This window comes from Homarus americanus, unplaced genomic scaffold, assembly GCF_018991925.1.
Source record: "Homarus americanus isolate GMGI-L3 unplaced genomic scaffold, GMGI_Hamer_2.0 scaffold2558, whole genome shotgun sequence".
Classification (NCBI taxonomy): domain Eukaryota; kingdom Metazoa; phylum Arthropoda; class Malacostraca; order Decapoda; family Nephropidae; genus Homarus; species Homarus americanus.
The window spans coordinates 96088-218439 of record NW_024745671.1 but is presented as its reverse complement, the minus strand read 5'-3'; the positions used below and the strand labels follow the sequence as shown (position 1 = coordinate 218439).

The window sequence follows — 122352 nt, the reverse complement described above, 5'->3', positions numbered from 1 at the left end:
TGTTATAATAACCACCAATCTGACTCCTCGCCTATCTTGTATGGAGTCCCCCAAGGATCAATTCTCGGTCCAGTACTGTTTTTGCTGTACATAAACGACATAGTCCACGCCAGTCCACTCATAAAATACAACTTATTTGCAGACGATAGTAATCTATATGCCAGCAACTCAGACCTCCATTCCTTGATGAGAACTATGAACACTGAATTAACTAAAGTTGGGACCTGGGTAATACGTAATAAACTGACTCTAAATCTTGAGAAAACCCACTACACGATCTTTCACAGAAGACAAAGCTTACCTCCAGACTTGAACCCCCTGTACCTTGGTAATATAGTCCTCAAACGCGAACAAAATACTAAATTCCTCGGAGTTATTGTTGATGAGAAACTTAACTGGCGAAACCACATACAAGCCATACACAGTACATAAGAACATAAGAAAATAAGGAGTCTGCAATAGGCCGGTTGGCCTGTGCATGGCAGTTCCTGTCGAGAGTTACTACCACTCTCTATCATCCATGAATCTATCTAGCCTCCTTTTTAAATTTTCCAGAGTTCCCCCACTTACTACAAAGTTGCTAAGCTTGTTCCACTCGTCCACCACCCTATTTGTGAACCAGTTTCTTCCTATCTCCCTCCTAAACCTAAACTTATCCAACTTGAATCCGTTGCTCCGAGTCCTATCTTGCTCGGATATTATAAGAATTTTATCTATATCCCCTTTATTGATTCCTTTCACCCACTTAAATACTTCTATCATATCTCCCCGCACTCTTCGTCTTTCTAGGGAATGCAAGTTAAGTTTCTTTAACCTATCCTGATATGGAAGGTTTCTAAGTCCCGGAATCATTTTTGTCATTCTTCGCTGCACCGACTCTAGTGAATTTATATTCATTCTATAATACGGGCACCAGAACTGAATCGCATAATCGAGGTGCGACCTCACTAGCGCAAGATATAGTTGCAATAAGACCTCTGCACTCTTGTTACTTACACTTCTAGATATAAAACCCAATACTCTGTTTGCCTTATTTCGAACATTAACGCACTGTTTTCTAGGCCGTAGGTCCGGGCTTACAAGTACCCCTAGGTCTCTTTCACAAGTCGACTTCTCTAGGTTGATGCTGTTAATGCTATATACATTATCAGTATTTGTTCTTCCAATATTAAGTACGCTGCACTTGCTGGTGTTGAATTTCATTTGCCATTTTTCAGACCACCCCTGCAGTTTATTTAGATCTTCCTGTAATGCATTTGCATCCTGCCCTGAATTAATCTGCCGCCCTATTTTGGTGTCATCCGCAAACTTGCTTATGTCACTGCTGATCCCAGTATCTAGATCGTTTATGTAGATTATGAACAAGAGTGGGCCTAGTACTGACCCCTGGGGAACCCCACTGGTTACACGGCCCCACTCAGATTTAACACCATCTACGCTGACCCTCTGTGTTCTATCGGTGAGCCATGATTTTATCCAATTTAAAACTTTCCCCTCGATACCGTGAGCCTTAATTTTTCTCAGAAGCCTCTGATGCGGTACTCTGTCAAATGCTTTGCTAAAGCCTAAGTAAATAACATCGTAATTTTCGTCATTATCTACTACCTCGAAGACTTTCCTAAAAAACGTCAGCAGATTTGTTAGACAAGATTTTCCCTTTGTAAAGCCATGTAAAGGCCCTACAGTCCCGTCCATGATTCTCATCGTGATTCTCACACGACTATCATTCAGAGAGGTTGGTCATTGAGAGGACATTCTGGTCACTAGCACAGAGTCACGCTCGTCCCCTCTCCCCCAGGTCGGGGAGAAGACTTCACGACGTCACCAGCTAAGGAGAGCATCGCATACGGCAGCCAAGCCAAGCACCCACTGGGCCTACGTCAGGGTACACGTGAGTCTTGTCAGAACTATCCCTAGGGTGTATTACCTACTGTGGGAAGTGTATTCATTCATGTTGTATCCGAGAGTCAGTGTCGAGTAACGTTAGACCTAACGTGTTAATACCCCGATATAATACTGATATTGATGTATCCATGTCATTAAGTGAATTAATAAAAAGTTGTGTCGAAGAGGTGTTTAGCAAGTTGTCCCTTTAAGAAGTAATATATGTGTATTGACATACGAGATAAGAAGATAAGCGTATTGACGCGGAGTAAATAACAGACGGCCACGCTACCAAGTTTCCTATCTTTACGTTGCTACTCTCTATACTTCCTATTTATATGTACTTCCTATTTATATGTAGTCTTCTTTTTATGTGTTCTGTCTCATTATAAGGTATACATATATACATATACACACACACACACGTTTGTCTAACTTGTAGCCTTGAGAACTCTTTCGTTGGAAGATGGTGAACTGTCTTGTACGGATGGCGAATTGCACAGGAACACAGTGGAAGATCAACAGTAACTGCAGTGCGCGGTGTTGAGCGCTTTACACTTTCTACTGCCATTATCATTCCTCACCAGTCCACATCAACGCAACATTGATCGCTCGGTGACAAGTACCGTCTCTCACATCTTAAGACTTTTACGCTGTTTTCATCTACATCGATTGCTTAATTTGAAAAGAACATGTTTGTGTGTAATTATCCTCGAAATTATTTATATTTGTCATAAAACATTTCCTATTAAGCATCTTTCTTCCCATCTATCGACTCGATATAGGAAGGACAACGTCTCAGATCTGTCAAAAGTAAGCTATGACTATTCCGCCTAAACAACTCAACAGCCTTGAGGTAGTGCAAAATGAAGCCATGCGCATCATTCTAGGTTGCCCAAAATCAACCAGAATTGTAAACATGAAGAAAGAGCTCGGGTTGCCCTCCCTATCTGAGAGGATAGCTCTACTACCATGTTTTGTGTCAAAGTTTTGAAGAACAATGGTCCCCCAACTACAGTTCAAACTGAGTTTATTTTCTATCTAAGTAATCCCGACTATCTCGTTAACCTTCCACAAAAGACTCTTTGGGGCGTGGCTTCATAAAAGTGTTCCCGATCTCTTGAAACTGAATGTCCCAATCACCCCAGACGAACCCATTAATGCCATTCCTCCTTGGCTGGATATATCAGTTCCTATTAATTACACTCCTGTTGGTAGTAAGCAAATGTTAAACGCCGATGTGATGAGATGTGTCACACTAGAAACTATTAACAGACACACAGAGAGAGTATTAAATCAAGTGAATGTCATGTTTTTCCTGATGGTTCTGTGCAAACAAACACAGGTAGAACAGGCTGTGCAATTGTAATATATAAAGAAAAAGAGATGATAGTGTCAAACAAGCAAAGGCTGAACAACTGGGCCAGCACAACACAAACTGAATTAACTGGAATCTACTTAGCCACAGACTACCTTAAAGAAAATGGAGGTGGGGTGATATTCTGGGACTCTCAAAGTGCTTTGAAATCAATGAACAGCCCGTCAGGTTATATGTCTAAACTTGTATGTGATATTAAAAGAAATGTGATAACTGCCAATGAGAACAACTCTCGTGTCGAATTTGTGTGGATTCCGTCCCTTGTTGGAATTAGGTATCATGACTGTGCTGATAGACTGGCCAATGAGGCATGTAAGAAAGAAATTGTTGACCGTGACCTTGGCCTGTCCAATGCTATACTTAAAAACATTCAAGTCAGAATCAAGAACTATGATCTAGAATAACTGAGAAATGCAGAGAGACCTGGTGTAGTCGTGGCCAAAATTAGGCTAGGATACAGACACATCTGGCAAGTTAGTAACGCTGTACCCATACCGGAACACTCAGCATGTAAACTTTGTGATAAACCTTTAAAGCATACACTTGAACACTATATTATTGAATGGAACATTGTCAAAGACTTCAGGCCACCTGGCTTATTGTATCATGAACTTTGTAATTACTACATTGAATCGGGGGTGTTTGAGGACATTCTTGCTGTTTATCCCACACTGATTAATCTTCAATTAGAATATGACTTCTAATGTATATGAACCACTATCTTGCATGGCAGTGAACAGTGACATCACCCACATAAATCTAACCTATATATACTGTTAATAAATATGATGTATTTCTTTGTGTATGAACCTCTGTCCTGCGTGGCAGTGAGAAGTGATACCACCCTCAGTGTCAAGACCTGACTGAATTACTCAGAATAGGCAAACTGTACTCACTCCAAGCTTTGTCAATAAATTTGTTAAACTAAAACAGAAATGGTTTGGCATGGTTATAGAAAGCGTATGTATACAATTCAGCAAGTGTATACAACACAGGTGTATACTGTACGTACTGCACAAAACATACACTGTTCATAAGAACATAAGAACATAAGAAAGTGGGATACTGCAGGAGGCCGACTGGCCCATACAGAGCAGATCCCTTTCACACCCATCCCAGCACTTCCATGTGCCTATCCAACTTCGTCTTGAAGCTCCCTAGCGTCCCCGATCCTACTATAGCACTCGGTAGTCTATTCCACATATCCACAACTCTATTACCAAACCAGTGCTTGCCTATATCCTTTCTGAATCGGAATTTATCTAATTTAAAGCCATTTGTTCTAGCTATTTCGTTATTACTGAGCTTCAGAACATCTTCCATTTTACCCTCGTTAATCCCACTTACCCACTTGTACACCTCTATCATATCTCCCCTAACTCTACGCCTCTCTAATGAATGTAAGCCTAAGCGGTGTAGGTATACAATTATAGTAATCATTACGGAAATTTGACTTAGGATACCCGACAAAACTATCAAATGGATAGAGTCCTTAGCTTAGGTTTGGTTACGAATCAGTAATGATATATATCTAGACCTATAGGAATAAAATTAAAAGTTTGTCAATAAATATATTAAGAGTTACATTCCGCCTGGACTAGTACACCCGTCAAGTTTCGTGTGTGCTTGTTTTCGAACCTGTACGGTGTTATTGTTAGTAGCTTAAAAACACGACAGGCAAGCCACAAGTTTAAAAAAAACTGTCAGGGCAAACTTTTTGGGAGTGAGGGTTGTGACGGCTCCGAGTATGAGCTCATTCAAGACCAAACTTAAAGAACACTGGCGCAGGTACAGATACATTCTGGAACCAATACATGTTAAGAGTGCGTATAGCAGTGACGTGACCGAGCGCCCAAGCAGCTAGGAAAATAAAGCAAACTTCCCATTATGTTTGAGATGCCTGCACCTATTTCTAGTTGGTTTAATGAAAATTTCTGGACGAGTAGACCAGTTTTATCAGCAGGTACTGTGTCAGGATGTCCTAAACCTAGCTTCACGTGGGTTTAAACACTGGATATATAAACCGATAGACCATCATGCTGAGAGATGTATATTTGTTATTATTCATCATTACAGTTTATAAATACAATATTATATTATTCTCTTGGGACAACAGGTAAATAAAACAACCAGAATCAAGAATAATGCTATACCACCACTACACTCATTAACATTAGTACTATTAATTCCCTGAATAAATTTATATTTACAAAAGTAAGCATAACTTAACGTGTAAAATAAACAATGAGAATTATGCATTAATTAAAGCATGCACAGCACACCCTCGGCTAATTTAAACAGGAATGGAAGCTGACCTACCCTAACAAATTCTAACTTAACCCTGCACATGATAGCGTTAAGCTGTAATAAGCAGAATTATCTAATCTCCAGGTGACTTTCAAGAACTAGGGCAACCTCTATAATCTATAAGTAAAAATCACTGAATAAGTAGTCGTATCTATGATAAGTCCGAGTTGATAAGCAGAATCATGACCGCTGTAAGTACAATATCATGATGACCTCAAAGTAGATGTTGTAGGTGATGATGTTGAAGAGTAGTGAAGAGATATAGTAGTTTTGTAGTAAGTTTGGAGTTCTATACGTGTAATTGTATTTGGTTAGGCTACAAGGATACTCGATGAAAATATGATATAGATGATAATAAGGAGCACGTCGGGGTGTAATGTACAGTATACTGTACCTTGAGGCAATGCGAGGTTAGTGAAGGCGACACGTACAGTATACGTGTCTTATCACCAGTGTAATGAGACGAATCTCACAAGAAGAGAATTACATATATAGGTAGGAAGTATAGAGAGTAGGAATGTAAAGCTAGGAAACTTGGTAGCGTGGCCTGGATATTGTTTGCACAGCGTCACTACGCTTATCTTATCTCGTATGTCAATACACGTATATTACTTCTTAAAGGGACAACTTGTTAAACACCTCTTCGATACAACTATTTATTAATTCACTCAATGACATGGACACATTAATATCACTATTATATCGGGGTACTAACACATTATGCTTTACGTTACTTGACACTGACTCTCGGACACACCTGAATGAATACACTTCCCACAGTAGGTAACTCACCCTAGGACGTTCTGACAAGACTCACGTGTACCCTGACGTAGGCCCAGTGAGTGCTGGCTGGGCTGCCTCCTATGGGAGAGTCTGCTTAGCTGGCGATGCCGTGGTCTGGTCGGGAGGTCTCCCTCCCGACCTGGGGAGGGGACGTGCGTGACTCTGCTTAGTGAACCGAGTGACGACCCGAACGGGAGAGAGATGACAGCAACCAGAATGAGAATCAGTATGACCAGGATCAGAATGATAATCGTAATCGAATCGAATGCCCGTGGACGGGACTGTAGGGCCTTTATATGGGGTCGGCCCAGCCGGCTTCTGACCTCTAACAATTAACACTAAACTGGTTTGATCTGAATAGTTGTGTGCAGGTGTGGTCCTGGCCAGGTGTCTTGGCTAGGTGCGGTTGTAGGTCACCGGCTCACGTCATTAGCGGGCGAGGTCAAGTCCCTTGGGTCGACCTGAGGTGTGTCAACCCGGAATGTGGTGGTACCACGAGGTCTGTGGTGTACTTGTTGTTATATGTGACATAATTCTGGGCTGTAAGCTTTGGTCTGACAATCAATCATTACACCAGGAAGCAGTCAAAGGTCGTTACGATACATTCTTAAGACTTCACATAATAAAGTAGTCAACAGAGGTCAACAGATGCAAAGGTGATAAACATATCAGCGTTGTTAAAAAAAATAAATTCTGTTTGAACGTTTTTAAATTTAGGTTCACAAAATTTTCTTAGGGCCTCTTGCCGCCCTCATATGAGTTTGCCGCCCCCGTAATTAATAAAACGCCCACTGGGGGCGCTACCATCCAGGCTGGGAATCACTGTGCTAGTGTGTCTAAAGTTGCATGTGATCTTAAAAGAAATGTGATAACTGCTAAGGAGTACAACCATTGTATTACAATTAGGTAGATTCTGGCCTTGTTGGAATAATGTAAGCTCTTTACGGCCTTGGGTCACCACCACCTACACGAGGGAACAGCCTTAAGAAGTTACCGCCTTCAGGTTTCAGGATAAGCTGCTCATAGATCCTGAGTTTCTCCCGGGAAACGACGCTCTCCACAAGGAAGGTTCGCAGGATCTTGCTCAACACCACCTTCAGTTCCATCATGGCGAACTTTTGGCCTGGTGGATCGAGTGGACGGGTAATGGAGGCAAACATGACATACACACAGTATAATTAAGATGCCCCCGTTAAATATTACATTGATATATATGATATGAACATAAAGCAATAGAATCAATTATTATGAGTTGTAAAGACAACATTCATGACACTCACCAATGCAGTTCCTGGGCCCGGCACTGAACGGCACATAAGCGAAGGGGTGACGCTTTCTGGCGTTCTCGGGCAGGAAGCGGTCAGGGTCAAATTTCTCTGGGTCTGGGAACTGCTCAGGGTCACGGTGCAGGCTGTAAGACATGACGGAGACGGTGGTGCCAGCGGGAATGAGGAAGTTGTCTGTGAGAGGAGAGTTATATGATGTTTACATTTGTGTACTGTGGCATTTGTTCTACTCTGTTCTTCCTGCTGGGGTAGATAAATACACTAAAAATTTTAGATATAAAAAAGGGCATTTCAAGTGATAAAGGGCATATTTACTGTAATTTACCCTTGATATTTAAAGTACCCAGATTTTGAACATGGTACTGATGGTCGGGTATATTGTCCATAATGCCCTTCTTCATACATGGTTGGGTATATTGTTGTCCACAATATAATTTATGTTGCAAATGGTATAGCCTACAGTACATTATCGCCAGGGGGTAACTTTTTTTCCTTGTCTCTAAATACCTTCAATTCATTCTTTACTAAATGCTTGGAATAAAACAGTGTTCCGAAACGTCAATAACCATCAACTTTTCTTTAAATAACTTATATAAAGTCATAAATAGTATTCTACTAGAAATTTTTTATTGGGATATTTGGAATAACTGCTCCTTAAAGTTGTCAGATATTTGTAAATTGATTACTTGCATGTGCTATACTTGGCGAAGAGAAGATGGAAGTATGATGTTGGTAATTTAATGACTAAACATGTAACATCTAATCATGTATAACCTAAGTCACTTTACTGTATGCCTGTACACGGAGAAAATTAAGTAAGAAGGGAGAGAAAGATATATGGGATAAGGGAAGAGATTTAAACCGCTTCATGTTCGAATATGCAGAGCTGGCTTATGAACGCCGTATTACACTCCTACTTCTTTTTCACAGCCAATCAGCACATGCTAAGCAGTCCTGGGCCCGCTATGGGAAGGCAGGATCCACTTCATTGTTTTTGGAGCTATTTTTGAGTCAGAATAAGAGCATTTTAGGTGTCAAGGAGTTCGTTAAAGAGTGGAAACGCTACTGTGAGGAAGATCACTGCCGAGTTATTTTCATAGGATTTCTCTTCACCTTGATATATCCTTTCATGCGGGTTTAGAGAAGGACACTAGACAGTACCCTTATTCTGTAAGAGTTTATTGATAATCATATATCCTTAAAAACGTTTGTCATTGTAGATAAAAAAAAAATAATAATAATTTTTTTAGTGTAGTATTTTCTGGTAATATATTCGTCGAAAGAGAAATTGTCTTTGTAGAAGTGTAGGGCTTATATTTACAAAGGATAATACTTCGACTGCTTTAGTGAAAAAATATAAAGGTCTGTAGATCATATGAAGATTAACTCTTCCAACTTATTCCATCTGAGGATTTAAACGCCCTAAAGGCAACCTAACCGAACCTATGACATAACACACTCCACCCCCCCTGTAGTGTTAGGGTGTTTAATCATCAGGTGAAAAAAGTTGGATTGCCTAATCTTGTGATCCGGTTCTGCTTACCTATGACAAGATCTTCGGTAAGAACTCTAGAGAAGCTGGACACAGGAGGATACATCCTGAGGGTCTCTTTGATGCAGTTCTCCAAGTACTTCATCTCCCGGAGGTCTGCCATAGTCACAGGCCGGTCACTGTCCCCGAAGATTCCGTCCAGCTCCTCCTGTACCCGAGCCTGGTGAAGATCCACTCTTGTTATTTACTCTATCAAGAGGTTGTACTCTATCAAGAGGTTGTACTCTATCAAGAGGTTGTACTCTATCAAGAGGTTGTACTCTATCAAGAGGTTGTACTCTATCAAGAGGTTGTACTCTATCAAGTGGTTGTTATCCACCAATAAAGTTAATTAAAGAAAAATATCATAATTTTACAAGATAGGGAGAACTGGTCGTTGGTTACGTTAGGCCATTTATGTTAAAAACATCCCTCGCGAGCGAGAACCACTATCAGTTAAATCAAGAAAAGAGCACAACGGATGAATTAAAAATTAAATTAGGCTGAAAACACAGTAAGCAGCTACCAAACAGGAAGGTACTACAGCTTGGGAAGATATTGGAAGCATAATGTGTTGTCTAATGGTAGACCCTGCTGCCATATGGCATCACGAAAATTGTGACCAAGCCCCAGGTTGCTGATCTGACTTTCTGCCTCATTTACACACAATTGCAGGGTCTCAATTGTTTCTCTTACTATTGAGTTGTGAATTTTTGTTACTATTGTTTTCTAAGGGTGTCATTACGTTTGTTGATATGTGAATTCCTTAGAACAAGTTCAATGATGCCGCGGTGACATGAAGCTAATGCTTCACCAGTACATATTATGAAAAAATAATCTTAGAAGAACATCGTTCAACCCTCTCCAAGAATACGCTTTTGGGGGGGTTATAATCAATAATTGACATACAGTACGTTCTCCGACTTTACATTTCGGTTCTTAGCTGCTCTGTACGTCACATGGCCACTGATTCACTCACTCACTCATTAAGAGGAAATAGTTTTGATTTATTCGATTTACCCGACTTGCTCTTCTGTTGCGACATGACCCACCTGGATCTCTGGGTGATGCCCCAAGAGATAGAGAGCCCAGTTGATGGCGGAGGCGGTGGTGTCGTGTCCGGCGAACAGGAACGTGTCCACCTCCTGCCTGATGTCCTCGTCTGTGATACCGGGCGTCTTATCCGCATATTCCAGTAACAAGTCTAGGAACACCAGCCGGTTTTTCTTGCCTGCTGGTCGATACAATCATGTATTGTTAGATTATAAGGTAGGTTACCTTAGACTAAGTTAAGTTAAGGTAGCTAAGCTTAAATTGGGTTAGATCAAAAGTGTGTATCCCTACACAGTACTACCCTTTGTGGTGCATATTCAGCTGGGTGGATTGGGAGTTCCCCAAGGTAGCTTCTACGACCCTCGGAACAGGTAAACGCTGAATCCACTCGTCAAATAAGTGTATAATAGTGTTGATTAGGATTTATTTAAGATAAGATTATGAAACCTTCAGAACTATGAGAATAACACCTGGGGCAATGAGACACCAACGAGGATAAACAAATGTGTGTCATGACGACGACACACACACACACACACCCCATTAGTAACAGATTACAAGAATTTCGGCACCTCAAGCATGTCAAAAAATTATTCATCATATAAACTTTTTAATCCAACATTACTGAAGGATTTCAATAAATAACCCTTGACAGCGGAGCGGCTAGGTGTCAATTGTTGAGGGAATCTTGCAAATGGTGATTCAAGTATGAAAATTGGCATGAAGATTCAATGTGGGTTAATTATTATCAGATATATCTGAATGAACATTTAAAATTCAAAATGGCGGTCATTTTCCAAGATGGCCTCCAGATGTGGATGTCAGATTTTTTTCTTTTTGGCATAAACAATATTAAGTTCATCAATTTAGGTGATTTCAGTGTTAATTTCCATGTTTTTGAGTAGGTAGACTCTGAATTTTGTGTTGAAAACTCTGAAATGGATAGCATTCAAAGGAAACATGCTTATAAAGAGTGAATGTCAATGTACTACCAGGGCACACTGGTGACAACACTGTTGTGAATCTCAGCAAAGTACGAAACTCATAGTAAAGATTAATATATAAGTAATAGTCAGAAATTTCAGTGTGATAATTTTAAACACCTTGCCATTGGCGATACTGAGTTCAAGGTCGTCTGAGGGAAGACAGCGCTCCCGCACGTAGTGAGAGTTTCTGGAACTAGGCCTATACGATATTAAATGTAATTTACCGAATTAATATGGATGCGATTCATTAAGTTAAGGGACTATTATTGAATTTGGTATTATTATAGATCGTTTCCCAGTCTGAAAATGTTGCGTACGTCCTAATTAAGCTGTTAATCGTCTGGTAAATAAGTCACTCCTGAAAAGCGTGAACCAGTGAGCAAGCGTGGCTTGGGAGTTGTGAGAGAGGTCAAGCTAGAGGACCATCTCTGTTCTGTACCCAGGAGAGACGGACAGCGTGAACTGGTTCCTTCGTTTATTTAACATCAGTATTAACAAGTAAGTTTTATTCAATCTCAGACAAAGCTAGATAGGACGGTAGGAACAAACGGTGATGTGAGACAATAGCTAACAGCTCGGGTTTTTTTCAGGGTTCTGTAGAGCCCACGCTGTGTGAAATGTCTACGGTATGATAACGTCCACTGGCGGTATGAAACGAGTGGTGAAGTGAGCTGTATGACCGACCTGGGTTTTAGCCACCTGTTGAGTATGGTGAGAGTTGGAGTGAAACCAACTGTCTGGGTGCCCAACTAACGACGTGACGATTGTTTGGGGTCATCAGCTCTCCTCTACCTCGACTCACAATACCACATATCTTCAAGCAGCTTAGTGAAAACATTTTACTAACGGGAAGCTAAAGCTTCTCTCAACTGTACAAGGTCTGATTGGCTCACTCCTTTCCGTTTCATGGATGTACTGGGGATAAAGTGAAGCCAGCTGAGTGATACAGGGCCACACACTGGGGCCAGGAGTCTAGTGGAACTTAGAGGTACATTTTCCAAGGTTGAGAAAGGCTGGTTTGGGCCTTAAACTACGGGTGCCTGTTGGTTGTGCCTTAAAAAACTACGGAGTGCAGGTGGAATCTACGTGTTAGGTTAGGAAGCATGGTTCACGGGTATTGGTGGACTCAGTAACTTCTTAATAATAGTGATAATATTTTTGTGTGTAGTTAATACTATATTTTCAGTTACTGAGGTTGTCTTGCTGTGTGTAGTTAATATTTCTAAAATAATTTTGATAGTATTGTTTTTTAATGTTTGTGTCACTTATTGAAACCAGAGAATGAGGGAACTGTTTTTCAGATGAGTTTTCTCCCTTCTGTTGTAAGTGATACTGTGATTTAGTGACCTGTCAAAAGTCTCAGCTAGTTGAAATTCTAGAAGCTGGTGTGACTTAACTAGACACAGAACCAGCTGTTGACATCATAATAATAGATGGTTCAGCTATGATTAATTTCAGTGAAGTTGTTCTTCCAAAACTGGGATCTTGCTGTACCAAATATAATTGGGTGGATGTTGTGTTTGAGGTCTATAAAAAGGGCAAAACGAGGTCAAAGTATCAGACGAAGGGAGACAAACTAATAAAGCTCCAGCAAATTGGAGAAGCTTTATAAGAGATGACAATAAGACTGAACTTTTTCACTCCCTTGCGGACAAGATGTGAGAAATTGTTACACCGTGCACAGTCATTGTAAAAAAAAAAGGAGATGCCATTAGGAACCATGATACACCTCTAGAAAAGTTAACTCTATGCTCCCATGAAGAGCCAGATACTCGCCTCTTTGTAGCGTTCATGCAAGACGAACCTGTGTTGGAAGGCAGTAAAAGTTCTCATAAAAGCCAATGACACATATCATTGCCATAGCTACATCTGTGTTTACATCAGTGGGAGAAATTGGTCTTTATGAAATGTGGATTTCTTATGGTCAAAGGGGCTTATATAAGATGGTTTTCTGTTCATGAGTTAGTTGTAGCCATAAGGTTTGAAAAAGCCACTGGAATCACATTTTTCCATACATTCAGTGGTTGTGATGTTGTGTCAGCCTTCCGTGGTAAAGGGAAAATGACTGCGTGGCAAACATAGAATGTGTTTACGAGGTCTCCAGAACCTTCACCAAACTCAGTCAGTGTCCAACATCAGTGAGTGAAGAAGACCTCCGCGTCTGAGAAAGGTTTGTGGCTGTGATGTATGACAGGTCTAGTCCAGCTTTAATTATCAATGGTGCAGTGCTTGAATTATCTGCTCGCAAACAAAGATCATATAAGGCAACTCCACCAACACGGGCTGCCCTAAAGGAACATGTAAAGCGTGCAGCCTATCAAGGTGGAATGATTTGGGGTCAGGCAACAAAAGTTCAACCAGACATTCCAAGTCCTGCTAACTGGGTCTGGAAAAACAAAGGAGATATGTGGCAAATACACTGGACAGACCTTCCACCAATAGCAGCGAGCTGCCTAGAACTGACCAAGTGTTCTTTCAAGAACGACTGTGGACAGTGATGTAAATGTATCCGCTCCGGTCTCACTTGCACAGCTCTATGTGGATGCATTTACACAGGAAATAATTATTATAACAGTATCTCCCAAGGATATAAGCAGGATATAAACAGGTTTCTCATTGTTTAACTAAGAATGGCTTACACTTATGTTTTATAAATAGGGGTAAAAGTATGTGCAGAGCCGTTACTTTATGCATAAAAGACTATCTGAGGGTTCCAAACAATCACAATCCGTTCTAGCATTCTTTAAAACAAAGGAATAGACACCTTATGTGCACAGATTACCCAATAATAAACTCATATGTAAAAAATGTTTTCGGGTAGGCAAATTTGGCAACCATCTGGGAATTTTTAATGTCCAATCGGGTAGATTTGAAATGTAACCCATATTAAACGTTCATACCAAATCTCATACTTGTATGAACATATGTATGATTATACCGGTTATCCACTCCGCTATGAACAAATATGTGTTATAGTCAGTAACTCACAACTACTTGCCTAACACTTCCTGGTCGTGGTGCGCCGTGTTGGTGTTGAGGCGGGCCTTCCTGCGCTCCTTGATGGTGCTGTAGGACATGTCGTGGAGGACCTTTAAGTGAGCGTCCATCTGCTTGGCGTGCCCCAGTAACCAGAACATAAAGTTCCAGTGCAACCAAGGACGAAACTTCCGGTACTTAATTATTCTTCCCATCCTGTAGCAAGATAAGAGCCGAGTGAGCGTCCGTAATGAACGTTGATCCATTAAGCGTATCAACTCGTTTTATTCGTCTGAATGAGTCTGAATGTATATCCAAAATAAATCCATACTTAGAATGAAGGGTTATATTCTTAAATGATCAGCACATGATTACATGATATTTAGGCACATGGAAAATGTCCTAACAAACACAGTCCAGATATGTCCTTAGATAATGTTTACAAAAAAATGACCTACGTTTGTCTTCTGGTAAAAAAGGACAGAGTTAAGTTAACAATGTTACCCGAAGACAGCTTTAATGAAGTCCGACTCATCGGAATCCTGAGCGTTGACAGACCGTCCCATCGCGGACTCTGAAGATAAACAAGTATACTGTACTGTACTGCACTGTACTGTACACAACTCAGCCAGGAATATGGGTCAGTGTCCTCAACTCACCCTTAATCACAACTACATTCTTGTTATCCTTAAAGCATTTTTTTTTACCAGCATTAGGCCACACGGGCACAGGTCATTTTATAATGACCCCCCCACACACACACATGTATACATGCACGATACATACATGTACAGCCCACTAAAAAAATATTCGGCACCCTTACGGCGTGATACAATATGACACGGGTGCCGAATAATCTTTAGTGGGTGTACACCTGTATCGTCTATGTACAGTTGTTCGTTTTGTCATATTGTATGACCCTTAGAGCGTTCGTGAACTATCTTTGCCGACTGTACGTTGTTTGTATACCTGCACTGTATATATACATTGTTTGTAAACATGCACTATATATATGTACATTGTTTATATACCTGCACTGTCTATGAACATTGTATATCTGCATCTTCTATGTACAGTGCTTGCATACCCGAACTTTCGAGGTGTAGTGTTTGTATACCTACTTACCTATGTACAGTCACCTCCCCCCCCCCAGAAGTAACGAGGTCTATGAGATTCGAGGCTTTCAGAGCATTGTTACTTGACCTGTTTCTAAACGGTTGGTAGTTCTACGTTCGCGACCTTTGAGCATGAATATGTTTTCGAATGATGCGAATCCTTCGAGGCTTCAGATCATAAAAAATCTATTGCACGAATTGGAGTGGATGTCGTAAATGTACACCAACACCATGCGAGTCATCAACGGGATCTTATATCGAATGGAGCGAGTAATTTTCAGCGAGACATAGCAAGATGTGAGAGGTGCTATCATTACCGATATATTGTATATTGCTGTATCCGTTCACTAAGATTAAATACTATTTGCTGAGTCAATTCATACATCAGACATATCGTGAATAATATTAGTAGGTACTGTATATTGTGAAACTCAGTATGAATGAAACTCCTTTACGACAACGACGTAATGGTGAAATGTCCGTTTTGAGGTCTGTCTCAGCCTCAGCTATGATGTTCCGAAACGCTTCCCTTTAATGTATATTTCAGTGTGATTGCAATCATCCGTCAGTGGCTTATTTACATATGCTTTGCTTCTACCCAGCACAACACGATACACACATTAATATAGCTTAACGGATTTCTTGTTATATTGAAATATCTTAGCACTGTACGCCATGAAGGGATGATGCCCTCCCCCAGTCTCAAGTTGTTGATGTTATGGCCAGCAGGCGTAACAACTTATGATGATGCACTGGAGAACACATCAAAGCATTTCGTCTAGAGTTGCAAACTGTAGTGACGGAAAACCTAACGATACTTCTTTACGGCCTGTACATTGTATACCTGCGATATATGCATTGTACTGTATATCTGCAATTCCTATGCACAATCAGCAAAAAAAAATCTCCACCCCTTGGTCTAATGGCTTCTGCAACGATCACTGAGGCCATGTTAATTTGGTAAGGTTGGTATTTCTAGTTGTGTGATGCACTGTATAACCAGTATGATGTATTTTGTATATCACATAGCTAATAAAGAGAAATTAACAGGAATCACCCGCGTAAATGGGTGTTGTTCAGAATTCTTGGTCCGGTGTCGCATATTGTGACTGTACCGTACATGCTAAGCTAATGTGAACTGGTATGGCGAATTTAATGTATGTATGTATGTATGCATGTCTTAAGTTTAGCCAGCTGAAAAGTGACTAAGAGGATAAGTAAATAAGGAATTAGGTAATTAACTCAGACCACACACTCACCACACAGGATATCGAGCACACAAAGAGTAATATCAGAGAAGATGTCGAAGGGTTGGCCGTCAGCCTTCTTGTGTAGCTTCTGGACCAACTTGTTTCCCTGGCTGTTGAACACACCCATAAACTCTTCCAGGATCTTGAAGTGGAAGGCCGGAGTCAACAGCTTACGATGGGTCTGCCAGCGACTGCCTGTACCAACATTAAATTGGTAAGCACAGATACGTTAAGCCTTAGTTGTCAGTCTGCGGCCAGTGTCTGCGCCACATGTAAGTTCACAAGTATATTTTCTCGCCACGTTCTCAGAAACACCTTGATTAATCGAAACATTCTACTTAATATGGCCCAAGTGTGGAGCACTACTCGTTAACTTACTATCATTATCACTAATTCGATATCAGAAAAGTGTTCGTCATATGAAAACAACAACTTGATCTTACCTGCAGAAGTCAAGAGACCCTCGCCGAGCCAAGGTCGGAGAAAATTGTACATCAAGCCCTTGTCAAGGTTTTTCTGGCTGGTCAAGAGACTCTGTAAATTGTAAAGTGTCTGAGTAAGAGAACGTCATCATCGCAATCCAATTTATGGTTGACACCCTTGAGCGCCTAAACTGGATATGTTCACTTAGCACCAGCCAGGGGAAAAGTGACATACAAAATTTTTCCAAAGATTCTGCAGGTTAACTTTTAATATGTGATCCTATGAATTATAAATCGATTGAACAAAAAATTTTACAAATTGGTATTACTTACCTCGACAGCTTTGGCGCCACTCAACAAGCAGCGAGGCGTGTTATAAGCCCAAAATTTCACTACTGGACCAATCTTACAGATTTTTACTACTCTTGCAAATGATTCTGCGAATTGGATAAAAAAATTCACATTATTCTCAGGTTCAGTTGTGACAAAAATCAAACTTATTTGATAGTTCTAGGACAATCAATTAACGTAGAACCTAAATGTATTAAAAATAATATTTTGAAAACTGATCATCAACCGAGACTGTCTACACTTTGATCAGGAGCGGGATTTTTCCTGATCCAGTGTCGACTTTACACAAATTGACGTGGGTTTAATCTGGCTTCGCTGTCTTGCCTAATGTTGGGTTTCTGAAGCATCTAGCTCCTGTGTGCGTTGTTCGTATATTTTCTTTTCATAATAAAAGCTAAAACGAAGTACAGTGCAGAACACTAATCATACCTTGAATCCTTTTCTGGTGAGGTTGATCTCATTTCTCCCTTTCTAGCTTCAACTTTTCCTTTGGGTGATCGGGTGTCGCTACTAACTCGCACTTAAGACTGACTATGTCCATATAATAACTTTGGATTTTTGTACTGAAGAGCATGATTACAATGAATAGTTTACAAATATGGAACACAAGAGGACAGGACTCACCACAGAGGTCGACCGTGTTAAGGTAGAGAACACTGCCCAGTAGTGGGAGTCCTCTTGGACCAGGGATCTTATCCAACATCCACACCTGCCGGCCAACACCACCACTTATTATGGCCATTTGTACAATAACACAAATAAAAGATTATGTAAAAATTAAGTTTGTCAAATGAATGTCGGTATATGACAACACAAGACAAAGTATTGTTGGAAGAGTTCATACAAGTCTTCACTCTATGTACTGCCTGGTGATAAGAACAAGGTCTCCTTCAGGGAACTCTACAAACTCAAGTCAATCCAACGACAACTACTGTACGTGCAATTTGTTTTGCTAAAAGCGTATTCTTACTCTCTGTGTGGGCAATGTAATGTCAGTAGCCCTGGGTAGTGAGTAGTGTCTGTGGTCTATTATCAGTTTGAACTTCTCACCTGTAGTTGTATACTGTATGTAGTAACTGTAATGTTGTTCCTAAAGTAATAAGATAAAATTAACTTTAAATATAATACTTTAAACTCTATAAATTTCTAAGAAGATAAGTTGTGTTAGATACTGGAGCCTTATAATGTTATTACTGAGCTTCAACATCTAAGTTCTTTAAGTGCGTAACAAGGTTAGTAACAGTACTAGTCAATCACGATTTAAAAATTACAAGAAAGAGAACTTAGTATAGCGATATATATACCCCTGTACTGTATATGTATATATGAAACTGAAGGTAAATCATTCTAGAACAGTAATGAGTGGAGCAGAGAAGAAAGACGTTGAACTGCATAGTCACCGAGTACTTCAGGTGATTTAGTTCATGATTATTACTTTAAGATTTACATATTAATGCCATGCAGATTAACCATATCTCTAATTGTTTACATTACTATTGACAAACTTGACATAGAATTTATGAAATACGGAGTGAGGCCCAGAGGTCTTCTTTCCTTATGATTCGTGTAATGCATATAAACAATAGAAATCAGATGAAATTTACTTTTAGTTCAAAAGTAATGTTCTCACAAAGGTTCAAGTGTAAGTGTTTCATGAACCAGTGAACCCCAAGACTACACATTTCAGGTATTAGATTGTCGAGTGGTCAAGAGCAACGCCGTCATGAGATAGCCAAAGTCGTGTTACCGCCTCAGGTCGACTGTACTGTATATACCATGGGTAGCCATTTCGTTCCAAAGTCATACAGTAAACCCCTTAATCACCAGGTACTCACCTTCTGCTGCCTTTTGAAGAACAACGTCAGTGAAAGCACGATGAAGGCGGTGAAGGAAATATAAGTCACCAAGTTTGGTAAATAAAGCATCATTTGTTCCCTTAGCCACGCCATATTGGAGTCTCCAGTCACCAGCTCTGAAACGGTTATCAGCTTAGTTACTGGGTGAGTCAGATTAGTAACCTGGTGATTCAGCTTATTTACCTGATAAATCAGCTTAGTCACATTGTGAATCTGCTTTGTTACCTGATGAATCAGTTTAGTGTCCTGGAGAGTATCGAACCTCTGGAAGAATACTTGGATCACGTGAAGAATAGGCACTCCAGTTTGTCAGAGTGAGGTGGTGTTAACAGTTTGCCCGAGTGATGTTGCCTCACGCACTGCCAATCTTCACTGAGATCTTGGCTAGCAGGTTGCCTGGTTATATCATAGTATACCCTCCACGCCTCCCCCCACAGGTCTCCCTCTCATTTCTGCTTTGTAATGATGATTAGACAGCTGATCTTATCCGATAACCAAACAGGGAGGTACTACCGTCTGGGAAGATATCGGAAGCATACTGTGTTGTCAAATGGTAGACCCTGCTGCCATATGGCAACATGAAATTGTGACCAAGTCTCAGGTTGCTGACCTGACTTTCTGCCTCATTTACACAAAATTGCATGGTCTAAATTGTTTCTCTTACTATTGACAACACAACATACGTTCATACATATATTTCTCGCCTTTGATCTTTTTTTTTTTGTATTTCTTTATATTATTATTATTATTATTATTATTATTATTATTATTATTATTATTATTATTATTATTATTTCATTTTCGCCCCCCAGGCCCTGATGTGGATCAATGACCTTTGCTGACTTTAGTGACTATATTAAAAAAAGTAATAAAATCTAATCGGCCGCGTCACTCACAAAATAATCTGAAATGTTTTTTTTTCTTAGTATCTTGGGTCCATGCAATACTGTATGTCTGGAGTGAACTCTTCAACGAAACAAGCTGCCATGTAAACCTTTCTAATAAAGCGATGATTTGATTATCATTTTGGTTTTAAGAATCGTACACGAGGTGTTTTCAAACAAATAAATAAATCTTACTTTCTCATAAACCGAAGCATCAGCGGGAAGAAGCCACACACAGACGGCTCATGGGTATAGTAGATAAAAGCATCAATCCAACAACTGGCTCTATGGAAATAGTTCAAGCAATAGATGCTGCCCATCATCTTCCCAATATACTGTACATTCAGTGGTACCGCCGAGATCCATAATTCAGTAACCTTACAGTGCAGTCTTTTGTGTTGTGGTGGTTAAGCTTTAGGTGGGTTAAGCAAGGGACCAATCTTAAGATGATTACTTAGGTCCACCGTCCCCTGTAGATTAGCATCCTCTTGGTAGCGTTGGGGTGGTTAAACTTCAGGGGTATTAAACTGGGGAGCTGATCTTCAGGTGACCGCGATTTATTTATAAGCCGGTTCATAAGACGAGTTTATAGGGATAATTTATTTAGTTAAATATTTGAGTCTCGGCTCATACCAGTATACATATTTTTGAAAGGTTGAAATCTATGGATGATGGAGGGTCGGTGGTATCTTAAAACATGGAAATATTTACCTACTCGAATGGTCGTATGTGTATGTCAACTACCAAATGATTTATATAGTTTTTGATTTCATGATATAATTATGGGACCCTATATATTACATCAGGCTCATTGGTCATGTTCAGGTACTCCAGATCAAGACCTGAAAAACTGGTCTCTAGTTCCTACATCTCTGACCTGGTCATCGTCAGTACCTTGTTGGCCTAGTAGTATCCGGTGGTTTGTTCTCAAGGACTCCAGTGGTGGTAACTAACCATGACTAAGCAGTTGTGAAGAGTCTCTTGAACTTTATTCTCAGGAGATTTTACAAATCACAATTCCCAAAAAATTATAAGCTATGTTAAAAGTTGAGTTGATGACTGAGTTACTACCCAACGGCCATGGGAAGAGTAGGAGAACAGTCGAGACCCCGGTGAACAAATATTATGGAACGAAAGGACGGGATTGAGCAGCGGATCCCCAGTGAGTAAACTTATATCCCAGACGGGTAAAGTAAAGTAAAGTATATGACAAAGTTTTCAGTAATAATAAAACAACATTCATCACTAACTCGGTGGTGTTATCTAGTAACCCATGACGTCAACACTTACCAAACTGGATAAATCTGATGTGGCTTGACGATGGCGGGCGGAGGTGACAAGAATGTCCGGGGAGAAAACCAAACAACCAAATGAAGGTCTGACCGCCCAGCAAATATGGAGGGCAGACTCTACCCTTCAGCTTTAAGAGGCTGCGGCGCCCTCAAGACCACTTCTTTTTTTAAAGTTTGTGGTGGAACGTGTTTTGAAATAACTTACTGTACATCCAGCTAGAAGTGTCAGAACCTAGACTTTTTTTCGTATATACTGGTACAAATGGCCATTAAAAGTTAAATTAAAGATCAGAAGGATGCAATAACCCTCAAGGTGTTAAACCCTTCAAAAATATTTTAAAATCCCACTGGAATATTTATATACTCATTAAAATAAAATGGCTAAATTCATAGAACAATAATGAATACCTATTGCATAAAAATTCATATTAAAAATTCTTCAAATTAAAAATACTGGACATAACCACCAACATCAAAGCTTATAAACACGTCCAGTAATACAGTATACAATACTAGGAGCCACTTACGGAAATGTTATATTGAAAACTTCTCGGTAATTGTTGATGACTTACCCGCGCCTTAATGTCACTGTTATATAGTGGACATTCGTAGTTTGTGCAAATATGTTAAAAGTGGTTATTTCTAAATTAAACCTAACCTAAACTTAGTTGATTTGAAAAACAAGCAGCATAAGCTTTGTTAGAAGACCTCATCAACCTGCCTAACCTCACCCCTCCGGACCCCACGGTATATTACACCGTGAGAGCAGCCCTCCGTACAGAACGGTTCTTAAGCATACACTGAGCATCGGCGATGATCAAGCACTGGCGGTGGAGTGTTTTGAAATACGTCAATATGAGTGGCTGTTTACATCCTGGGATGAGACGTCATTGCAGCATTACTACCGAGAAGAGAAAGTATTGTGCGCCTAGGTGCCTAATTATCTACCAAACAAAGCATTTGCACACGATATTATTATCATGTCAGAGCTCACTGATGAAAATAAAGTAAGAAAATAAACAGTAAAACAAATAACTCGTCCGCGGGTCAGTCGTCAATATTAACAACTTTTCTTACCTGACGAATAGAAAGAAATGGGTGGATGAATTGCAACTTGTCTATGTTTTGTTTCCCTTGGTTTCGTTAAAGAGGAAATACGGTGTCTGCTGCTTGGACTCCCATGTTCGCCTTCCTTATACAACCTACACAACGTTACCTAAAATAACCAAATAAAACCTTTAAATCCCAGGAAGTTAGGTCCAGTTAAGTCGGTCAAGTTGGTTTATCTTCTCTTATAATAAATTATTTACGTCGCTGTGGGTAAACAGTTTACTCCAGTGAAGGGCAACCTAGGTCAATGAGAGGGGTGACATGAGTGGCCCTCCATCTCAGTAGGTCACAAGATTATAATTTGCCATGTGCACTACCCACGACCCCACAAATAACCATGAAAACATCAACACAGACTGAATGAGATAGAAATGGTCATCAATTACGAATAAGAGCAGAACAAACAAGTAAAGATACGTTCAATACACCCTGCAGAAGTTGGAAAAGTGGAGGCGGTGTACAGAATCTATTTACGATTACCTCGCAATACATCTAAGGTAAACACGACGCCCCACAACCACAGGCAGTAGAACACAGTTGATCATGAAGTGTTGCCATATCAGTCTACTTTATGTGTGAATTTAAGTACTATATCAAGGAATTAAGTTAGACCAATTAAAATATCAGTGAATGATTGAAATATAAAATGATACTATAAATCCCACCAAAACACAAAAATAATAATTGCCCAGATTTCGATAAATGGTCAGATCAACGCTACTTGTACGATTCTTTCATGTGTGGACGCTGGTCTAACATTAGGTCTCATGGACTTCACCTCAAAAGCCTGATGGGCCACAGATTGTCCACCACTGGTCTGTGCTGTTAAGATATGAAAAGCTACAAGGTAAAACCACAGAGCTTAAATAGGAAAAATTAGGCAAATCCTTATTATTTTTAGAACATTAATATTTTCTTATGATTCTTTGTTGCCTGTCATTGTGTATATTTAACTGGAGCGGCAGATCCCCACGTCGCGTGTTGACAGTTCTATTCTGAGCCCATTAAATGTTCGAGAAATTATTCACAAATGACCTAGACATATTAAAACCCGTCAATATTAAAAAAGTTTTACCAGACCACAAAGAGACCAGTAAGGATCCATTAATTCAAAAGTTCTGCTTCTCATCAGAATCGCAGGTAATGTTTTATATTAATGACGCCACCTACACATGACTTTTTTCACAAGACTTAAAATTTGCAGATTCGTAAAAGCTCGGTTTACCCTTCCGTACGCCGCCACCACCGGAGTACATTCAACGCTTCAGCGAATTGACAGTCACTGCTGAATTGTCGTTTTAGGAAAGTCGGGAGACGATATAACCAACTTGAATTTTTGTATACGTAATTCTAAAATTACAGTGGTGGTCTTCTGTACCCAACAAGAAATACAGTGCCGACCCTCTGTCACCTATACTTAACCTTATCAAGGTCAATTTAGGATAGTAGCCAGGTTTCGAATTACGTTATTTTATTGTTTGTAACCACATTACATAATAAAAATAAGACGAATTTCTTTTATGACACTTTCTGTACTGACGAGGTTAGGTTACGTTAGGTTACGTTAGGTTAGCACCAAAAACGAAGGTCGGCTTAGTTCGAATCACACCAAGACCCATTGGAAAAACGTAATTACGGAAAAATCGAAACCTGGCTACAATTATAAATGAACAAATTCTAAAATTACATTGTTGATCTTCTTGACCTATACCTAATAAGAAGTAAAGTGCTGACCCTCTCTATCACCTATAATTAGCCTTATCAATACTGCCATTCCTTTGAAAGAATAAGCTGAAGTAGATCGACAGTGAAGACTTCTCAAGCTTATTATACTGTATTTTCCTCGCTTCTTTACCTCTATGTGGTAAAATCTCCAAGTCTTCATACCATAAATGGACAAATAATGATCTATTAAATTTTTATAAATAAATAAACATGCTATAATAAAAGAAATTTTATTATTAACATTAAAATTAACAATATAAATACAATTTTAAATATAAATAATTAAGTCATGGAGGTTCTATCATCAAACAGCTTCACTGGCAACTCTTGAACTCTTCGGCCATCTTGGTGGTACAGGTTCATCCCTTCCAAGAAATATATTTAATTCTTCGTTGTTTCTGAGGTGTATCTTGTATAAATAAGATTTTCAGTCTCACAAAAAAAAAACTTTCAGTACCCAGGCAACGGAGAAGTGACCAGGAGAGTTACTCTACACTACCTTCACCCTCCCTCCATCTCCCTCACAAACTCAAAGTCTGAAACTACTCAGCTCGAAGCCTTGTTTGACCAGAACTCATGTCAGGGCCGAAAACAAAAAACATAGTCACTAGTTTTAATTTACTGTAAATGGAGATGAACCTTGGTAGGAAGTATGCTGCTGATCCAATGACAATAATAATGGCTTCGAGATATGTAACAAAAGCTCGGTGCTTCGGCTTGTCAAGTAACACGGCGCACGGTGGGAGATAATTATTGTTTATGACATTATAATCTTTTCATACCCAGGTAAGTCCATATGGAGTCGACGGCTTAATTATAACTGTACAGGTAAAAAAAAGTCACGTTCTCTAATTTGTGTTAATATTCTTAATTTATTTTATTCTCTTTTCTTCCATTTTCTTTATGTTCTCTCCTTCACCTATTATTACTATTATTTAGAAATATGGAAGAAATAAATACAAGATCATCGGACTAAAATACAGAAACCAGGAGTTCAATCTTACAGTCAGTCCGCTGTACCACAAAGCTTACCGTAATTGAAGAAGACCTTAAGACTATGGACTCCCTGAAGTTATCTTTACTCTGTTTAGTCATGTGGATAAGATTCACTTGAAAATAATATATCCTGATCTTATACCCCAAGGTAACTGATCTAATATAGTTTGTTAGAGCCTCTTAGGGGTCATTTCTGGTATCCATCGTGACTGTGTGAGTGTAATTATAGGTCAGTACACGCCAACAGATCCTCAGTGAAACATTTGATGACGAGACAGAACATCATTCGTGTTGCTAGTCCATCTGCTAGTTCCATCTGTCATCCAAAACAACACTGTCAGTTAATCTATGACGTTACACACAGTCCCCCTCTATACAAAGTGAATCCCTTTGTCTCCATGGCGATTAACAACTATTCACCCCGCCCCTATTCATTTTATACACTAAATCGACTCGTTAGGTTCGCTCATTTTTTTTTGCAATCACATAGAAATCCTGCCATTATGTCCTCATCAATTTTATATTCGCACTACGGTTTCCTTTTTTATTTATTTTTATTCTCTGACAGCTGGAGGATCACGATTTACACACACACACACACACACACACACACACACACACACACACACACACACACACCATTGTTCTTTCTCCTTTCCATTATCTTAATACCAGATGCTATACCTCATCCTAACTCAATTATGGTTGGCAAGAATGTGTGTGTGTGTGTGTGTGTGTGTGTGTGTGTGTGTGTGTGTGTGTGTGCGATAACAATAGCCATCTTGGAAGTCATAGTCAGTGGGGTTTTTTCAACTTACTTCAAGACTTAGGTGATAGATTATTTTTTGAGAAGCACAGGACAAAAGATGAAAAGTCTAAAGACGAGCTACTGGATGGACAGCGGCTGACGGATGATGGACTGCTCTAAGGGAGGAAACGATCTTCCTGCTGGTTACCGCTGCTAACTCGCTCGTTTGCTGGTGCGGACGACACTTGGGCGGTTGGACAGAGGTGAGAACGGCAGCTTCTATCTGGGTCACTGGCAGATTCAACTCAGCCGCCATACAGTCACTATCTAGCTACCCAGGTGTTCGTCAAATTCTGGCTGTGATCTCATCATAGGTCCTGGACTCGTGGGCTGTGTCCCCAGACCTTCACCTATCGACTGTCAATTCTCTGGTCATCTACCACTACCATACCACGACCGTCAGTTCATCTCATTCCGTCTGTGCCCCGGTCTGCCATTTCAAGACGTCGCTCGAGTGTGGAGTTGAATAGACGCTTCCCTACCCTGAGTGTGGATCTCCGTGTTCCAGAACCTTCCCCCAGGGCCACTACCGTAGGAAATATCTGTTCATTGTTTGATTCTTTCAGTTGTTGACTCCCATTAATTGTTTGATTCTATTAATTGCTGACTCCCATTAATTGTTTGCCCCCTTTAATTGTTTGCTTCCATTAATTGTTTGACTCCATTAACTGTTGACTGCCTTAATTGTTTGACTCCCGTAATTGTTATTTGATGTTTGTTGAGTGGTGTCAGAGTTTTGTGTTATATTTTTATAGTAAAGAGCCTGGTAAGGGATTTCTATCCCCAAAGTCCCAGGCCTTTACAACGGCTAACGGATGGCTGACAGACGGCTGACAGCATAGCCAAAATGGACTAACAAGATAGAAATTGAGGTATAATATGATATTTTAGTCAATCAACAAGAACACTATAACACTATAGCTCCAAAGACTTACTTGAATCACCACACAATAACAATATACAGCGACTCATTTTCCTCTCTAGTCAGTTTGTCACATCAAAGACATTTTTGAAAGCCTTCTACTTTTGACTAATTAACGTCCTTGTTAGCATTGCTTTCTGACATAGATGCCTCGACCCATAGAAAGCAACCGGGTAAGTATAAACATGTAAATGCTTCAGTTGTCGTGTTGCCTTGGTTACTAAACACGGTGATGAATTCTATGTATATTCCCCCCACCCTCCCCCCAAAAAAATATATTCATATATACGTAACATGTTGACTTGCTAAAACAAAAACAAAACAAAAATAAAAAAGATATATACAAATTCCATGTTGGTTCATAGTGGATACAGGTTCGTGCGTCCATTTCCCATTCTGTGGTCTGAATCATCCACACGTCGGGTAACAAATAATGGAGGTTATGTTTTGATCAGAAGAAATGTAATATTTTTAAACCTTTTATCTTGATCACCATCTCATTCTTGGTTCTTAGTATGACGTCATCAGATATTTGGGAGGACAGATGAATTTTTCAGGATTGTATATTTTTCAATCAAATAAAAAAAATCATACACTATTATGTTTCATGAATTTTTAGAAACAAATTACACTAAAGGAGAATTTTGTTTACCGATCCTTATGTGTGTTGACCCCTGGCCTTCCCCTCTGCTACCCTGGGTTGGATTATTTACGCTTGATTATTCAGTTAGTTGACTCCTGCCCGGAACCTCTCTGCTCGGGTGTCCCCTCCCTGCCATACTTCACATTACAAGTTAAATAATATTCTCTCTTTCTCTCTCTAAGATTTTTTATCCTCACTCGAATACAAATGAAATGCGCGGTTTTTTTTTGTCCATCAGCTTAAACCACCCAGCATAAAATTATCCCCTTTGATGAAAAAAAATATTCAGCTTTTTTCTCGTTTTCATTATTAATAATCTATAACGAATTCGTTGAAAAAAAAAACCTAACTAACTGGAAGAATTCAATTAAAAAGTGATAATAGATATTCATAATAAAACAACACATCACAGACGACACAGAAAAGTGTCAACATAACATAACCCTTTGACAAGCGTTTCACGTTTAGTTATCTCTTATCTGGAGTAGATTTCTGGCTGATTGTAACTTGCACTTAACCCCTCGAGTACGATGACGTAACACTGAGTACGATGACAACCCCTTGAGTACAATGAGTTAACCCCCCCTTGAGTACAATGAGTTAACCCCCCCTTGAGTACAATGAGTTAACCCCCCCTTGAGTACAATGAGTTAACCCCCCCTTGAGTACGATGAGTCAAGGGGTCGTCTTACTGAAGGGCTTATGTCATCGTACTCAAGGGGTTGGGATTATCGTACTCAAGGGGTTGGGGGTTATCGTACTCATGGGGCTAAAAGGCCTCAGTCTAAGGTAATCTAACCCCTTTTAAGTCGGCCCCAGTTCTGATAGACCCCAGTACTAACAGACACTAGAGGTTATCTTACTTGTGGCTATTAGTAATAAATCCTAGTAAAATAGCTTCCATCTTAAACTATTTATTCAGATAGGAGGCATACTACTAATAAGCCCCAATTATCATAAGTTACAGAATAAATAGTCTTCAATCTTAATGACCTCTGACCCTAATATATCTCGAATCTTAATAGACCAACTAATCCTAATAACCTTTATAAATAATAGACCCTCCTCCTCCAAGTCCTAAATGGCCTAGTCGTTAGATTCGTCCACGTACTTTTAATTACTTGAGTACGGGATCCCTTCTGAACGAATTAAAATCGTCTGGTATTAGACAAATAAAATATTAAAACTCCTGGCGTCCCCGTAGTGAAGGTGTTAGTGGATGTAGTTTACAATAATCGTCTTGTGTTCTACCTACATAACCTGCAATACAATGAGTGGGACAGTTTTGAAGTGTGTGTGTCAAGAGAGAGAGAGAGAGAGAGAGAGAGAGAGAGAGAGAGAGAGAGAGAGAGAGGAGCGCGCAGGTCCAGGGTGAGCACGTGGACTCCTCAGCCTCCTGTTGAGTCAGTATTACAGCGGCAGTAGTCACCTCCACTCCGCCCAGCAACTCCCAGGTACTTTCTCTCTCCCACGTCCTTACGCACCATTCCCACTCACCAATAACTTCTTTTCTACTCTCCCATTTTCATTCATACGCTACTTCTCATTCTCCCACATTCACATTTATTTTTTCCCACACTCCCAATCACTTTCCCACGTTCCCATTCCCGTTTCTAGGCTCCCATTCTCACGTTCCCATTCCCAGGCTCCCATTCCCATGCTCCCATTCCAACGCTCCCACTCATATTCCCAGGCTCTCATTACAGTTCCAACTCTTCCACTCATTCCCACGCTATCAATTATCTACCCCACGTGCCAGTAATTATTCCCACGCCTTTCACTCAAGCTTGTAAAACTCTCACTCACTATCCCACCCACCACAAATACCCACACTGACAAGTCACCAGTCACTCCCACACTAACAATTCACCAGTCACTCCCCTACACTGAGAGTCACCAGTCACTCCCACACTGACAAGTCACCAGTCACTCCCCCACACTGACGGTCACCAGTCACTCCCCCATACACTCCCAGTGACAGTCACCAGTCACACCCCCACATTGACCAGTCACCAGTCAGTCACCCCCACATTGACAGTCACCAGTCACTCCCCCACACTGACAGTCACCAGTCACCCCCCACACTGACAGTCACCAGTCACTCCCCACACTGACAAGTCACCAGTCACTCCCCACACTGACTGTCACCAGTCTCCCCACTGACAGTCACACCCCCACACTGACAAGTTACCAGTCACACTCCCACACTGACAAGTCACTAGTCACTCCCCCACACTGACAGTCACCAGTCACTCCCCACACTGACAGTCACTAGTCACTCCCACACTGACAAGTCACCAGTCACTCCCCACACTGACAAGTCACCAGTCACTCCCCACACTGACAAGTCACCAGTCACTCCCACACTGACAAGTCACCAGTCACTCCCACACTGAGAGTCACCAGTACACCCACACTGACAAGTCACCAGTCACTCCCACACCAGACAAGTCACCAGTCACTCCAGACACTGGCAGTCACTCAGTCACTCCCCACACTGGCAGTCACCAGTCACTCCCACACTGGCAGTCACCAGTCACTCCCACACTGGCAGTCACCAGTCACTCCCCCACACTGGCAGTCACCAGTCACTCCCACACACTATTATTAGAGATTCAAATTGCATTCTATTATCATCATCATCATCATTATTAAAGATACATAATCGTTCATATTATTGTTGTTGTCCTTAACATTATAAACACCATCATCACATTATCACCACCACTATCACCACCACCACTATCACCACCACTATCACCACCACCACCACCACCACCACCACTATCACCACCACCCTCCATACTGGGTTTATTCTTATTACATAGTGTGTGTGTCTGTGTGTGTGTGTGTGTGCGTGTGTGTGTGTGTGTGTGATATGATGTGTACACTGTGGATGAAAAAGCTTTAGTGAAAATTAAACAAATCTACATTCTCGAGTGATGTACTTCTGATAAAAATAGTGATTAAGAAAAAAAAAAGACAAAATATATATCAAGAAAATCAAAAGGAAATCGAAATAAGTGGAAGGAAAATTGTTGATAAAGAAAAAGAAAGAATAGAGTGGTTGGAAAGGATATGATGCGAGATATAGTTTAAAGTGATTTTACTATTGTAGTTTATTTTATTTTATTATATTTTAACATTATAAGAAGACTATATAGGTCACTGCCGGCATTATGTTCGAGTCTGCCCATTGCTTATCCGGTCTTCTCAACACATCAAGTTAAGTACGGTTAAGAAATGGTCTCCAGTGCTTTGTTTTGACATATTGGATTACTTTAATCACGTCTACACACACACACACACACACACACACACACACACACACACACACACACACACACACACGTAAACAGACTTGAAGGGTTGAGAAATAATGAGTTCTGTAGATTTTGACACCGTTGGTTAGGCAAGATTAATCAAGTGATAGTTTTTGTCTGTGCGTCTGTCTGTTGGTCTCTCTCCTATATGTAAAAAATGACCTCCTCCTACACCCCTCGGCTTCTTCCTCTTCATCTTCATCATTTATTCATTCTCGAAGTTTGTAAGTTTTATTTTATATGTTGGGCCAAGTTGGTGAATATTTTACATGGTGAATAATTTGTCAGGTGGAGGGAAGGAGGGGGAAGGGAGGAGGAAGGGGGAAGGGGAGGAGGGAAGGGGAGGAGGGAAAAAGGGAGAGGTGGAAGGGGGAAGGGGGAGGAGGGAAGGGGGAGGAGGGAAGGGGGAAGTGGTAGTAGTAGTAGTCGTGGTAGTAGTCTAATAGTAGTAGAGATGTTAATAATAATAATAGTAATAATAATAATAATACGCAAGACAATACAGGTTAATTAGCATCACAGGTACAGGTGTCAAATAACAGAGAGTTATATATACCTTTACTGGTACAGGATGAAGAAGACCTTTGTAATATATCTGGTAATGCGATAAGTAACCTCATTACATATATACATAAATTTGTAACTGTATTACCGGAGAAAAAGATAGTCGCCTCTAACCTAACCTAACCTAACCTAACCAAACCAAACCAAACTTAACCTAACCTAACCTAACCTAACCAAACCTAACCTAACCAAACCAAACCAAACTTAACCTAACCTAACCTAACCAAACCTAACCTAACCTAACCAAACCAAACCATTGTGATGGAAATTTAGAAATAAAGACTCGTAAATATTGTGGCCTATTAGAAGTGGGGCCTGTTAAAAGTGGGGCCTATTAGAAGTGGGGGGCCTGTTAGAAGTGGGGGTCTAGAAGTGGGGGCCTGTTAGGAAGGGGGGCCTATTAGGAAGTGGGGGCCTATTAGAAGTGGGGGCCCTATGAAGTGGGGGCATTAGAAGTCCCTATTAGAAGTGGGGCCTATTAGAAGGGCCCCATTAGAAGTGGGACCTATTAGAAGTGGGGGTCTATTAAGTGGGGCCTATTAGAAGTGGGGGCTGTTAGATTTGGGGTCTGTTAGAAGCGGAGCCTATTATGACAAAGGCGTGTCAAGAATTGAGCCTTTTAGGGTTGGGTACCATTTGGTTTTTAAATATCACTCAAGATCATTAAGTTCGAGACCAAAATCGAGATCGAGACCTGCCTTTTGACACCAAAATCGACATATGAAAATATTTACCAACTAATATAAGTGTTAATATAAATAATTCAATAGATACTTAATTTTCTTTTATTTGGGCCATATCTATTATTTACCACCTCGTTAATTCAATCTAGGTATTTTATTTATTTAAGGACGAGGTAAGTTCATTATACTCATGATATATCAACATAGCTACACAGTACATTTGTTTATGTTAGGCATTAATGGAGCCTCATTATTAACGCACGCTCTCCTCCCCCTCCCCCTCCCCCCAACTGCTCCTCCCCTCCCACGGCTAAATACGCGCTCAGTTACAATGGTCGGTGCCAGATTGACTATATAGTGATGGAAAGTTAGCCTTGTTCTGCTGCCACAACTGGAGGCATATCTGTTACAAATAAGTGAATTAATTTGTGGTCTCGAAAGGTCTCAAGCAAAATTCTGAGACCACGGGTGTCCGAGAGCGAGACCTAAACACTCGAGATAGAGACGTGGAAAAAAAAAAAGTCCCGAGACCTACTTCATTGTTTATACAAGCCTCTGTGTACAAGATTTATTTATTTTTGTTCTACCAAGGTTGTTCTTCACATGTTATAGCTAATTTTCTTGTAATCAGTTTTGGGTCGTGAAGCCCCAGGTGTTGATGAAGGGTTCCTGTGCCCCCAGCCACTTCTGGATAGTCCTTGACAAACAACAATCACCTTGGCTGCTTGTATAAGGGTTAGAGAAGTTAAGTTTACAAAAGTTCATAAGTTCTGAGCTCCACGTAAACAAAACCATAAGAACACATTTAACAGAGTTGCCTTAAGCTAGCATATAGAACTGATATCCAAAATGACATCAGATGTGTAATGAGACCTTGACGTAATGAGACAGGTTCTCTTAACTCCATTTAGGTGAATTTACTTATGGGGTTTTGTGAATCCAAATGCAGGGTTAGTGACACTCTCGGCTAGATACCTTGACATAACATAGATGACACGTGTTCCACAGTGTTAGTGGCGCCTCTGAAACACACAAACAACATAACTCAACCATGAGAAAACCTTTCTTCAATAAGTGACCAACTAACTGACAGATCCCCTGACAGAACATTTCTCCTACACTCCCCAGCCAACTTGCACCACGAGTCTTTAACATCCACCCGCCCTACCTCGTCCACCCCCTGATCCCGAAGTGTTAAAGCAGCTTATGTTGGAGCAATCTGGCTGTGTTAAGCTTTGTTTTTTTTAATTATTCGCCAGATTAAACTCACTAATCACCTGAAGCACAGAGGCGAGTCATTCGTAGACACACAGGTCACTAGCCAACACACCGTAACGGGCGTTTATACAGTACCCTGACCCCTAGCTGGATCGGCTTAATGAACACCAGCAGTTACTATTGTGTGAGGAAGCGAGTACGATTTCCACTCACCACTGAACACACTATAAATATTTCTGAACATGTGTGTCCAATTTCATAGCAAATTATATATATGTATGTAGTTAAGAGAGTTTCAATTCACAGACACATTCATTTTGACACTAACATCATTTAAACAATTAACGTCAGTATGTGTTAATGTCATTTTCTTTCCCAACTCAATACTTTCTACATTTAAACAAGATATAACACAATCATCATAATTTAATAATTTTGTAAATAATACATGAATATACTGTAGTGCAATTGTAAATGTAAATATCACCTCAGAAAAATAAATTATTTATGACCCATATGGTGGATGGCCAGTGTAAGTCGTCAGTTCACAATTTTTACCAGAGAAAACCTCGACCAACACAATACTTCAGCACACCAAGAATGAAGTTGCATTTACTTTATCACAAGCTTAATCTGGGTATATAAACCTCTTTAATGCTCTCCCTAGTGTCATACTATACTGCATATATAATGTTTCCATTATATTGTATTATTATTTAACAGGTAGGCAGGTGGGGTTTATCGTAATAATGCCAGGTGAGGGGAGGGGTGACAGGTAAGGGGTGACAGGTAAGGGGAGGGGGTGACAGGTAAGAGGAGGGGGTGACAGGTAAGAGGAGGGGGTGACAGTTTAGGGGAGGGGGTGACAGGTAAGGGGTGACAGGTAAGGGGAGGGGGTGACATAAGGGGAGAGGAGGCTAGTTAGGGGAGCTCTACCACGCTTTTCGAGCTTAAAGACAAGGTTAGGGCTTTGAAGCGTAAGAAGTTCCTCCTCCTTCTCCAGGCTGCAGTCTACGGTCAATACTAATTCATCTCACAAAAGAAATTCTCTATATTTGGACGCTGAACCGATCCGTGAATCTTCTTATTAAGACTGTGTGTGAAGTTGGCTTAGGTTAAGTTAGGTTACTGTGAGTTAGAGTTGGTTAAGGTTAGGTTAGCCATCGTCCTTAACACACACACACACACACACACACACACACTTTCTCTCAAGAACCAGGTAAGTGCCAAACTCCTTACCGACTAATTATTTTTCGGATTAACTTTTAGTGAATTTATTTTATTGCACCTGACACCGGTCTCCCAAAGATATCTCCTCGACGAAATTGCACTGACAATATTGATGGAACTGTAAGAAAAAAATAATAACTTTCATATTACTCTTTTAATTTAGTTAATTCTCTATTCTTCATTTCGCTCTCCTTGTAAACTTGATTATCCGTATTTTTTGACAATTATCCGTCTATTGAATAACCGCAAATGTCAAATATTCCTTAATTAAATAACAACTCAATTACCTGTAGTTTCTCGTTAGCTCATCACTATCTGCATTAAGTCAACTATTTACTCTATAAAATAAACGAAGAGCGCAACCAATCGCACAAGATGTTTACAAACCAGGAATGACGTCGTTGCCAATCAGCAACGAGTTGAGGTACAACAGCTTACATCATTCTATCTATCTATCTTTGTCAATGTTATTCCTCCATATTGAACTCGCAATCCCATTTTCAAGTGATTGATTTATTCTTTATAAAATCTCTCTTTCTTGTTTTTATCCTTCATAGTTATTCATTCGTATTAACCTATTCTTCATATTATTCATTTTCTTGGGTTATTCAATCTTTATTAGAGTTCATTCATTTCATTGTTTTGGTTTTTTTTTTGGTTATTTTGTTATTTATTTTCTGGATTAAAGAATTTTACATTTAACGAGACAAAATGTTTACCTCCTGTACACCACAATGTTAACCTCCTGTACACCACAATGTTAACCTCCTGTACACCACAATGTTAACCTCCCGGACATCACAATGTTAACCTCCTGTACACCACAATGTTAACCTCCTGTACACCACAATGTTAACCTCCCGGACACCACAATGTTAACCTCCTGTACACGTGTTTCCTAACTCACTTAATGCCCTCGTTGCTGAGATCAAACCCAGAAGAAGGAAAAAAGTCAAAAGATTTTCACAATACACCTCATCATTTTTGGCTGTCTCTCCTGCCTGACTAATCTGTCATGCTTTTCCGGGTGAGCGATTGCTTTCAGACATAACTCGTTCTTTACTCTATTACACGCTGCCCTACACTAGTTTAGTTCTGGATTGTTGTTAATTGCTCTTGTGTATTCAGATCATATTTCTAACATGGTTGAGTTACCCCAGAACAGAAAATAGTGTAGGATCATCTATCTATTGCTACCCATACTTCAGAAACCTAATTTAAGCTGTGTGTTCAATATAGTTTATTAAGGTTAGGTTAGGTTATTTATTGCCGTTACATTATGTAGTAAGGTAGTTGCCGGGAAGGGTTAGCGGGCCAAGGTATGGTACTTGTGGTTGGGATGGAAAACAAAAAGTCAAAATAAAATACGACAAAGTTATTCATTCTCATTCTTTAAGTTTTGAAAGCCTTTATCTTCTCAACAGGAAAATATTCTTAAAGTTATTGGTTACGGCTCCCAGCAGTCGTAAAGTATTACACCCTAACCTACCCTAACCTAACCTACCCTAACCTAACCTACCCTAACCTCCTCAGGTAACGTTAGGGTGATTAATCTTTTAAGTGAGGTGTGCTGTGGGTGTCTAATTTTCAGGTGATTTTTGTTTAGGAAGCGAAAATATAATTGGACATATGTCATTGCCAATTAGCATAGGGGGGAAAAATAAAACGTTATTTTACGGTTCTTTATAACAACACACGAGCAAAACAGTTGAAAAGGGAAACAAAGAAATAAATTCTCTCATTCTCTGTCACTTTCGTCGTGTTGAGGAAATAATATAAAACTGAAGTGACAGTTATAAGACACTACCCCCTTCACACTCCACCCCACCCCCTCCCCCACCCCTCCACCCACCCCCCCCACCCCTCACACCTCCTCCCTCCACCCACCTACCCACTCCACCCTCCACCCTCCTCCACCCAACCCTCACACCCCCCCTCCCTCCACCCTCCCTCCCTCCACCTACACCCACCCCACCCTCCCCCACCCCTTCACACACCTCCCTCCTCCACCCACCCAACCTAACGTAACCTAAGGGATCAACCTCCTCTTCCCTGTCTTGTACATCGTGCTGATAGAGGCTCCGTATTGATGTCTGTCCCACTGTGCTCTGATAACGTGTGGATGACAGATCTACCTATTCTCATTCTGTGTCTGTATCTATCTATCTATCCATCCATCTGTATCTGTCTGTATATATCTACCTATCTGTCTGTATCTATATCTATCTATCTATCCATCTATCTGTATCTATTTATCTGTATCTATCTATCTATCTATCTTTTTTCCTCCTTCCCTTGTGACTTCTGTGCTCGCTCTCTCTCTCGCTCTCTCTCTCTCTCTAGTCCTTTCCCTTTTTACACACATTCTCTTTCACCCCCTCTCTCTCTCTCATTTCCCTCTCCCCGCCTAAGTCCTGTCTCCCCTCTCACTACATTCCTCTCTCCCCCTTTTACCTTGTCAGTACCTCCCCTCTTCTTTTAACCATTTTTCTCTTTCTCCGTGTTTATTATCCTGTGTCTATGTCCCACAGTTAACGAGTGTGCCGTCTTCCTCAGCATATATGCATTTTCCTCGTGGGTGTCTGAAAAAAGTCCACCAAGATTGAACTCTTTTCGGGACCATTTAATGAGTTTTGTTGTTCTTAGGTTTTCTAAAATTGGTAAAAAGCAAAAAAAAAATTAATTAAATCCTCATAAAACAAAGGTAAAGGTTGAGGTTTTGATGATTTAATAAGGATGATTTGGGAGATATCTAATTTGGGTCGGGTCGGGTCGGGTTGGGTTGGGTCGGGTCGGGTTGGGTTGGGTTGGGTTCTTGCTCTCATCATAATTTCCTTCAATTCCAACAATATATATAAAACAATTCTAGTCACAACATTTTAAGCCTCACAATGTATTTAGTGCATCTCCTAGCTACATCTGCAGGTTAGAAAAGAATATATATTTTTCATTTTCAGAATATTAACTCCAATTACATATGAATTTAATTAATTCATAAAGCAACAGGAACTAATTAGCAAAAGGGGTGAGAAAATTAGGAAGTTGGTACCGGTACGTTAATTAACAAAAGGTGAGATAATTAAAGAATCGTTACCTGGAATTACGTATTAAAATATGACTTTTATTGAGACGTATTTAATACAAACACATATACCCTCTAGAAAGTTAAGTTAGGTTACGTATAACCTGTGAAATTAGTTCTGTTAGGCTAGATTAAATAAATCCCTTAGCTTATATATGAATAGAAATAAACACACATAAAACATAACTAAGCCTCCATCCCTCAGCACACTGATTACTTTATATTCACCGAGTGTCAATTTCTTAACATTCGTATCGCATTTATCCACGTCATGCTAACTCAATATTCCCTCCTCTGCCTGGCCCTGTAGTGGGTCGCAGTGCCTCTTGTCTCTCTCAGGTAAAAGTATTAGTATTAGTATTAGTATTAGTATTAGTATTAGTATTATTATTATTATTATTAAAGAAAATATTTACACCGTGTCCTGCTGGCTGTGTCCCTATTATTCTGAGACTTATCCGTCCCATTGTCTGGTAACATAAGAACCATACATCTGTCCTTGCGAGGTGTCACTAAGGCCAGGTGTTGTCTCTCATAAAAAAATACACACCTCGGAATTTCCTCAGGTAACATCACCCCCCCCCTCTCTCTCCTTCACCCCTCTCTCTATTCCCCCCTCTCTCTCTCCAGCACTCTCTTTCTATTCCCCCTCTCTCCATCCTCCACCTCTCCTTAGTTCCTATGTGAAGTATAATTTAGCCGCCACCATCCACTACCATCACCACCCCCATATTAACCACCACATTAACCCCAATATTAATAAACATAATAACCTTCAGATTAACCTCTACTTTAACCATCACATTAACCGTCACATAAATCACCTTGAGAGCTGGAGGAGCAGTGGGCTTTGATCTAGAGTTCGAGACTGTTAACTAATCAATATGTGGCTTGTGGTCACATTTTCTAGCTGGATAAAAGTCGACCAAGTTCACCATGAGAGGACCTTTTCTCGGCCCTAAATGTCATATTACATTAATACGACATTTTTTTTTTTCCCCTCACGATTTCTACTTTATGAGGTTTATAGTCGACCTGTGTCCCAAGACTCAAGACCTCCCACACGATCGAAGGATTTCCGAGAAGCAACAATACCGACCTCCTTCCCCTCCCTCAGGAACATCACACAAACACGCTCCTCCAGGCTAATCCCCCCCTTTCCAATATTTTCTACCATTACCAGTCCAAGGTTGATATACCAGCGCTGAGAACGGAGGACTGAAAGTAGATGGAATAAGCTGTGTGTGTGTGGGGGGGTCAGTCCTTCAGGTTGTTACGGTGAGCGGCTTATGGTGGTGGGTGTAAAGGAAACTCCGTAGGTGGTGGGGAGTAGCTAGTGTGCAATAGAGATAAGGGTTGTATAAAACGTCCGCCCCCTTCTGGTTCAGTGAGGGTCTTGGCTGAGTAGAGGTTAAGTGTTCTCGCTAAATAAAAACATAAACATCATCATCATCTCGGAATCTCCTCAGGTACACAGCCTCCTCCCCCTTCTCTCCACCCCTCCCCCCTTCTTTCTCCATCCTCTTCTGTCAACCCCCTCTCACCACCCCTCTCACCACCCCTGTCCTCTCTCACCCCCTCTCTCCACCTCTTTAGGCATCATCACTCTTGCTTACACCTCATTTGCATAAAACTGTGTACGCAAAAACAAGATGTAAATTTTAACAAACACTTTCCAACGGATCATGTCGTTGTCTAGGTAACGTGACAGCGATCCACCAAGGCTTCCATTTAACAGTCTCAGGCCTGGACCCGTGAAAATATTTACATACAATGTTACCCAAAGAGTTTAATAACTTCATGTAAAACGTGCGAAGAACTGAAACTCCTCACGTTATGCACATGTCGCTATTATTCCCAGCTAAATCCTCGCTTTACCATCATCAAATTACCTGTGATGTTTGTCAGTAATTATAACTCTCAGCACACGGTGAAGCCATAACAGCAAGTATTGAGCACCAAGCAACACAAAACTAATTATTATATATAATGGAATTTAGAATTATGAGCACTAATATCAATGAAGCTCGTTGGTTGGACGACTCTCGGGTCATCGTGTCATGAACAAACACACACACACACACACACACACACACACACACACACACACTACTACTTCTACTTTGCTGTCACTTAATTGAGTATGACGATCATCCAGCTATGGTACAATGATACGAGCTATTAAGGATGTCACCTTCGTTGGTGAGCTCCGAGGTGACTAGAGAGGCCGATACGGGAACGGAAGGTCGTCCACAGATGTTGCACGTGTGGAGGGCTACATGTAGCGCGGGAAGGGCCTCGAAATGCAGTCGGGTGGTGCTCCTCCAAGCGTTACGATGTGGAGTAATCGTCTCCCAGGTGAGGGGGTCGATTTGGCATTTTTTCAGGTTTGTCTTAAGACTATCCTTATACATTTTCAGTTGCCCGCCAGCATTACGTTTACTATTCGTTAGGTGACTGTAAAGTTGCTGCTTTGGCAGTCTGCTGTCGTCCATGCGGGTAATATTGCCAGTCCAACGTAATTGTTCACGGATAATGGTAGCCTCTATGCTCCTACAGTTGGTGTTTAGCGGGAATATTGACCTTTATTCTCTTGTCTTCCTAGCGAACTCTGAGGATGGAACATAGACTACGTTGTTTAAAATTTTAAAGTGCCTTGGGTTGCCTTTTGTATGTGACCCCATGTCTCGCTGCCATATAGCAGGGTGGAGAGGACCACTGCTCGATATATGTGCAACTTTGTAAATAATTTCAGCTCCCTACAGCTGAAGACAAGGCACAGAGTCTGACAAAGGCTTGAGATGCCCGGTTCGCCACGAGAGCGAGCCAGACGCGGTAGTTGAAGGCGAAAGGAAGCAAGCAGTGCTTGCACCTTAACACGAACATCATGCTGCCACACTAGACGCATTACACCACCCTGTGCACGCACACACCCATAGACTGAACTTTGGTCACGTGTTGGTTCCGTTACTCCCTTAATGATACTTTTTTAGAGAACTCCGTAAAAACTCCGCTATCATTATAAGTTTGGTAAAGGAAGTCTAGGAGTCTCGGCCAACTCTTATCATAGTAGGACACAGCAGCCAGGCGGTGTGTGTGTGTGCGTGTGTGTGTGTTCCTCTGACACCTAACATGACACTCGCTTTGACGAACATGAGACAAGGTTGAGTACACAGTGTTGCTGGTCTGCCTCACCCCGATTCGACTTAGCATGTTAAGTGAATTAACAGGAGTCGTTATGAATTAGTCTGGAGGTTAAGAATTCACTTTGGATGTTTCATATCCAGGCTAGAGATAGGTGAACACCTGTCTGTCTGTCTGTCTGTCTGTTATATTGTTTTCATGCTCGACTCCACCATTTCTTTTAAACAACTAGTCACGTAAGCATAGTTAATACAGGAAAATGATTTACGTTCCCTTTAACCTAACGTAACCAAACGAAAACTTCAAGGGTATATTACTGTACGATAAATTAGATACCACAATGCTACAATACATAAGATAACATGATACATACCACAATACATAAGATAACATGATACAGTACTACAATACAGTTTACCTCCCATCATTTCTCTTCAACAATTTCTCGAGTGCGTTTCCTCCATCATTCTGCCACCATCAATCATTCCATATCATACAGGCAAAAATTTCATCGTTATTTTTTCCATTATACCTCCAACACTCGTAAGACACACCTCTAACAACACACGCCTCAAACACACCTCCAACCCTCCTTCAACACACCTCCAATACACCTACCCTAAAACACAACTCCAACACAACTACAACACTCCAACAATATACACCTCTTAACACATACATCTTCAACACTCCCAAAATACAACTTCAATACAACCTCCAACACACCCCGACCTCCAATACTCGAACAATCCTCCTAAGACACAACTCCAACACTCCAAACTCCAACAACACTGCCTCCAATATCACCAGAACTTAAACGCCGCTTCCACTACCGGTAAACCACAACTTCTCAGGTGATTAAAGAAAGTTTGATACACTAATACGAATGTTAAGCTCATTACCTAACGTAGAGCATGCCAGTCTATTATAATTACTCGCGAGTACACAATGAGCACTTGCTAGTACAGGGCAGGCACTTGCTAGTTCTTGATAAACACGCTAGTACATGGTAAACACACGCTAGTACACAGTAAACACACGCTAGTACACAGTAAACACGCAGGCACTTGCTAGTTCTTGATAAACACGCTAGTACATGGTAAACACACGCTAGTACACAGTAAACACACGCTAGTACACAGTAAACACACGCTAGTACACAGTAAACACACGCTAGTACACAGTAAACACACGCTAGTACACACGTAAACACACGCTAGTTACACAGTAAACACGCACACGCTAGTACACACGCACACGCTAGTACACAGTAACACACGCTATTACACAGTAAACACACGCTAGTACACAGTAAACACACGCTGGTACACAGAGTAAACACGCTATACACATTAAACACACGCTAGTACACAGTAAACACACGCTAGGCACACATTAAACACACGCTAGTACACGAAGTAAACACGCTAGTACACACACACGCTACTGACACACGCTACACAGTAAACACACGCTAGTACACAGTAGACACGCTAGTACACAGTAAACACACGCTAGTACACGGTAGCACACGCTAGTACACAGTGCGCACGCTACATTAAACACACGCCACACATTAAACACACGCTAGTACACAGTAAACACACGCTAGGTACACAGTAGACACACGCTAGTACACAGTAGACACACGCTAGGTACACATTAAACACACGCTAATTACACATAAACACGCAAGTACACAGTAAACACACGCTAGTACACAGTAAACTTTACACAGTAAACACACGCTAGTACACAGTAGACACACACATTAAACACACGCTAGTACACAGAACACACGCTAGTACACAGTAACACACGCTAGTACACATTAAACACACGCTAGTACACAGTAAACACCGCTAGTACACACACTAGCTCACACGCTAGCACACAGTTAACATTAAACACACGCTACACAGTAAACACACGCTATACACAGTAGACACACGCTAGTACACATTAAACACACGCTAGTACACAGTAAACACACGCTAGTACACAGTAGACACACGCTAGTACATTAAACACGCTAGTACACAGTAAACACACGTACTAGAGTACACAGTAGGGCTAGTAGTACACATTAGTAACACACGGCTGGCTACACAGTAGACACACGAACACGGGCTAGTACACATTAAACACACGCTGGCACAGTGGCTAGTACACAGTAAACACACGCTAGTACACAGTAAACACGGTAAACACACCTTCTGCCCCGTTACGTTTTCTTTCGTTAACCAAACATTACGTGTGGAAAAGGTAAACCAACAATTTTACCCCGTGAGAATGGCGGGCGTCGGTAGGGGTGGCTGGTTGGCATAAAGGCGTGGGTGGTATTGGGTGGTAGGCAGGGCTGGTTGGCTTAAAAGCGTGTGGTATTGGGTGGTGGCAGGGGTGGCTGGTGGGCTTAAAGGGCGTGGGTGGTAGGCAAGGGGTGGCTGGTTGCTAAGAAGGCGTGGGGTGGTAGGCAAGGGGTGGCTGGTTGGCTTAAAGAAGGCGTGGGTGGTAGGAAGGGGTGGCTGGTTGGCTTAAAGAAGGCTTGAGTGGCATTAGGCGGACGGAGAATGTTGCTGCATAACTTATTGAGGGCGTGGGCGGTTTAAGACGGTTGAGCGGGTTGGCTGGGTAGTTTAACGTGGGCGTGGGCGGTACCGAGGTTTCCACGACGTTCATATTTTGATCAGTGAATTAGAAAAAAACAAAACGAGAGGCGTGTCTGCCTCACCTCCCGGACAGATACAGAAAAAAAAACAGAAGCCCACAACCCAGACAAACCCACAACCCAGACAAACCCACAACCCAGACAAACCCACAACGAACAACCCACAGCAGACAAACCCACAACCCAGACAAACCCACAACCCAGACAAACCACAACGAACAAACCCACAACAGGCAAACCCACAGCGAACCAAACCCACAACCCGAACAAACCCACAACCCAGGCAAACCCACAACCAGACAAACCCACAACGAACAAACCCACAACCCAGACAAACCACAACCCAGACAAACCCCACAACCCGGAACAAACCACAACCCGAACAAACCCACAGCAGACAAACCCACAGCAGACAAACCCACAACCCAGAACAAACCCACAGCAGACAAACCCACAACCCAGACAAACCCACAACCCAGGCAAACCCACAACCCAGACAAACCCACAACCCAGACAAACCCACAACCCAGACAAACCCACAACCCAGACAAACCCACAACCCAGACAAACCCACAACCCAGACAAACCCACAACCCAGACAAACCCACGAACAGAACTGATTAATATGCTGTATACGATTTACTATTTACTCGGGAGAAGAAAGTGTTGCTACAGTGTTTATACCAAGGCTGCCACAGTATACGCATTGACACAGCTCCCAGCAGCAACATCTCAGGCAGCTCATTAACTACAACAGAAATAAATTTATTCGCTGAGTATCTTTATTAGCTGCGTCAGTTAGCCCAATACCTGTCATGTCCTTCCAGACTTTACTGATTTTTTTTTTTTCGTGTGAGAGATTTGTCTTTTTTCAAGTGTGGTTTAACGCAGCCAAAGAACAATTGGTGGTTACCCTTGTTTTAGAAGTCAATTATGTCACTCCAGTACCAGAGACTCAGAAACGACTTGTACAGTACGTATTATAGAGGTGGATGTAAGTTGTAGTGGTGATTGTGGTTGTAAGGGTAGTAGTGGTAGAGGTGGTGGTAGTGGTGGTAGTAGTGGTAGAGGTGGTGGTAGTGGTGGTAGGAGTGATAGTGGTGGGTCCTCCTCTCTGTGTTTTGTCTATTAAACTTCAATATATCAAAATTTACAGCGAAATACTTAATTTTAGGTGATTTTTTACACTAAAACTTTCAATGGTGAAGAATTAATTTTAGGATGTGACACTGAAATCAACTTTTAAGACGCGATGGAACCAAATTCGAAGGTTCAAAAACAAAAAGAAAAAAGACAACGATATTTTTGTTGGATATAAGGTATACCTAAACTCATGGCTGTTTCAACACAACACACTTCAAGTATACGGAAGAGGTACTGGATATTTTAGTTTGGGTCCTGCTGGTCACCTTCCGCCTCGCTGATTGAGGAACGCTCTTTATCGAGACGCTTAGAACCATCACCTTCACACAGATCCCAACATACGAATGATAGGAAGCGACTGTTGTAAGCGTTTTTATTACCTTGTATAAATTAATATTAAATAAATAGAAACTTGTACTCGCACATCTTTATCAGCGCTCTCTCTCTCTCTCTCTCTCTCCAACAGCCGTTACTAGACCCTCCTCTGCTCCCTCACAGCCTCGTACGTTCTCCTGCCTTACAACATTTTACACTCCTCTCCCCTCACCTCCGAGTAGTCCTTAATTCCAAGAGGCCACAAATTAACCTAACCTAACATACAAACAGAATTAGAGTCAAGTGTTAAGATCCCTAATTATTATGGACCCCGAAATTCATTTAACTCGAATGATTACGAAGGGAATTTCCTCATGGGAGTTGGGCCAAGTTGACCAGCAATGTCTGACGCCTTCCCTCTAACCCTTAGTCTCTAAAGTCCTCTTAGATTGCACTCGGGAATTGTATATCACACGTATTCTCAGAGACGTGAGCTCAACTCCAACACACTGAGGGGGAAATTCTCTAATTCTCACTCCTGGTTCTCTCTATCGATTAGCCTCCACTTCTCCTCTATTTTGGTGAATTGGATCAAGATGTACTGAAACACACGAGCAAGGGGAGGAGTTAGTGGTAGAAGGGAATTACAGAGAGAGAAACAAGAAGAGCTTCAAGTGATAAGCTTAAAATTACTACCAACAGAACTAATTTTTTCAAGTCACAGTGCATCTCTTCCGTGTATTTTCGGAAGGTGGGTGATGGAGATATTCGCTACGTAACCTGCTGTTAATAGCGACATACAGTGAATAAGAGAACTAGAGAGAGAGAGAGAGAGAGAGAGAGTTGATCCTGCTATAGGTCGTTCAAGAGGTTAGGTTAGGTTAGGTTAGAGGCAGCTTATAGGTCCATTTTATGTACACTGTTACCCCAACCAGGAGAGTTGACCCAAATAACGTTGTTCCATATTCCATGTTCCCTTCTTTTTCCACCGCTGACCTCATTCTTTCTCTTACCAATTTTATTTATTCTTTCCTGTATTGTCTTTGTCACGGGCCTATTTTACCTCCATTCTCAAATCCAGTAATTTCTATATATATATATATTTTTTTTATGTTGTTATTGTCGGTTCACCTATTTTTTCCTCTTCCTCTTTATTACCGACCTCCCCCTCCTCCCGTTCTCGGTTCCAGTTATTCTTCTATTCTTATTTTCCGATGTATTTTGTACCATGTTCTATACCTTGCTTCATATTTTTCACTGTCTTCCTCTCTCCCTTTCTCAATTCTTACTTTTTATTCTTGTTTGTGCAATGTCCTATAAAGGTTTATGATCCTCCAGGCTACGAGACACTCACGAGAAGATCAGATCCTTTTCTTATCGTATTTAATCCCTTTGTTTACCTTATAGTGTTCGATCCTAGACAGACGCGCCTGTATCACCCATCTCCCCTTCCTCCCACAAAACACTGATGTAATGGTAGATTCAAAGGATGCCATGAAGATTAGCCACCCCTTTCTCTCATCCCCAGGATCTGTAAACAAACGAATCCTAAATAACAAAATGAAAATGAATATACAGTAACTAACACAAAACACAGCTTCCTAGGATGGTTAGGTTAGGTTAGGTTAATGTCGACCTGTCTTTCATCTTGAGAAACGGAGTAAGAATTCTTTATTTAATTTGAAAAGCTGTGTGTGTGTGTGTGTGTGTGTGTGTGTGTGTGTGTGTGTGTGTGTGTCCAATAAAGGTGTCACATTCCCACTTTCAGCACTCGTAGTAAAATAATAATATTCGTAACCCAGATTCACTCGCCTACAGAGAGCTCGACACTGACCCCATAAATACGCCTCACAAAAAATTTGATTTCTTTCTTTTCCAATTATTAATCTATTTCACTGCGGTTTTCGATGTTATATAGCTCGTATTTATAGAATAATTATCGTATATGAAAAACAAATCACTATGTTTTGATGTTTTAACACTAAATAAAATCATTCTGAGTATTCCATTATTTTTTCATAACTTTAATATAACAACGAAGAAAATTGTGATGTAACTTTTATCCTCTGGGAAAGAATAAGAGGTAAAATTAACACAACAAAATCTTTCAGAAAACAATGATAAATGACAACCAATCTGACACATTACAGTAACACCACTACCAGTCCCACCTCCACTGACCCCCTGATCCCTACGAAATTGTCGAGGTGTATATGATGGTTTGGCTGTGATTCTTTTGTCGTATAAATCTACTGTATATCTGCACTTTCTATGTACATTGTTTGTATACCTACACTGTCTATGTGGAGACAAAATAGTAAATCTGTACAGTACTTTGAAGCTTGTTTAAAATGGTTTCCAACTAATAAAAAAAAAAAGATATTTAACTCGATTTATATAACTGAAAAATACTTAGATTTTTGTTTTGCTCACCAACATGATTGACTAAAACAAATATGGATATTTCTAATCCAATTGTTAACACGTATGGGGCTGTCAAAAGGAAGGCTGTCATCATGTGGGCTGTATATTTAATTCTCAACAAAAAATATTAATCTTACAAAACATTCACAAGTTTTTACTGTACTCATATTTCATTCGTTTATTACAATGTGGTCGTAGAGTAACGGGTGTATATTGTTTTAATACTACTGCCGGTCTGTAGCCTATTCTAATAAATAAATAAATAAATAAATAAATAAAATGTATCAATCCCACGTCAATTTATTTTATAAAGTGAGGTAAAATTTGTGTACTGTAAAGTGTAAAACAAATCAGACTTAACGCTTTAGTGTTCCTACTCGTGGGCGGTGTATTGGTGTAGGGGTGTTGAGGGGTATTGGTGTGGGGATGGTTGTGTTGAGGGGTGTTGGTGGAGGGTGTTGGTGTAGGAGGTGATGTGTTGGTGTGGGAGCAAATGTTGATGAGTAATTGTTGGTGGGGCTTATATATTGGTAAGGAGCATATATTGGAAAGGTGCATATATTGATAAAGCGATAAATTGGTTGAAAGAGGAAGGTGTTGATGGGTAGAACACACTCAACGTAATGAGTAAGCAAGAAATAACGACGGAAAACAACATAGCGAGAATAACACCGGGAAATACGACCATAGAATGAGACTACGGGAAAAACAAGAACACATAAGAAAATAATTATGTTGAGAGACACGAAGAAGGAGAGAGAGAGAGAGAGAGAGAGAGAGAGAGAGAGAGACCCAGATATATTAATGTGTAGAACGAGTCACTGGAAAGAGTAGGTGGTGTATGCTGGTGTAGTAAATATGTCTTATGAGAGATACTTAGGAAATAAATTTACACGTGAAATGGTGTAAATTAACTTATACAGTATATAGTATATACATTATTTCCCCTCTTCTAACCTGACTTGACCCTGATCCAATCTGAGTCTGATCTAACTTACCTAAATTCCTCTTAATCTAACCAAGCCTTCCCTAACCTTACTTACTCCTAACCTAATCAAACATCCCTAACCTAAACTAGGACTGGATGAACAAACCTGGACCAGAGTTACTGTCCATCACACGCACAAGTCGGTGGTCAGAAGAGGCCCGACATACAGCTATGTCCTTTGTCGTCGTCCCAGACTTTCAATACTTGGAGTGTTGAATGGTGCATGTGTGTGTGTGTGTGTGTGTGTGTACCCAGCAGGAGGAGAATACACCTGTGATAAGGTGCAGGAGAGAGTGGGAGGATGATAACAGTGGTAGCATTCCTCCCTTCAACCAACTACCATCTTCCATTCATTACCCTGGCTGGAGGAATATTTTGGGAGAGCCTCATCAAGCTCTGGCTGTATACTCGCTGAATATGAAGCTTGGAGTGTCCCATTCAAAAGTAAAGCTTAGTTCTGGTAATGGAAGTCACTATACTTAGGCTTTTACGTCTTTTTTGGGGGACGGAGTGGGAGAGGGTTAATGTTTCTGGCTAAAGTGGTTTATCCTGAGGTCCATGGTTTAGAAGAGCCCAGAGATTAGGTTCTCAAGTGTTCCCAATGATGAATACCTATGATAGTCTATCATAACGTCTTCAACTTACGACATACTCAGACTAAGGTAAACATACCCAGCCTACCTTAACTACCTTTTACTCATTTCGTCATTTTAACTAACCCAGAGAGAGAGAGAGAGAATTATTACTTCCTAAGCTAAAATACCACAAGACCTACAAATCTATTGATCATTTCACCAGAGTTCACATGTAGCTTTACTAATGAAGTCATTAAATGTCAAATTGACTCTCTGAGATATTTTAAAAGCGGCTTTTAACGATAGTGGAGGTAAACTTTATTGATCAATTTATTATATTAATTAGCAAATAATACCAGGTAGGGGGGATGAAATGGGGGGTTGAGAGAGGGAGGAGGCTGAGGAGGGAGGGAGAGAGGTTGGACGGGAGGAAGAAGGGGAGGAAGGGTGGGGTGAGGGATGGAGGGAGGAAGGGAAGGAAGGAGGGAGATGGTAGGGGATGCATACATAAAACTGCACACACACACACACACCTGTTCAACATGCATACATAATGTACACAAGTCTGGCTATTTGCTTTTTCCTCGTGTGTGTGTGTGTGTGTGTGTGTGTGTGTGTGTGTGTGTGTGTGTGTGTGTTTCATCAATCATCTCTTTCCGTCTAAACTTCTCTTATGTCTCTCTTCTCTAACTCCATCCCTTATTGAGGTGTCTCCTGCCCTTCATCTGCCCAATAGATGTGAGAATGGGAAAACTGTGCAACGTAGATGAATAGAGAAATGATGATCAATAAATTCTATAGCAACAAATATAAGTTGGGATCTATATCTGTACCTTAAGAGTGACTAATGCGAGCGTTTCTATTCTTCCAGGCGCGACGCGACGCAACCCGGAGTTAAGGTGGCTCAGGTGTTATAAGTGAATCAACCTCCCCTCTTATCTCCATCCCGGCCACTTTCGTCTCTTGTTGAAGTCCTTTTTAGCGGCCGAGTTGTTCTGTCCTACTGCAGGAACAGTCTATTAATGACGTGCTGCAGGCTGCCTCTGTTAGCGACCTGCAGCAGTTTGTATGAACACTTATCCTCGGTACACAACTTTTGACGTCATGTTGTCTGACCCCATTGTTGGTGGTCGGTAACGAGACATATTCCTGGGAAACATTTCTGCCCGTCGTTTGGAAGATTGTGATTTTAACTTTCAGGGAAACATCACACGCGTAGTGAACCAAGTGAGTGTACAGTTGAGTGGGTAGTACTGTGAGCCAAGTTGTGATCCAAACTGTGAGACAAATTGTGAGACCCATGGGGAGTGTTGGTGAAGATAACGTAAGCCCTACAAGCGAGAGTAACGCTACCAGAAGGTGGCTGAGGAAACATCTCGCTCACATTATGGAAGCAAGTTCTGGCTTCACCCCAAGTATTGAGGGGAAGACCCACACGCTGAACCCACTGAGGATTTTGGCCACCAAGACCAGCAGGATGGTGGGAGGTGGGCTGGAGGATGCGACCCCCGGCAGCCTTGTGAAGGACTGGCTGGAGGGACACAGTAACCAATCTACTGACCTCCTGACGTTGCTGTCTATGGAGGGGGACGCGCCTGACCCTCACACTCTTCGAAGAGTTCTCAACAACTTACTTCAAGTCGAGACAACTCCATATCACAACGATGGTGAGTATTACAATAATTCTGTTTGATTTTAGAAATGAAATTCTTTTAATTCACAGTCTGTACTATAGTCCATGTGTCTCTTGGGCAAAGTCAGTGTCGTCTAGTACGATAATATACGAAAACGAACAACATAGTTTGGGAACGTTAAGTCAATACGAAAACCAGAGTGAATAGCTAAAGCAGTGCTCGAGGACCCGTGTTCTCCCTCATATGAAAGCGTGAGAGTTGGTAAGTGTTTGTCCTGGTGGTAAGTTGGAGTACTATACATCCCTCCCGCCGCTGCCACACTCCCCCTCAAAGACTTTGTGTCCATTGTTTCATCTCTATGTAAAACATTAGTCTATACTAAGGCGAGCGAGCCACTTGCCTTATTTCATATACGTATTCAAAACTCAGTCGCCTTAAACGAAACTATTTCTAGTTTTATTAACACATTTCTATAAACAAAAACATGGAGATCAAATATATTGTAATTTCATCTACATAATATCACAAGAACTACAAACGTGTACTGTTATGGTGATACAGTGAGCTGCTGCCCTCACCATCACCTGCAGTAGTGATAAATGCTAATAGAATAATTACTTTTAGTCCCAAAGATAATGAGTAAACAAAAATATCGGTGTAGTTACAAGACATCAAATTAATTACAACATAATTAGATTTTTTTATGTAATACGGAAAGAAATAATTTAGGTTTTATATATTTATTTAAATTTTAGTTTATTACAGTACGTCAACATAGTAAATGCATCAATGTGTAATAAAGTAACTCTTGATGGTATATATTTAGTGTTTGTCTTATCTAATGTATGTGACTGTTCTATAAAGTGTTACAATTAAACCTAACCTAACCTAACCTAACCTAACCAATCGGCCACCCATCGTTAGTGTCCGACTTAGGGTGAAGGACATTTCCCCCACCCATCGTTAGTGTCCGACTTAGGGTGAAGGACATGACCCCCACCCATCGTTAGTGTCCGACTTAGGGTGAAGGACATTTCCCCCACCCATCGTTAGTGTCCGACTTAGGGTGAAGGACATGACCCCTACCCATCGTTAGTGTCCGACTTAGGGTGAAGGACATGACCCCCACCCATCGTTAGTGTCCGACTTAGGGTGAAGGACATGACCCCCACCCCAGCAACTGATGCAGCCAATTACCGATTATCGATCACTCTCGCTAATTCAAGTACAGGCAGGTGGAGGCGCAAGGCGGAAGCAGGTGTGTGTGTGTGTGCGTATGCGTGTGTGTGTGTGTGTGTGCGCGCGTATGTGTGTGTGTGTGTGTGCGCACCAGAGGAGGCAAAGGGAAGCTGAGAGAGAGAGAGAGAGAGTGTGCTGGAGGAATGTTGGTAACTGTAATGACACAGGCATTAAGAAACTGAGCGAGAGAGAAGTAAGAGAGTGAGAGAGAGTGAGAAGTAAGAGGGTGAGAGAGTGAGTGAGAGAGAGAGAGAGTGAGAAGTAAGAGGGCGAGGGAGTGAGTGAGAGAGTGAGAAGTAAGAGGGTGAGAGAGTGAGTGAGAGTTAAGAAGGCGAGAGGTGAAAGGTGAGAGATGAGAGATAAGAGGGTGAGACGTAAGAGGGTGAGAGAGTGAGTGAGAGTTAAGAGGGTGAGAGGTGAAAGGTGAGAGATGAGAGATAAGAGGGTGAGACGTAAGAGGGTGAGAGAGTGAGTGAGAGTTAAGAGGGTGAGAGGTAAGAAGGCGAGAGATGAGAGATAAGAGGGTGAGAAGTAAAAGAGTGGTCGCTGGTCGCTGTAGTATTGTGCCTACTGTAGTGTTGTGCCTACTGTAGTATTGTGCCTACTGTAGTGTTGTGCCTACAGTAGTGTTGTGCCTACTGTAGTGTTGTGCCTACAGTAGTGTTGTGTCTTCTGTAGTGTTGTGCCTACTGTAGTGTTGTGCCTACTGTAGTGTTGTGTCTACTGTAGTGTTGTGTCTACTGTAGTGTTGTGTCTACTAGAGTGTTGTGCCTACTGTGGTGTTGTGCCTACTGTAGTGTTGTGCCTACTGTAGTGTTGTGCCTACTATGCAGTGTTGTGCCTGCACAACAGTGTTGTGCCTACTGTAGTGTTGTGCCCTACTGTAGTGTTGTGCCTACTGTAGTGTTGTGCCTACTGTAGTATTGTGCCTACTGTAGTATTGTGCCTACTGTAGTGTTGTGCCTACTGTAGTGTTATGTCTACTGTAGTATTGTGCCTACTGTAGTGTTGTGTCTACTGTAGTATTGTGCCTACTGTAGTGTTGTGTCTACTGTAGTATTGTGCCTACTGTAGTGTTATGTCTACTGTAGTATTGTGCCTACTGTAGTGTTGTGCCTACTGTAGTGTTGTGTCTACTGTAGTGTTGTGCCTACTGTAGTATTGTACCTACTGTAATATTGTGCCTACTGTAGTATTGTGCCTACTGTAGTATTGTGCCTACTGTAATATTGTGCCTACTGTAATATTGTGCCTACTGTAGTGTTGTGCCTACTGTGTGATCCCCCCAAAGTACTGAAATGGACTGACCAGCTGTGCAATTTGCATAAAGATTGGATGGTGACTGACAATGTTAATGTAATCAACCTCACCCCCTACACACACACATCCACACACCACACCCCCACACACACATTTCCCCCCACCCACCCACCCACACACACACATCCCCACACATCCACACATCCCCCCACACACACACCGGACTCTACCGTACTCTGTTTGCATTTAAATGATTTTCTCTTGAGACCAAAATCCAGTTCCTAAAACAGGTTTCCATCATATGTTTTCCAATTTCCTTACGTCATAGATCATTAGGTATTGTTTTCTAATTATTTCCGACTTTTAATGTTTATTTGTTTTCGTCATGAAGCATCAGAGAACTACCAACCTACCATTAGAGACCCATCAACCTACCATTAGAGACCCATCAACCTACCATTAGAGACCCACCAACCTACCATTAGAGACCCATCAACCTACCATTAGAGACCCATCAACCTACCATTAGAGACCCATCAACCTACCATTAGAGACCCATCAACCTACCATTAGAGACCCATCAACCTACCATTAGAGACCCATCAGCCTGCCATTGAGGACCCACCAGCCTACCATTAGGACCCACCCAGCCTGCCATTAGGACCCTGGCCTGCAAATTTGGGGACCCACCCAGCCTGCCATTGGGACCACCAGCCTGCCATTAGAGGACCCGCAGCCTGCCATTGGGGACCCATCAACCCCTGCCATTGGGACCCATCATCCTGCAAATTTGAGAGACCCACCAGCCTGCCATTAGGACCCACCAGCCTGCCATTAGAGGACCCACCAGCCTGCCATTAGGGGACCACCAGCCTGCATTGGGGACCCATCATCCTGCCATTAGGGGCCATCAGCCACCATTAGAGACCTTACATCAGCCTGCCATTAGGACCCATCAGCACACCATTGGGGGACCCATCAGCCTGCAAATTTGGGGCCATTGACTACTGCATTAGAGACCCATCAACCTACCATTAGAGACCCATCATCCTACCATTAGAGACCCATCAACCTACCATTAGAGACCCATCAACCTACCATTAGAGACCCATCAACCTACCATTAGAGACCCATCAACCTACCATTAGAGACCCATCAACCTACCATTAGAGACTCCATCAGCCTGCCATTGAGAGACCCATCCAGCCTGCCATTGGGGCCATCAACCTGCCATTGAGAGACCCATCAACCTGCCATTAGAGACCCTGCCAACCTGCCATTAGAGACCCATCACCTACCATTAGAGACCCATCAACCTACCATTAGAGACCCATCCCACCTACCTACCATTAGAGACCCATCAACCTACCATTAGAGACCCATCAACCTACCATTAGAGACCCATCAACCTACCATTAGAGACCCATCAACCTACCATTAGAGACCCATCAACCTACCATTAGAGACCAGCTGTTGACCAGGTGATAAGCTGTCGAACAGATACAAAATTTTAACTTCATTACTTTTCACATTTTCCCCGGTACTAATTTATTCAAATATTCGTATTATATCATCGAGGATTTAAGTGGAGTATTTTAACTTATACACTACGTAATTAGAGGCGTTATGGGCGTACTTTGAACTAATACACTACGTAATTAGAGACGCATGGGCGTATTTTGAAGCAATATACGTGTAATTAGAAGCATAATGGGCGTATTTTGAAGCAATATACACGTTATTAGAAGCATAATGAGCTTATTTTGAAGCAATTTACACGTTATTAAAAGCATTTGGGAGTATTTTGAAGCAATATACGCGTAATTAGAAGCATTACGGGCGGATTTTGAAGCAGTATTCACGTGATTAGAAACGTTATGGGCGTATTTTGAACCACTGTACAACGTATTTTGATGTACCATAAACGTATTTTGAGACCTCAATGACATTCCGAGGACCTAGATACCATAGACGTATTTTAATGTGTTTTTGACGTATTTCACGGGCGTTATTGGCGTGTTTTGTGCGTTATTGGCATATTTTGGGGGGTTATTGATATATTTTGGGCTTTAATCTACGTATTTTGGGCTTTTATAGACGTATTTTGGAAACGTTGACGTATTCTCAGGAGCCCGTCTGTTGCGTGCGTGTGTTCATAAACTCACTAACAAATACACCAGTGCTCCTCCCCCCCCCCTTTGTCTTCATTACGGTACCTTAATCAAGTTCCGCTCCCACCCCCAGGCTCTCCCACGCCCCCCAGGCTCTCCCACGCCCTCCACGCCTCTTTCACGCCCCCACATTTCTTTTTCTTTTCTTTTCATGAAGCCATCCAGTTAATCAAAACCCACGCGTCTCTCACAACCCAGTGCCTCTCACGGACACCCACACACACACACACACCCACACACACACACCCCCACACACCCACACACAATGCTCTCACTACTACAGTATAAACACCTCGCTTCACAGTTAAAACACCCGTACTCTACCTGGGGGAGTTAAGTTAGGTTAGGTTAGGTTAATCTCGTGGTGAAATAAGTTAGGTTAGGTTAGGTTAGGTTAGGTTAGGTTAATCTCGTGCTGAAATAAGCTAGGTTAGGTTACGTTGGTTAATATAGTGCTGAAATAAGCTAGATTAGGTTAGGTTAGGTTAATCTCCTGGTGAAATATGCTAGGAGGTTTACCATTAGACGATCCAAATATTCAATTTATTTATGTGTAATTTCCTTTCTGTTTTAGGTGTTAATTTTTCCTTGTCAACCACACAACAGTAAAGTAAATTAAATGTGTATTTTTTTAACCTTTGACGGCATCCTCATTAAAAACCTATGACATTTTTTATTCTCACACACACACATGCACACACGTACATAGACACACACACACACACACACACACACACACACACACACACACACACACACACACACACACACACACACACACACACACACAGACAGACACACACACACACAATGCTGTCACTCAGAACCGGGTATGAGGATTATCCATCCATGAGAAGATGAGAAGATGACAACAATTTTTAATGGCGTCTCCTTCCTTAATGAGCTCTAAGGTAGCGGCGGATAGGAGGACCGGCAGGACAGTCCGCAGAGGTTGTGTGTGGTAGAGTGGTATGTCTATGGTAGTGTGGTGGTATGGTGGTGTGGTAGGTCTATGGTAGTGTGGTGGTATGGTGGTGTGGTAGGTCTATGGTAGTGTGGTGGCATGGTGGTGGTAGGTCTATGGTGTGTGGTGGTGTGGTGGTGGTAGGTCTATGGTAGTGTGGTGGTATGGTGGTTGTGGTAGGTCTATGGTGTGTGTGTATGGTGGTGTGTGGTAGGCTCTATGGGTAGGGTGTGGGTGGCGGGTGGGGTGTGTGTGTAGGTTTATGGTAGTGTGGTGGGTATGGTGGTGTGGGTAGGTCTATGGTAGTGTGGGTGGGGTATGGTGTGGGGGTAGGTCTGTAGTGTGGTGGTGGGTATGGTGGTGTGGTAGGCTCATGTGGTAGTGTGGGTGGTGTGGTAGGCTCTATGGTAGTGTGGTGGTGTGGCTGTGTGGTAGGTCTATGGTAGTGTGGTGGTATGGTGGTGTGGTAGGTCTATGGTAGTGTGGTGGTATGGTGGGTGTAGGGTCATGGTAGTGTGGTGTATGGTGGTGGTAGGTCTATGGTAGTGTGGGTGGGTATGGTGGTGTGGTAGGCTCATGGTAGTGTGGGTGGTGTGGGTAGGCCTGCGGTAGTGTGGTGGTGTGGTAGGTCTATGGTAGTGTGGTGGTGTGGTAGTGTGGTAGGTCTATGGTAGTGTGGTGGAAGCGGTGGTGTGGTAGGTCTATGGTAGTGTGGTGGTATGGTGGTGTGGTGGTATATGGTAGTGTGGTAGGTATATGGTACTGTGGTATGTCTATGGTAGTGTGGTAGTGTGGTATGTCTATGGTAGTGTGGTGGTGTGGTAATGTGGTATCGTAGTGGCGCGGTAGTGTGGTAGCGTAGCAGTGTAGTGGTGTAGTAGTGTGGTATCGTAGTGGTGTGGTATTATAATGGTATGGTAAGTGTTATATTGTAGTGGCGCTATAGTGTAGTACTGCAGTAGTGTAGTGGCAATGTATAGTGTAGTAATGTAACAGTATAGTGGCACTGAAGTGATCCTCTGCCTCAAGTTGAATTAGTTTGGGAATGAGGAAAATGACTGAACTCAGAGCATTCATTCCTTCACGCCTCGAGATTAATTACTTCTCTCCAGCACCCCCCCCCCAAGCGCCTGCCCATTAAACCCTATCTCATCAACCTCTGTCTCTCGTAATGAAGAAGATTGATCTCATTATTAAGCTACTCATTAATGAAGGAATTGATGGGTGAGAGATTCTTCTTTATATGTTGGGGGAAGTTACGATACTACCGAGAGTTTATTACCGTTTATGTTACTTGTTATTGATACTTAACCCTGTCATTGTCACCTCCATACATTAACGAGCTGCTGAGACTATACAGAAAGTTAATACTCAGGAATATTAGAGGTTAAGGATGGGTTAAATATTAGTACCAGAACTTATTTTACTTAAGATTAAACACCTTAGATTTAACATGACTTAACTTAATCTAGTCAAACCAAACTTAACCTAGATTTAACACGACCTAACTTAATATAACTAGCCAAACCTAACCTAACCTAACTCCCCCCTCCCTCCCCCCCCCCTCACGTAGCATCAGGGTGTTTTATCATCAGGTGAAATGGTCGAATCACATGAACATTAAGCACCCCTAGTTTATTTCACCTGATAATTGACTATATCTGTCATTACCTGGAGGGTTAGGTTTGATTGTTATTCTTCAGGTGAACTAAGCAAGGGGGTGGGGGCTTAATTTAATTTTGTCAGTCAGTCAGTCAGTCAGTCATTCCATCACAAGAGACACCCATCGTGTATTCCTCACTCACTCTCGCAGTCTAATATTACCTCCTTTCAATCTCTGGAAAGCCTCAGCGCCAGGGAGAAGAAGGGTACACGCGTGGGTAGGAGACGGCAACCCTTCCCTATCCCCCACCCACGCAGAGGAGCTGGCAGAGATTGATAAAATGAGGGATAAGCGGCAGGTAAGGAAGGAGGAAGAGAAATAGGAGGGAATAAGTAAACAAGAGCCAAAACACAAGTTAGATCCGATGATATATTTTTTTTTTCACCCAACACCCGCACTCTGTCGTTTGCTCTCGGCTGACACTCAAGCTGTGTGTTCCAAGGGGAGGGGATTTAAATCTGTCCCCCTAAAATTATCACTTCTTTCACAGCTGGTCGTGGGACAGACAGTCTTGATGGAGTGTAGTGTTACTCATTATCGATAAGAGGACTTCGGGTACGAGTCCTCTCTTGTAACCCACGAGTCCCCCTGCAACCCACGAGTCCCCTGCAACCCACGAGTCCCCCTGCAACCCACGAGTGCAACCCACGAGTCCCCCCAACCCACGAGTCCCCTGTTACAAGAACCCCCTGCATAAGGTAGGGATCCCATTAGACCTGGGGACCCATTATCACCAGTACCCATTAGGACTGGCGGGAACCTTCGTGGTTTACAGTCCTTACTTAATAGATGATATCCGTCTCGTCCACAGACTTGGAGAACGAGGCGTCTAGTGATCTGCCCTTCCAGATGCCCGTATACCAACAGGTGCTCTGGGTCCTCGCCTTCGGGGTGATGATTCTCGGAGCTTGTATCGGCAACACTATCGTCATCAGGATCGTGTTGGGTAAGTCACTTTATCGTGTTGGGTAAGTCACTTTATCGTGTTGGGTAAGTCACTTTATCGTGTTGGGTAAGTCACTTTATCGTGTTGGGTAAGTCACTTTATCGTGTTGGGTAAGTCACTTTATCGTGTTGGGTAAGTCACTTTATCGTGTTGGGTAAGTCAGGGGACCTTGGTACACCCACCCCCCCCCTCCACCCTGGAGGAGACGAGCACTATGTAAACAATGACAGCTGTGACCACACCCTGGCAAAATACAATGTATTTAGCTAATGCTGCAGCTGCTGTGAATAGGGGGCCGGAGTCACTACCAAGAGCAGACGTTACCGAGAACAAATTCCGACTTGAAAATCATGTACTGTACACTAATACGTTTCTTGAAAAGAGAAACGAGTTTGAAACACTACTGAAGGTACATCAACCCACAGCACTTCGGCACCTCAGATACACCGAGTGATTAGAGCGCCTGCGATTGCCTAGCTTATACTACAGACGGGCAAGGGGGACCTAGTTGAGGTGTATAAACATCTCAAAGGGCACTACTCAGTCGAGTGTCCTTACCTAGAGATGGCAGACGCTCGCCCCACAAAGGGTCACAGCTCAAGCTTGAAGAAGCCGTAAGTCCAGAAAACTGTGAGGGCAAACTTTTTCAGAGCGAGAGTTGTGAATTCGTGGAACAATCTGCCAGAGAGTGCTGTGACGGCACCGAGTGTAAGCTCTTTCAAGATCCGACTTCACTAGCCCTGGAGCAGGTTCAGATACATTCAGGAGCCAGTGCATGCCCAGTACTTGCCAACAGTGCGTAACAGAGACGTGACAGATTGCCCAAGCGGCTAACGAGCCAATCAGTGGTGAAAAGGATAAAAGTAAACAAAAAAAAGTGTTGTGTAAGTCACTAACTTCTTGGGTAGGTCACTTCAACGAGCTGTATATATTACTTCTATATACATCATCTTTAAACGTACAGAACATCATTATTCATATCTGCAGGTTTATATTGTTTATATGAGGGAGGGAGAGTGTGTAAACAAACTCGGTCGTAAAGTGATGGATCTTTTTTTTAACACTTGTCATTTTTAAATTTTTACCGCTAAAGTTCTAGTGTGTGGTTCATAACTTACTGGAAGACGGAATACTTTTGTTGATATAGGATTCGTAGAAGTGAGCGTGTGTGTGTGTGTGTGTGTGTGTGTGTGTCTGTGTGTGTGTGTAGGACATAATCACGAAAACAGAATAAAAACTGCTTACAGATAAAAAAATAAAACTTTCTCGTATTGCGCAAAATCCGAGCTTTAAGAAATATCTAGACACATGAAGGTAATATCTCAGTGACCGTCGTGTATACATCACCACCTGTCCGCAAGGTAGGCGGTTAGTAAGTTAGTGTGGGTTTGTGGAGGTGAAAAAAAAACATGATAGAAATTGAATAGTTCATAAAACACACACAAACACACATACCTAAACAAACTCTAAAACCCAGAAATATTACTAATGATCTCCCATAATCACCTACATTACTATAAGGACACACCATCATCACAATTAATCACAATAATATCTCACACATTAATATTTTCCATATTTAATCGCAAACATTCAAATCACCTCAATAAATTAATTTCATTTTATATATTTGTTTGGCCATTTGAATAGGGAACACTGAATAAATTACACCACCGTTAAAAGCATTTCCCAGAATAACTCTTTGATAAGCAAGATGATAAAGGTGTTTTAGATAAAGAGTTCAACTATAGTTATTCTACATGTATCATGGATGGGAGTCATAGCTTTATTAAAATCAGAGTATAATCCGGAATTATATATACGTAAATAATCCCTACTCGCTAATGTGTGTTCTTTAATAATTCCACAGGGGTTTATTCCCGGATTATTCTACCAGTCTTCGTATTCCAGAAATATTACACCAAGAAAGTCTTCAGTAGTTAATCCCACCACACGCAATTAATCCCATCACACTCAATTAATCCCACCACACGCAATTAATCCCACCACACGCGATTAATCCCACCACACGCGATTAATCCTACCACACGCAATTAATCCCACCACACGCAATTAATCCCACCACACGCAATTAATCCCATCACACTCAATTAATGCTACCAGACAAGTAATCCTACCAGACAATGCAGCATCTTTTTTAACATCTATGTAGCTTATCCCAGTAGGTCCAAATAGGTCCCAGAAGGTCCCAGTAGGTTTAGTAGGTCCCAGTAGGCTCTAGTAGGTTCCAGCAGGTCCCAGTAGGTTCCAGAAGGTTCCAATAGGGTCCAAATAGGTTCTAGTAGATCCCAACAGGTGCCAACAGATCCCAGTAGGTCACAACAGATCCCAACAGACTACAACAGATACCTAAAGGTCCCAACGGATCCCAAGAGACTACAACAGATCCCTAGAGGTCACAACAGATCCCAAGAGACTACAACAGATCCCGAGAGGTCCCAACAGATCCCAACAGGCTCCAGCAGATCCCAAGAGGTCCTCCATAATACAGACGCCATCAGCAACACCTAAAAACACAATTTCATTCGAGAGAAGAATCAACACCTCCCTGTGATGCATAATGCTGCTGGATCTGTTTTGTAATTGCATGTGAAAAAGAAAACACGCGTTATCATGTTATTCTTCGTCATGGTATAGTGTTCGTGTGTTTGTCTATCCTGCTTTTCTTTTTTTGTTTTTCAGTTGATTTTGTTTTTGTTTTTTCGGTTCGGGTTATTGTGTTTTTTTTTTATTGCAGTTGTTGTTGTGATCGTTGTTATAGTTGTATACCCCGACATTCACCAAGTCTCCTGACCATAGAGAAGCTTCACCAGGTCGTGTTATTTTTGTTGTTGTTATAATCGTTGTGGAGGTTGTTATTGTTGTGGTTGTGATTGATTTTGTATGCTTCGACATTCACCACCAAGTCATCCACTCTGACGGAAGCTTCACCATGCAGATTATCCTCTCAAGCCTTACGAGAAATCCTCTTTCACCCGGACGCTTGGGGGGACAACACACGCTTTCACGTTCCTTCCAGCAAATCTCTCTCTCTCTCTCTCTCTCTCTCTCAACTGCTATAGTTTAGTTATATATCCAGGCGCTCGCTATAATGTATAACAAGTTGTATAACACTACAAAAAGAACATCTGTCTTTGTTCTTCGGTTAAAGTTGTTGTTTAGTGTAGAAAGAGAACGTAATACAAATAGGTTAATGCGACAGTAAGAAAAATCTCTTAACTTTTTTGTTATAGCTGTTTCCCATACAGAAGGACTTGGTGAACGTTACTTAAAGACATTAGTTGGTATTTGAAGAACGAAGTCGATTGGGAAAACTTGAGATGATCCTTTTTATATCTATACAAATCTTAGGAACTTCACTTCACTTCACTTCAACTCGTTCAAGTAAGAAAACACAAAGAGGAGTATGAAGAAGCTGTGGAGGTGCGAGGCTGGAGTATGGGGATCATATATATATGGTATATATTTACACGGGATTATGGCATCTACACCGAGGATTGAGGAGGGGCGGTTGGGGTAGGGGCGGTTGTGGGAGGGCGGTTGGGGAGGGCGGTTGGGGGAAGGAGAGAGGGAGGGAGGTGGCAGCGGGAGTGGAGAGGCGACTTTTTTTTTTTTTTTAGATAGAGAGAAAGGAGGGGTGAAAGAAGATTAGAAGTAAGGGAAGGAATTTATAGTTCGGAAATTGAATAAATTTAGGTCGAGGTAGGAGGGGGAGGGCTGACCGCCCTGCTGTAGATTAAGTTAGCTAAGCTAAAGGTGTGAAAGGGTTGTGTCATGGATTAGTTATTGTTTGTCGACACGGGCACTAGACAGCCTACCTTATCTTATACATGGGTGTTATGAGGGCCTTATTTCATATTCCGCCGACCCTACTGGCGGATGCTGGTCTAGGGAGGTTGTCTATTGCCTGGCCGTATAGATCGGGTAGGTAATGGACCTTTTGAGATTTGGTAATTTTTTGGGAATCATGTATGGTTGTTGTCTGGTGGGAGTCTTTGAAGATTTTTAGGAGAAGTAAATCTACTCTCCAAACATGTTATTCATCGACCAGGAGCCACAGATACGACCAAGACCTACACCCTTATTTGTATATTTGATTTGATCTTTTATTATTGACAACCATAGTGCATTGACTAACCTTTAACACCTTAATATAACATCAACACATCTCACGTCAGTCACTGCATCTATACGTTATCAGCGTCGCCCGACCATCAAATCCACTTGTCGTCAATGATCGATCGTTACTTCATATAAGTTATGGTCGAGCTCTAAAATATTCGATAAAGAAACGAAACCTCCTGAATCATTTCGGCCAAAATGTTTACCGGGTAATTTATTTCTCAAAGGCCGATTGAAATTCTTTAATAAAAATAAAATCCAACGAAGGATTAAATTCTTAAACTCCCCCTCGAATAAAAATATGGGAAAGTACTAAATTACCTTACCTGGGACGTTAAGACATTTAATATCTGAACATAACTCAGGTGTGTCCTAAATGTGTTGGGAAACAGTGTGGGTACAGGTTGGTTCCCTGAGATACTGGAAGCGTTTCATGTGGGCTTCAGTCCAGAGTTGTGTATCTGTCCACCTGTTGGTGTTGTGATGGTGGACACGTGGGTAGTGGGTCACGTTACAGGACCTGTGAACACATGGTTACTGACCTGTATGTTGTCTGCTGCTGTCACCACTCACTTGAGGAGGACCATCCTCACCGCTCACTAGAGGAGGACCATCCCTCACCACTCACTTGAGGAGGACCATCCTCACCGCTCACTAGAGGAGGACCATCCCTCACCACTCACTAGAGGAGGACCATCCTCACCACTCACTAGAAGATGACCATCCTCACCGCTCACTAGAAGAGGACCATCCCTCACCACTCACTAGAGGAGGACCACTCACTAGAGGAGGACCATCCTCACCGCTCACTAGAGGAGGACCATCCCTCACCACTCACTGGAGGAGGACCATCCTCACCGCTCACTGGAGGAGGACCATCCCTCACCTCTCACTAGAGGAGGACCATCCCTCATCACTCACTAGAGGAGGGCAACTCGTCCTCACACAGGTATATCAAGGTACTGACCTCCTCCACTAACAGGCTGGACCTCGTCGACTCTGAGTTAACAACACAACGACCACACGACAAGTTTCTACTCACTGATGACCGTCATGGTGGTTGAGTCGTCTCTTTCAATGGAAATAGATTATCCTATAATTAAAGTATTTTATTTTATTTATTCTCCATTATGATTTAAGTTTACAGTTATATCAGTATAAGTTATTTCAGTTGACTTGTTTCATCCTGTTTAGTTTTTGTCTAACATGCTCCAGTTTTTCTATATTAGTTCATGTTATTTGTTATATTTGTTACCAATTTTCCACTGGGAACTTCGTATACATCTCTTCTATAGTCGGGATATTTTTAAACCAGTTGGGGGCTTACCACAAGCTGGACTGGCGGCAATATAGAGAATACTACCCCCACACATTGCCTATTCAATGAGGATTTGAGCCCGCGTCATACCTTGTTTATTCAAAGTAAATTCGAACCCAGGGATAATGGACGAGTTGTCGGTTTTGGGTAAACACAAGAAACACACACTGCCATGTTCGTAGAGTGATACGGTATATATGATTTGTAATAAAAGTTTTAAGTCCTGGTATAATAGCAGAGATATGTTTATTTCTCTAGAAAGAGGGCCGCCATTTGCAATGACGGCATCACCTTCCCCGCAGACTACGCTCCAACAAACCCATCGCTGCAGTCGTAGGTAATACAAAGGTGGCCTCTTTAAACCCCAAATTCCACGTCCAGGCAAAATTTTAGGGTGTTTTTATATGGTCTAAGTCATGGACATTTCGTGAATGAAGAACTGTGCCGTGAAGAGCTGCTTCAAACATAGGTTGGATGGATATGTGAGCAATAGGGGTTGAGTGTAAATGGAACTGCCCAGTATGGGCCAATAGGCCCGCTGCAGTTATGACATTGTTTGGACTGTTTTGAGAATGCCTGATGCTAGGTAAAAATGACAACATAGTTCTGTTATTATTTTGGTGATTCACTAATGAACCACTGGGATATATCATCATATATATTAATTAATGGGTAAAATTTTACTTTAACTACCATAAGTATTTGGATGCTTAGATTCGAGATAGGCTATATTGGGTAAATGTTAAGTTTTGGTCATCCCTGTACTTAGACATGCAGGCTATGTTTTTTTTTTTGATGGTTTGTGATGTGTTATGAACGATTTAGACCTTCATTTCCATCGGAAATCACTAGTTTTGAGTTATTACCTCCCCCCCCCCTTCCCGATGTATGTTAAGCTAACCTTATACCTCATCATCCCCTAACCTAACCTAACCTAACATATGACCTGTATTTTCTTACGCCATCGAAAAATTTTTTGCGACAGAAATCCCGTAGAGATAATTTGTCTTATTGTTTAAAGTACATAATCCCATAGTTAGAATCTTAAAGGTTCCCCAGATGACCTAAACCAAAATAATACCAATGTTGTTGGAATGTTTATACTATGAAATTTATAGTAGGGGCAGCTAATATCCATTGAATTAGTGTGCTGGGTAGTATTTATATATTCAATATAGCATTGCTGTGTTGCACAGTAAAGCCCAATAAATAATTAATATTTATTTACGGAGCCGATCAGCCGAGAAGGTTGGACAACTACTTCCAGGGTTCATCAAGGCAGATTAAAGAAATTTACCCAAAGTAGATGTGTTTATGATAGTAGAGTATTACCAAGAACTCCGCCATCCATCTATGAAGCACGTTAAATTACATCTGTAATCTGATAATCTCAAGCCCATCCCCTGGCCATGGTCGTCCTTAGTCCTTCCACAACATTAGATATAAACATCAGTGACGAAAACGTACATTTTCCAGACATGAAATAGAGAACAGTGATGAAAACTTCCATGTTGGAGTTATTGGTCTTTTGCATCATTTTGGCAGCCAGCAAGTTAATACACACGGTGATACTTGAGTAGTAATTTATTTTAACCTAAAAGTAAGGTGTGCCTGTGTATATCAACATTGTATATGGCCACAAGTCCTGTATTTCTGCTGGTAACAACACATACACCACAGCTGGCTGCCTCCAGGCTCATGCTCGGCAGCTCGAGTCAGTCTGTGACGTCACAACCAATCACAGAGCTTTTCGCAGTCACGTGACTTTTAGTAACTTTAACCCTTATTTTTTACACTTTTTGCCATTTTTTTTAAGAATATCATTATCATAGTGATTTTAAGCGTTTTCTTTACCCATTGACCTGCCATCTTACGAAAAAAATTCTGACCGACTTATCGTCCATTGATTACCAGCCCAGGGCAACCACCTCTGTATCCATGACGAAACTCGCGTCTACTGAATGACCCAATTTACGGAAACAACTCTTTAAGATACGTAGGGAATTGATAGTTGATTGCGTCAATCTCAGGTGTTCGTCGTAAAGCTTCTCTCCCACACATTCACTCACTCAACAGGTGATATTGTTGAGAATTATAGAGCTAGAGGCAAGATAATTATTACCTTGATGCTATAAGTTAAACACTAGTGTGAAGTCTACACGATCATGGGGAGGAGAGGTGAGGGAAGTGTGTCGTGTGTTGCTGTGTAAATTACCTGTAAATGAAAAAGAAGTACCTTAACCTAACCCAACCTAACCCAACCTGATATGACCTAACACAGACTAACGTAAATTAACCTAACCTAACCTGACCTATATTCCTCTCGTTAAGTAAGGAAAGGTTTTGGTTGGCACGTGTATCATAGCCTTCACCCCCTTCATTCACAATCCTCCTATTCCACCTCCTCCTCCTCCTCCTCCTATCCCCACTCATCTTATCCCCACTCATCCTATCCCCACTCATCCTCCCTCTCCTTTCACGGGATTCCAAGAACGCGCAGAATCCATTATCGGTCCAAAATAGAAATGCAGAGTTGGATACCCGATTTAACCTGTCAGATTTAACCTTCCGGGTTTAACTTGTTTCAAACTATCTTTTTGAATATTTGTTTACCTGTATATCAGTTACACAAGTTTCATCGTCTGATCTTTATCCATTTTAATCCTTATTCTCTTCTTTATTGTTATTCCTTCTTATTCTCCTAATTATTTATCTTTTTTTTTCATTATCATATCTCTCTAAGTCTTATCTGTCTCTGTTATCTCACCTTGTGTCTCTCTACTTATTAACATCTTTCATCCCATATCACGTAGTTTCAACTTGAGTGCAAAAATTACAATACAAATTATAATGATAAAAATAGTTATTATTACTATAACAATAACAATAATAAAACAATAATAATAACAATAAAAACAATAATAATAATAATAACAAGTTGAGTGACGAGAGAACTTTGCTCTATACGTGAAAAATTAATGAACATGGTGTACACACTACTATAATCTTAATTAAGTGAAATACCTCCTTATAAGTGATTAAAAGGACTACTTTTTTCTTTTTTCTTTTTTTTTTACAATTTCACACTTACAGCACTTAACACTGATGAAAAAATATTATTATTTTTTTTAGGTAAAAAACGCAAAAATATATTTCAAATTAGAGTTCAGGTTATTATTTTTTTTTTTCGCTGTCGGGTACACATATTAATATCCTGGGAAAAACAACGACTCTATTCACGAGCGAGCGACGGAATGATGTAGTAATAATAAAAAAATAATTAACGGTTTATTGAAAAAGTCGGCAGCCCGAAGGTTGAAAATATACACTGGACAAAAATGACTTATATTACATACAAAGACTTGGGGTGGGTGGGTAGAGTTGCAATAGGTTAGGTATGGTTAGGTTAGGTATTATTGTGTTAGGTTAGATCAGGTATGGTTGTGTTAGGTTAGATCAGGTATGGTTGTGTTAGGTTAGATCAGGTATGGTTGTGTTAGGTTTGATCAGGTATGGTTGTGTTAGGTTAGATCAGGTATGGTTGCGTTAGGTTAGATCAGGTATGGTTGTGTTAGGTTAGATCAGGTATGGTTGCGTTAGGTTAAGTTAGGTTAGATCAGGTATCGTTGCATTAGGTTAGGATAAGCTAGGAGTTAAGAAAAAGATACGAGGATACGTGTGTTCTGACTAGTCCAGGTAGGAGATTGATAGACAGGTAGTACTTGGTATTTTGTATGATACCCTTTGATTTCATGCATATTGGAAATTAGTGTGTGTGTGTGTGTGTGTTCAGTTACCTCTGCTTTGACACGGAGAAAGGAAAGTTAATTACTCTTCAGATGTTCGATGTCTCGCTCCCCCAATTGGCTCGTATGGTTGTAATCTAGGACCAAAAGGCGTATCCCACAACAGAGGCCAATCCTAATCTTTACCTTGGTGTGCCATAAGGATCGACACCGACTCCTTTTGTGCCGTTTTTAATCACCATCATGGAGGTGAAGCGGCTGGTCTTTCCGAAACAGTGATGGACATGCCTTGACCTGCCCCGAACTCCCCTGACCTCTTCCGACCTCTCCAGAATTCCTTCGACTTCCCCGACCTACCTCAACCTCTCCCGACCTCCACTCGAACACCCTTGACCTTTCTTGTATGCCCCTGACACGCCCTGACCTCCCCTGAACACTCCTGACCTCTCCCAACTTCCCTGACCTCCCTCGACCACTCTAAACTCCCCTGACCTCTTCCGACCTCCCCAGAAGACCACTGACCTCTTCCGACCTCTCCTGAACACCCTTGACCTCCCTGACCTCCCCTGACCTCCATCGACTAGTTTTATTTCTTATATTTTAACCAATTTAATGATAAAATATTACCGATATAAATTATAACAACAATTACCTGACGTGATAATACTGATAACTATGAAGACATAACACTAACAAACACGACCATGATAACACTAACAAACACAACCATGATAACACTAACAAACACAACCATGATAACACTAACAAACACAAACCAGAACAAAAAAACAAACAAAAACAAGATAACACTAACAAACACGACCATGATAACACTAACAAACACGACTATGATAACACTAACAAACACGACCATGATAACACTAACAAACACAACCATGATAACACTAACAAACACAAACCAGAACAAAAAAACAAACACAAACAAGATAACACTAACAAACACGACCATGATAACACTAACAAACACGACCATGATAACACTAACAAACACGACCATGATAACACTAACAAACACGACCATGATAACACTAACAAACACCCACACATGATAACAGGTATTGTGACCCATAAATAGGTATCAACAGACGAGATTCGTGTCACACCGAAAGATCTCATTCATAATAAGTAGATACATACTAGGAACACAATCCACACACACACACACACACACACACACACACACTAGTAAACAGGGTCAATTAATTAGTACAGGTAATAATAGGTAATAATGCGAGGTTTCTGTTTATTATTATTGATGACGAAGTGAATTGAAAGCGTTTGTTGAGGGGAACCATTGTCTCCTTGCAAGACTAATAAGCAATTTGTACTTAAATAGAATAGGTACGTTATAGTATTAAATTCCGGATTATAATTGAATACTGAAACGCTACTTATGATTGTTTGGTTTGGTTAGGTTAGGTTAGGTTAGGTTAGGTTAGGTTAGAGTGGTTAATCTTAAAAGTGAATAAGGAGGAGTGCGTAATCTTCATGTGACCTGATTCAGCTTAGTCCAACAGTCACCAGGTAAGACAGGTACAGGTACAGGTCCAGGTACAGTCACCAGGTACAGGTCCAGGTATGGCATTATAAAATTGTTAATGTATTTCGTCAAGTGTTAAAAATCTTAACTATATAAACTCATTAACAGAGGAATATACAGTAAACCCACAAATGAGATGTATTTAATTTCCAACCTTAATAATGTATGTTGGCTAGAAATATCTCCCCACTAGCGGTATAAAACTGAGGTGATGCTCCTGTAGGTATATGCTGAGGTGGTCATCACTCCCTCCACCCAGCACAAATATTCTCCAGGAAATATTGTGTGTGTGTGAAGAGACGTGAAACCAGTGCAGTAGTAGTATTGTCGTAAAAGGGAATGCATCAATCTTGGAGTATTTCCACTTACAGAGAGAAATGCCTCCACTTGACGTATTGATATTGAAACAGTTTATTTAGCCAGAAAAATAACAAAGTGGACAATAACAATAAAGGATATTAATCTATTCCCGAGCTTCAACTACTAAAGGTCTTTAAGCACGTAGTAAGGTTAGTTATTGCACTAATTATGGGAGATAGAACCGTTTATTTTACTTTTAGATGACCCGTACGTAAAAATATTATATACACAGATCACGTAAAGAAATATTACCCTCAGGAAGAAGCCTCGGGATGAAGGATAAATGTCTCACTTGTAAACAAACTGATTGTAAGGAGACACATCACTTTGTTTACTATTTCATAACCCCAGAAACGTAGCAAATTTCTTACATTTTCCCCTCAAATTCCAGAAAAATTTTCGTAAAACTATTAGCAGATTATTTAGGATTCCCAAAATGGGTTACTAAACTAACTACAAAATGTACGAATTTAACGAATTATTGTACTAGTTTTCCGAATTAAAGGGAACCAGTTTTCGAATTTTATATGCCAATTTCCTGGGTTCAACCAGTAGCGGCAGCAACGTATCCGACAAGCCCTGAAAGAATCTTAATTACTGGTGTTGTTATGAACACTTGTAAGACTATCGCGTTTAATTGCTACTTGCCTGTCGAGGAATGAGGAAGATTGTCCATAATTAAGTTTTTTTGTTTTACAGAATGAGAAGTCATGTCTCTAGATTAAAGAGGAATATCTGTCACTGTGTGTGTGTGTGTTTCAAATAGAGGAATATCTCTCCTTCCATGTATCAAACTGAGGAATATTTCAGACATTAGACCTCAAAACTCAACAGGAATACATCTATATCTTGTGTCTTAAACCAAACTGCACCAAGGCAATATTTCAAGGGGTCCTCAACGGGTTATGAAAACTTGGAAAAAAATTTCAAGAAAATCTAGGAAATCTAAAATGAATAAGGTTTTATTATTCAATCCAACTTGTCAGGATAGAATTTGCCTCCTTCCTATTGAATTTTACTTGGCATTTGACTTGGAAATAATTCACTGGATCACTGTGATAATGTTTATGGTCAGATTGTACAGTTATAGTTATATGTTGTTAATTACTATGCTTTGGGGGGCCTTGCTTGAAGAAAATTTGATAAATATAAGCCCGCTTCATCTCCTAAGCAGAACTGTTTATATTTTCATCAATATTTTTAATGGTTTCTGAGGAAAAATTGTACTTGTCTTACTCTTGTCACAGGTAACCAGAGGATGAGGACAACAACCAACTACTTCTTGGTGAACCTGTCGGTGGCTGACCTCTTCATGACCCTCTTCAACTGCATCTTCAACTTCGTCTTCATGTTGAAAAGGTTCGTGCTCGACTTTGGGTTTAGATTAAGATTCGGGTTCAGATTCGCGTTCAGATTCGAATTCGGGTTCAGATTCGGTTTGGGGTTCAGATTTGGGTTCGGATTAAACATAAGGCACGTATACAATCATTAGACCAAACCTTAAGACTTCCTATATAAATGCTAAATTAAGCTCATAAAACACTTTAAACACGGACCCGATAAGTGTGGAGCGTTGTATTAAACTGGGTTACCTTATAAAGTGTCTGCGTGTTAACGTACAGACCCAAAACTACCGCTGTAATATGACTTCTTAAACTCATCTGGAAGCAAATAAAGCAATCGTCTCCGTTCGTCCGTCTGTTCGTTCGTCCGTCTGTTTGTTCCGTCCGTCTGTTCGTCCGTCCGTCTGTTCTCCAAGCAATCGTCTCCGTTCGTCCGTCTGTTCGTTCGTCCGTCTGTTTGTTCCGTCCGTCTGTTCGTCCGTCCGTCTGTTCGTTTCCTTGCGTTCGTTTCCGTAAAATACTGAACGATTCACGAGATCCACCTGTATGTTGACACTTGACCTTAACGGGTTGAAAAGGTCAAATTCACATAGGACTGTTTCCTTTAATATAATTACCTCCATGAGGATACAGTAAACTTAAATTCCCCTTTTCTTCCCTCGAGTTGTTAATGCCATTTATAATTATATTTATTTTTAATTTCATCAGTAATCTCAATAACAAGTTTACCATTATGGAACAACAAACACGAAATGTACTTTGGTTAAGCGTTTGTCTAGATGGTAGGACATGAAAGTTTCTGGACGTACAATAAACATGTGTGTGTGTGTGTGACTAATTAGGAGCGTTTCAACAATGTGTCATGTTACAAAATGATTTAGTCTTACCTGCAGGAACGAGTGATGTAGTTGTGTGTGTGTGTATGTGTGTGTGTGTGTGTGTGTGTGTGTGTGTGTGTGTGCCGTCCCTTTCATATGTGCTATGACGTCATCACTATAGCCTGTTAAATTTAAAACTTTCTACAAGTAAGTGACACAAAGTTTAGCGCCTTCTCCTCACTTAATTGTAATGAAATTGGCGCGCGAGGAAAACTTTTACGACGGGACTGAGCTCAAACACCTTTGGACTACTACACGGTGATATTGGCCTCGACGGCTTTGTAACTAAATTTCAATACATTAATTTTAGACTGTTAGTACCTTGTTTGTTAATGATGTTTGGTTCTCACTTTAAAGATATTTAGTGTATTCGTACAGTACATTATGTAAACACACACACACACACACACACACACACACCAGTTAAAATGAACCCCAGTACTAACAGACTACAACCTAATCTAACCTAAAATCTAATCGAGTTCCATTAACACATGGATCCACCCATTAGGACTATCCGTCACTCGTAATCTCGTAATGATTAGGTTTGATTACGTCGGAACTAATTAAGACGAGAGACCTACGAAGCTTCTTGCCTCACACACACACACACACACACACACACTCTCCGAATCAATAGCAATGTCTTCCAGAGTGCCTGACGAAGTGCCTGACGAAGTGTGTGTGTGTGTGTGTGTGTGTGTGTGTGTGTGTGTGTGTGTGTGTGTGGTCTTGGGTCTGTCAGGATCACTTCCCTTACACAGTACGTCTGGTGATGATGGAGCTTCGTGTTATATTTGAGTTCAGTTCTTTTCTGGATGATGTTCGTTGTACGTTTTACTGCATTAATAAACAAACTTATTTTCTTCTTCTTAATTTTCTTCCCTTTTTTCATCATCATCAATAATAATAACAATAACAAACAATAACAATAAATAACATCAACAATAGGCCTAGTAGAGGAGACTGGCTTGACACCTCAATTTGTGACCACCAAAACACATCGTTATATCGAAGGTTCACCTATTGATCCCGTCGGTGGTGGCGGAGCTGTGCAGATGACATGGCTGACGACTTCCCACTAGAGCTACAAGATATATGTACACACACACACACACACACACACACACACACACGATCTTTTTGTCTGTTATCCTTCCTCTGCCATCGTCAACCTTTCTAAGTTTCTATCTATCTATCTATGTATCTATCAATCTATCTATGTCTACGTCTTTTTTTTCTCCTCCTTTCCAATTCCATATTCTAATTTCTCCTAATGAGTCTCTTCTTCTTCTTCCCGTCTCCTCTATCATCAGTTTTTTTATACACGTCATCCTCTTCACTTCAATTTATTACTAACTTCCACTAACTCTCTCGTCTTTTATATTACATTCTTCATTCTATTTTTTTTCTTTACCTCTTTCTCGCTCTTAATTACTCGCTTCCGTGACCTGGATAACTTCTCGTGTTATATCTCTCACACATACGTCTCATATTATTGTAACCTGTATTTATTTAAGTTCATTTTCTTTTTTGTATCCACCTTTCCTTCTCTTTCTCGTGCTATCCTCATCTCTTACACCCAACCACAACTCCAGCCTACCCCACCCCACCCCACCAACTCCCGCCAACCCCACCCCACCAACTCCCACCTACCCCATCACACGTCTCCAAATGTCACGTCTCTCTTAATCTGTAAAGCCAGCGACCTCATCCCTCCAAAGACCGACCCTCAATATAACTTGGAAAAAGGCAGAGAATCTAAGGCTTGTGTGTATGTTATGATTTACAAATACATTTTTCTTTGTCAATTTCCTTTCAAAATATTCTTAGTATTTTTTTTTTATTTCTGTTTTTAATTTTTTTTTATTAGTTTATTTATCAAAAACTTATCGTGTGTGTGTGTGTGTGTGTGTGTGTGTGTGTGTGTGTGTGTGTGTGTGGCAGAAACGTCTTTTTGTTCGTGTAAATGGGATATTTATGCGATTGTTTATGTGTGTAATTAGGTTAAATCACTATGAGAAATATGTGAAATATGCATGATATAAATGTAGTGTTTGCTCGCTAACTTTCCTTTCCTTAATGTGTGTCTCATGACGGACTCCTACCACTGTGTCTCATGACGGACTCCTACCACTGTGTCTCATGACGGACTCCTACCACTGTGTGTCTCATGACGGACTCCTACCACTGTGTGTCTCATGACGGACTCCTACCACTGTGTCTCATGGCTGACTCCCTGTAGGTTATCAAGCTTCGGTCAGGTGGATCAATACGAGCATATAAAAGCCCCCAATGAAGAGTGCAGGAACAAGACAATTAAAATAGTTTCTAAAGCATCTAGAAAATTTTTAATATAAATGAAAGAACAATAACACTCTTTTTTACGCTATTTTCAAAAGTGTGGGGAATAATTCTCATTCTCAAGCAAGGCGTTGGGCGAAATGTTTGAAGAATCACCTGTGGAGGTTCGCTAAAATTAGATGATAAACATCCCAGAACTTGTACACTAAATGTAGATGGGTGTTATTTATCACCTGAGATTAGGGGTCAATTGTCGTCAGGTTAAACATCGCAACCTGTTACTTTTGCAGACCATCTAGTGTTCTTCAAGAAGCTATTTATAATACCTGCAAAAATTATCTGTGTACTAAGAGAGGGATAAAAAAAAATAGTTTCTTGAAAAATATTACTAGTTGGTGTGAGGTATTAACGCACATGTTGACATTAATGTTGGCAAGAGGATACGATAAAAACCACCACCACAACAACACAAGTCAAAGGTCAAACTCCCCATCAAATAATAACTGTATGAAGTTTCTGGGTACATCAATTACAATATTTTAGGAAAGTTTATGTTACAAGTGAAGTGACTTAAGTTAGGACATATATGGGATTCACGCGTTCTTGAGTCTGGCACCGCAGCAGAAGGGTACCGTACTAAACAACGTCCGAATGTCAGGCTCAGGACCTCGCTCTTCTGTCCCAATGAAATCAGCTGGAACATGTCAAGGGCATCTTGATACCTAGTGTCCCAACCCATTGCTCTTTTCATTACTCGACGTTTAATCCTTTCTATCTGCTTCGCCTGCTGTAGTGTGAGCAACGGCGTGGATGAGTGGGTAGCAATACTCCAGGATGGGTCGGATGTACAGTGCGTGACGTATGCTTTGATCAGTTGTTGTGGCGGAGCATTAAATTGTTTGAGGGTGTGAAGAAGCTTGGCTGCTCTTCTGGTGATACTATTGATGTGGTCTGGCCCTGAGAGGTAGTTGGTGATGGTGACCCCCAGCAGTTTACAGCTGCTCATTACCGGATTAAAAATATGGAGACAAAATCAGATATCCTCGTCCGTGAAATAGGAAGCCATTGTACACTCGGTAAACAGCTGTTGTGTTTATGATTTAAAACAAAAATTAGCACAAAGTCGAAAACGGTATAGATTCTTAAACGTCCTTCCCCCATGGTAAATATTCGAGCATGTGTTTACCATTAGTGACACCAGGCAGTACCGGAGTTTTCAAACCAGCACCACTTTGATCCTTTTATCATGTTTATCGCCACTACAAGATACATAAAAACATCCAGAAAACTCATTCACTGTCATGTTCCTTACAATTTAACCTTACCCTTAGCCAGAAAGAGATGTACAGGGTATCTCTCTCTTGTGTTGAAATGGTTCATGAATATATATTTACTAAAGTAGAATACGCGCTTTGAGACCATAATTGTTGAAGCTCAGTAAAACAATAGAACACCAACACCACAACAACACCAACACAACACAACTACAACAACACCAACACAACACCAACACCACCACAACAACACAAACAAAAGTTGAATAAGTTGTTGCTTAACCCTGACGACCATGGCGTCATGTAACACTAAACAACAGATAAATGACTTTACAGTTTCAGCTAATAAATAAAAGAGGAAACAAAATAAAATCATAATCCTAGAAAAATCAAATACGTGAAGATATGCCGCCATTATGTACCTTAAGAGCTCTTTAGCCTTCAATATGTCTTTATATAAATGCCTTGAATGTTTGCCAATTATTTAAGACACAATGGCTGGAATCCTAGACAATTGGGCTATCTTAAGACACAATGGCTACAATGTAACAAAGTCGTAGCCCAAGACCATCATGATTAATAAGATGTTCACATGAAAAGCTATAGTGTGTCATCAAATATAGTGTGTTTGCTCACGTAAATAGAAAAAATGAATTTCTCCTTTTTCTTCACGACTTCATTTCTACCACAAATTGTTTCTCGTCATATTTTGCACTTGATTTTTTTTTTTCTCTCTCGACATAATTTATTTTTCTATCGTGGCAGTCATTGGGCGTTCGGGAGCATTTACTGCACCATATCACAGTTCGTGGCTCATGCTTCCCTCGCCGCCTCTGTCTTCACCCTTGCCGTCATCTCCTTCGACAGGTGAGTCTTCCTTTTATCTCCTTCGACAGGTATGTGTGTATACAATTGGTATTTCCGGGATGTCATATCTTGTGGCCAATTTCAAACCGTGTCCTAATATAGGATTACCTTCTGCCACACGTAACAAATATACTCTTAGATTCTCCTTCCAATTTCGTCTCTGAGATACAGTTCATATGATTTATTACCATGGAAAGTTTATTCCAGCGTAAAGGTGACAGGTAAAACCTTCACCTGTAATTGATTTTCTCTTGTAGTTGGGAAATTTCGTGGATCTCTCTCTCTCTCTCTCTCTCTCTCTCTCTCTCTCTCTCTCTCTCTCTCTCTCTCATCTCCGTACTTACAGGTTCCTGAACGTAATGCGACCTCTGAAGCCTCGGATGTCAGCCTGTGTGTGTCGACTGCTGCTGTGTATCATCTGGGTGGTGGCGGCTTCCATAGCTGCCCCCATCCTGCCCTACGCCACCACCATCCAGTACGAGTATGTATTATATCATCTGGCTTATTTTTTCACCGCATCTCCATAGCCTTTTAGGGATCACCTGATCATTAACCTTACACTAGGCTTATTTCAATTTTTTTCGAGCATTAGCCCACCCGGCCACAGGTCATTTTATAGTGACTCACATCAAGGACTGAGGGGCGAAAATATGGTTCATTACCAGTTCTACAGTCTTAATGCGAACAGATGTATCTTGCGATATAATTCTCTCAAGCTGTCTATTATATCTGTTCCTCTTGTGTGGGATGTGGGTCAACAAGCACGTTAAGTGAAAAAAAAATACCCACATAAACTTGTTCACACTCTCAACCTATATAAAGTGATTCCTAACACTACAGAAATATATTATATACATACCGAGTTCAGTTATAAATTCTTGGTTATAACAAACAAGTTATGCTAGGTGTCATGGCACAGTTCAACAACCACTGCTTCTACACAACATGAACAATTTACAGTCGGTATAAGTACCATGAGAGCCTCGTAGCCTCACGTATAGATATAATCAACTGGGAGGATTGTGTATATGAACATTACATAATTTTGTTCGTGGGTGTGTGTGTGTAACTTACACCAGTCTCAGTGTGTTGGACGGGGAAACACACTATCACTTCTAACTCTTTCACTTCACAGATAGTTAAGGCCATAAAGGGCATTTGTCTTTATGTGTGTTGTAGCGGCCCTCACCACCCTATTGTTCACACTTGTTGCTCTTCACTTGACTCCTTGCCTTTCACATACTCACATACATACATACATACATACATACATACATACATACATACATACATATATATACATAGTGTGTGTGTGTGTGTACAGAAAAAAAAACAGGCAATCACTTTTTGAAGGCGTGTCGCTTTGTCGCACATCCTTACTATTCACCAACTGACACACACACCGGCAGATAAAGTTTTACCAAAGTGATCCACACCCCAGGAGGACCTACCCCAACCCCCTGACCTAATATCGGTAGAGGTCAGAGAAAATATCTTTTGAGTGATGATATTGCAGTAACTTTTTCTCTGACCCAACTAGCAGGCAATCTTGTTGTGCGTTTTACCAGCATTATTGCCTAGCAGTGTATTGAAGTGGTCTGGTTTACTCTATGGTGTTCAGGATAATGTCGAATTCGTTCCCCCGTCTCCTTCTATAAGTCCTTTGTGATATTGAGAAATATAACTTTTAAAAACATGTCTTATAGTTAATAAATATTCTTCATCTGCTATTTGGTTTGGTGTTTGTTGTGTGTGTGTGTGTTGTTGAGTGAGGTGTACAGTAAGTCTTGATACGTGTGTTGGCGGTACCTACAACATGTTGGTGAGAGGGATTATGATATTCTGAACACCGACAATAACACTCCATCCATCCATCCAGCTATCTACACACACACACACACACACACACACACACACACACACACACAAGCCGTTACCAGGTCACTAGTAATTGTGATTTTTCTCTAACCGATTATTTCTTGCTAACACTAGGGGAACCAGTGTTTATAAATACTGTTAAACTCGGTAGTCAGGTCCTAGTTATTTCCGGTCACATCCTTGGAACACCGAGTATGATTTCGGATTGTAGTTTGTGTCTCAAGGACTGGCCCTCACTACCATGTATGTGGGAAAGGCAGGTAAAGACATATTACAAAAATAAACTGTATTTCTATGTATTTAAAGATACAACAACACCTCGAGGAATACCAGGTGTGTAATAATAATAATAATAATAATAATTAACGGTTTATTAAAAAAATTCTGCAGCCCGAAGGCTGAAATATACATTGGACATAAATAACTTATTACAAACATTAGTGGTTTAACAAAAGCCTTCATTAGAGAAAGGTAAAGGAACATACAGCGAACATACAGATTAATGTAGGTGTTGAACAGCAAACTCGTAGTGTAGTAACTCCCTCCCAGATGGTGTTAGGAGGAACTCACGTGGTGTAGTAGTTCCCTCAGATGGTGTTATGAGGGACCTGGCGTAGTGTAGTAATTCCCTCGCAGATGGTGTTATGAGGGGCCTCACGTGGTGTAGAAATTACCTCACAGATGGTGTTATGAGGGACCTCACGTGGTGTAGTAATTACCTCACAGATGGTGTTATGAGGGACCTCACGTGGTGTAGTAATTACCTCACAGATGGTGTTATGAGGGGCCTCACGTGGTGTAGTAACTCCCTCACAGATGGTGTTATGAGGGGCCTGACGTGGTGTAGTAATTCCCTCACAGATGGTGTTATGAGGGACCTCACGTGGTGTAGTAATTCCCTCACAGATGGTGTGATGAGGGACTTGACGTGGTGTAGTAATTCCCTCACATATGGTGTTATGAGGGACATGTGGTGTAGTAATTCCCTCACAGATGGTGTTATATGAGTGAGGTTTGGTCCCAGGCCTTCCTATCGTAGACGGATTAACACATCGCTGGTTGTTGTTGGGTCTCACGGGCCGTTATCACTGGGTACCTGGGACCTCACTGTGTGTGTGTGAAGGTTAACTTGGGTACGACTGTTACTGTTGAGTTGTTCTCACTGACTTAAGCACTGTTCACCACTGTTCACCTCTGTTTAACACTAGTTCCGTTCCATTCCTAAATGAAATTGTAACGTCTGGCGAGAACTTGTTGATATTCCGGTGGGGAGGAGGGTTCAGGGGAGGGGGTTGGTATGGGCCAACTTAACAGTTAACCTGGCTGCTCCGAGAGGAGCGCCAGGGACATCTTGCTCCTTTGGTGGTCAAGGATGTAGTGTGTGTGTGTGTGTGAGGGCGGAACACTTGAACAGCACGTCTTAACTGTATGGAGGATATCAATGCACTGAACTCAAAGGCGTTTGATTATGACGTATTTAATCTAGATTCTAGAAGGTATTGACCACCCGTTATAAAGAACTCTCAACTTAATTAAATATATGGGCAGTATATACATATAATACATATATATACATACAGGTATATACGTATAAGACACAGAATAGGATAATGGCAACACTGCTTGCACCCTCCTCCCCTCCCCTCACATAAACGTGTTGTCAGCGTCTCTCTAATCTAATCTACATACCGTAATTACTTATCCATTTACCTGTTGGGATATGAATTATTCTAATGTAATTATTGATTTCGATATGTTTGTCATGATTTGGCTAAGTGATGGGATGTTGTGAAACACACACACACACACACACACACACGTTCACTTTGACACTGTTCATAACGTGAACATAGACACATATGAGTAATGTGTGTAAGTATACAACTCACCACCACAAGGAACGAAGGTATATAGCTCATTGGGTATCATAATGGTCCACCTCAACTGTGCCAGCAATACTAATAGTGTTCTCTCGATCATCAAATAAAACTCATCAACTCTTGCCCTATGGTGGCACTCTTGCCCTATGGTGGCACTCTTGCCCTATGGTGGCACTCTTGCCCTATGGTGGCACTCTTGCCCTATGGTGGCACTCTTGCCCTATGGTGGCACTCTTGCCCTATGGTGGCACTCTTGCCCTATGGTGGCACATCCATCACCAGATACACACATATCGTCGTCGTATTCTCTCTATACCTTATAGAGGAGAGTGCCACCATGGGAGAGAGTGCCACCATAGGGGAGAGTGCCACCATGGGAGAGAGTGCCACCATGGGAGAGAGTGCCACCATAGGGGAGAGTGCCACCATGGGAGAGAGTGCCACCATAGGGAGAGTGCCACCATGGGAGAGAGTGCCACCATAGGGGAGAGTGCCACCATGGGAGAGAGTGCCACCAGTGGGGAAAGAGTGCCACCATAGGGAGAGTGCCACCATGGGGGATAGTGCCACAATAAGAGAAAGTGCCACCATAAGAGAAAGTGCCACCATAAGAGAAAGTGCCACCAAAGGGGGGGGGAGTGCCACCATGGAAGCCAACACTTATCTTAGCTGGTGAAGAGGATGTATTGTGATGGAGTGCCGGAGTTTGTCAAGTCTTGGAATGAAACTGGGAAAGACAAGAGAGAGAGAAAACGGACTCATCTGAAGGACCATTGAGCGACGACACGAGTGTATTATTGCTTTTGCCAGAATGTGGAGAGAAACAAGTCAAAAACAACATCCTTTTATAGCTGTAAATAACTAATGTGTTAGTCATATATAGTTCCAGGAAGTAATTTAACGATAGAGTATAGCCAGAGAGAGAGAGAGAGAGAGAGAGAGAGAGAGAGAGAGAGAGAGAGAGAGACGCTGAAAAGGACAGAAAAAGACAGAAAGATATTTGTCATGGTGAAGAAATGAAATATACCGTCAATGTCTCCTGTTTAATTTATAGTGATGGCTAGGAGGGTCAGTGGTATCTGTATTTATATATATTAGACTATGTCACTATGTATGACCCTACAGCGTAGGTCGAGAACAGACAGAGGTCATAAACCTATCACGCGTATTGACCCCTGACCCCTGAACCCATCCTACTGCTGTGGTTTGTAGATTCAATTCTTCAGGGTTGAATGGTTTGGTGATCACCTTTACCGGCATCATAGTTAACAAACAGACAGTAGAAGTAATTATGATAGTCCCTGGAGTTGATATACTCTTGGAGGTCATAAAGGTCAAAGGTTAAGGTCACCATCTGGTATTTAAGGACATTGTATCGAGAAAAATAATGTATTCTAATCTATATCTCAAAAAATATGTTCAAACTTGGTTATGTATGAATCACTGACTACCTTAACACCGGTTGTATTTCGGGAGGTCAAAGGAGGTCAAAGTTCAAATATTAAAGGTCAGAGGTCAAACTCCCATCATTAAATGAGACCTCACACACACACAGGGTCAGATGCCAACTTACTAACTACATTATCATTACGTAAATCAGTTTTCTCTCTCCCGTAATAAAGTCAAAATTTCCCTAACATTAATCACTAACTTAATACTAACACACAAGACGAGGTTACCAGGCGTGTGTTACGGTGTAGTTAAGACATGTTACATCTACCTTACTCGATAGGTCTTTTTTCCTCCCCCCCCCTCTCTCTCTCTCTCTCTCTCTCTCTCTTCCTGCGCCATGGCTACGTAAGTCCTTCGATAATAGGGTTTATATTTTTCACCAGCCGTTCTCCCTGGTGACTGTGTGTGTGTGTGTGTGTGTGTGGGTGTGTGTTCTTTCTTAAAGCTAACAAATCATGGGACACCTACCAATAGATTAAAATACTCTGAAACTTGTATGTGATCTTTGTTTACGAGGAATTAATCAAGGGAACGTTATTTTCTAGGAAGACAAAGTTATTTTATTATTATTATTATTATTTGCTCTCTCCCGCGGTACTACTGAGTGATACTGCTGAGAGCTCCAGTTTGTTGCCCTTATGGGGGAGGGGAACTTTTTTTTTTTATATAGCATGTGTAAGGTTGACGGCCTGTGAGTTGCGTGCTTGATTGATCCGCCTCTGGGGCATTATTGACGTATTGTATTGTTGTTTAGACGAGATGAACCTGCCTGATAAAGGTTGTTAGGATGAACCGTTTTAATGGTGAGCGAGAGTGAGGTTGAGTGGTTATTACATCTCAGAACAACACAGACTTAATATGCTGCAGCTGTATATAGGAAGTAATTATTTACGGATATTATTACTTGATGAAAACGAGACACCTGCGTCCAACATCTCTATAATCTCATCTTCATTTCCTTATGAGGTAAAAACGACTCTGGAAATGTTTGGTAATGATACGAATGGTACACTGTACTGGAGTAAATAAATATAAATAATGTTTAAAAAAATTACCATAATAATGAATGTGAAGCCATATTTATTAATGTTTTCGATTTTTTTTAACTATTTAAAGGTTTAGTTAAAGAGAATTACTAGGACGGTAACAGAGACGTGTCTTTGAAGAGTCTGTGAAAAGCAACTTTGTGGTGTTCTTTTGGTTGACAGATCAATTAGTGTGTGTTCAGCTGTGTAATCCACTTGAGTCAAGATTCTTATTGTGTGTTCAGAGTTTGGCATCGTTAGTGTAGACAAAGTTGGAAAAGTGTGGGCTCTCTCTCTCTCTCTCTCTCTCTCTCTCTCTCTCTCTCCCTCTCTCCCCTAAGCCATCTTACCTTCCTCCCTCCTCCCTATCCACTTCCCCTCCTTCCTTTCATTCTCTCCTCCATTCCCTCTTTAACCACTTTCCCTCCCTCCCTTCATTCCCTCCTTAACCACTTTCCCTCCCTCCCTCCCTCCCTCCCTCCCTCAGTCCTTCCCTCCCTCTCATCACAGATTCATTGCCAATATAGTTAATATATGCATTGAGGAACCATTTTCTTTGACCTCTGGAGATGTCTCTCGCTAAGGGTTAACACAAGTTACTGTATCGAGTCAATCTGTTGCGTTTGAGGCCCTGGCTGTACAGGCTGTCTCATAGGTGTCACCCCACATTATACAGCGTGTCTCATTTGTTGCACACCATACTGTAGGAGTAGAAGGGGGAGAGAGAGAGAGAGAGAGAGAGAGAGAGAGAGAGAGAGAGAGAGAGAGAGAGAGAGAGAGAGGTCAATACTTGGTTGTACACAAACATCATCTGTCATCATTCTCCATTGATATGAAAATCCTAATCTTGCGGTTGTCTCATCAAGGTCAAGCATTACTAAAGCACCTGTCAACGAGAAGCGTAAGATGAAGGAAAATCTAAATAAACTAGCTGGGAAAAATCATAGTTAATATACATTGGTTAGGTGAGGTTAGGTTTGGTCAGGTCAGGTCAGGTCAAGCCAGATTAGGTTATTAAAGAGGCAGGTGTATACTGAATAGCCATCCTGTTCGTGATAAAATAAAAATACGAAAATATGGACGTCAAGTAAATACTACAGTAATTATTACCAGAGTTTCCGAGTTTACACACAAATAGTCAGGGGGTTAAGAGGGGAGGGGAATTATACGTCATAACTAAAGGGAGAAGTTGTTTCCTGAATATATTTTGTGTTTACACCATCATCATCCTGTGGACCATAATGACGTGAAGGCAATAGATCAAATTTTATGAATTCGCAAGAATGAATAAGACTTGGTGAGCTAATTTACTCTTAGTTTCCTTCATCCTGGGACACTGAGTAGCTACGTGAGTCTTCCCCACTGTTTATAGAGGAGGTTTGAGGAGGTATTTAATTATTTCCTATTTCCGTGTTTGGTTATAAAAATATTACAGATAAGAGGGTTTTTTTTTTTTTCTTAATTCTCCTTCTCTCCCTCTATCTATGTTTGGTTCTATTTATCTCCTTTCTGAAAAATTGTATACGTAAAAGATTTAAATTTGCAAAACCCTGATTAAGTGATGTCTCGCCTGGTCGAACACATCAAGGAAAATGTTGATCTTTGTTCCCCACTGTCGCAGCCTCAATGGTAGGGAAATAGACGGAAACTCACATGAAAAGAGGGAAAACAGAGAGGAGGAAAGACAGCGAGAGTGTGTGAGAGAGAGAGAGAGAGAGAGGGAAGGAGAAAGAAGGAAAGAGAGAAACGAGACAGAAGGAGAGAACAAAAAGAGAAGACAAGAGAGACAGCGGCTGGAGAATAAATAGAACGTGGTGTCTTGTGTATCCGTGCAGCAGTAGTGTTCGGAGGACTTGTATAGATCAGAACCACGTGAAAGAAAACAATTTAGGTGACCAAAGTTGCCACGATACTGTCTGTGTGTGTGTGTGTGTGTGTGTGTGTGTGTGTGTGTGTGTGTGTGTGTGTGTGTGTGTGTGTGTGTGTGAAATCAAAATGACGGGAAAGTGAATCTCTCTTTTTTTTTCACATATAGCGGCTAGTTTATTGTGAAACGGATATTTTAACATTTATACGAGAGGATCATTTTGGCCCACTAGTCACTTGGTATAATTAACATACCTCTCTTACGCACAACTAACCTAACCTAACCTTAGTCTCTTCCCCTGTCTTACGAATCACGAAACACATTCACGGATATATTATCTTGAACACAGTTTAGAGTTTCGATTTCAATTTTTATTTGATGCAGACTGATAGCTTGCTCGAGGCACCTACAGCTTTTTAGTGGCCTGCAAGATCAATCGTCAATATGAAAGCAAGCTATCTGTTCCACCATCTGCCGGAGACCTTCAGTACACAGATTCAATAATGTTTAGTTTACAAATTGCTGGAAGTGTTTAATAAAATGGAAGACACCAAAATCGTCGTCAGTTGTAGAAATCTTACAGAGGAGTTTGAGTTGATAACATTATTTCTTGTCATGCAGCACCAGAGGCATGTGTAGCTGAGGGTTTGTTTGACTGTCATTTGTCTGTATTTGAAGAGTTATATACTGACACCTCCACACTGACTGGTGTAACGACTGGTGGAGGAAGTGCATACATGGTGGACTGTGGCGGTTGTTTTAACATAACTTTGAAAGCAATAGAGCAAGTCATTACAAGTGTTCCTGAATTTATATTATTGAAAGCTGATTTAGTGGGACAACATTTCAGAACATCAAAGAAACGACTTATGAAATTTTGGGGAATTTTTCCATTTACTGAAATGTCAACTAACTGATACAGTTTTGTTCAACTTTTAGTTATGTAAATCGTGTTGAGAATTACTTGATAAGACAGGAAGCCGTGCAGAGGACGGCGATACAAGAGGATTTTTGTCTGGGAAAAACAACTTTTCACACTGTTGTTTAACGTCTCATTGATGACTTCACAGACATTTTTCAAAAAATGGAACATAATCTGTAAAGGAATGATCTTATCTTGCCTGATATTTTTACTGGAGATGTTGCTTTGCTCAAGCTCACTTTAGTGGAGGAAAGGCCCTTCCCAGGTAAGCGGGAAGCAAATTTGATCCACCTGGAGCCACAAGACGTAACTGCTGGTCGTGAAAATCAGGGATCACCCAAATAGAAGACTGCAAACGAGTGCGCAACTGACCGGCGTGATAAACACGCCATTTGTAATGAAATTTTGTTGCGTGCACAAAAAAAAAAACTTTGAGCGATTGGTTGTGGATCAAGAAGGGGTCCTGATTCATATGAAAAGTCTCCTTACCAGTACACGTGAAGACTTTCTGAACAGATCTTGTTGTAGAATAGTTTCATAGGGAATCTGGTGACTTTGTAGAACAGGTCCGTGAAGCATGGACATATATTTCCATTATCCGGTAAACACCTCACCCTCCAGGGAGCGCTTCGGGTGCTCGTCTGTCCAACACACTAGGATGACTCTTGCCAGCTTATGCAGTAGTAAAGACTGTGCAAAAGGCCCGAGAGGCAATACTAACTCTTGTCTCCACACAGTACGTAAACAGAACGGACTGTCTCACGTCACAATACATGATGACGGAAGACCAAACGTGAAAGAATCGATAATGAACACACTCTTGATTAACGCATTCAACGGCTGCAACATGACCTGCTCGTCACTCTCACCTCCCACACTCCTCTGAACTCCACATCACTTCCTCAAATTTTATCTCAAGTCAAGAAAAAATATTTAGATAAGGGACGATACATATTTCATCAGTTAAATATTTTCTCCTAAAAAGATTCGTAGTTCCGAATTATTTTCCAATGAGGTTTATATTTCTAATGGCGGCTGTCGTAGGTAAAACTTAATTACTGTTTAAGTATGCGAGATACATAATTATAAAGTTTATATAAGCAACGCACGCACACACACACACACACGCGCGCACTAGTTGAAAAAGAAAATATCCGGCCCAGATTTTAAACCCTAGACATGATCCTCTTTGGAATAATTTACATGTCATATGAACAGCTGGCACTTCGCATCAGGTACCTCACAGCTGGCCCCTCACATCAGGTACCTCACAGCTGGCCCCTCACATCAGGTACCTCACAGCTGGCACTTCACATCAGGTACCTCACAGCTGGCCCCTCACATCAGGTACCTCACAGCTGGCCCCTCACATCAGGTACCTCACAGCTGGCCCCTCACATCAGGTACCTCACAGCTGGCCCCTCACATCTAGTACCTTACAGCTGGCCCCTCACATCTCAATAAAGTGGGAAAACTAACCCAGAACACTTTTTATGATGTGTGTGTGTGTGTGTGTGTGTGTGTGTGTGTGTGTGTGTGTGTGTGTGTGTGGCCAGTGAGTGTTGGGGAGGAGAGGCAAAGAGATTCATGTCTCTCCCTCCTACATATATGAATGGCGTCTGCATCCCCCAGGTTCCTAATGTTGATCGTGTTGTTTCTGTAATTGTATATCAACGAGCCGACAACTCCTGGATAAGCAACAGGGTCGAACAAGGACGCCGTGAAGGTTAGACACCCCATCTTTCTACACATGATGACAAAACACAACTTAAACCAAACCTAACAGCACCTAACCTAACCTAACCTAACCTAACCTAACCTAACAGCACCTAACCTAACCTAACCTAACCTAACCTAACCTAACCTAACAGCACCTAACCTAACCTAACCTAACCTAACCTAACCTAACCTAAGAGCACCTAACCCAACCCAACGTAACCTAATCTAAATCAACCTAACTAAAACTAATCTAGGTTAACTAAACCAAGCTAAGCTAAACCATAACCATGCCCAACATAACTCGTAGTTTCTAATCTTTACGTGATCTGAATGGCATTTTGTTTAGTACTGCGTTGTGTTCTGGGAGGGGAAAGGTGGAGGAGAAGTAGGAGGGAGGGAGCTGGGAGAGGGTGATGGGAGAGGGAGGGAAGGGGGAGAGGGAGGGAAGGGGGAGAGGGAAGAGGGTAGGGAGGGGAGGGTACTTCTCCATTTCTCTGTTTTTTGGAGGAGGAATATACTGCGATGTTTACCTTTTGTCCTGGGAATCATAATACTGATGCAGAAATTAATAAGAACCACACACACACACACAGAAATTACACACACACACACACACACACACACACACACACACACACACACATACACACACACACACACACATACACACACACACACACATACACACACACACACACCCCACACAACCACACACCATCCCACACCACACACACACACACACACGCACACACACAACCCCACACAACCCCCCACACCCCCCCACACACACACACCCCACACACACACACACACACACACACACACACACACACACACACACACACACACACACACACACACACACACACACACACACACACACACACACACACACACACACACACACATACACACACACACACACACACACACACACACACACACACACACACACACACACACACACACACGACATTACACTACAATTGCTTCTGTTTACACAATAATCATGGCTAATATTCTTATACTTACGGGTTGTGTTTTTAAATAGAACTCTTGCATAGAGACAGGTCGTATACTATATTAGTGTCACCTGAAGCTTAGGCACCTTAACGTATTTAACCTGAAGATTAACCACCATAATGATAGGTTAGGTTAAGTTTGGTTTAGTTAAGTTGGGTTTAGTTAGGTTAAGTTAGGTTTGGTTAAGTTAGGTTAAGGTAGGTTAGGTTAGGTTAGGTTAGGTTAGGTTAGGTTTGGTTTGGTTTGGTTAGGTTAAGGTAGGTTAAGGTAGGTTGAGTTAGCTCAGGTTTGTTAATCTTCTGGTGAATGTAATTGAGGTGCCTTATCTACATGTAAACCCTACCTTCATCCAAGGTCAATCTTGAGAGGTTGCTCCGGCATTGCTTTTCAAAGCCCCACATCACACACAAGAGATACGTGGGCAATGTGTTGAGTGATAAGTAATATAACTTACTCTGCGTTGCGTGAATTAAAAGAATGGCTTTAACCTTGTTATTGATAACATTGAGCATGTAGAACGTAACAAGAGCCACCGTCACCACCTACAACACAACAAGAGCCACCGTCACACAACGCAGGCCACCGTCACCATCTACAACACAGCATGAGCCACCGTCATCTACAGCTTACAACATGAGCCACCGTCTCTATCTACAACACAACGCAGGCCATCTTACATCTACAAGCACAACGCAGGCCACCGTCACCATCTACAACACAACGCAGGCCACCGTCACCATCTACAATAACACAACATGAGCCACCGTCACCATCTGCAACACAACAAGAGCCACCGTCACCACCTACAACACAACAAGAGCCACCGTCACAATGCCTCGCCACCTGCCATGCATTGTTGAGAAATAGATTAGTTTCCATGGATTTCTTGAGGACAAAATGCGAGCAGTCTCTTTGGGTTGCTGGCTCTATTGTGTTCCAAGTCCTAATGCGTTATAGCTAAACCTAACCCTAGGTTGACCTGACCTGACCTGACCTTAACTTAATAATTAAGACTAGGATCCTATACTAAAGTTTATTAGGAGTTTAAAGAATTAGTAATGACATCTCTTAAGACTGGCACCCATTTGGACTGCCACCCATTAGGACTGCCACCCATTATGACTGGCACCCATTAGGACTGACACCTATTAGGACTGGCATCCATTAGGACTGCCACCCATTATGACTGCCACCCATTATGACTGCCACCCATTAGGACTGGCACCCATTATAATGGGCACCCAATACAACTGCACCCCATTACAACTTGCATCCATTATTACTACCACCCATTATAACTCCCACCCATAAAGGCTATCAGATTTGCCACCCATTAGAACTGCCACCCACTCTTACTGCCACCCAGTACAACTTCCACCCACTACACGTGCCTCAAATTTAATAGGATGGGTTAAGTTAGGGTGGCACTAATCTTGGGGTAAGGCTCCGTTTAAGAGGTAGTGAGAACAACTTAATCTAATAAAGCTGACAGGTAAAATCGGATTACCTGTGTTTCATTAGTCAGGCAATTAAGACGGAAGTCATAAAGCAAACTGTTTGTCGTCACACATGAGAGAAACACTCCTCGGCCCCGCTAAATGGAATTACATTATCCCGCCATTACACGTGAAGCCTTTGTATCCAGGGCGGGAGGATAGACTACATGGGTGTGTGTGTGTGTGTGTGTGTGTGTGTGTGTGTGTGTGTGTGTGTGTGTGTGTGTGTGTGTGTGTGTGGTATCCATCTCCTCCCAGACAACAAAAGCAGCAAGATACCAGAAGGAAATTCAACATCAAGTGACTCAAATATCAGGTGAAGTGAAGTACATTCTTGGGAAGCATCTCCAGGAATGACACTGAACACTGGCCACCAAGAAGTCACCACACAAGAGCGAGCATCACTTAGACCGGCAGCAAGAACCCTTTGACCAGTTCATAAAAAAAACAAAAAACAACTTCAGGACTGGTGTAATGAATATAACCCGGAAATTCAGTCATTCATCTCCGACAAACATTCTACCAGATTAATTCTCACACCTATGAGACAATTACTCTCACACGTGACGCTTGAACTAATACCACGCTAAAAAGTACGACAATATTGAAGACTAACTCGCCTATACGCACGGCAAGGTAGGAAAGCGCCACACACGCACACACACACTCCGGACGACCCTACCAATCCCGTATTAGCGTATTAGCGTCTCGAATCACCTTAAGGAATACCAAATAAGATGACACCATACTGTGAATCCTGATAACAACCTCAATCATGGCTATAATATTCATTACTACATTTTTTCTTCACATTTTCTTTCATTGTCTTCACTGTGTGTCTACTGCAATAACATCCATCCCAACAATTACGTAAACTGGAAATTCAAGGAGGAAAGAGGAGGAGAAGGAAGAAGGAAAGATGGATAATAGAACAATATTGGGGTTTCAGGAGGAGAAGTAGAAGGAGAACTAGGAGAAGGAGAACTAGGAGAAGGAGAACTAGGAGAAGGAGAACTAGGAGAAGGAGAACTAGGAGAAGGAGAACTAGGAGAAGGAGAACTAGGAAAAGGAGGATTAATCATGTGTGTACAGGTAATTTGTGGGTTCAATTAAGACTGTAGGAAGCCAGGTGTGTACAGGTAATTTGTGGGTTCAATTAAGATATGTAGGAAGCCAGGTGTGTACGGGTAAGTTGTGGGTTCAATTTTAAGACTGTAGGAAGCCAGGTGTGTACAGGTAATATGTGGGTTCAATTAAGACTGTAGGAAGTCAGGTATAATGCTCATCTATACCTCATTATCATCATTAGGTGCTTGGCTGTGTCTTTAACCTCGACTCTACAACCAACACAAGCCAATATCTTCATCCTCCTCTTCATTCTATCATTTCTTCTTCTCTCTTTATCTCCCTTCTCCCTCTCTCTCCTCCTCCTTCGCCCCCCCCCCCTTCTCTCTCTCATTTCTTCACCTTTTTCTCTCGTCTCTTCTTCTCCATTTGTCTCCTCTCACTATATTTGGTTTTCCTCTTAAGACTCTTTTCTCTTGTCTTTTCTCCTCCTTTATCTTTTTCTCCTTTATTGTCTCTCTCTCCTCATGTGTCTCTTACCTCCTCTTTTATTTTCCTTCACATTTATCTCCCTCCTCCATTTATCTTGCCTTTTATATTCCTCTTTCTCCTCCTCATTGTCTAATCTCTCTTGTCATTTTCCTCTGTCTCTCACCATCTGTCCCACAACCTAGGAGAAGTTTTATCTCTCACCGTGTATTCTCTCTTATCTCTCCTTCAGCCTGGGTGGACGGACAATCTGCGTTATTCTGTGGCCGGATGGTTTGGCTTCAGTCTCCCATATGGATTATGTGTAAGTTACCTCCTCATAACCTAACCTAACCTAACCTAACCTAACCTAACCTAACCTAACCTAACCTCGGAGTAAATTCACCTGTACTGAGAACCGGCGATTGTTGTCAAAATACCACGAACGGGACCACGAAATCCTCCCATCCCTTTTTTTTTTTAATTGAATATGAAGTCAGGTGTCGAGTTAATGCATCCTAACTTAAACTAAACTAAAATAACTAAGCTAAAATAAAGTCTATACTAGGTGAACAATTCTCGGGTTGTTTTGGTTTGGTTTACTCGTGATGTTTGTTATATGGTCCTGTTCGCGGTGGTAATTATTAACATTCACCATTCTGTAATGTTTTTGTTTAGGATAACATTTTTTTTTAGAGCTAGGAGTTAAAAGTTCAATAAAGTTATTATAGCTTAACATGTAGATTAGACACCCTCAGATTATTTCACCCTGACAGTAAAGTTAACCTCATTTAACCTTACCTAACACCGCCCTCTCCCAGATAGCGTTAATCATCAAAGTGAAATAATCTTGGGCATTAAATCTTCACGTGATCAGTTATAACAATAAAATACACTGACGTAAGAATATTTTACAGTATGTCAAAATGAATCAAATATGCTGAAGTGAGTAATTAATGATGTCAGTGTCAATTAATGGTGACCGGAAATGAGTTGACCTAAGGTGTATTGGTGACAGGTACAATGTGGTGATCTTGGCTGTGACCTACGTGGTGCCCATGACTGCTATGGTCGTCTGCTACGCCGTCATAGGTGAGGTCAAGGAGTGTATTCTTTTTCCTGTATGGTACATGTGTGTGTTGGGGTGTGTGTGTGTGTGTGTGTGTGTGTGTGTGATCTCTCTCTCTCTCTCTCTCTCTCTCTCTCTCTCTCTCTCAACAGGTAACACTCTCCTCCCTTCCCACAGGCTGTAAGCTGTACGACCGACGCTCTGCCAAAACGTCACGACAGGCCGACAATTTCAAAAGCAAAAGGAAAGTAAGTACAAAACGTAGACTACCAGAGGCCCGTTTTCTTTGTCCTGTAGAGACCTGTTTGTCCTCGAGACCTAACAAGGCTCCTCTAGAAACCAAACACCTGTGAAAAGAAACCTTGAAGATCTTAAGGTCTCCAGGTGTATTGGTGTTTCTTGTTAGCGCAATTAGTACAAGGAATATTAAGGGTTAATAAATATTCCTAAAATCACCTGTTTATTAAAATATTAGTCCGTACTCTTCAAAGACCCTGCATGTACCCAAGGACGTGTTGGTAATTGATTTCTGCCATCACGTCGAGCTGTGGAAATTGCACCATCATTACCGTCGTTGCCAGCTTATTTTAATAATTTTTTCAGAGTCCCAAGCTGAAGTGTAATTAAAGATTTCCCTAAATTTACCTTAACTGTGAACTCAACTTAACTCCAAAGCTCACCTCCAGTCAGCAGATGTTGGAGTCCGTTGGTAAATAATAGCGGGAGATTTAAGACGGTGGTTGAACCCTCCACTTCTTGGTTATGTGAATTCTCAACTTGTTGAGTATGGATTATCAGAGGAATTTGCATATCCTTCATTATTCCGGACCTCCCAAGACACAGCTAAGATCCTCAGCGCTGGGGTCACGTCTAATAATCTCTGCAGTAAATAATGGACTTTTTCACACCTTTATGAACGCCTCCAGTGTGTCCCAGTCTGCAGCCTTCCGGATACTCGACGTATACTGTTTACCAAGGAGGTTCCAACTTGTTTCATATCGCAGTTAACAATATCATTTGTTGACTGTCAGATTACTTATTACTGCCGGTATTTTACGGACACATTTAATGAATCCAAGTTCTGACCGACTCGACCAAAGCTAACGTAACCAAAACTAACGTAACCCAACCAAAACTAACGTAACCCAACCAAAACTAATCTAACTTCATCACTGTAGTATCGGCTTTGATAGACCATTAGGGCTGAGGTCTAATAAGATTGTGGCCTGTTTTAGACTGGAGCCCAACTTTTACGGATTATCATAGACTGGAACCTATTATAAAACCATCAGTCTACACTTCAGCTCCTCTCACTGGGTCGATTCCTGTTTTACATACTGATGACTCCATATTAGACATTGATGATGACTTGGTAGTATTCTTCCTTAATCTAAACCAGGATGAGTTTAACTTCACTCCACTTGGGTGTCTGGTGCCCTTAGCTATATAGAACTCAATGGAAGAGTAACAACTTAGGCACCAAACTAATCACCCAGGAACCAAGTTTATGATTCACCGAGAAGGTTAAAGAAGGTTAAATCTCTCCATCACTGACCATATACCTATTTTATTCATCTGGTCACGACACTCTTATCATTCAGCTGAAATTATCACTTAACAGATACTGGTACTATTTATCATTAAATTACTTCATCTCATCCGTTTGACGATTAAGGTATTCACACTGATGGCAGGTAAAGCATCGTTAATCAATACATAGACGAAGATGTTTGGGTGTTTCTACTTCTTAACTAAGCAATGGCCCTAACTCTTACACTCATGCTGCCCATCTATATCATTTTCATCTTTATTTTCTAAGGTTTTTGTAAATATTAATCAAACTCATACAAAAGTGAAAGGAAAGTGGAGATTATAGCCAAGGTGAAATACTTTCTCCTTTATATGTAACGTCAATGATTAGCGAAGAAAGGTGAAATGAGAGTGTGGGAGTAAGGTTTATTCTACTCTTGTTTTTGCCGTGTTTCTTGACCCCCATTAGTCCTCTCCTCCTAACTCTCAATAAGCTCTCAGTACAATAGCTGAATCGTGTCGGTGGGAAACTTTCGTAAATTTTCAGCAATTTTATCCCCGTATTAGCTGGTGTTTACAACGTACACAATAGTTATGATGCGCGGGTGTTTACAAATTCCATAAATAGACCGGCTTTTCTTGCTAAGAGTTAATGAGCCGGTAAACTCATGCCGGTGATTTATTGCTTATTATTGCCACCGGACGAGGCTCTTCTTAGTATGTTTTGGTTTCCTTTCATATATAAGTTGTCTATGTTGTGACCACCATGGAGACCCACCCACCTCCTCCACCAGGTTCTTCCTCAGGTTTTCTTTCATCCTGCGAGACGGTGACTGGAGGGATTCGGTTTATCTGTCCGTATATTAGTCCGTCTGTCCGTGTATCAGTCCCTGTGAGTATTATCCCGTCTCTGTATTAACCTGTGTATCAGTCCGTCTCTGTATTAACCTGTGTATGTATCAGTCCATGTGTGTATCACTCCATGTGTGTATCAGTCCATGTGTGTATCACTCCATGTGTGTATCAGTCCATGTGTGTATCAGTCCATGTGTGCATTAGTCCATGTGTGTATTAATCTGTGTGTGTATTAGTCCGTGTATATATAAGTACGTGTATGTATCAGTCCGTGTGCGTGTGTGTGTGTATTAGTCCGAGTGTCACCTCAGAGCTCACCAACGAAGGTGACATCCTTGATAACTCATATCATTGTATCAAAGCTGGATGATCGTCATACTTGATTCCGTGTGACAGTAAAGTAGTAGTAGTAGTAGTAGTAGTAATATTCGTACCTGCTGATCCGATTATAACTTTGTATGGTGCACTTACTGAATGAATATCTATCTATCTATCCATCTATCCATCTATATCTATCTATCAATCTAGATTAACTAATTCCAATATTATAAATTAATTTGATTGGAATTAGTTAATCTTACCGCCACACCACCCCGTTAAGTGCAGTACTGTGGTGTCCCTCAGGACTCATTTAGTTTAAAACTCGGGTTGAAACACGACGATCCTCTTCAAGGGAAGATGTTGTTTAATAATACGGGCGTTACAAAAGCTTTTCCGGTTAACATAAGAGAGAATGTAGCTTACGGTATATACTTTAAGGGGGAGACTTAAGAAACTGAAATGTACTTCTGGAGCCAAAACTCTATGATAATTTGACCACTTTAGGGACGAGCGGATTAAACCATCGTCATTAAAGGGTTAAGTCATCGTCCTCAACGAGTTAAGTCATCGTCCTCAACGGGTTAAGTCATCGTCCTCAACGGGTTAAGTCATCGTCCTCAACGGGTTAAGTCATCGTCCTCAACGGGTTAAGTCATCGTCCTCAACGGGTTAAGTCATCGTCCTCAACGGGTTCAGTCATCGTCATTAAAGGGTTAAGTCATCGTCTTAAGGGTTAAGTCATCGTCTTGACACGGTTAAGTAATTGTCTTCGAAGGGTTAAATCACCGTTCTCAAAGGGTAAAATCACCGTTCTCAAAGGGTTAAATCACCGTTCTCAAAGGGTTAAATCACCGTTCTCAAAGGGTTAAATCACCGTTCTCAAAGGGTTAAATCACCGTTCTCAAAGGGTTAAATCACCGTTCTCAAAGGGTAAAATCACCGTTCTCAAAGGGTTAAATCACCGTTCTCAAAGGGTAAAATCACCGTTCTCAAAGGGTTAAATCACCGTTCTCAAATTATTAAAGAAAAATTCGTACCAACAGCTGCCGAGTCTAATGTATTGTTCAACATCCAAAAGAAAAATAAGGATCGAATTTACAGAAAGAGATTCGATCCCTTTCTGGCTGTCCTCATATTTACAGCTTCTTCTTCTCTCGTCATAGGAAACTTCAATCATGAGAAGAAGACTTGTAAAAACCGTCTCGTTCGTTTTTTAAGGAATAAATCTTTTGTCTCCTTACAAGAACTGAGCACTTGGAGGTAAACATTTCTAGAGGAGATGGTAACACGATGTGGATGGAAAGAAGGCGAAGAAAATACGTGATAAATTAATACTGTATCCACTCTGTCATGGTCGGGTAAGCAAGGTAACAGGTAGACATCTTCCGCCAAGATACACAAGACAACTTCACCCAGTATGTCTCACGTTGAGTTTATGTCGTAAATAGAAGTGTATTAATGGCGGACTCGAGCTAAAAAAGAAAAAATCCGATTTAAAATTGGTCTCAATTTGACACAAACAGAGTCAATCAGTAAAGACAAAACTAAAAGTAAGAAGAATATTTCGTGAAAATCTGCAATGTGAAACAAACAAGAACTTGGATAAAATTAATCTTTTCATTCTTGAACGTGAGAGCTTGTCATAGGGAGGTAGGAGTGGAGGACTCTTTCCTGGACATAACGAGAGACTTTTTGATGGCGAAAAAGTTCAAGTGGAAGAGGAGCTGACGGAGAGAAAACTTTGTGTGACTCTATGAAAACTTTTTGCGCACTTTATTGTGTAGAGTTCTATGTAGTCTTGTTTAATGGTGGCGAATGAGTAACCAGAGACCCTCACACTCAATTACACACGCACACAATCTTTCTCACACACAGATACAAGACAAACACACACACACACACACACACACACACACACACACACACACACACACACACACACACACACAGACATACACAAAAACACACACACACACACACTTATTTCTGGAAGCCCATCTAAACAACAGAGAACAAATATCGTTCACCCACGATGTACTCAGATACAGTGCACAATAGAGGGCCTCTGAGTGGGTTTTTTTTTTTATCTACACCACACTGCACCTGTCCGCACTCCCTGCTTTACCATCAGTAGTATGCATTGTTATACGAGTCCCTTGTGTAATGGGATCAATTTTACTCTCAAAAATAAACAATGACAATGATGTTTTTATTACAGTATTATTAGTAGTAGTTATAGTAGTAGTGGTAGTAGTATTAGTAGTAGTTATAGTAGTAGTGGTAGTAGTATTAGAAGTAGTTATAGTAGTAGTGGTAGTAGTATTAGTAGTAGTTAAAGTGAAAGGGGGTTCCAAAGGCAAGGCAGTGTGGATGCAGCACACTGTACAGTATACTAAGCCTTCGGTATACAGGGAGACAGCATGACCGACACTGCGCTCGACCGCTTTCAATACCCTAATTTTGTCTAGTTAAGAACCTATTTACGGTAAGGTGGATTGGAAATGCACTAGGATCGACCCAAGACCTCTAGGGCAGGAGGCCTGTTTCCTGGGAATGCGATTTGAACCCAAATGGATTACGATTCCTTGAAAATATTAACACACCTGAACATTTGAGTTTAAAATACTAACGACTCAACCATTACAAGAAGAGAACTACCAATTAACTAGAAACATTTTTTGAACATCGTGTCCAGAGGTTTTTTTGTTTTTGTTTTTGTCGAAACGAATTTATAAACTCAAGTTCATCTCTGGACAGTGTGCGAGTATAAAGTGCCAACTCTGTCCCAGGTTATTGCTCTCGAACATTTTCTACCAAACCTATTGACTCTTTCTACCCCCACCACCATCCTAGCCCCTCTCCAACTCGCACCCAGCCCCCTCACCACCCTAACCCCGCTCCAACCCCCAACTTCCGCCCCTGCCACCAAACTAGCTCCGTCCTAACCCCCTCTCCCACCCTTGCCCTATCCCCCGCTCTCTACCACCCATCTTTTGCATAGGAAGACAATAGAAACAATAACATCAAGAGAAAGAGAACGAAGGACTAGACACATAGACACTAACAACGTATTTTACTACACTAACAACGTCAGTTATCCCCCCAGTCAATCTAACCACGACAACCACGCTGCCGATCCACCCCTCGTGTCGTTATTGACGGTCACGAACACAAATAAATCTTTTTCAGAGATTCGTTCCAACAGTTCAGTGACTCGTTTCAGCAGTTCAGTGACTCGTTCCAACAGTTCAAAGTACTAACGAGTCGAAATAAAAACTTTGCTAATTACGTTAAATATTGATACCTCTAGTACATGGCAATTATATTAATATTAATATTTATCCCTCATGAATGCAAATTTTATCTAATTAAAACCTTAGGAATAAACTACATTATCATCGAGTGGATTCTATTTCAATCCTTTCTCACAAATGAATCACAGAATGGCCTTTATTCTTCTCCCTAATTACGATTCAGGGAGATCGAATGTCATACTTCATTAATTTCTTTTGTATTAAAACGTGGTGTATTTGACCTCACATACATACGTTATAATGAGGTCGGGGGGAGGAGAGTATGTCGATCATTAGCGTCATTTGGGTTCTTTTGTGTGAGAGAAAGTGTTGATGGGGGATACTGACGGGGCTTTTATTAGTATACACCGGTCCTGCCTACGTCTCTCAGTGGAAGGTGATATTGGCCGTTCTTTTATCGTTATTTACGGTTCGTGTCTCTCGCTGATAGCTGGGCGGAGTTATGGGGCAGAAGGACGTAGTATGATCCCTCGCTCCTCCCCGTCTATATCCGAGAGGGAGTAATGATGGTGTGTTGGTAGAGTGACACGTTCATCCCTCCCCCCTGCCTCTTCCTCCTGCTGACGAGCCAGTGTGGGAGCGGAGAGGCGTGGGCAGGTGGTACACGAGAGCTCCACCGCCCCTTCACGGGTGACTGTAGAACGTAGAGAAAGTAGATGCGAGGAGATGTAACCCCTTGGTGCTGCCGCAGTAGTAAAACGGAGACTCAAGAGTACTTCGTCATCAACACTTTACATTGTTACCCTCCTTGAAAAAAGCTTTCCACACACTTCCCTAACACACACACACACTCACACACACACACACACACACACACACGCACACACCCTCTCAGATGGCTACCACTGTCAGGCTTCCAGCTAACCGACATCGTTTCATTTTTCACGTGTCTTGTTATAGGATGGGCGAGAGGGAGAAATATATATATTGTTTCCTGCAGTCAACGTCCAGGTTTCAATTTACGACTGAGAGTTTTCTTGTCTTTTTCTTAGCAGCCCATATTGGGTACAGTGTTGAGGAACCCTGTCATGAGTCTGCAGAACAAAGGCGTGTCAGGTGGCAAAATGGAACCGTTCATATTAGAGCAAAAAAACTTGTTCATTGTTCATGGGACTGATTTTGTTTCAGGCAATAATGTCATCTTGTTCGTTGTTTAGGGAGAGTATTAACGTTTTGCACATCATCCAGGTGTCATCCCAATACCCGCCTCAGTTGTATAATTAACAAGAGTGACCGTAAACACCCGACACCTCCCACATGTATAATAACACAGCTTCAGGTCAACCTAGTAAAAATTTCAGGACCAGATACAGTGACCTTGATCTATGACCTCCAATTCCTTTACAAAATTTTTGCCTATCTGTGGTCTGGACAGTAAAGGAAGGACACATCCTACCAAAAGTGGATCCCATAAGAGGTAGCAAAGTTGGTACTGCACTCGACTGTTTTCACTCCCCATCTGTTAGGTTAGAGGATAAGCTCTCTTATTTAAGGGATTAGGTCCTAGTACCCAGTGGATTAAACCCTACTTACTAATTAAATTACGTCCTCGTACTCAATGAATCAAGTCTTCATATTTGAGGGGTTATGTCCTCGGCTCCCACCTGTCCACCAGTGCGGACATCGATGAAGAGATTCAACATCGGATCAGATGTGTGTCGCAAGCCTTTGACAGACTCCGTACCCGTGTCTTCAGCTGTAGGGAGCTGAAATTATCTACACATTTGTACGTATATCGAGCAGTGGTCCTCCCCACCCTGCTATATGGCAGCGAGGCATGGGTCACATACAGGAGACACCTCAAGGCACTTGAAAACTTTAACCAACGTAGTCTAAGTTTCATCCTCCGAGCTTGCTGGGAAGACAAAAGAACAAATTCCAATATTCTCGCCGACACCAACTGTAGGAGCATAGAGGCTACCATTATCCATGAACAAGTACTCTGGACTGGCAATATTACCCGCATAGACGACAGTAGACTGCCAAAGCAGCTACTTTACAGTCACCTAACGAATAGTAAACGTAACGCTGGCGAGCAACTGAAAATGTATAAGGATAGTCTCAAGACAAACCTGAAAAAGTGCCAAATCGACCCCCTCACCTGAGAGACGATTACTCCACACTGTAATGCTTGGAGGATCACCACACGAGAAGGTGTCAATACTTTCGAGTAAGCCCGACTGCATACCGAGGCAGACAAGCGCCAAAGCCGGAAAGACGCTGCCGCCACCCCTCCCGCACTAGATGTAGTACGCCACACATGCAACATTTGTGGACGACCCTGCCGGTCCCTTATCGGTCTCTCAAGTCACCTCAGAGCTCATCAACGAAAGTGACATCCCTAATAACTCATATAGTCTCATAGCTGGATGATCGTCATACTCGATTCCGAGTGACAGTAAAATAGTAGTAGTAGTGTGTGTGTGTGTGTGTGTGTGTGTGTGTGTGTGTGTGTGTGTGTGTGTGTGTGTGTCTTTTTCAGCCTACCATAAACAACAAACTCTCAAAGATTACATTCTTATTAGTCCTCCACAGAATGACAATGACTCCAGTCGAGTTTTAAAAGACATATTGTGAAGGTGTGACATCAAGAGCCACCAATTGGGGTGCAGACGAAGCCGAGACTCAGATCCGGGAGTTTCAAGGCTTCGCGTCTTAATTTTCCTTCCTGACTAGAGAATGAACACCCAACTAACTGGCTCACTTCGGGTGTAGCAAAGAAAAAACAAGACACACACACACACAGAAGGAGAGAGAGAGAGATAAAAGGAGTGATGACTAGAGGAAGAGAGGGAGGGATAGGAAAGATAAATAGATAGCTTAGATAGGATAGATAAGATAAATAGATTAGATAAGATGGACGTATGGATGGATAAGATAGAATGCCTGATGCCCTTCATTCAGGTTCTGCTAACAGTTATCAATAAACAATATCATTATTATAAGACTCATAACTTACAGTACATCCAGCGACATGCTAACTACCTCCATGAACATTATTAAGGCTAACAATCAGGAGGGGAAGGGGACGCGTAGGATTGGGTCTAGGTTCCTGCTGAGAGGATCACAGACGCCAGCAACTGTTAATAACGCCCCTACCTTATCTCTATAGTTTACAATTCCCTTATAGGTTTTATTTTTGTTTCGTTTAGAGAGCCGTTTACTACACAGGGTTATTGGAATCGAGAATAACAGAAGGTAAAAGAATGTTAATTGTGTTGTCTCTCAATGTGGGATACTCCTGCCTAACACGCGGCCAAAACTTAGAAATAGTGCCTGGATCAGCTGTTTGTTACAACATACCGTAACCTGATAAGCGAGTTGCTCTTGTTCAGATGTTGTTGTCCTCCTCCAAAAGATAGTTTACTGTAGTAGCAAATGATTTTTTTTTATCCGTTCAAATTTGTTAACATTTGTGTCTTTTAAATAAAATTAAAACATCTTCTATAAACAATTAAATTTTTCAATAAAAAAAATCATTGCTGGTTTCCTTCTCATTACTATCAAGAAATTTGTCTGATGTAGGGAACATGTGAAAAATTTTCAGTTCTAAACATTTTCCATAATTTTAGTTTCTCCATCCAAAAGGTCGCTCTCCTCTAGCCCCAGCTCCCCCCCCCACAGTAAGAGCCCCCCCCACTAGTAAGAGCCCCCCCCCACTAGTAAGAGCCCCCCTCCAAGCCACTGGTACGTCACCCTACCCTCAGCTCCGCAATTTGAAAAGACAAGAAGGAACACGTCCAATACGCGGGTAATTGGAGTCCATCCCTTACCCCTCGCCACATCACTCACAGCCACAAACTCAATCATTTAATTCATTTACTCGAGACTGAAACAGCTACAGTGACCTTATAATTAGCTTGGCGCACGATGCTGTTACCTGTAATACTTGTTAAGAGACCTGGCTGTCTAGCGAGATCCTCTTATCTTGTCCCAGAATAACAAGATACAGTGACAACAACCAGGCTGAGTAAACAAGGTGGTTAGTGTCGCCTGTAATTCTGTATCACTTCTGCATCTTTATATCTATGTATATTTCTTATGTCTATGTATATCTCCAGTATCCATATATACCACACCTTATGTACCCCCCTATAACCATGTATACCATACCTCCTGTTTGTATGTATATGGCAGGTATAACTGTAGTGACAGCCTCCAAAGCTCCTATGATCACCGAGAGTCAAAATTCACTCCTTAAGAAAAACACCCGCCTCTCACAAACGGCTCCAGCGATACTTTAATGATGTTTTCATCTATTGAGACGGAAACTGTTTACATAAGAAGACCCTTAACCTTTTGTATTCATTCTTATAACAACCTAACCTAACCAAACCAAACCTAACCAAACCTAACCTAACCTAGTGCCATCTTCCCCCCCTCCCCCACTCCCCACTCTATTCCTCCCTCCTTACTTCCTCCTTCACCCTCTTTCATTCTCCCTAGCACTCTTCCCTTCCCCCTTCCCTACTACTCTTCACTCTCCTATCCCTATTCCCTCCTACACTAATCTCCCAATAACCTTCCCCATTCTCCACCCTCTTCCTCCCCCCCCCCCTCACTCTCCCACAATAAACCAACCTCTTGATGTTTCCCTTTGTGAGGTTATTGAGGTCTGTCTGTCTCTGTCTGTCTGTCTGTCTCTGTCTGTCTGTCTGTCATTGTTTCTGCCTCATTGCCTATCTGTCTCTGTCTGTCTGTCTGTCATTGTTTCTGTCTCATTGCCTATCTGTCTCTGTCTGTCTATCTGTCTGTCCTTGTTTCTACCTCACTGCCTATCTGTCTGTCTGTCTGTCTGTCTGTCCTGTTTCTGCCTCACTGCCTATCTGTCTGTCTGTCTGTCTGTCATTGTTTCTGCCTCATTGCCTATCTGTCTCTGTCTGTCTGTCTGTCATTGTTTCTGTCTCATTGCCTATCTGTCTCTGTCTGTCTATCTGTCTGTCCTTGTTTCTACCTCACTGCCTATCTGTCTGTCTGTCTGTCTGTCTGTCCTTGTTTCTGCCTCACTGCCTATCTGTCTGTCTGTCTGTCCTTGTTTCTACCTCACTGCCTATCTGTCTATCTGTCTGTCTGTCTGTCTGTCTGTCTGTCCTTGTTTCTGCCTCACTGCCTATCTGTCTGTCTGTCTGTCTGTCTCCCTCTCTGCCCATAAGCATAAGGGCTACAGGAGTCAATTAGGGGTGTAGGGTGCTCAGCTTTGCTTCTTGGGCCTCTATATCTTAATGATCCTCTCGTCTTAACGGACCCCAACCTTACGGGACCCCAATATATTAATCAGCCTCACAAAATTTAATGAGCTATGATGATGATGATGATGATGATGATGCATAATGATCCCAATTGTAATGAGACCCCAATCCTTAATGACGTCTATTCCTAAAGGTCAAATAGGGTCAAGTTAGGGATCCATTGGAACTAAAGTCCTTCACCAGCCACGACTCCCAAGTGCTTTCAGTCATCCAATTTTGACTCCACCTCCGACATTCCTTCCAAGAAATCATCACATTAAGAGTTCTTCCGCGTCTCTTGATTCAAAGGGGTCTCCCTCCCCCCCCCCATCGTCTCTCTCTCTCCTTCATCATCTCTCTCTCTCTCTCTCTCTCTCTCTCTCTTCTTCCTCCCTTTCTTCCACGTGCTCTTTCCTATTCTCCTCTTCTTCCTCCTCCTCTTCCTCCTCCTCCTCCTCCTCTCCCTCTTCTAGTCCTCGTCCGCATTTTCTCCTCTTCCTCCTAATTCTCCTGAACATTCTCCCCTTTCTCTTCCTACTCTAAAGAAGAAGGCATTTGCCACACTCTCATATCCCGGGGTCATATTAGCTCTATTCCCTCCACAATATCCTCCCTGGCCCTACAGAAGCTTGTTAGCCTCCCATCTTATGAATCCTGGACTCTCTCTCTCTCTCTCTCTCTCTCTCTCTCTCTCTCTCTCTCCGATATCAACACCCTTAGATTCACGACCCGGAACCTAACCTAACCCCACCCTAAGGTAACCCAAGTGGACTTGATTTCATCTAACTTAACCTAGCTAACAAACTAATTCTATTATTTTAACTTAATTTAAAATAACGCCAATGAATCCTTAAGGCACCTAACCTATTATAAACTACCCTAACTTAACCTAGCTGACCTAAACTAACTCCTAAACAAACCCCATAAGCCAATTCTGACTTAATTTAATCCTAATCTAACCCTAATCTAACCCTAGCCTAGCCTAACCTAACTCAAAGAAACCCCAAAATCAACTCCATTCGCCGCTCTAATGAGAAGAATATTCGAATCGGATTCATAGTTAAGATTCGGATATTCGTTTGTACGAGAAAAGTGCATTAGGTTGGCTGACGAGTTCTCACCAGCTTCCGTATTGCTGCTGGTTCTGTGTCAACGCCCTCCCACCTCTTACGTTCCCGACTTTTGCATTGAATTTCTTACCCAAAATAAACTCAAAATAACAAATTTGAATATATAAGACGTTGGAATAACTTCTGGAGATATGAGATGGCGTGAATAAATTGGTAGATACATATACATGAATAAATTTTGATATATATGATACCGAAATAATCTAACAGAACACTTGAATAATGGAATTCTTCATTTCACGGGGAGTGCGATGACCTCTAGTGAATACGACACTCAACTCTATTCTAAGACTATCTGGCTCGATAGCGGGGTACTCCAAGTCCACCCAGCTGTAAATGGGTTAGGAACTTTACAATTGTTGACAAGGCGAAGCCGATGAAGTGCAGTGTTAGCCAGGCTGCCTGTTTTGCATACCGAAGATCTCAATGTTTTCTTCTCTACACTGTCCCTTCACGACCAGTCATGCGTATGGGATCTATTTACCACATCTAGTGATTCCTTACCTTGTGAAATGCAACGAACTGTTTAATTATTATTTGCTTACCAGGGAAAAACCTATTGTCAATTCCCTAGACTAAAAGAGACACCGAGGCAGACGGATATCCTAGAACAGTCATGGTAAAAATAAAGGAAGGGAGCAAGGTGTTCATGTGGAGTGTTAGGTTAGGTTAGGTTTTAATCCAAGTATTTTAACTTTGGTTAGGGATAGGTTTTGTTGGGTTAAATTGAATTTGATTTTGTTAGGAGTAAGTTAGCTTAGATTAGTGTTAGGTTAAGATAGGTTACGTTTCGTTACGAGTAGATTAGGAGAGGTTGAGTTTGGTTACGAATGAATTAGGTTAGGTTAATTTTGGTTATTCTTCGAGTAGTTTAGGTTAGATTAGGTAAGAGGCTGTTTACAGTAGGTTTGGTCCACTATCCAGGTCAGGTACGAGTGAAGCCTTTTTTGTACGGGTTAGGTTATTGACTCCACCCAATTTCAAGCCAATTGAAGCGAGCTGAGGATAAACAGGACAACAGTGTGGGGATATTTTCTCTGTTTCTCTCTCTCTGAGAAAACTACCTTTTTAAGTAGTTTTACACGTTCTAGTTTTACCATTGCATATCATGTTTATATATATATATATATATATATATATATATATATATATATATATATATATATATATATATATATATATATATATATATATATATATATATATATATATATATATATATATATACTGGATATATCGAAATCAGCAGAATTTAAATCCTGTCGACCTGCATTTAAAATAAACTTTATGTAAACCGGAATTAACCTCGACGTTATGTAAACTGGAATTAACTTTAATCAGCTTATGTAAACAAACGTACATACAGTACCTGCCTCTCTGGTTCGCCTCTTACATGATTTATATCTTTTCAGCTAATCTTCAGCCTCTGGCATGATACCAGTAAAAGCCGAATATTGAAGAGATGCTTAGCGTGTGAATGTTACAGAAAAACTCTTTCAGAAAAATGGCGTGAATAACTCGCAAAGCCAAAACTTTCTGTATGTACTTTACACACACACACACACACACACACACACACACACACACACACACTTATACATACAACAATAACATACATACACAAGTATCATAATAATAATAACACCATTCTCTTGGGTGTCAAAGAGAGAATGGTGTCGTGTATTTGATGCCCAGATCATGACCCATGACACGTACGGTATATCTCACAGGTGGTGCAGATGTTGGCGCTACTGGTCGGGGTGTTCGCTCTCTGCTGGCTGCCGTATCACGTGTACTTTATCCTGGTACACCATCACCCACAGCTCAGCACCAGACCCTACGTACAGCACATGTATCTGGCCTTCTATTGGCTAGCTATGTCCAACGCTATGATCAACCCCATTGTCTACTACCTCCTCAACGCCAGGTGAGTCGTTCATTCACACCAACACACACACACCTGTCAACACCTGAGATTATTTTCTATAATTCAACGTCTAAAGGTATGTCTTTTCACTCTCTTAAACCCTTCCTCAGATACGTAATTTAACAATTCTTTAACGCCTCAGGTTTATACATGACTGAACGTTTTTCAACTCCACGTATGTTATGCCAAGCTGTTTAACACCTCGGGTTCTTTCATTTAACATTCTTCAACGCCAGATACAGTACAAACGTTATCCCACAGTCTTCAACCCCTCAGGTAAGTCATCTCACGCATTTTTACACCTCATATGTTACTAACAATATGACACTGATCGCTATAGTCACTCAGGCGCGGCTGTTAACCTAAGTAACGTTACATATGAGATTTTCTGGTGTAGGATAGGTTAATATAGGGTTCTATGTCTGTCTGTCTCTCTCTAACCATCTGACTACCACAGTGCCCTACCTGGAGTATTGACCTACCTGACAGCTGGTTATGGGAGGTAGTGCATGACGTGGTAGTGTGCGGTAGGAATGTCGCGGATTTGATGTTTTTATAGTATAGGTAAACCCCAAAATTGTCCCAAGATATTATTGTCTTTCACCATTATACCATTTAACACTTTTATTAATGGGACGTTTATCTTGTCATTTTTGTCGCAAGGTAATTAAAGAGTTTAACCGCGACTTTGAACTGTGTGAAGTAAAGTATATAAAACTATTCAATACTGATGTAGTTCATATGTGACCAAATTGTGTAAAATTTCGACCAATAATTTAAATTTCGATCAAATTCCACATTAAAATCCCACCTTATTTCACGTGATGATTAAATACCCAAACCTAACCCAAACCTAACCCAAACCTAACCTAATCTAACCTAACCTAACCTAACCTAACCTAACCTAACCTAACCTAACCTAACCATTCTTCACCTTTCACCCCCCCCCACTCCACCCCAGGTAGCGTTAATGCATTTAATACTCAGGTGAAATAAGCTAAGACTCTCTATTCTTCAAGTGATCCGAAATTACATCAGATGAAAACTAAATCAAGCAACAACTCTTCCTACACAGATACACAGACATTCTTACCTCAATCAGCAAATCGATGTAAATATTGCAAGTTGATTGATTTGATGCAGAAACGAGCAATTGCAAGAGACTGTTATATAAAATTGGTCGTCCTTTTGGGTTGATCTAACGTAAATTGATCTTGTTTAGCTAAGATCACTATTGTAAGATCTTAATAAAACTTGTCTCTCTTGATTCATTTGACGTAGACTGGTTTACTAAATCCATAACTTAACACAGACTTATTTACTAAACCCATAACTTAACGTAGAGTGATCTTGTATAACTTGAGCTCATTAAAGTGATCTTGGCGTCCATTTCACCCTCAGGTTTAGGTACTTCTTCCGTCAGTTGTTTGCCGAGATGCAGGGGAACCTTCGTAGCTGTGTGAAAACATCTGACCCCAGCTCCTCTGACTTCTCCGCTGACGGTAAGTACTACATTATACTGTCACACACATCAACGTCTCTGTCTTATACGTCAACACCTGTCTTATACCGTTAGACGTCAACATCAAACTTGTGAATTATTTTATGTCATATGTTAGGTCAGGTTAGGTTAAGTTAGGTTCGATACCATATCTTCTTCCCTTAAATAGAGATGTGAGAACTTATCTAACCTAACCTAACCTAAACTAAACCCCACTAAACTAACCTAAACTAGCTTAACTGGTTGGTTATAAAGAACAAATATCTCCATCGTAACTAAACACAGTGTCTATTTCTCAACCCAAGCGACCCAGTCCACGCAACTCCACGTAAAAATAAACTACGAAAGAATCTTGAAATTACAGACCGCTAGTCCAGTCAACTTGTCCTCTCTTTTGTGTTGTTCTTTGCAGCCACAGTTAATCCCACAGAGTAACAACACCGTCTTGTATAAATAGAAAACAATACCAGCTGTTTCATCCGTGTCTACATCATTCACTCCTATAAAACTGGCGAGGTTATCTCTCTCTCTCTCTCTCTCTCTCTCTCTCTCTCTCTCTCTCTCTCTCTCTCATTCACTCTCTCATCTCTCTCTCTCTCTCTCTCTCTCTCTCTCTCTATCTCTCATTCTTTTTTCTCTATCTATCTCTCTATCTATCTATCTAATCTGCTTTACTCCTCTCACACATCTTTATACAGAATAGATCAAAGGAAAGACAACATCTCAGGAGAAGCTTAGGAAAGACACACTGATAAAATGTAGAAGGAACAGGGAAGGAGGGGAAGGCTGGAGGACTTACGGCGTGAAGGAAGGGTAGATGGAGGTGACTTTGCCTATAAGGAGACTGTTTTAGGTCGTGTATTCGAGTATGATATATGAATCTAACTCTTGTGTGACAGTAGAGGTGACAACAATATGATTTTCTCCTCCTCAGATGACCCCTTCGCCCTTCATCTTCAGCTTATCGGTGACCCAGGCAGGTATGTGTATAGGAACTCCTGAAGAAAGGGGACCTCACCTTATTTTACGTGATGATTTTGACACCCTAACCTAATATAACCTAACTCAAACTAATCTAATCTAAGCTAACCAAGCCTTAGTTAAGCTAATCTAAACTAATATCACATAAAATAACCTAATCTAATCTAATTTATCGTAAGTTAACCTAACCCCTCTCCTGGTAGAGTTAAGGTACAAACGTTTAATCATCAAGTGAAATAAACTGAGGTAACTAATTTTCAGTAGTTGGTCTCCATGTGTACTGTTCAGCAGACCAGAGAACATTCCAAACTTTTAATTATATCTATATCCTACGGCCACGTGGGTAATAATTGTTTCTTATATGGACAGGTGAACCTCATCTGGAAAGGTGAATGTAATACCTGGGGATATACTATTAATAGCATCCGAGACTTTCCTTTGTGGTAGTGAAATTCCTATATAGCCCGAAAGACTATTTTACCACACAGTATATATATATATATATTGATAAGTTTATAGAATATCTGGGGTTTGTAATCATTTTATCAATCTAATACGATGATTAAGACTTTTTAGTTCAATTAATTAATATAAGGTGTGTTTGATTTCCTCTCCCCCGTACAGGTGTGTGGGTGGGCGGCCGCCTCTCCTCAAACACAACAACACCGCCCACTCCCCGCTGCCGCTCTCTCCTCACCACGACCACCCAGTACTGCCATAGTTCATCAATATCTCCTTCATCACGCAACACAAACTTATAAAATATCAGCATAAGTCTTCAATATTTTTTTTAGAGGTATTCAGAAGCGCCGCCCTCATAACCTGTGACAAACGTTGTAGAGATGTTTTTTTTTTTTCATATTCAAGTTATGTTTATAGAATGTCATAGTCACTCGCTACCTCCATGACAACATTATATACATACAAGTTAAATAGATGTTTATAAATATGTCCTTAAATATTCGGTATATATAAGTCACCAAAAAATTAAACATTACAAATCCTTATCATAACTAGATTAAATATCGAGTGAATTTTCCCCACTGGATAATTCTGTACAAACTTTAAACACATATCAATAAATAATTCCAAAAATACCTGATCTATTTCTAAATTATCAAAGAATATCATAACATTTATTAACAATTATCACAACCCGATAAACACATTGTAGAAACATATATATTTTCATGAAGACATTTTTATGATTCGTTCAGCTGAATAATAAGAGTCCCCCCGGTACAACTTTTTTTTCACAAATTATAAATAACCAAATTCTATGACATACTTTAATTTCCATGAATATTTTTAAATAGATAAAAGACACATTATTTTAGGTGTCAGAAGTAAGGGTAGTATTTGTATCACTTGGTACCTGTCAGATATATATATATTTCCTTAGCGTGTCAAATAAGAGTCTCCTCATTAATGTTGCGTCACCGAACCAGTCACTCTATAGCAGTAAATCAGAGATGACGTGTGAGTTACATACGTGTTTGTTGATCTCAGTAATTACGGTTCGTGTTTCTTAGTCACCATAGTGTATATCTTTATTCTCACTATTTAACTCCGTCTATCTTTTCTATATCTAGTTTTTTTTTTTTTTTTTTTGGTGGGGGGATCACCTGAAGATTAGCCCCCCAGTTTATTTCACTTTATTATTAACCATCCTAATGCCAACCTTACTTAACCTAACCAAACTTAACCTAACCAAACAAACATTAACCTCATCTAAACTAAACTAACTTAATCAAACCTAATATATAATAACCTAACCTAACCTTACACCCCAAGTCACACTAGGGGTGTTTAATCAACAGGTGAAATAAACTAGGGAGGAGACAGGCGCTAATCTTGAGGTAATCTTTTTTTTTCTTGTCAATTGAGTTTATATTCCTAGCATTCTAACAACAACAACAACAACTACTACTACTACTACTACTACAACAACTCCTACTATAACAACTCCTCCTACTACTACTACTACTACTACTACTTGACCTGTTTCATAATAATTTTAAGACTCATTGTATTGATCGCTCGCCCACAATACTGACAACACCTGTAATACCTGTTGAGTTGTTGTTATTGTTGTTGTTTTAAAACTCGTCAGGTTCAATACTTCACCACAAGAAACATAAAACACCGTAATTAAACCACCCCCTTGTGTCCTGTTGTCCCCGGAGTTGAAGTAAAGGGAGACTTTATTCTTTAAAGGGTCAAACAGGTGCTGGTGGTGGAGTGGTGAATGTGCTAATTGGCGTCCGGTTATTTACAGGTTCGAGCCCTCTTCTTGCAGGTGAGTTATACAGGTATGCTTTAACAGACTCTGGCTAAGGCGGGAGGGGAGGGGGGGGGTAAATAATCACCATTGAAGGTAATTTACAACGAAATTTTGACCAGGAGGATATCCGTCCCAAGGTAAAGGATTATTACACGATTTAACTGCTTCGTTTTACAATGTTGCAACGTCGTTTACATTATTTCAACCTTATTTACTTTATTACAACCTCGATTACAACATTACTAGATCATTTACACTATTACAGCTTCGTTTGCAATATTAGTAGGTCGTTTACAATATCACAACCTCGTTTATAATATTACAAGCTCATTTACCGTAATACTCATTTACAAAGTTTTCGGCCACGTTTACAATGCCATTGCCTCATTTACAGTATGTCACTGCCTCCGTTACAACACTCCTGCTCCATTTACAATATCACTGCCTCACTCTCATCATTATTGGGATATTTACGATGACTATATAAGTGTACAGTATTACCTCCTCTTCCCCCTCTCCTGTTAATTAGATACCCACGATAATGACCTTTCAGAAACTCGACAATCATATTTTACTATATTTTAAGTTACCTAAAGATGTTATACGTTGTTAATAGAATACTAAATTTAGCTACCTGAAAATACCATACTTAAAACAACAGAAAAGTAGTAGTAGTAGTAGTAGTAGTAGTAGTAGTAGTTGCTTGAACATGATATACCCAACCAAAATCAAACTGAATGAGGTTGTATTGAACTTGCCTGGAAAAAAACAACAACTATATTCTAAACCTAGTATGAACGTCTAAGTGTCCACATCAAGGCAGATAAACATGAGGCTCACCCATACTGTAAAAAATAAAAGGATTATATATGTAAATTAGAATTAATGTTGTAATAAAATAAATATATATATATCTGTATTTATCTGTTTAATTTACAATAATATTACCTCGTTTACAATATCCTTTTCTTATTTACAATTTTGCCCCATTTGTTATAAAGTTATTTACCAATTTGTAATATTTTCATCTCATTTACAATAACTTTCCAATATTTCAGTCTCATTTACAGTATTTTTTGCCCCATTTGCTATAAGATTTCTTTATAATTTACAATGTTATTTCTTCATTTACAATAATACTGTTATGAGTAATTCGGTCATGGTAGTGAAGATGTAGAAAGCAGATAGACATACAAACAAACACACACACACACACACACACACACACACACACACACACACACACACACACACACATATTAACAGACACACGAATAGGCTGACGACACATAAGAACAGACTGACAGACACAAAAAAGTATAACAGACAAAGACAGACTGATAAAACACACACACTAAGACTGACAAACAAACACAAGACAAACAAACAAACAAACACAAACAGGCATACACAAGACAAACAAACACCTAAATGATTACCTTCATATTACTGTGGACGATAAAATGATGAAAAAAAACACAAAAAAAAACACTGGAATGTTTACTCAACCTAGTGTGTGTCATCTAAACATTCCATTAACATCCTCACCCTGTTATTGACATTCCCAGGTGTCGAAATAAATGTTGTTGTGGTAAATTTTTTTTTTTTACCTGTTTCGTTTGGACAGGTAATGTTATCATTTGCTGGGTCGACACATTCCCACCTGTGATCTCTCTTGTTTCAAAGCTGGAAAACATTGCTTGACTTTCCTTTTTGTCCCTTCCCTTACCTCTCTAACCCACCCCCCTACCTCCCTCACTTGCTAACCCCCTCCCTCCCTTTCTCTCAGCCCCCCTCCCTCCCTCCCTCACTAGCCCCTTCCATCCCTCCCTCCATCCCTCCCTCCCTAACTAGCCCTTCCCTCCCTCCCTCCCTCCCTTACTAACCCCTTCCCTCCCCCCACCTCCCCCCCCAGTACTAATAGGATCCACTCCTCAATAACCTCTGTCCTTATAGGGTCGGAGTTAATTGTTAGTCCTGGAACCCATTAGGATTGGAACCCATTACTACTGGTACCCATTAGTACTGGAACCCAATAGTACTGGAACCCATTACGACTGGAACCCATTAGTACTGGAACCCATTACGACTGGAACCCATTACGACTGGAACCCATTAAAACTGGAACCCATTATGACTGGAACCCATTAGTACTGGAACCCATTTGTACTGGAACTCATTAAAACTGGAAACCATTAGTACTGGAACCCATTAGTACAAGAACCCATTAGTAATGGAACCCTTGAGAACTAAGACACATTAGAACTAGGATCCATAAGCATTAAAACCCATTAGTATTAAGACACATTAATATTAGGACCCATTAAAACCAGGAACAATTTTGCACCAGAACCCATTAGCCCAAAACCCATTGTCACCAAAACCCATTAGTACCGTAACCCATTAGCACCAAAAGAGATTAGTATTAGATCCCATTAACACCAAGCACCATTCATCACCATAAATCCCATTAATCACCACACCATTATCACCATAAACCCATTAACACCAAGACCCATTAACACCAAGACCCATCAACACCATAACCAATTATCACCATAAACCCATTACCACCATAACCCCATCACCACCATAACCCATTATCACCATAACCCATTACCACCATAACCCATTATCACCATAACCCATTACCACCATAACCCATTATCACCATAAACCCATTACCACCATAACCCCATCACCACCATAACCCATTACCACCATAACCCCATCACCACCATAACCCATTATCACCATAAACCCATTACCACCATAACCCATTATCACCATAAACCCATTACCACCATAACCCCATCACCACCATAACCCATTATCACCATAACCCATTACCACCATAACCCATTATCACCATGACACCACAATGAACAGTCACCAATCTTAACACAATCAGCAGGATGTGACGCATTCCTGATATCATGTGAACTGAACCTTGACTTTTTGACTCGACAATAACAATGACAGAGACGAAAGAACTTCTGAGTATCTGCAGAGAAAGTCAACGGTCAATCCAGTGTCAACAAGGGGTTCTAGGAAATGTATTATGAATAGAAAAGGCAATTACATGTCATTTGATGTCGTTTGTTGCTTTGATGTACTGTTATTATTGTTGTTATTGTTATTGTGATTATTATTAAATAGTGTGATAAACGGTACACGTAAACCTTTGACTTCACAACTTTTCATTCACATCAACATTTACCCAATCAAAATTGCTCTTGAGTTAGATATTGATATATGATTGGCCAACATTACTACTACTACCAAGTTTTATAAGAACCTACATAACTGGTCCACTTAAGATACGATAAAAGATGACTTGACAAAGATCCTTAGATAAAAATTTCCTCGTATCTGAAGACTTTACAAGGCGTTTAATTGGACACCACTTGAGGTAAAGCAAAAAAAATACAATTAAAAATATAAATGGCGTAACTATATGGATAAAAGAACATAAAAGTCAGCGTAAGAATCTTGAGGAATTTATTCTTTTGTCCTTGATGTTGACTCAGGTATAAAAATCATGTGTAAAACGAAAGTCGAATAAAATTTTCTTTTCACGACACAAATCTATTTTTTTTTTTTGAGGTCTTCAAATTCCATTACCGGGATGTTTCATGTGGAAAAATGATTCAGTTATACACGAGGGTCTGTATACCTGACGTGGTCCTCGGTCTGGATCAAATGTCTTCTTTAATAGAATTCTTTTTTGGTTTTCAATTCCTTAATAATTTTGCCCGCGTGACTAAGTTTCTTGTTGTGAAAGATGATTAGTTGTGAGAAATATTAATTGAAATCTATATTGGAAGACTTGTTGACAACCACATGCACATATAATAATAATAATAATAATAATAATAATAATAATAATAATAATAATAATAATAATAATAATAATAATAATAATAATAATAATAATAATAATAATAATAATAAAAATAATAGTAATAATAATAATAATAATAATAATAATAATAAAAATAAAAATAAAAATAAAAATAAAAATAAAAATAATAATAATAATAATAATAATAATAATAATAATAATAATAATAGCCCATAGTTTACCATAAGAGGTGCGGTGGCCGAGTAGATACAGTATTCGCTACTATGCTGAGGGTGGCTGGTTCGATCCTCGGGGGGGACTCCCAATCCACTCAGCTCACTATACAGTTAGAAACCTTAAAACAGTGACGTGCAGTGTCGGTCACGCTGCCTCCCTCTGTACCACGTGGGTCCCTAACTTTCATTTATTAATCCTAGACAAGACCCACTACGACTGGGACCCATTAAGTCTGGGGCCCATTAATATTGAGGCCCATTGACACTGGGGCCCATTAAAACTGGGACCCACTAAGTCTGGGGCCCATTTATATTGAGGTTCATTGAGACTGGGGCCCATTAAATCCGGGGTTCATTGAGACTGGGGCCCATTAAATCCGGGGTTCATTGAGACTGGGGCCCATTAAATCCGGGGTTCATTAAGACTGGGGCCTATTTTAAATCTGGATCAGGTTGTTAGTAAAAAAAAAAGATGTACAAGGCTTCATTATCCTTCCTCCAGGTGAGTAATAGGATGCAGAAGACTTCAATTATTTCCTCACAGGTTAATGATGTTGAAGCTGCAAGGAGAATTATTAATGGCAATTCACCTGAAATATCTCTCCATCATTATACCTGTGGAAAAAAATTATCATATATATATATATATTTTTTTTTTTCCAGTGGATGAATAAACCGGCGATCGTATGTCAAGAAATCCGGAGGTAGTTAATGGAGCCAATTACCTGTTGACTAGGGGCCTCATTTACGGAGATTCTTAAGTCGTTTACGCTTTCGCTGGTCGTCCCGATTAGTATCTGTGGTCGTCTCGCTTAGTGTCTGTGGTCGTCTCGCTTAGTGTCATGTGGTCGTCTCGCTTAGTGTCATGTGGTCGTCTCGCTTAGTGTCATGTGGTCGTCTCGCTTAGTGTCATGTGGTCGTCTCGCTTAGTGTCTGTGGTCGTCTCGCTTAGTGTCATGTGGTCGTCTCGCTTAGTGTCATGTGGTCGTCTCGCTTAGTGTCTGTGGTCGTCTCGCTTAGTGTCTTCCTCCACAAACCAGATCTGATCTGCTTTATTCGATCTTCTTCTTCTTCTTCTTCTTCTTCTTCTTCTCCACCTGGGTAATTCCTCTACTGCTATCAACCATCCTCCTTCTAGCCTTCAATTCCATCTTCTCCCGCTCTTCCTCCACCCTGGTCTTCCTCCTTCTCCTTCTCCTCCTCCTCCTCCTCCTCCTCCATTAGTTGTCTATGTTTTACTAACCTCATCACTATGCTTCTAAACATCTTCCTTTTCATCACTTTCCCTTTCAACTCCGTCATTCGCCTTTCTTCTTCACTCTCAAGTATTACAGTGTTGGTTTACTCACACACACACAGTAAAGGTGATGTCGCTTTGTGTAGGGAGGCGAAAATTAATAAAAGAAAAGCTGAATCCTAATAACACACTCCTTATCAAACGCTTCACTAAAGTCGGAAATATTTTAGCTCGTTTATCTGTAACGTGACGATAAATCTTACAACACACGAGGAAACCAAGAGAAAATATATTTACTAAAGAATAAGAATAGTTATTTTTTTTGTTCTAACTATTGTCAAGTTAAGGCGCTGTATTTTAATGTCTTTTACTCGGAAATTATATCTTGAACTTTAACATAAATCAATTGTTTAAGGTGTATTAATACATCATTGGATAAGAAGAAAATTCACATTATGAATCTTTGATGTTCAGAATCCAGATCAAAATAACACAGGATCAGTAAACCAATTACCTGTTCAACACGGTATAGTGGAGGGATGAACTGTACTACAAGAGGGTAATTTTAGGACGAGTAATTGGCTGTGCAAGACAATTTTAGACCAATTAATAACAGATTGATAGCGCAAAGAGGAGTTGATTGGTCCGCATAGCTCAGTAATGTGTGTGTGTGTGGGGATATGGAGGGGAGGGGGTAGGTGAAGGAGGACTTACCTGATGAAGAAGAAACTCAGGTGTATTACAGACGGCCATCAGAGACGTCTCAGGTGTATACAAGAAAGTTAATTTGAAAATATCCTTCTGGTTATCGGCAGTCTGTCAACATCTCAAGAACGTCACACCACCACCACCACCACCACACTCCCCCTACATCCTTTTACTGCTAATTTTAAACCCGGTAGTATGTGGAACCCTTAAGACGAAGGCCTATTACGATTGAAACGTAAATGAAGAATCATTTTCAGGTGTATTAAGTAAATTTTCAGTAACTATATCCTCTTCGTGAATAAGTATATCAACTTCGCGAACTAGATAATTTTCGCGAACTACATGAGCCATTTCGCGAATTATATTATGATCTTCACAAACCCCTGTAGTCATCGTACTGTTCATCTATATGATTTGATTTGATTTTGTTTTTTTCTCTCTTCCAAACTACTGTATCTCTCGTTCTCCTAGCCCTCTCCTCTCTTCTCGTTCTACTTTTCCTCTCTCCTCTCCTCTCCTCTCTCCCGAGTTCTCCGTCTCTCAAATCCCACCGAGATTACTTTCACAAATTAAAAAAACAGACGTCGTGATAGACTTTAATCCCTGTGAGGTAGTCAACAATATACCGACGCATCAGAATCACAAAGACTGAAGCGTCAATATTCTGTCCTCAGTTACAGTATAAAAACTTGGTTGCAACTTTGGAGGTAAGTTGATATCAAGGTGTGATTTACCTATGATAATTAGAATCGTTCTTCTTGTTTTTAATTAAGGAGGAGAATTGATCAGGAGGTACATGCAATCACCCTTCACTTGTGCGTTTACAGGGGCTCCTCGTCAGATTTTGTGCAGTCTGGCAACCCTTTGTTTGTTTACATTAGACGGAAGGAAGGAAACTCGCTAAAGTAAACATACAATGACTTCAAAGTAAAACTATATTAAAACAAATATCTCACTGTAATGTTTGGTGCAATGTTTATATGACGAGCCCCTGTAAACGCAGAGGTTAGGTTAGATTAGGTTAGGTTAGGTTAGGTTAGGTTAGGTTAGGTTAGGTTAGGTTAGGTTAGGTTAAGAGAGAGAGAGTTAGAAATATCTTTATATATTTTGTTACTCCTTCACTTACTCTTCCCACTACCGGTTCAGTTACTCTTATCGTTGTTAATGTTATCTTGTACTTGTTTCAATTGAGTACATGAAACTCAGTTGTATTTTTGGTTGTGGTTTGTTAATTCTGGTTGTATTTTGGTTGTATTACGTTACTGGTCGTTGTATCATGCTATTATTGGTTGTATTTTGGTTGTATTATGTCACTGCTGGTTGTATTATGTCACTGCTGATTGTATTATGTCACTGTTCGTTGTAACTTAACAGTGAATTATAGAACTAAAGGTGATGAAGGGAAGACCTGATGAAGGGGGATGTACTGAAGGGCGTAGTAACAGTGTTGGGGAGGGCGGAGGAGAAGGACTCAGACTAATAGGACAGCAGAGGGGTGGAGTGAGGATGTATAAAGAGAGAGAGAGAGAGAGAGAGAGATTAGATAGATAGATAGATAGTTAGATAGATAGATCGATAGATAGATATCATACACACTTGTACAAACAAATATGTACTCAAACACTAAACACAGACAAAAACAAACAAACAAACAAACTAAAATCAACAAACCTGTCAAACTTTGTACGTGAAAAGGGAATTGAAAGGCTTCCCAACAGCCCATCATGGGGAAAAAAAGAAAAAAAAAGGAAAATTGACATCCACTCACTTCACTACGACACTGTCAGCTCCCCCCTGCCCTGCCTACCTCGTGCATCTTTAAAATTGTTTCTTTTTTTAGACGAGATGAAGAAATAAACGTCTTTTCTAGGGGCCCATAGTGGTGACTTGTTGCGAGGAAGATTAGTTTAGTCTCTCTCTCTCTCTCTCTCTCTCTCTCTCTCTCTCTCTCTCTCTCTCTCTCTTTACACTACAACAAGAATCAGATGATCACACTATACATACAGAGTGCAGATGTATAGATAAGGTATATACACAATGCAGGTATATAAAACGATATTGACCTGTGATGTAATGGTTAGCACCATGCCAGGCAGTAGGTAGTAAGCAGCTACCAAACAGGGAGGTACTACCGCCTGGGAAGATATTGGCAGCATAATGTGTTGTCCAATGGTAGACCCTGCTGCCATGTGGCATCACGAAAATTGTGACCAAGTCCCAGGTTGCTGATCTGATTTCTGCCTCATTTACATACAATTGCAGGATCTCAATTGTTTCTCTTACACTGACAACACAACATAAATAATATATATCGTTTTTCACTCTTGATTTATTTTTTCGTTTTTGTATTTATTTATGGTTATTATTATTATTATTATTTTTTTTTTGTATTAATTTGCTATTAATTTTATTAATTATTGTAATAATGATAATAATGGATATTATTATTATTATAATTATTGTTATTATTATTATTATTATTATTATTATTATTATTATTATTATTATTATTATTATTATTATTATTATTATTATTATTATTATTATTATTATTATTATTATTATTTATTATTATATTCCAGGCCCTGATGTGGGTCAGTGACCTGTGCCCGGGTGGGCTATTCCCCGTAAAAAAAAAAATAACCCTCGCCTCGCAAGGGAACGGACCCGATTTCGAACCTCGGACCGGGTGAAACAGTGAGCAAGTTTCTTTACGCCATTTGCCTCTGTCTACCCAGCAGTAATTGGGAACCTGGATGTTAATCGATTTGCTGATCGTGTTCCAGGTAATGGTTAGCTTGTGCAGTTGGCGAGTTGTTCGGTCTTCTCGGACTATTCTTTGACACTGGATCAGTTAGCTCGTTAACTTAGGGTGTGGTTGTTGTGTTGGCGACAGCTTCTACACCTTAGATAAATTCACGCCTAGGTGGCCTTTGGGCAGACCATCCTCGTTACGCGAGAGACAGCCATTATATATAAACACAGTATGTACACAATATAGATATACAGATATGGTACTATACCTGTACATAGGCACTACAGGTATCCTAATAATGGTAAACAGTAAAGTAATTCGTCCAAGGAGAGCCAACACACCCATCAGTTAGGTTTATTTAAAGCAAACATGACGCAAAGAGCCAGTGAGTGAGCTGGAACCGTGTCACTGGGAGTTGATTTTCTCCTAATATTTGAGTTCCGTGCAAATTAGTTCCGGGTTCGAGGTGGGTGTGTTGATGCGATTGAAAATGGTATATATACAGTGAGGGTGAGTGTCTGTCTGTCTAATTTATTTAATCATCACTTTATTCACCTCTCTCTCTCTCTCTCTCTCTCTCTCTCTCTCTCTCTCTCTCACCACGGGAAACCCTTTGTCATAAAATAGAGAAAAAATTACATATTTAAGAATACACAAAAGTTGGATCACTTTAAGATTAGGTTCCCCAGCTTATAGTTCACCTGTTGATTAAACACCCTAACGCTACCTGGAAGTTGTTACGATGTTTTAACTGCGCTTCAATAAATCTTAATATACCTGGGGGTTAGGTTAGGTTTATGTTAGGTTTGGTTAAGTTAGGTTAGGTTTATATTAGATTTGGTTGGGTTAGGCTAAAGTTTTATTTAATTATGTAAACAATACCGAATCGATTTAATTCAGTATTAAAACCAATTGAGGTTTAGTGAGTTAAAAAAAAAAAATTGAGAATTAATTAAGTAAACAAAGTAGTACTAAACCCCTAAAACACGAGACAGTTCTGGTTTAATAAGTTTGGGCATTAAACACACTGCAGGTTTAATGAAATGAGTCTTCAGGAAAATCTCATTCCGAGGCCTAAATTACACTGCAAGACGAGATCAAAGGAGCCATCTCAGACTGATGTATTTCTCAGCATCTCTGAACATCTCTCACCATCTAGCATGTCTCAGCATCTCCCATTATCTATTTATGATGCTAAAGATGAGGATAATGATGATGAATAGGAGAAGAAGGATAATGATGATGATGATGATGATGATGAATAGAATAACGATAATGATATTGATATTGAAGACAATGATAATGATATAGCTGACGATGGCGATAATGATGAGCAAAGGAGAAATCTAGGAGTAGTAAGAAGCCTATAGTCCTAATACTGAAGACAGTCCCAAGAGAAGCGGCTAGATTATCGTTAACGTAATACCAATCCCCATTATCCTTTGACCAGATTTAGTTTTCACTTATAGGCTTCTGTGATGAGATGCAAGTGCTAATAGTCCTCGGTGATTATTGGCTATAGTAGCATCCCTGTCATAATGAGTTCCAATCCTAATGGGCCCTAGTCTTAAGATGCCCCAACTAAACCTATTTTTAATGTTATTTAACTTAATATGATGCATTGCGACCCGTTAACATAAGGGCTTGGGGGTCCATTATGACAGGGTGCAATTGAACTGGATATCACTCCTGCACGTGCACTTCATTGATAATACAGGTATAAAAAAAATATCTCTCTATTTACGAAGAAGCAACAATCTCGTTCATCAAGTCAGAGATAAACAAGAGATAAACAAGAGATAAACAAGATGTGTTGGTCACGTCAGGTATTGCGACATCACTGAGGGTTAGTTAAACAGCTTCTTCCTTTTTACCACATAAACACAAGTGCTTTACCCTGGTTATGTTAACCCCGTGCTGTTGTGTAAAGAGGGTGAGTAATGTGAGTGAAGCGAGTGTGTGTGAGGAGGGGAGGAGATATTAAAGGGGGGAGGTACTCATGGTGTGCAGTTCACAACAAGAGTGAACAACCAGCGGTGTAGTTAATAATT

General features: G+C 40.9%; 2 protein-coding genes across 2 annotated transcripts; one reads left to right on the top strand and one right to left on the bottom strand.

Moving 5' to 3' along the window:
• Positions 1–7043: 7043 nt before the first annotated feature.
• On the bottom strand, positions 7044–19566 carry LOC121878744 (cytochrome P450 4C1-like). The gene is made up of 12 exons (XM_042385103.1): positions 19404–19566; positions 19158–19294; positions 17947–18031; positions 17305–17408; positions 16993–17083; positions 16559–16744; positions 14689–14758; positions 14207–14400; positions 10222–10400; positions 9182–9350; positions 7633–7812; positions 7044–7475 (listed from the first exon to the last, which is right to left on the bottom strand). The coding sequence occupies exons 2-12, from the start codon at positions 19269–19271 to the stop codon at positions 7294–7296; spliced, it is 1554 nt and encodes a 517-aa protein (XP_042241037.1). The 5' UTR covers positions 19272–19294; positions 19404–19566; the 3' UTR covers positions 7044–7293.
• A 9395-nt stretch (positions 19567–28961) lies between these two features.
• On the top strand, positions 28962–110825 carry LOC121878775 (tachykinin-like peptides receptor 86C). Its single transcript, XM_042385187.1, has 13 exons — positions 28962–29012; positions 49787–50582; positions 58658–58792; positions 71168–71279; positions 76485–76586; positions 76933–77067; positions 91635–91706; positions 92400–92473; positions 92628–92698; positions 106559–106755; positions 108157–108257; positions 109191–109236; positions 109862–110825. The coding sequence occupies exons 2-13, from the start codon at positions 50216–50218 to the stop codon at positions 109956–109958; spliced, it is 1509 nt and encodes a 502-aa protein (XP_042241121.1). The 5' UTR covers positions 28962–29012; positions 49787–50215; the 3' UTR covers positions 109959–110825.
• Positions 110826–122352: the final 11527 nt, after the last annotated feature.

Excerpts from the sequence above, each read along its gene's own strand:
- LOC121878744 (XM_042385103.1), bottom strand. The coding sequence starts at position 19,271 with ATGGCGTGGCTAAGGGAACAAATGATGCTTTATTTACCAAACTTGGTG. Across the intron at positions 18,032-19,157 it reads TCTTCAAAAGGCAGCAGAAG|GTGTGGATGTTGGATAAGAT; the intron begins GTGAGTACCTGG and ends GTTGGCCGGCAG. Across the intron at positions 17,084-17,304 it reads GTGGCGCCAAAGCTGTCGAG|AGTCTCTTGACCAGCCAGAA; the intron begins GTAAGTAATACC and ends TACAATTTACAG.
- LOC121878775 (XM_042385187.1), top strand. The coding sequence starts at position 50,216 with ATGGGGAGTGTTGGTGAAGATAACGTAAGCCCTACAAGCGAGAGTAAC. Across the intron at positions 71,280-76,484 it reads TTCGTCTTCATGTTGAAAAG|TCATTGGGCGTTCGGGAGCA; the intron begins GTTCGTGCTCGA and ends CTATCGTGGCAG. Across the intron at positions 77,068-91,634 it reads GCCACCACCATCCAGTACGA|CCTGGGTGGACGGACAATCT; the intron begins GTATGTATTATA and ends TCTCTCCTTCAG.